Source organism: Cebidichthys violaceus, unplaced genomic scaffold (assembly GCF_023349555.1).
Source record: "Cebidichthys violaceus isolate CVI_PGR_0920_01 unplaced genomic scaffold, fCebVio1.0.p SCAF_9, whole genome shotgun sequence".
NCBI lineage: Eukaryota > Metazoa > Chordata > Actinopteri > Perciformes > Stichaeidae > Cebidichthys > Cebidichthys violaceus.
The window spans coordinates 17090409-17211258 of record NW_027176975.1 but is presented as its reverse complement, the minus strand read 5'-3'; the positions used below and the strand labels follow the sequence as shown (position 1 = coordinate 17211258).

The 120850-nt window shown below is 42.1% G+C and overlaps 3 protein-coding genes across 6 annotated transcripts; all 3 read right to left on the bottom strand.

The window, feature by feature from the left end:
* Positions 1–1974: 1974 nt before the first annotated feature.
* Positions 1975–31092, bottom strand: zgc:162952 (PKc_LIMK_like_unk domain-containing protein). Of its 2 annotated transcripts, XM_068703904.1 has the most exons (10): positions 30835–31092; positions 28993–29065; positions 15686–15879; positions 15035–15156; positions 11691–11739; positions 11181–11330; positions 5888–6061; positions 5335–5418; positions 3727–3813; positions 1975–3467 (listed from the first exon to the last, which is right to left on the bottom strand). In XM_068703904.1, the coding sequence occupies exons 2-10, from the start codon at positions 29021–29023 to the stop codon at positions 3363–3365; spliced, it is 996 nt and encodes a 331-aa protein (XP_068560005.1). In that variant the 5' UTR covers positions 29024–29065; positions 30835–31092; the 3' UTR covers positions 1975–3362. The 2 variants fall into 2 exon arrangements, with proteins under 2 accessions (XP_068560005.1, XP_068560006.1); XM_068703905.1 differs by lacking the exon at positions 28993–29065.
* A 2376-nt stretch (positions 31093–33468) lies between these two features.
* Positions 33469–36332, bottom strand: b3galt8 (beta-1,3-galactosyltransferase 8). The gene has a single exon (XM_068704211.1). It carries the CDS (start codon positions 36118–36120, stop codon positions 35149–35151), a length of 972 nt encoding a protein of 323 aa, XP_068560312.1. The 5' UTR covers positions 36121–36332; the 3' UTR covers positions 33469–35148.
* A 477-nt stretch (positions 36333–36809) lies between these two features.
* tncb (tenascin Cb) lies at positions 36810–86482 on the bottom strand. 3 transcript variants are annotated; one of them, XM_068703263.1, is made up of 22 exons: positions 86112–86482; positions 72607–73164; positions 69977–71197; positions 69019–69282; positions 68803–68918; positions 68167–68320; positions 64148–64417; positions 63661–63846; positions 61669–61758; positions 60236–60499; positions 54278–54553; positions 48929–49051; positions 47769–47912; positions 46857–46976; positions 46372–46515; positions 43117–43247; positions 42889–43021; positions 41877–42028; positions 41666–41762; positions 40741–40902; positions 39279–39442; positions 36810–38294 (listed from the first exon to the last, which is right to left on the bottom strand). In XM_068703263.1, exons 2-22 carry the CDS (start codon positions 73091–73093, stop codon positions 38184–38186), a joined length of 4809 nt encoding a protein of 1602 aa, XP_068559364.1. In that variant the 5' UTR covers positions 73094–73164; positions 86112–86482; the 3' UTR covers positions 36810–38183. The 3 variants fall into 3 exon arrangements, with proteins under 3 accessions (XP_068559364.1, XP_068559367.1, XP_068559365.1); XM_068703266.1 differs by lacking the exon at positions 86112–86482 and adding an exon at positions 50435–50707 and having other exon boundaries at positions 72607–73115; XM_068703264.1 differs by lacking the exon at positions 54278–54553.
* Positions 86483–120850: the final 34368 nt, after the last annotated feature.

The following is a 120850-nucleotide window of genomic DNA, read 5'->3' as shown; positions in this document are numbered from 1 at the left end:
TATGGCTATGTTGAAAAAGTCATAGAAAAGTCATATTATATCATGCCATAAAAATAACATTAAAAAAAGTCACAGAATAGCATTTAAAAATGTTTTACAGTAAAGTAACAAAAGTGAGTAAATGTCACAAAAATGTCACAGTATAGTATGTCACAAAAGAGCCTTAACAAAGTCATAATATGGTATGACTAAAAAATTATAGTATTGTATGTCAACAAAAGTCCGAGTGTACTATGTTGAAGTAAAGTAAAGTAAAGTAAAGTAAAGTATTTGATAAAGAGTTATACTAAAGTAAATCGTAAAAATGTCTGAAAAGAGGCATAAAAAGTATAGTGTGGCAAGAAAAAAATAATTCTATGTCAAAAAAGCCATTGTGTAGTATGCCATAAAAAAGTAAACAAAGTCATAGCATTTCATAAAAAAATTATGGTATAGTTTATAATTAAATGTCTGTAGTATGTTAAAATCATGGTACGGTATGTTAAAATAATTCATAGTACAGTATGTTATGAAAAGTAATACAAAAGACATTCTATATTAAGCATTAAAAACATCCTTAAAAAATCAGAGTAAAGTATGTTGAAAGAAGTCATAGTATAGTATTCCATAAAAAGTCATAATAAGGTATTTTACGGTAAGAAATCAAATTGAGCCAACACGTTATAGTTGTGATTTCCACTCATCTTTAAGCTTCACTGGTAAAGCAGTCACCACAGCCGTAGCCTGATTGTTGTACACCACACAGTGTGAAACGTGTGACTGAGATGTATTGCAATGAAACACAGATCAGACCCAGGAGTCACTGCCACCCCGCTGTGACTCCTGGCACCACGGTGGCTATATGTGAGTTGCTATACAGCTAACCGCTAACTGAAGGCCTGCACCCCCGTCCAAAATGAAAATACAAATAGTCGTTTTCTCCAGTCTCCGAGATACCCGATGGCTTTCTGTGGGTCTCGATATGTAATATAGAAGATTTCCTGTTTGCAAGCCAAGGCAACTAAGCTGTACACACTTTGCACACACATCACTGAGGTTATATATCGTTAACAAGAAGGCCTCTCACACAACTACACAACAACTACGCCCCACAACAGAATATACACAGCACACACTCCTCTCTCTCTGTCTCACCAACAGGACTCGCTCTAACCCGACACACAGACCTCAGCTTGGCTTCTTCTAGTTGCCGTCCTGGTATCCAAAAAGAGGAGAGACGATGACCTGTTGTATTTTTCTAGGTTATCATTGGAAAGCACTGAATCTAATTTGTCCAAAGGGCGTCTATTTAGGTCCACGCACAGACGTGAAGACCGGTTCGCACTTCGCAACCAATTGCTGCTCTGGCTGGCCGAGTCATTTACGGAGGAAAATCGTATCTCAAACTGACTATTCATATTTGGGAAAACATGTTTTGCAATGAAAACTTCTGGGCATTAGAAAGCTTTTTAAAGACCTTTTAGTGACACTTGCAAGTGACACATACATAAATACATTTTGCTACAAGTGAGGCTTTGTCAATCAAGAGATCTCTCAAACACATCTTGTTTCTGCCACTTTGAGCCAATAAACAAACTATCAAAGCGTGCACGGACCGTACATCCGACAGTTAGCGGCACAGTAAACACAGTGTAAACTGTAGGCTAACGCTAACTGGAAGATAGCAGTGGTTCTTTGACTGCCTTTCAGAGTTTCAGAAATTTGATTGAATTTGTGCATATTCTTACCCTGCTGTTAGTCAGTTTGTAACTTTAAATTAAGATTGTATGGACCCAGTAGCAGATGGGAAATGCTGCCCCCTGCCTGTTTGGAGCAGGTTCCCCCAGTCATTACACGTTGCGCCTTTAAACGCTGATCATTTATACTTCTAAATCTTATGTGTCATCCCTAATTATGCCAGAAAAAAAGTTACCATTTTTACAATACAGAATTTACTGTGAAAGATGCTAATGACAACAAATGACACACAGGTGCTTCTATGAAATGGGACAGCAACTTAATTTTTATTTAAGGAGGTTAAATGAAAATGGTTCCATTAGTTTTCAGTGACGGAATGTGAAAAGTGAAACAGTGACTTCTGAATGCAGATGAATATTTATACACTCTGAGAAGATGAAATACCTTAAATTAACTTCTAGGTTATTTGTATTTTTTCTCATCGGTGAGTTTTGTTTCTGCATGTAAAAGCCTGCTGGGATGTCTGTATTTCACCTGTTTTTTTTACATTTATTCACTGTTTTATCATATTTATTTATTGATGTGCTATACACCTAAAACTGTATTTCTGAACTTTAAGAACTAACTAAAATGTTGGAATTAATTCAATAAGATAGAAACCAAATGTGGCTTTTATGAAAGTTAATTTTGCATTGCAGCTGCCTGAAAGAAAATCACAGAGACACGACAAAAAACATGGAATAGTAAATACTGGTAAACTCAAAGGAATGTGGACCCTTTAAATCCCAAGAAAGCAAAAGAAAAGAAGCTTAAAATATTTACATGCACATGATCAGTTCAACGTAACAATGACAAAATAGAGATGAGGACATTAATTTGTGCACATCGCTGTTGAAATGACCACTTGTGTATAGTGTATAGACGTGTATAGTTCTTCAATAACTCCAAAATGCATACTCTAAATAAAAGGTTAGGTTTTTTTTTCTTCGTTCCTGAAAAACTGATATGTTTCAGATGGGTCATTCCAGACAAATATAACTGCAATTATACATGATAATAATATAATTATATATGATAAATAACTTGAGATGAGACCATGAAATATGAGCGTGAGCATATATTGTGAACCTCAACTGTTTCTGTAAATTTCTGTTTCTGTTCAACTCCTCAAAGTCTACAAGACAACTTTAAATCTCCTCGTGTATTTCACGTGTCCCGTCTCATGACTAGATGTCCGCCGGTTTGTTTAAGAGCAGATAGAAGAGGCAGAACACACGTCGACAGATTTGATCATCTGTGTCGCTGGTGACAAACAAACCTCAACCACAGAACAGAAGGAAGAGAGGATAAGACGCTTTAGGTCGAGTAAGACAAAATAAACATACTGTACATTCCTTCCTGTGAGTCAAACTACAAATCATCTGTACACAAAACGTCAAAGCAAAGAGTCCACGAGAAGCCAGGAGACTTTCCACTACCTTCCAAAAAACACATCTAGCATATCTGCACCGCCTCGGTTGAGACGAGTTCAGCCGTGGTCTCGCGTGTGGGTGCAGTACAGGAGAGGAGATTGATACCACACAAGGCTTCGGGGTCCAAGTCCAGCTTCTTGTCCCAGACAGAGACCAAATACTCCCGGACACTATGGATGGACTATGGCGGAAGGGTTTTCCAGAGCAGACTACTCAGCTCGCAGTCGCTTCGGATTTTGGTGGCGGCTCCAGACTCTCCCCGACTTCTCCCAACTCGTCCAGCAGCTCTGTGAACGCTGGCCGTCTGAAGGACTCCACCTGATCGGAGGAAAAGAGAGTGGCTGTGTGAGGCGAAGTCCACTTCTGGGGAAGTAGTTTCGACTGCACTGCACGATCGCACTGGTGCTCGTGTTGCTGGACATTCGTAGGAGAATGCACGAGAAATTGTCTTCCAACATTAATACCAGCCGTGTACCTTTTGATGAACATTGCATTTTTGTTCAACAAGGCTTAATGCTGACCTTGTTTTTGTGTTACTATTGTATTTTCATATGTAAGCTCTTCCATCTATACCTACCATACAGCAGCTGGCTGCTAACTCCAGGAGACGCTGAGGACAGTCATTCACCAGCTCCCTGAACAAGTTCACATCCAGCCCATAGTCCTGAAAGACATCAACAGCAACAGTCACTGCAGCGTGAGCACAACTAGAGAGCACGTTTCACTGCACCAACCAAAGATGTGTCCGGTTCAACACATCTAAGTGCTGGAACTGGAACAATGAATGTTGTCTTTCTCATAGCATGGAATAAGTTGATGACAACACTTTTACACAACATATGCTGCTACTCACATGCTGTTTGTGTTGGCTCATACACCATAAAGCAGGTTTGGCTCATAAGTGTTTTTAGGTCATTACTTTAAAATAAAAGATGACAAGATCGATACCACTCTCATGTTTGGGGCTGAAAGGAGGCAATTAGTCTAGCTTATAATAAAGACTGTTGACAGCTAGCCTGCCTCTCTCCAAACCTCAACAATATGCCTCCTAACGTCCGTTAAGTTCACTTATTAACACATTGAATATTGTTTGTTTAAGCTTTACACAAGTAAAACAAATAAGTATTAGTCATTTTTTGTTCTTTTAACAGTGAAGTTGAGAAAACAACAATTGGAGTATTTTCCCCCTAAAACTACAAATTATAATTGTTTACATTTCTTTAAAAATGTTTGTGTACTGAATAAACCAACAAGATACATAATGTTAATAAATAACCTTAAGAGGTGTTGCTAAGCATTCTTATGAATTTTGGAGTAAGCCGGTTTCCAGTTTTTATACTAAGCTAACATAACTGCCTCCTGGCTGTAGCTTCATTTTTTAATGGACAGATATGACAGTGGACTTTCGTCAAGATAACAAATAACTTATAATAACCCATGATGACCCAAATTCCTTGAAAGGACCAGAGTGTAGGATTTAGTGTTATCTAGCGCTGTGGTTGCAGTACAGCCATCAGCTCCACAACAAATCCAGATCAGAAAACATAAAATGAAATGGATCAACAAAAATGGAGCAATATCATCCAGTACTGAAATGATTAGGTAATCAATTGATTAACAGAGAGATTCATCACAATTCTGTGATCAAATATTTAAAACTCAAGGTTCACTTGCTAGTTTAAATTTTCAGAGCTTTCGACCAGAACATCAGATAATGTAACTTTTAAATATTCAACCACTTGTCATCATGTGACCAAAGCAACTTCCATTCTTGAAGAAGTCCATGGGTTTTGGTCAAAGACATGAGTATTTGAGTATTTAATCACAGATCGATCAAAATCTGCACACATTTGCTGGTCCAAGCTACTTAAATGTGGTGCTTTGCTGTTTTCATCAATTTCATATAATATTATTGTTTAGGTTTTAAACCTCATTTACGTCACCGTGAGTTCTGGGACACTAAAATGAGGGTTTTCTACTGCTTTTGTTTTGTTGTTTGTCATGATTTTCTCCTGTAGCAAATGATCCTGAACTCTTTGAATCCTTTACACACAAAACAATGAATTGAATATGAGCAGTGCAGCCTTAGTATCGGCTAAATACACAGCACACCATTTATATGAATTATAATATGCCAATGTGAGGTCCCCTCCGCTGTCATAAAGGCTTTCTAATGCATCGCTACCTGTGTCCTGGGTAGTATCTCTGGGTCGGCAGGGATCCGGGCCAGGATCTCACAGAGCACAATGCCGAAGGAAAAAACATCCACCTGGAACAAGTAACATATGATGCAATAACTGAGGTCGGCCTCAAACGAATCCCGAACAAATCGGTTGCTTTGAAAACCAGCAAAAATATACTTCTATTGAATAATATAACTAATAAGACATGTAACACAATGTAGCAACTATTGTGATAACAGAACTGATCAATTGAGGGTTTTTGGACTGTTTGGAGACACTTTGTTTTTACAATTACCTTTGCCAAAGAATTAATAGATTAATCAAGAAGATAACCAGTAGATTAATTGACAATGAAAACAATAATTAAAGACTTGATACCTGTTCACATGACTCACTCTAGTGAACATTTAATCTAACATTAAACATTCATATTTATCTCACTTTCTGTCCATCAGTGTGACTTCCATGTTTCCAAAGTTTGCAACAAATGATGTTGACACAACGTTAATGAGCATCCAGCTGAAATAGGAGTGAGTTTGTGTGCGTGTCTGTTACTTTGCGGTCGTACGGCTCTCCTCGGAGCATCTCAGGGGCCATCCAGAAGGCCGAGCCCACCAGTGACAGCTTCCTGCCGGGGTCTTTGACCGGCAGCTCCACCACTTCCCTGGCCAGGCCGAAGTCAGTGACCAGGGCCTCCCGACCCCGAGACGTGACCCTGATCAGACAGTTCTGGACGAACACGGATAGGAGAGAAGAAAAGAATAATAGTAATGCAACTGCAATGTTATAGTTTGCCAACAGAGGGCAGTGTGAGGTTTGATATATGCCGAAGCAGGCAGCATCAGCAGTTCATCTTTTGTCCATGTTGTCTGTAAAAGTCCTGATCTTTGAATGGGCCTCCATTGCATTGTTAGCAAGTGAACATCCATCTGCTCTTTAGCCGCTGCTCTTATCAGCCGGCTCAAAGGATCTGTTTCCAGCACACTAAATAATTCACCCAGACCCCAAGTGGAGTAATCCGTAGGTGCTGCCTGAGTGCTACAGTACAGGGTAGCCTCCATCATACTGACTGGCGAGCTGTTATCAGATTTGTAATAAAGTAGATATATATAGCATATCTCCCAATGGTGTAATTGGCGTAATTTTTATTTAAATGTATCTAATTATTAGTATTATTATTATTTTGTAAACCGCTCCCCCTTTTTTGCCCCCCTACACAATCACACTTAAACACCCCCCCCCCCGCATACACACACACTCTCTAGGATCAAACCTTTGCTTTTCTGTGGAAAAAGATGAAGCGCGGGTCACAGACTCCTCGGGCCGAGAGCTGGAGGTGTGATGAGAGGCAGACGGTGGGAGCGCTGTGGTTACATAACAAAGGTGGGTGGCCCCCGAGTGTGTGTATGAGTGTATAATGTATGTGTGGGATGTTGATGCATGTGCATCACTCTCATTACTATAGAAAGGGGCACAAAATAAAAGTCTTTGACAGAAAATGTCATTGTGTTTGCACGTATTTGTAAACCTTAAAAGGTTCTCTGGGTGGAAGCGATGTCTCTGCATCTGGCTCCCATTGCACCAGAAGCCTTTTTCCATCCAGTAGCCTGTCATTACGAGGCTCTCCTGGGAATAAAGAAACAACGTCCCAGTCCCACACTTCCACTCTAAATTTAGCACCGGACCTCTCTGCCAGCGAACGCAACAGTTTTGGGGGAACAGAAATGGAACGTGTTAGCAGATACGGAGAGAAAAGGCGCTAATTAAAAAGGGGCCTCAACTTTTCCAGGAGCTTAAACTCTGATTTGAGTTATTTTGCAGCGTTACTGAGGCATATTCACAATGGCTGCATTGTTTTGGGGGGGCTTTTTATTGTAATTTGCCTTTTGGACGTCCTAAAATGTTGGCACCAGAGGCTTCACATGTTCAGCTACTTAAATGGAGTTGACTTAAACTTTCTTTACCCAAAAAGTGTAATATAAAGAACAGAGTTCTCCCAACGTTTAGTCTGGGATGAATCTGCTGTGGTCTTTGAAAGAATTCTGTTAATGTACTGTAGGCGCCCGTTGTTTGATTGATAACTTCATATATTGGTGTACATGTTATAACTAAAAGATACAAATATTACTGTGATATATTCGTGCCAAACCTAATGAGATCAGTAAGGGATCATGAGCAAAGAGTCAATTACATTGTAAGCTAAAAAAAATTATTTTATTCACACAGTGGCTTTATTCAAAATAGCCAATATTCATGGCAGGAAATGATGCCCTCAGGACGAGAAAGTTGCCCAGCAGGAAATAGCTAGCAGCCACGGACTTCATGTGGTTCAAGGGTCAACATCTGTATTTTCAGCCGAGACCCCTATTTTTCATTTCAACAGTTTTTGAAATTGGTCCAGTATTAATGGAGAACGCTGCTAAACTAGTGGAAACATAATGTACATCCACCTAAAGTTATTGTTTTTGTCACCAACAGGCTCAGATTGTTATACGTGTCATCATGGGAAGAACCCTACAGAGAAATGAGATGTTTTTCTTTACCTTCTGCTTGATCCAGGTTGTCAATGTGTCTAACCAAATCAACAATCAGAGGCAGTGAGTGGTAAAAACAAGCACTTTCAGTGGACACGCATTGCCTGTGAGGAGTTAACTCGAGCGATTACATTGCAGCCCGTTTAGCAGCTGCAGCGTTCTCCATCAGTACTGGACCCATTTCAATGGTCCCTATTGATTTAGATTGCACTGCAGTTGGATTCTCACAAGATTACACGAGCATCACAGGATTGCATGTCACGAAAAAATCCAGAACATGGACCAATCAGCGTCCTGCCAGGAGCCAACTGGCGGCTGTGGGTGTGGCTTAAGCATGTGCGAGATGACACAGGGAGGAGACTGTTTGCTCTAAACGACGACGGCTAGCTTAGATGCTGCAATGGTCATCAATTATATCAAAACCGGAGAGGTTCATTGAAATGTGGTTGAAAGAAGAGCAAAAAACGACACTGAAGGCTTTTCTCGATGGAAAAGATGTTTTTGCTCTCCTTCCGACTGGCTTCGGAAAGAGTTTGATTGACAGATGGTTCACCCAATCACCTGCCTAGCGTTTGTTCCCTTTTTCCAAACAGTTTCCAATGGCGGCTTCTCAGATGGTGGGGCAGGTTACCTGTTAGCCACTTAGACATAAAGACATTATAAGGGTCCGGGTTAAAAAAAATGAATTTACCTATTAATGGTGCATTAAATGATATTTTTTGGAATACATAACAACATCTGCATTTATCCGGACTCATGTTTCCGACTGCCTGGCAAATCTAAGTCCAGTATTTACTCTGTTTGAGTCTTCACCATCTTAGTCTGTTTAACTGCATTAGTTTTGTGACTTTGTTCCCCAGCTAGTTGCTATCTCCGTCAGGATAATTCCTTCAATTACCACCATTCACCACGGACCGACATTATGGACGGATCAATCCAGTCTCTGCAGCCAGAGTGTGACGTGAATCAACTTTGGCCTCCGCGTCGATAAAGTGAGCGGAGGGACCGAGCCAAATGAGTTGCCTCGGGGTGACGTGCGTGGTGAGAGCCCCCCCCGTGTTCTCACACCAATCCACAAAGTTATGTGTGCAGCAACAGCGGTTTATTTAGCAACCATCTATTAGCATGACAATAGAGCGAATGGCTCTTTGCATTGCTGGCTGTTTCTTCTGTGAAGCCTGGCAACCGGAAGAGACAGACAGCACCTACGCAGAGCGCGCGCACACACACACACACACACACACACACACACACACACACACACACACACACACACACACACACACACACACACACCCACACACACACACACACACATAGAGGCGTACCCACGCATGAGAATGTGGATGAGGATCTGAAATCCCTGCATGATTGTTACAGTTGACAGTAAAATGTGTTTACTGTATAAAATTAAAAATACTGAATATAGAGAAAGACAATAAAATGATCAAACTATTAAATGTAACAAGTGTTGAGAGATAGAAATCTTTTTTAAATGGTCGAGTTTGTAAGTTGAGTTGTGCCTTACTTTGCTTATTTTACTGTTTTACTGTCATTGTGTAAACTCTGGCACTCATTTAGTTTTCCTTTGGGACAAGCCCAAAGCATTTGGTAGTTAAAGAGACTCCAAACAAACCACAAATTACATTTGTTGGGAAGAAAATGTGTCCTGGGAGGAACTGGGCTCGCTTAAACCACGGTCTTCCAGCTTTGCCATCGGGTCTTTCAAATCTACATGATCCCTCATCAACGGTCCATGAAGCTCGGACACTGTTTTGGGTAGCCTCCTTCAAAGTTAGAATACATCAAATCCCATAGTTCATTGCACTTGTAGAACAGCCCAGACAGTTTGACTTGTCATAGTAGGAAAAAAATCACAGGTGTTACCAATAACATCAACGATGTCTGAGTGTTCGGGGACCCTGAAGCACCACCAAAGCGGCTAAATGGAATCCAGCCATCTGATTTGATCAGTTACACCTGTGCTTTTTCCTACTGTGACAAAATATCGATGGAAAAGACCTGAGAGGTGCAGGACCTTCAGCGTCAATCGCAGCACAAGGCTGGTTGTTGCTAGGTAATTTTTACCAGCCGGTTCACCCAAAGCACAATAAATTCTGTGAACAAAACGCTTCTCTTTCAGTAATCTATAGAGCTTTTAAAAGAGTCCTCCACTAAGTTTTGAAATAAGGTATCAAAATCAATGCAGCATTTGTATTCCATACAGTCTTGTGTCTCTTGTCAAAACGGCCAACATTACCCAAAATGCAACTCAATTGTCAACTGTCTGGTCGGATATTCAGTAGTGGCTGAGTTTGGACAACTGTGGCTCAGAGGCAGAGCAGGTCGTCAATCAGAGGATTGGCTAGACACTAAACCCCAAAATTGCTTCCGAGGGCTGTGCCGTCAGTGTATGAATGTTAGTTAGTCCTGATGGGCAGGTGGCACCTTGCATGGTAGCCCCTGCCATCAGTATATGAATGGGTGTGAATGAGTGGTCGGAGGCATTATACAAGTATAAGTCCATTTACCATTTAGTGTTATGCTAGTAGCAGTTCATGTACCAAAACGTACAGAGGCCCTGTACCTTCAACGTGATCAATAAACCCTCTCAGCTCTACTTCTTCGTCCTCAACGCAACAGTGACTCACCTCTGCCTCTGGAGGTACAAGTGGTGTTACAAGACAGTGGGCTAGCTGGTTAGCGTGCTAGTAAATATCTCTTTAACACTGTAACCTCTTCACCTTTTTCCATTCCTTTTTTTTCTTTACTTTGTTATTTAGGTTTATCAATTTGGAAGTAGTTTTATTTGTGTTTAAAAATCTGTGTCTTCCTTAAAAGATGGATTCATGACCGATTAATGGCATTAGAAGACGCGCGGCATGACTCCACTGGATTCTTTTCAAAATATTTTTTGGAGACTTGTTATGCCTTTATTAGATAGGTAATTAGGTGAGAAAGAGATGGGGAATGACATGCAACAATGGTTCACTGTCGGCCCCTTATTCTCTAGGCTATTGGTTGGTTCCACTGGTTAGATGTTTCAGACTACAGAACTGTAAATGTTTAAGTGACGCATTTCTTGGAATTATAGCACTTAGAAGTTCTCTGTGCTCAAATTCTCGATCTCTCACTAGTGGTCTTATATTTTGGCTGCTGAGCGACGGCGTTTAAGTATCAACTACAGTGCATCCCCCTGTGAGGTCAGCGTGGAGGTTGGTTGAGGGATGAGGTGAAATTTGAATGATCCCTGTGGGGAGCGCTGCAGCGGCTAAGTAACAGGACAGAGTGGGACAAGAGACTGAGGGTCTTACCTTGGAGTTGAGGTCTCTGTGGTAAATGTTCTTGTAGTGCAGGTAGATCATTCCTCTGCTTATATCGCAGGCCAGGTCCACCTTCTCTCTCCAGCACAGGGGAACATCTTTCCTGACCAGAAGCTCCTCCAGACAGCCACCATTCACATACTGACCAACAGAGACCAGGTTACACAGTGTCACAAAACACATGAATCCAAACTGAGCAGTACAACTGTAATAATGCATTTGTTGAATTCCATACACTAATATGAATATAGGTGGACAGTACAAAAATATCAGATTACGTGAACGTATAATTTCCTCTCATATACTGTCTGACATTACTCTGAAGCAATGAATCCTGGTTACATAATAAACGCTCACCATTTCTTTATCACTATCAACTCCTATCGGTGTAATCTGTTGTGTTTTTCCACACTCAGAACAAAGCCAGCCTGCGAGCATGCACACCCACCATGACTCACAAGGTGCAAAGGTAAAAAAAAAGAAAAAAGGTGTGGGACTCACCTCTAAGATCGGATAAAGTTTGTCTTCTTTGACACAGATTCCCAGATATCTAGAAAGAGAGGAAATGTGTTTATTACTTGTTCCGTAACTTCTTAGTTGAGTTCCTCAAGGAAATCTAGAATGTATCATTCTAACACGCTGAACTGAAATGGCCATTGATCCCTGAACAAAGAAATGATTAAAACATTAGCGGCCATAAAAGAAACTTCAGCAGAAAGTCACCATATTTTAACATAACATAACAAGTTGATCAAATGATAAGATTAATGATATTTTTCATACTGACAACAAATCCCATAAAATGACCACAACCAACCAATGTCTCATACTTTCCGACTTTCCTACCGTGTCTCTGGCTCTAAGCCCCAATGCTGTTCATTTCTACCGAAATCTTTAAAAACTGGGCTCAGTGATTCTCTAAAACTGCTGGGCACTGTAGTTTTTAATCAAACATGACTCAAACAAGAGGCAATCAGGCATTTGCTAGGGACTACTTTCAGCGGTGGATTAATCCACATTTAGTGCTCTAGTGAGTATTTGAGGCAGCAGGGCGGTGTATGTAAGACTGAGTCAAAAATAAATTACAGTGTGTGTGTTCATGGTAATGAAAGAACTTGTCACCCAGTGTGATTGATGTGTTTTTAACAATAATGCCACATATGAGATAATAATTGTTATTTGGATTCATTTTTTATTGAAATTTCTTGAGAATAAGAAAAATAAAGAAAATCATCAGGCATATCCTTAGGAAAGTAAGATTTGATAAGGATGACTTCATTATTGAAATTTGCCTTTGGTTAGTACATCTATAAAAAAAATCTATTTAAATGAAAACTATACTTATACATTTATATAGTGAACCCTCTGGCTAAAGGATTTCGTTTTTATGGCAAACAGTTCTTAAGACACTGTCTTCACAACCATGATTCAGCACACAGACAGATGTCTTACATCCATCTACAATATTGCCGGGATATAACTGATAACATGCATCCAAATGTGTGACTGAGATTTTACAAGGTAACTAGGAAATATTTAGCTTAGTTTAAAAACTTAACTGAACGTGACTTGTCCCTTTCGTACTGTAGATTTTCAAACCTATTCATTTCCAACATTCAGACTGGTTGACACCTGATTGCAGTTTATTATCATAGCTCATATTCAGAAGAACAATATAGTGTTTGGTCCTGGGAACAATGCACACACACACTTAGTGTCAGCCCACGCAGTGTGAGCAGGTTGGTGTGTGTGTGTGTGTGTGTGTGTGTGTGTGTGCGTAGGTACTGACAGTATGGGCACTGCTTTCACCACAGCCTAGAACGGTGAGCAGAGAGCTGCACTCTGATAACCTTACCGCTGTGACCTTGCTAAATGGCTAAAATAAGATTGCTTGGGCAAACATTATGTCCGCCTGGTTTCACACCTTATGTAACTGCTGTAGCCGACAGGTCCAGTGTTAAATAGCACCAAGGTGTCATTATATTTGTGTTGACTGCAGCTGCAGCGAGGCTGTGCTTCGGTCAACTATCAAACTATATACACTAAGCAACATGGTTCTTGCAAGTTTTTGGTACCACTTTCCAATAGTTTTTTTCTAATCAATAATTTCATACAAACAATGGATCGAATGACTACATGTAAGGTAATGATGGATATCTCTGCAGACTCAGTTCTACGGAGCGTTTTGACTTTACGACCAGTAACATTGTTGTTTTTTGTTCAGTCTCACCGCTCTTGCCAACCTCGTTTTCATCAACTTAGTTTTTTTGGTCCGTAATGTTTTTAAAAAACATTTCTTGTTATATTTGTTAAAAAATTCTCATATTTGTTGAAATCACAACAGCAACCACTAAATCAAATGCTTTCACAAAAAATGTATTAATAAATATATATATTTTTTTGTGTGTATATATACGTATATAGATATACGTATATATATATATATATATATATATATATATATATATATATATATACTGTATATATATATACACACAGGGATATATATATTTATATATATATATATATATATATATATATATATATATATATATATATATATTAGTGCTGGGCAACGATTACAATTTTTAATCGCGATTAATCTCATTGTTATGCGCAAACTTCAATAATGAATTATAAAGTAGTGTATTGCGCACTTTTATTTTAAAAGTATTGCTACTTGAACAAACGTGCAATAACATTTGGTTTGCAAACACTTTACACAAATCAAGTTATTTTTAAGAGCAGTATTCCTTTACACAGTAGCAGTTATATTTCTTCACTATCTGTGCTAAGTGTGCTGACTTTATTTAAACGTTCCACTGCTGTGCAACATGAATAAAATGTTCTGCGTACGTTTCATCAAAATGTCTGTCTTCTGTTTTCATGACAGTCAGAGCATGTGAATGCAACTCCCACTGTTCATCAATATAATGCACCGTAACTCCGAGGTGATGATGGTTACCAAGCAATGTCCGGTAGTCTTCAGTGAAAGCAACAGCTGGTGCACGTTGTAACGCCGTCGCTTTTCATACAACTCGTGTATTCTTCTTGTGATGGTGCGTCTTGAGGGAGGCTCATACGTGCCGTCCATCGTTGTGATCCTAAGAACGTTCCTCAGACCGACATCTTCCACAATACTAGTCGGCCTGCAGTTTGTATCTATCCACTTCGCTGTGGCATTTGTTAGCTTGTCTTGCTTTTGTTTATCTATACTTCTTCCACACGCTGCATCAACATAGTCTGCTGAAGCCTCCCTCCACCGTTTGTTTGGGTGATTTGCTGGCATCAACGTTGTGTATTGCATTTTTTTTTAAACTGCGTTAATGCGCAATAAAATAATTGACGGCGTTAATTAATTAATGCGTTAACGCGATAAGTTGCCCAGCACTAATATATATAGATTGTATCTATATATATACTTTAAGACTTTCTTGCTAGATTTAGCGACTTATGGAGCTAATGTGGCTCAGTAATCAGTAGATTAAACTCTTTGAAATATTTAATCTCATTGAAATACATTTAGAGGGCTGTGTGGATTTTTGCGTTGTTTTCAGCAATTATCAACGTAATCGTATGAACCATAGTATAACTATTTAGTGTAGTAAAGGTAAGAATATACGTTTAAAAGGTATTCCCATTATACCCTGTAACTCTGATAGCTATAAATACTGCTACGAAGCTTAAGACTGTGGAGTGGAAAAAGAGAGTGTTATGTGTGGGAGAGTGTCGAGCCTGTAAAAACGGAGAAGAGAAACTGCAGTTTTTTTTGCTTGAGTAGAATTTAACCCTTTGGACAAAGCACAAAAGCTCCAGTAAGAAGAGAGACATGGGTGAACTGTTACCTGACGATGTTGGGGTGGGAGAGTTTCTGCAGCAGGCTGATCTCCCGTACAATGCTGTCTTGGTCCACGTCGTTTTTATAGATCTTCACCACTGTCACCTTGCGACTGGTGCTGTGAATCACCTGAAGTACATTGGTGTCCATTAAAGGCAGAGATAGTGGAAGCGGTAATAGCAGCAGTTGGGGCAGCAGAGATGGGGAGGTTAGTGGATATACAGCGGAGACGGTGAGACAACAGTAAGATTCTGAAAGTGTGTATAGGAAATCAAGAACCAATATGTTTTCTTTGTGAATGTAATTTAAAAATCGGTCCGAAATCTGAGAGCGAAAGTTGTTGTTCTCGATGTTATTCGATCGCATCTCTTGCCCATCCTGTGGCCTCTTTCTAGCTCATTTAATCATGGACAAAGCCTTAATGTATGAAAATCAGCTCTCCCTGTGGCACCACTCCAGCACCGGTGGTGTCACATTAGGAGTTATATAAGGTCTCATTTGAGGATGAGCATTGCGCCCCCACGGTCTCCAAAGCCATTGGGCCAATCACAGAATGGCAAGAATGTCCCAATTAGTGGCTGGAACAAAGCAAGCTTTGATGGCAGCTCATACGTAGGCCGGCAAAAAGGCAACACAGACAAGAGGACGGAGGGAATACCTTGTAGACTTTGGAGAAGAAGCCACTCCCGATCAGCTCGGCGGTGAAGTTCTCCCAGAACTCCAGCTTGCGGACAGCAGTGCGGAGCTTCTGCCAGCGGTCCACATGGTAGTACTTGTCCGAGGACTCACCGTACAGAGTGGGACTGGTGGGCTCCGGGGACACGTCCACATCACACATTCTGGAGATGTCCGCTGGCAAAGTAGCAACAAATAGACACAGGTTAGGCTGAAGATGCGAAAAGGGTTACATTTTGTAGCTGGATTTATTCAGTTATTCCATTTCTTATGGAAATTAAACCTGTGCCATTTTGGCTCCCTGGTTCGGTTTCTTTAGGCACATGTGAACACAGTAATAGAATTTGGACACTTGACAAAACAAGTGGGCTGATATCTAGAGATGATGGTCTTGAATGGCCTCCACTCGTACTCTGGAGCGGTTCGTTTGCAGCAAGAACGCAATCAATCAAAAACAACCAGGCCTATAAATATAATCAAATCAGGTTTACCTGATGCGCCATCTGAAAAACAATTGTCATGCAAGTTTGTGGCAGTATGCACACATCAAAGCCCATCTCCGGGGGCAAACTCTTGAGGAGGCATGTGTTCTAATAAAATGCAATAGGGCATCGTTTTCTAGTCTAGATGCTTGTTGGATATTTTGTTCATTTAATGAACACTGCTAAACTAATCACATAGAGGCAATGAAAACAATTACCAATACACACCGCTGGTGCTCCATAATGAAGAAGAAATGAGAGCAATGAGAGAACAGTTTGTTCTTGCATAGCATTTGTCCACAACTTTTTGAACCGCTCTTGAATGTTGCTGTGTGAACACAAACAAACCGAGCGGTAAAATGCAACACATAAGTCCATGAATCGGAACAAAGCAGACAAACTGCAGGTCCGGAAACACCGAGAGGCACAATCCTAAATGTTCAGTTCAGGGGGAAACCTCCGGTTATGCCGAGTGAAGCCGATGCGGAAGTGTCTTAAAACTTGCATTGTCTTTACTGACCAGCAGGGGGCGACTCCTCCAGTTGCAAAAAGAAGTCTGATTGTCTATGAGAAAATCTCCTTCTCTCTTGATTTATTACCTCAGTAACCATTGTAAACATGAGTTTATGTTCTCAATCTCTAGTTTCAAGTCTTCTTCAATACAACATGATGTTCATTTATTAAATTATGATCCATTTAGAGTCAAACAGACCATAAAGCAGATTATGCTTTAGGGCGGGCTTACTGTGATTGACAGGTCACTGTCGCTACCAGAGCCGTATACTCTGTTTCTACATCATTCTTCCGCATTTTAAATATGGTAACTTCCGTACATTGGTTGCAAAAAAACAACATGGCGACGGCCTTAATCCAAGTTGGCAAAATCGCCGAACTCGAGGCTTCATAACGGCAGTCCACAAACCGATGCATGATGTGACGATGACAGTGTCCACTCCTTTTACACAGTCTAGGGTTCAGAATTGAGCCATGTAGAATGATGCAAATGTATTGTTTTGGTTACTTTGAACAAATAGGGAGTCTCTTTCGCAGCTGACAATCACTGCTGGTGAAGCTTGTGAACTCCAAATCAAACTGATCAAATATGAATTTAGATTCAGATTGCATTGGCTTTTTGTACCTTAAATGTTTTTAGAAACATTTTTTAGTTACTGTTTAGCTGAAAAATGAGAAAGTTTGTGACCCGGCTGCCATGTTGAAAACCAAGCACCGGCCACCGACCTGAGCAAACTGTTCATGGTGAGGCACTGTATTTGGAACATGATGTTGATTTATTTATTTTTTTTAAGTAATCTTCCAATGCTTTGAGCACCAAAAAAAATTCTAATGCTCAGGGATTTTGGGCTAGTGACTTATTATTTGTCATTCAAACTATCGTTCCAACGTAGGAAAAGAAATACATGTTTGACTGTAGGCTTTACTTTTTAGAGAATCCTAAAATCACAGTGTAAAGTTGAATGGAAAATGGAATTAAAAAAATGGTGAGCCCTTCTGAAAAGCCTGTCATGACAGCAAACCATCCAAGACAAACCTCTTACCATGTACTCTTAAAACTATGTTATAGCTGCATGCTGGTATATATGAACTCACCGATATCTAAGATTATTTCATTGCACACTGCTGCTAAACTGATCACACCAACACAAAAAACTGTGTGACAGCCAAAAGGGCAATTTAACAGCATGAAAGCGACCCTGGATGAAAGAGGAGCTCACAAAAGGTCTAATTTCACTCTCCCACTTATTAACTGCATGGAGGAGGGAGAGTGCCTACACTTTACAGAGGGAAACAAAGACAATAATGAGCGACTTAAAATAGAGGCAGGACTGACGGATAACAAGGCTGGACACTGAACTCAGACATTGTCCAGAGCGGTCAAGAGAGCTGTTTGTCCTCAACAGAAGGTATCATCTCATCTCTGATGAGAGCTTACACAGAACACATATTGTGTGTATAGAACAGAAGAGACCGACATTCAAGTAAATGTGTCGTAAGAGATTGCATTCAATTATCTCTTTTTTTGCCACATTATTTTTCTTCATAACACAGTACATGTTGAAAAGATCGTGGTTTGGTTCAGGCTGGTTTCATCCAGTATTTGTAGCAATACCTACGAAAAATAATGCGCCGTAATTTGTAGATATCCCACAATTTCTTTTTCGCAGGTTATCTTTGTAATCTTGAATGAGGACATATAAAGGCCCCTAAGGCATGGATGGGTTGAACAAACAGCAATCTTTTAGCAAGGAGACCATGTGAAACAAGAAGTCAATGTTGATGTTTTTGTTACGTAACTTGCGTACTTCAGTGACAGCACTTCGTGGTTATTTTAACCCAAACGACAATCTGTTCCCTTAACCTAACTGAGTTTCAAGACAAGACGGAAGTTTATTTTGAAAAGACCGTATGCATGTAGTGAGTGGAAATTGACACGTGTTGCAGGCTTGTGTGGAAAATATGATTAATAACTTTTCGTAGGATATCATACAAACCGTTGATTGGTTGTATGTCTGTTACGTAAAATAAGTACGCAGAGTTAAGTAACAAAAGTAAGGTAAAATAAGAAACTGTTGACTTGCAACACGAACAGTGGTCTCCTTAGTGAAAGTCCTGTAATTGTTTGACCCAAACATCCACCCTGACCTCCTACCCGAAGCGGACTTTCTCACGTTTTATTCTACGTCAGTTCCTCTGACCGTCTAATATTGCCACAGGTGGGTTTACATTGGAGTTACTTGAAGGCCCGCTGTGTCTCATACATATGGTAAAGGTTGCCCCGTGCGTATTGTTGACAAGTTAGGAGTGAGAATGGTTTGTGCAGGGATTCCCCAAGTCTCCGTAGCATCTCATAAACTTCGGTTCACACAGGGAGACCGCTTCACTGCTCTCTATTCCCCAAAACAAGGGGTAGTCCTGACCTAATTCCAGCCACAGAGGACTGCTGTGACAACACTGAAGGTCAGAGTTTGTTTTGCCACGACAAGGACAAGGGCCTCTCTCACCGTTACAGTGACGACAGTGGAAAGCACACGCCGACACGCCAACACAATCGGCAGGGTTTTATGTCAATCAAGCCGGGGGGGAATCAGACCCGTCTATTCATTCTGCTCTTTTGTTCATTCGGCTTCAGACTAAACAATCGGCGCACTCTCAGCTCTAATGGTGTCGGAGAGAAATACTTACAGGTCAGCTCTGTCATCTAGCAGTCAATCTCTCTGTCTGCTTACTGCTGTCTCAATCCTTCATCCTTCTCTTTGTCAATAGTCTTTTAAAGCTGTAGTTCCTAAACTGTTTTCTATCACCACTTTGGAAGCTGAAATGTCATGCCCCCTAAACATGTGAAATGCATTCTCATCAGCCAGTAACAATATCTAATGAAGCTGAAACAAATGTCTAACATTGTATGCAAACAGTTAGCACAACCAGCAGAAGAGCAACATTAGCATTAATTGGAGTCGTGTCCCTGGCTACCAATATTCACTCGTCTTTGAGCTCTGTTTTTGGTCTCCACCTATTCCTAAGAAATATATCTGGCTCTTTAGCTGCTAAATGCTCAACTGTGGATATTAGCTATAGTTGTCTGTCTGCCGTTTGGGTAGGTAGTATGAAACCAGATGCATGCTGCATCTGAAAACAGTGCTGATGAGAGCGGTGAGACTGAGCCAAAACTAGAAGGCTGTAAAACCAAAACACACTAAAAACGCTTTGTAATTTGAAGCTCTCCCACAACATTTTTTTGTATGTTATCCACCTAATCATGAACTAGGATGTATAAAGACCGCTTAATCACAAACCATGCGGGCGGATGGGTCTGAAAAACAGCGATCTTTTAGCCAGGAGACCTCTGTATGTTCCCCTTGTGAAACGAGAAGTCAATGTTGATGTTTCTGTCACGTAACTTCTGGTTATTCTCACCCAAAAGGCGATCTATTCCTAAACCTAACAAAGTCGTTTTTTTTCCTGTGAAGACAGAAGTTTATTTTGAAAAGCTTGTAAGCATGAAACGAGCCAAAATTGACGTGTTGTGGGCTTTCGGAGAACAACGCACGAAAAATGAGGGGTAACTTTGGTAATATATCCTATCAACCGTTGTATGAGTTCTCCTACCTCTATTACAAATCAGATATATGTATCTCGCGTCTCATTATTGAATGACGCTTCCTGCAATAATGTCCCCATGTTGACAGAAGTTTTCACTGTTCAGTTTTACAAGTTCTGGAGTTTTTGTTGCCTTTCCCGTTTCATCCATTTCTCTAGTCCACATTCCTTTTCCCACTTTGTCTGCTTTTCTCTCGTTCCCTCTCTCTTTCCTCATCCACAGTTATCTCCATCCAAACCAGCACACAGGGACCATGATGAGCACAGGCTGTAGAAAAACATGGATATCCCATCTGTTATGTCATTCTGAGCATTCAGAACATTTTGACGCCTGCAGTTTGGGTTTACCACTTGTCATGAGCTTCTTTTAGACAACATAATAACAATCTGGCCGTACATATCAGCAGCTCCATACTGCCGGGATTTAAAGCGGTACGTACCATCAACAATGACTCATTTGGCTGCTGTGTTGACAGCTCTGACTCAGATTTCTCGCGTGTGAGCCAAGTCGTGATTCTTCAGCAGCTTTGTGTTCTTTTTCCTGACATGGGAAGGTTACACAAACAGCACGCAGGAAATACGTCCGTACCACGGTGAAGGGCCGTTATCACAACCCGCTGTGAGTTTGACCCGCTTCTGACCATACACACCGCCAACAGGATATCAGGCTTGGCCATCGCCACGCTGACGACCTGCCGGCAGACAAGGAATGCTGCTCATGAAGGTCTCGAAGTAAAAATCTTTTCGCACCAAAGCAGGATTTTTCCCCCCCAGAGTGCTACCTCTGTCAACAAGGATATGTGTGTCGTGTCTGTTTATACACTTAGACCAATGACTGTGTCACCTCCCAAAAATGATGCAAGTAACAGCAAGTCAATCGGCTTTTTTCTCCACCAAATTGGTACTAATGTACAATCTAACATTCATATGCTGTCACTCACAGAAGGATGGGTAATTTCCAGGAGCACAACATATTGCTAACAGGAAATGAATGCCAACAAAGTCTAGAAATTAAAATGTATCCAGACTCAGGGTGTGGGTTACAGCATCTCTCTGAGCCCCAGTGACTTCAAGCGTAAAGTATGTACGATGTGGGTAACTAGGCCACAGCGGAGCATTAATCTGCCTTTCACATCCCTCCAGTCACGTCATTTTTTTGGCTGCTTAAGTTGAGCACTTAAAATGGCCTGAGCCAACTCACGATAGCTGTTAATCGCTTTATGGATTTTCCAAAGCAAAATGACGCAGGCCCCGCAGCACTGCCTCCGTGTGCAAGGCTTCTGAGGGCAGAGAATGGCGGACGAGGGTCGGACTGGTCGACCACGCATAGCCTACAGTAACAATGAGTTACGCTACTGTTTCAGAACATGAGCAGCGTGTTTACACGTCAGGTCATGAAGGATTCAGTGCTCCTTTTCATACTAATATACTTTATAAGTTAGAACACTGTCCCACTGAAGGCAAACATACAAAACCTAAAGACAATGCATATTTAGCATTCCACACCGGGTTCTTGACTAAAATTAGGGGTCAACCAGCATTTTTACTATTATCAAAATCACTATTTAAAGAAATGTATGATAGTTGATAAAATTGATATTTGCCACAGCTGGGAAAAGAGGAACGTTCCGGTGAGTGTGTCAAATGTGAGGCAGCAGATATGGCTTTAGTTGCAATAAAGAATCACAGACCCATACGTTGAAGTTGCAAAAACAACCAGTGGTTCCACCGGTAACTTTCCGCTTTTAGTAAAAGTAGTTACTGAATGTAACTTCCGTTCTATGAGTACAAGAACTGTTTGGACAGGAAGAAGGAGAGAGATGCCGTCTGGACGTGAGCAAAACATGTGACCTGAAACCAGATTATCATGTCTTATTAGGTATATCAAATATAATGACCTGCCGATGTGCATTCAAACTGCATTGGACCCGTTCATAGTCACTCTGTTTGTCCTGTTAGTAGAGAGTCCAGTCTGCAGTGCAGTTCATACACTTCACTGACAAATCAGAGAACAACAACAATCGGCTTCATGATCAAAGAAGGTTTTTGTTATCACGTCTAAACGGCCATGACACTAAGATTTAAATTTTTTAATTGTATATTGGTTCCAAATATTGGTCTCCTTGATTATTATCAGTAACAGACATGAAAAAAAACATACTGGTCGAGGGGGGGCTGTCATGCACAGCCGACCAGGAAGGCAAGAGCAATGAAACAGTCCAACTTGAAGACAGTGATCGACTGACAGAAGAGCGTGACAAGGGAGACTCAGATGAAAAAGAGACCATGGTGCTATTCACTCTTGCAAGATAGGCCCATTTTACTCTATTGTAATTCTACTGTAGCCTATATTAATATTTGTTCTCTGTTTGAGCTGTTGTTTTTTCTGTTTGAATAAATTTCCCTCAAAAGAAAAGCTTAAGTTCTGATATCCTGCCTATATGGGGGGGGGGGGGGGGGGGGCTCTCTCTCTCTCTCTCTCTCTCTCTCTCTCTCTCTCTCTCTCTCTCTCTCTCTCTCTCTCTCTCTCTCACCTGACTTGTAATATTATAATACTCCTATTTTAGCTCTGCTATGGTCTCCACCTACTCTATTTTTCTACTCCTGAGAAGAATATCTGTCTCCTTAGCTGTTGTCAATGTTTCACTATGTTCCCACGCTAATCACTTTGCTATTTGCTGTGAATCAGGTACAGTAATATATAGTTGGTTTATCACTGAAAACAACTGGTGGATGAGAGCGGTGAGAATAAACCAAAACAATAAAGTTTTGGCCCCGAAAACCAAAATAATGAGAAGAAAGAAGTTAAAACAATGTGGGAATGAATCGCTGTGGGTTCGTCACTAGAGCAACTCTTTTCACATTAAACAAGTTGTTTCATCTATTGTTAATATAAAAATAGTAGTGCAGTGCAGCTTTGAAGATTAAAATCACAAGCTGGCATTATGCAGAACCTTTAGAAAGATATATTAATTTATATATAATATTATATATTATTAATTTATCTGGTTGAGATGGATTAACTGTTTTACAAATCTGTAAATAGTGCAATAATGCACTTTTCACCACTGCCAGTTTTCATACTTTTTACATTTGCCTAAGTGTGAGTTTATATGCTTCTCATGCATATTTCATAGACGTTTTGCAATGCATCATAAGCAACTAATAAAACATACAGTGTAACAAAACTTTCAGCAACGTACAGCATCATGATTTTGCGTCGCAGCAGCATTACTCTGTTTTCTGTCAAAGCACTCTCATCAGTGTGTCCTTCTGAGCCGTATTGACATGAGCTTGGAGGTGATGCAACAGCATCAACAGGCTACATATCAATGACACACAACAATACGTAGGTGGAGCTATTCGGCATGCTGCATCTTCATGCTGGACATCATCCAAAAATCTTACTGTGTTACTAATTTGGCTGACAGCTTTGAAAATAGCAATCCTCATCCCTTGAGCCTGTTGTGGTGTCCAACTCTGTGCATGAGGATCTATGGGTTCTTCTACTACAGATCAGTAACTATAAATCCATTCCCCACTAATGCAATATTGACCTGGTCTGGTAAACAGTATGCATAATAACTCTTGGTATGTTCTGTTTCTGATTATTAAGACTGAGTTTGTTGCCTTGGAACTCTTGTTATTTGATATTTTTGTGTGTGAACAAACATGCACTAAATTTGGCCATGATGGGGTATGCAGTATGGGATGGGTCAACGGATCCTCACACAACGGCTTGTATGATATCTTACGAAAAGTTACTCCTCATTTAAGTCCAGCAACACGTGTGAATTTATCATGCATACAAACTTTTCAAAATAAACTTCTATCTTCCCAGGAAACAACCCAGTTACGTTTAGGCAACACAACTGCTTGATTAGGTTTGATAAACGATTTTCGTTTGGGTTAAAATAACTACAGAAGTGCAATTACTAAAGTTAGCAAATTAAGTGACAAATAAATCAATGTTGACTTTTACATGGGGAACGAACATCAGTGTCTCTTGCTGTCTTCATACTTTGTAGTTGATGATTACGTGGATAACATACAAAGAATTTCGTGAGAAATCGATGAATTACGGCGCATTATTTTTCAAACCCAGCTCATAAGGAACCATGGTTTGCTGGAAGATTTGTGCAGCTCAGTTATGGATTTGTTTAATTATTACAGAAGACAACAGGCTGAATAGAAGGATATAACTTTGTGATAAACAATTAAAAAATGAATAGTTCAACATTTTGGGAAAATGTCCTTATTCATTTTCTTGCTGAAGGTTTTGTGAGAAGATTAATACCATACCATTTAATTGTATAGTTAAAAATGTGCTTACGTCAGCAATGTGTTAACCTTAAGGGTCTTTGTGTTAAGCTAAGCTAAGCTAACTGGCTGCTTGCAGTTTCTTCATATTTATAGTTTAGACATGTGAGTTCAGTGTGGAAAATGAGTCCCATTTGAAATGTTTTTAACCTAGAACATATATTTAAATGGTGCTTGATGTTCACACCAGTGAACCAGTTCATGAAAGCTATTTAACTGTTCCGCTCGCTTGGAGGTCTTTCCTTGGAACAATCGCTCGTCACTCAGGAACTGATACATTATACAACATTTCGTCTTCTGTGTCTTTCCGTTCCACTGCCCTCATTCACTATCTTCATTTGCCGTGCTTAAACTCAGGTTACGCTGTTTGGTTAGCCACACCAGGTAACTCACAATGTCTTGTTTTACTTTATGTCTCTTTATACTCCATTATACAACAAATTATCAAACCAAACAAATAGGATCAATTGGAGAATGAAGAGTGCACAATTTTTACTATATCGACTGGAAGTCATGAGCGTCATGAGGATGGAAACAGAAAGCTGTTATGTGGTCATGGCTGTAATGTGCTCTGCACTGGGGTACACCGCCTAATACCACGGTGAAGTGGTAATGTGGTTACTGTTGCCTCTCCAACCCCCAAGCTCCAAGGAAGGACTGTATGAAAAAGATTACATGGTGGAGGGTGGTGGGGGTTAAGGGATAGTAAAGAAAGAGGGTTATGTATTTTTATGGAAGATAGTCTTAATATTTAGGACAATCAGGGATGTGTTTTTTTCAACTTTTTACTCATCCCTAATTTCAGATATATTTAGAAAAAGATGTAATGATTACATCAATAATATATATTTTGTGTGCAATTTTGGAGTTCTCTAGCTCTAGAATATTTGCTTGGAGGTGCTGCTTGTGCCAATTCCACTAATGTAGGTTTAATAAACTGTTCTTTTAGCAGCTCTTGGTTTAGCAATAGTCTACGAGCTCTATGAGGACGATTTCATACCTAGTTATTTTATCAGCTTATTACTGTATATTAGGGTTTTGTTTGATTTTATGATGGCTTGATACATCAATGCTTGTTTTTCACTGCTCCTGTAATGTAGCCTTGAGTGCTTTGAAAGGCGCCTATAAATAAAGCATTTTTATCATTATTATTACAGTTCTTTGAGATAAATGCTAACGTCAGCGTTTATCAGGTATAGTCTTTACCATAATCACCATCTAATTATGGTGTAGCAGCATGCTAACATTTGCAAATTACTCCAATGTACAGCAGTACAAGTCATTAGTTGGGCGGGTATTTGGTCGTAAACAAAAGTCTTGGACAAACTAAAGATATGGTACCGTCCAACAACATATTTTCAGGTGCTTCCTACAGCTGTTAGATCACTAACCAGTGCCAATCACTAACTTAAAAAGCCCTCAATAATGTCTATGGGAGTTAAATGAATTGCTCATAAACTGAAATTGAATTAGTGAATAACTCAAAAGGCATTATTTCAAGACTGCCTCGAGTATTGCTTGACTGTACAAATATGTGTGAGATTCTTCGCTCTGTGTTTCTTCTGTGAAGAAAAACACCGTTTGAGAACAACATGTTGCTTGTAGAGAGGGGCGAGTGGGCTGGAAAACAGTGTTAGGGGTCATGCAAAACGTGGAAGCAGCACAATGTATCTCTGTCCCTTTTTCTACTGCCTACTCCCCCGACCACCACCACCACCACCAAACTCAGCCAGTGTTTGAGCCTCACTGTTTGTCAAGTTCATGCTATGTAGGAAAAATGTGGCTGTGCACCAAAAAGACAACCAACAAACATTCCTGAATGTATCACTTGAGGCATGTCAAAGTCAACATCCGATGGCAGGCAGCACAGTAGCTGTAATACTGGCGGTAGCTGACGCCAGGTATCAACCTGGGCCCACTACAGTTTGGGTTTGCGTGATGTAAGGAAAAAATCAAAAGGCAAAAAGTGAGCGGTGTTCTCATTTTTGCGTTCACTGACCCAGAACACAGAACACAGGACCCTTACAACCACCAGTGAAAAAGTCTGGCCTACTTCCAAAAAAATGCTGACCTATTAATTTAAAGCTACCGTATAAGTGTGTTTGATGACTAAATGAGAGGGCACTGCCCTATAGAGCATACTGTCGACCACCCCACTATTAAGGTTGGGGTGGTGTGTCTGGAGCTCATGTAAAACAAAGAACACAAACGGGTGCACAGTGAGACATCACAAAGACACTGGGATGTAAAGTTCAGAGGATCAGTCGATATGGTGAGATTATTCTCAGCGTGGCGAGCGCTTAAGTTTGAGAGGACGCCGCAATGGCGGTGACCCCTCCGTGGATCCTCCGCATCGGGCATCAAACGCAGGAGAAGAAGTGCGGAGAGGATTCGTTAGGGTTCCCTCTCTCCCCCTCCCTGCATCCATCAACTGCACAGACTCACACAACAACAGTCTACATATAAATTCAACTGCCTGTCCTTGGTGAGCAGCGGAGGCGGACGACACGCATTGCTCGCCAAGAACTGTTTTCAAAGGCCTGCTGCAAACGACACAGACGGAGCAAACATGAACACTGCAGCTGAGTAGCCTAGCTTCCAAGGCATGTAACAGCAGCATGAAGGTAAATAAGAAAGTCTGTAAATTATTGAGCTAGTGATCATTACAATGTCGTCAACAACAACCAAACAGAGATAAAAATATATTAAATCTCATGAATCAGTTTGATATAATTTAGTATTATATACTTTTAATATACTTTACAGACAAGCCTGAGGTTTTTTTCCATAATATATGCATACTCCAGAGTTGTTTTTGTGCTCAAGCGGCAAAAATTAATAATGTTTTGATTTATTATATTTACATGTGGTTCTCCTTATCTGTTTCTCAGATGCAGGTGTTTGCTTTGGCCTGGCATCAGCACAGCCTCACACCTCTTTGTGCTTCTGCTGCGGCTGTATTTCTACATCAAACATTTGGACAAAGTGCTTGCTGCACACGTTACGTTAGTCATACTGACTGCGTACCAGTACCCACAGTACCATGGTACTTAGTATGCCCCGAACAGATTTCCCAATACATAGTACGTCAAATGCAGTATGCCAAAAATTCCAAGATGTTCTACTACACCTGATCGCATTTTGCAGAATGCAAGCCAGCATGTTTGTCTGGCTAAGAGGGTAAAACTTCAAGGTATGTTATGTTATGTATGCAACAGTACATACTTTTTAAGGGCAGCTGCAGTATGTACTAAAGATAAATAGGAAACAATATGCGATTTGGAATGCAGCTTGAGTGTCAGGATCTCCCTAGTTTTCCCATCTGCCTGCTGATGCCTCACATCTTATTGCCTGTATCCTACATTGTTTCAGTTTGGCTGCTTATAAAAACATAATTCTGGGTTATTTACTCTGTTGGTATTGCATCCCACCACACAGCAGCTTTTTCAGGATTTTTCTGTTGTTTGCTAGCAGACGAAAGTGACAAGGAGGCACCTTCACACAATATTAAGCCAGTGGAGAACGAAGAATTGTGTTCCTTCTGTGTGGGCGGGACTTAATTGTGCTCCGTCGCTATGATAACATTATAAAATAAAACTTGACTTGATATGAAAGTGTCGATTTGCATATGGCGTGATATGAAATAAAAATACTACTTAAAAAAAGACCCCTTTGAATTAAAAAAAAAAATGTCTGTAATTACATAAAAATATCCAATAAAACTATTTTGAAAATGTATGATGACATAGCATTTCATAATAATCACTTTTTAAATAATGTATTCAACTATGTCACAAATTGTTGGTTCATTTACACCATTTATTCCTAAAATATTTGATTGATTTATTATTAAACACTCCGGGGTTCCATGTATCTACTGATGCAGAAATACATTCTCTGAACATTTATAAGAGGTAAAAAGGAAAGAGACCTATAGCCTGTGCAGGATGTGTTCGACATGGTGGGCAGGTAACAGAACACCTCTCTTTGAACGCGTTCGGAGAGGCAGGATGCTGAGTGAAGCTCTTTCTATTTCGGAACAATGCAGAGCTGCACACAATGACTGTACGGCAGATTCACCTGCTTAAAGCCACAATTCGTCAGAGGCACAACGGCACACAGGAGGTGAAGATTCAACACTAGCTGCTGCAACGGATGTGAGACACTGACATGCGGTGCACAGATCACAGGTCAAGATGGGCGACAGAGTTGTGTTTTCTTAGTTCAGTTTACTTCTGAGTGAGACTGCATATCACACGCAGATATAAGTCACCAAAAAAGCACTTTCTATGGTAATAACACAATCCTTTAAATGTATGCATTCAATATGAAGAACAGTTAAAAAAAGGAATTTGAATCTCTTAATACTTACTCCATTGATTTAATAAGCTATTCATATGCATCCTGTGGACGGTGGGACAAACGCAGAAGTCTCTGTGCAGAAACTGAGGAGGAACCACATACATGCGACAGGAGATGAGCAAAAGCACAGACACGTAACAACACGTACAGTTACATGGGCTGTCAGGCAAGCGACATTGAAAACTAACATGCAGAATGATTGGTAGACTTCAATTTCAGACATCAAACAAATAATTCTTTCAAATGAATCACGGGTTTCCTGGTGACGGACGACAGTGACACCTGGGAACATCAAATACGTTTCTGCGGTTTCTACTATCAAATTAAGTTAATGTCTTTAGATACACACAATACAAAGCTATAAACTGTTGCTGTTAAAAATACATACAACACAATAAAATAACCCTATAGCAGTGAGTGATTTTACTTCTCAGATAGTTTTTTTAGAGGGATAAAAAGTACTTTTACAGGAAAAAACAAAGTCAAAGAAATGTGACAAAGAGGGCCAAAATATAAGCTGTGGGCGCCTGTTGTACCCCCCCTCCCCCAACACATTCCCATAACCAATTTAGCAGTTTTCAGAAACCACCCGCATTCCTACGCTTGAATACCACCCAGCCCCATGTTTGCTATGTGTCAGTTAATTAAACACTAATTTGTCATTCATGGTATTTGGTCACTTTGATGCAGCACAACACGTTGTAATCACTCACTAACACTGACGATTTAACGAATGTATCAGTTTTGCATTGCAAAATTGTGTTTCTTATCAGCCAATGAATCTTAGTCATTATTCGCTTTTCTTTTTGGTCTCTACCAACTCCTTAGAATAATCATGCTGTTAATAAATGCTCCACTATGTTCAGCAGCTAATCGCTAACTTTGTTCGTCTGATGTTTGATGCTAGCCAGGTAGCACAGAGTGCATTTTTTACCTCCTGCCTCCTGGAAATTACCTTAATTCCATTGTCATTGTTGTTGTATAGGTTTATGTTCATATATATATATATATATACTTTTGGATATATATTTATATTGTAGATAGTCATTATATGTTTATACTTACATCTGTTCTACTTTTTTGTTGTCCTTGTTTTTATTTTTTATATGTTACGCATACACGGCCAATAAAGCTGATTCTGATTCCATTGATTAGAAAACCAAAACCACAAGCTAAAACGATAATAACAATTCTCTAAATCTTTAACATAACATGTTGTCATTTGACCCATTGTTGGTATAGTCAAAATATTGATTTGTGCAGCTTTCGGGAACTGCATCATGTAAGAGTATATACAGTGAAAAATGTAAGGTTTTAATACTAGATTTGGACAAAGAAAACTTTTACACAAACACACGACTTTCAACCAGGAGACCGCTATTCGTGTCCCATGTGAGACCTAAAGTCAGTGTTGACTTATTTTCATTTAATTCCGTAACTTAACCTGCCTAAACTTCACCAAGTAGACCTGGGCAAGTTTTGTTAATTTTTTGTTTTGTTTGGTTACAATTTACAACGTTACTCACACGTGTAAAACTGTTAACATCATCTGAAAAACGTCTGCTAATAAGAGAATGCAGTTTAGTTGTGTGGGAATGCTATTTTGCAGGAGACAGGGTTAACTTTTTCTGCTTTTCAGCAGCTGGTGAACCCTCACATTTATTCTGGGACCCCTTTGGGGGGTCCCAATCCCTACGTTTGGAACCACTGCATATTAAGTATGACCTAATTTTTGTACCTGGAGGTATTATTGTCATTTTACCATTCACCTTCTGGAGTAATGTTTTAGAAAAACACGTCATTTTAAAACTTTCTACCAACGAAGAAGAGAACAAGCAAATAATCTACTCACATAAACTCCCAGCGTGGTTTCCGCTGAAAAAACAAAAAACGTTTTAAAACGTGTAGCCTACACTGTGGCTGAACTACTCTGCATCGTATATCCGTCCTCTCTCGCGTGTTGACTCTGCAGGAAGTCCCCCGTCCCCCTTCTCCTCCGTTGCTTTCAACAGGGTCTTCGCAGCGACTCTTACAGGCGGCGCATTCCGTTTTCCTGCGGTGGTGGTGGTGAAACAAGCTCCGCTCATGCAAATGCACTTTCATGGGTTGTCTTAGGAACCGGACTCATCAGATGCTAACTCCACCCACGGGGGTAAAGAGAGAGAGAGAGAGAGAGAGAGAGAGAGAGAGAGAGAGAGAGAGAGAGAGAGAGAGAGAGAGCAACAGGCGGCCCGCAGAAGGAGAGCAGTGTTGATCGCTGATGATTTATGCTTTTTTATTAACATTTATTAACAGCTCTTAATAATACTCAGGTCGTTATTGCATGAGGCCTGATGATGAAGTCTCTTCTGGACGCAGTTTGTGCTGATCAGAAGTATGTGGGTGCAGCACAGAGATGTGGGGGGTGAAGAACAATGCGGAGCTCTAGACCAGAGCAGAAACTCCCACTCAGCCAGTGAATAGACTGGAACAGGAGGCACACACATAACAGATAAACACGGACACTGTATGCAGAGCGGAGGAGGCTCATTGAGGCTGTTCATCTTCGTGTTTACTTTAACAGCTGAGCGCGATGGAGCCGTTTATTTCAGGTGCAGCAGAGCTTCCCACGTGCCCTCATAAAGTACTTGTTTCATTTGAAGGATATCGCTAAGAGATAAATGATCCAGTATTTCTCAAAGGATAACCCCATCCAACCAGCATGGGTCCCTGCAGACTTTTGTAACAGACATACGAAGACAAAAACAAAATCTAAATTTCAGTTACATTTATTCCACCATTATTTTGACAGGGGGCCATACTGAGACCAAGGTATCTCTCTTATTTTGAAAGATAAATAAGATATTGAGTCGTTGAAGTCTTACTGTGGGGTTATTATGTGGTTGTTTCACCACATAAATAGAACACAGAATTAACATGAACAATAATGTTCATGTTAAATTGACATTACTGAGAACTTAATCACATTATGGTAAATAACATTGTAAGTACTAATGTGGATTCTACTTGGTTTAAAAGCTGCAATTTATATTAAAGAAAAATATAAATTTTTATTTTACGTTCCTAAAATAATAACAACCTGTTTCGTTTTTTTTCGGATGTCATTAATTACATAACTAATAATGTTTTGAGAGAAACAAGTAAACCTTTTGTTGTGATGGTCGTCTCTCACAGAAATCCTCGTGTTTTGCTGTAAATATGTTGGTAGGATGAGGGTGACGGTCACAAGCGGAGTGGAGGGATATCAACGTGAGGCTGACAGAGGTTAGATCTTCTGCTCCCTGTGATGGAGAACCACTGGTCTCTCTGCTGTACGGCCAACCAGGACAACAAAGTTCTTCCCCGCAGAGCCACTGGAGTATGTATTGTTGTGTGTTGTTGTGTGCTGTTGTGTATTGTTGTGTATTGTCGTGTATTGTTGTGTGTTGTTGTGTATTGTTGTGTGTTGTTGTGTATTGTTGTGTATTGTCGTGTGTTGTCGTGTGTTGTTGTGTGTTGCTGTGTATTGTTGTGTGTTGTTGTGTATTGTCGTGCGTTGTGTATTGTCGTGTGTTGTTTGTTGTTGCGTGTTGTTTGGTATTGTTGTGTGTTGTTGTGTATTGTGGTGTGTTGTTGTGTGTTGTTGTATGTTGTGTGTTGTTGTGTATTGTCATGTGTTGTTGTGTATTGTGGTGTGTTGTGTGTTGTTGTGTATTGTGGTGTGTTGTTGTGTGTTGTTGTATGTTGTTGTGTGTTGTCGTGTGTTGTGTATTGTCATGTATTGTGTGTTGTTGTGTATTGTGCGTTGTGTATTTTCGGGTGTTGTGTGTTGCTGTGTGTTGTCATGTGTTGTGTTTTATCGTTTGTTTTTGTGTATTGTCGTGTATTGTTGTGTGTTGTTGTGTATTGTTGTGTGCTGTTGTGTGTATTGTGTTGTTGTGTATTGTTGTGTAGTGTTGTCTTGTGTTGTCGTGTATTGTGGTGTGTTGTCGTGTGTTGTCATGTGTTGTCATGTATTGTGGTGTGTTGACGTGTCGTTGTGTATTGTCGTGTGTTGTCATGTATTGTTGTGTATTGTTGTGTGTTGTTGTGTATCATTGTTGTAATGGTCATTTTTTTACATAGTATATATTTCTACTCAGTATATTGTATTCATGCAGAAGTAATTTTGCTCTGAACTTTGTTGAACTTCACCGTGTCTCTGTTGTGCAGAAGAAGGATTCTCCATCTCTGTTCACATAGATAACTAACTGTGTTGTATGAGAATGTTCCAGCGCCAAGGCCTTTGGGCTGCTGGTTTTGGTTGCTGTTTGTTTTTGAATGTTGTTCCTATCAGTCTGAGACCGAGATGTCTGTAACATCGGCCATCGGCCCCCACCTTTGCTCATTCTGTATAAAGAAAGCTTGTTCACTTTTTTCGAGGTTCTTCCTCACTGAGACTGTACGCATTCTGTTGTGATGATTGAACCTTCTCTGCGCAGAGAATAAATACTTCAAAGACAACCTGGTTTTTGGTATTATGTATTTCAGCATTAGAAGACTCACGCAAAGCGGGTATAGCAATATTTTCCACCACATTGTGTACTGTTGTGTATTGTCGTGTGTTGTTGTGTGTTCTTGTGTGAGACTGCTGCAGGGCCACACAGTGCAGACCTGCTCGGGTTAGAGGTTTTTATATTTTTACACCTTTGATTCATTCCTGCAATTCAGTAAATAAAACAGACAAAGTTCATCATATATCATGTGTGGAATATGTGTCTTTAACTCTACAGATATTAACCCACAGAGCACAGTTATATATGAGCAAAGCAGGTATTTTTATCCACAGGAATACTAGCGGACACCAGGGCTGGGCAATATGGAGAAAATCTAATATCACAATATTTTTGACCGAAAACATCGTGATATTTGCGATGACATTGTTTTGCAGGAGAAGACAACACTTATACCTTATTACCATATCCAAAATCTAGGACAGTATCAATATAAGATCGATGCATTGCCCAGCCCTGTAGACATAACAAAGAATGAAGGTTTAACTTTTCAATCAAGTAAAATAAAATATAACGTCAAATGAAGTCCACACAGTCAGAAGGTCTGATCAGACAGAATATTTTGAGCAAAAGCAAAAATAAATACAGAAATCCCAAAACACTCTGAAAAGTGTCATAACAAGAACTTTAACTTTTGATACTTGAGTACATTTTGCTGAGGTAGAACTGTGTAACCAAGTATCACAGCTTATGTCATATCCGCGTTTTACCTACTTACACCTTTTAGTTTCTACCTAATGCAGCAAAGCATACTGTACTGTGGGTGTGATGAAGACATCTCCAAATAAATAAAGGCAAAAATCAATCATCAACAACAAAAAGAAAACATTGCTTTCAATATTTACCTAAGCCCTTTATTTTGTCAGGAAGGAAACAGTATTTATTCCAGCATGGCAAACTAAAAGTGATACGAAAAGCAGCAGCAATAATAATAATAATAATAATAATAACACAACAATAGCAGCAATAAAAAGACTGTGATTCACATACACTGATAAATATGAATGCACTGACAAACAAGTACATATGTTCTCATTAATATGCAGTAAAAAAAAAAAAGTAGCTTCAGTATCCAGTGATCAAACTGTTGGAACTTAAAAGAGAAAAAGAAAGAAAATGCATCATGTAATGCTCTTCTGGGAGCAAATTAAATGATGTTCTTCCCAAGTATCCCTGTATAAAGGTAATATAGTGTATCTGCATTAGGCACTAAGTAAATGTCCACCTCCATCATCTGCTGCCACCAGCTGGTCGTCACGTGCAACTACAACATAAATAGGCACAATCATAAGACACGGTAAACAAAGAGGCACAGCAGGAACCTGAGCAAGAGGCTGCAGGTTATATTCTAAAGGCTACATTCTGTGAAGCTCTCTGTATCACACCGTAGATATAGGAGCAGTGTGATGCATTTAACATCACGTTTGAAGGCTTCGTGTCGTTTAAGGTAAGAGCGATTGCAGCAATATAGATGTTATTTTTAAGTACTCTTTGGTGTAAACTGCAAACTCTGCACTTTGGATGATCCATTTTCATGCAGCCAATACACATGGCCTCTCGTGGCTTTCTTTCCTTTACAGCAGAACATTTGTTGCTCGTCTTAACTGTGAGACGCTCGTGTGTTGAAGCTGCAGTCAGCAGCTGCTGTGGCCTTTGGAGAAGTCCCGCCACATGCGCAGCAGCTGGGACGGCTTAAACCCGTTAGCGAGGACCAGCTGGGCGAAAGCGCACCTGTCGTACTCGAGCTGTCGAACTTCGAACAGGTTCCTGAAGGTCGGCAGGCCGAGGGAGTACACCGGCCGGACGGCCAGCACCCGCAGGCACAGCCCCACGTAGACGTCCTCCAGGGGGATCAACCTCGCGAACCTGGACGCCCAGGAGATCCTGGGGGCCAGGTCGGCGGAGAAGACGTACCCGGCTCCGGACACGTACGGGGGGAAGCTGTCCTCCGGATACAGCTCCTCCGATAGGTACCATTTGCTGCTGCTGTCCCTCCTCGGTCTGCCGTCGCTGATCACCGACCCCGTGATGAAGCTCCGCGCGGGGGAGAGCCTCAGTCTCCTGAGGAGGTAGAAGACGTTCACGAAGACGTCCGCGTCCACCTTCATGGCGTAGGAGGCGTTCGGGCAGTGGGTCGCCAGCCAGCTCATCATCATCATGGTCTTGATTGTCAGGTTCTGGTAACTGTCCTGGAAGTTCACCTGAATGATGTCCGCGTGTGTCCTGCTCTCCTCTTCTAGCTCGAGCTGGGCGCTCGAGCCCCGCCCCCCCTCTGGGAGCCCCACGTAGAACAGAGTGAGGGTGTCCCGACCCGGGGCACCCCAAGTCTTCCTGACGGCCTCCCTTGCTGCGGCCTCCAAAGGGGCAACTGGGACCATAAAGACCAGGAAGGGGGCTCTGGTTCTGTCCCCGCACACATCAGGCCGGTTGAGAACATACTCGTACGTTTCAGGGGATATGAGCCGATATTCCTCCGCAGGAAGGGGACTTGGCTTTGGCGGATGTTTACTCAGCGTCGCTCGACTCAGTAAGATGTGAGCAGACAGGACGAGCCCGGCTGTAACCGTGAGTAACTTCACTAACCTCCAGCGATAAGTTCTCCTCATTGCCTCTGAGTTACCGGCTCACTCTGTGGTCGTGGAACACCAAAGTCCGAAACAAGAAGACGCGGAAATCCCAGAAGTGACGCCGCGTTTATGTGTCGGTATAGAGCAGCGCAGGCAGCGGGAACGCCCCGTAGGGAAGAAGGACACTGCGGGGGGCGTGACTGAACCTAGCCCAGCGAAGATATAGGCCTACATGGCGTGCGTGCTACTGTAAGAGCCTCATCTGATTGGTGGATTTCATAAATATTTATGGCAGATGGTGGGATATTATTTCTCGAAGAGAAATATTACTGGAAAATAAAATAAAATAAATAATTATGATGATGATGACAAATAATAATGCTAAGAGACCAATATAAAAGATATATAAAGCCTTTAAGTATATATCTACATATATCTTTTATATATTATATTGATATATAAAGCCTTTAAATAAGTATATATATTTTTTTATGTGAATATTAATTTATTTGTTGTCCGAATGTGATGATTCAAGGAGAATCCTGCAGTCTCTGTTTTCGTAAATTTAGAATTCCTCAGTAAGAACTCAGTAGCTACTGACGGGGCTTACTTACAAGGCACAAATGGGGTAACTAATGGGGGAAATTCTGGAATTCTGGGGGGAAAAAAGCCAGAAAGTGGACCTTGAGTCAAGACATGAAAAACTAAAATACTGGAGCATCTTCCTTTTAAACAAACTGTTTTATTGTAATACAGCTTACAGAGAAACACCTGTTGTTCACCCGGTTATAAACAAACAAAACAATAAAAACAAACTTAATTTACACAGGCATTCCTTAGAAGGTCAGTGGTTTAGTATGCCGCTGTAGAAGGGGCTGGGGGGGGGGGGGGTGGTATGGGGGCTGAAGGGTAGAAACAGCAACTAGTTATCTAGTTTTGGCCTGTTCAAACACTATTCATCACCATAAGCATAGAGGCTTGCTGTGTAGAACCCTACTAGAAATTCAATTGGAATTGGCCGTTTCTTTTTCATGTTTTGAGCATCAACATCTTTAGTGTCAACCTCACAGAAACGGTCTCTTGTTCCACATGTATGTATTGTATTCACATTTTCCAACAACAACAAAAAAGTATCATCACCTTGTTTCATTTTATACTGAATAACAGGTCCTGCCTCGGATTCACAAGAGAAACGAAACAAATGGAAACACATCAGCTGTTCTTTTCTCTGTTCTTTACAATACTGTGGCTGTAGCATGATGCCTTCAGGGGCTTACATGATGAATGGAAACATTGCCATCCGCGTGGACATAGAATGGGGCGGGTAAAATACTTTTCCATACATTTTTTTTTTCTTCTTTCTTTTCATTTCCATCTCCATCGTATCAGATGTTTGCGGGAGATGAGGGAACCTGGGGAGGATAAAGTGACACTGAGACGAGTTAAGCACAAAGACAATCAAATGGCAAGTTAGACGGAGGTATCGGACATCTGAGCAGTACCATCTGAGGAACATCCCTTTTCAAATGTTTAAATCTGACGCATACGTGTACAGTGCTGTACAAAGAATAGAATTTCTATGATAATCCAGTTGAATTATCACTGTATTATCGGCCCTGAACCTAAACAAGACCACATTGTACTATAAACAGTCTGTCCTTTCTGTAAAACCCCAAATGTGAAATAGGGAACTGTATTAATCTGTACACAACATAATGCCCAAGCTGCACAGTCGCCTCCCCGCAAATGCCACAACACAAGAGAATGGATCGGAATCAGGGGAGATGGAGTTGTTCTTGCTCTCTTTGGTGCGTGAGTAGGATCTGCGTGGGCTTAATTTAAGTCCGGTTTGTAACATGCACATCGATTTCCGCACCGGTAGCATTTCCACAACCATATCACAGGGGGAGGGGGTTATGGAGTCGAGGCTGATCTGTGAGCGAATGGGGGGGAGGGACGGTGTGTTGTTTTTTTTGCGTGGAGGCAGCAGGGCTCTTGGCAGTGGCTTTGGTCGCTGCAGGGTGTGTTGGGTGTGGGAGTCGAGGTGGTTTATGGGGAGTCCGGATGGAGTAGTAGCAGTGTTGTTGGTGTTGGTGGATCGTCTATGACCGTTTCCTCCTTCCCTCCAGGTTTCTGAAGTTGGACGGCCTGATCTTCATCTCAGCAAACTCGATCGAGTGCTCGTGGCCTTTCCAGTGGAACCAGTTCACACCCTAGAGGGAGGAGATGGGCAAAGGATGTTGGTCAAAATAGAAATTCAAGTGTGGGTCAAGTCATGTTCGCGTCATGACGTGACTCAAACTACAGCCAAAGCAACCCTATCGCCACACAAGAACAGCGATATAGGACAAATCTTGAAAACCTCAGATTACGTCCAATTTTACTACAATGTTTTTTTTACTCTGATATTTCCTGGCAATTTAAATAACTCAAAACGTGCACTCACTAGAGTGCCGATCTGCACCAGGTTTTTCTCCTTCTCCTCCCCCCCAAACAAAAAAGAGTTGCATCTCACTCAGTTGTCCCACCCGGCTCGCTTACAATCAAGATGGTGGCAAATACAACAATAACAATGTATCTCCTATTGTGCCTCACTAATGTTGATCACAACATATGAGGCATGGAATTAATCTACAGATGCTCTAGTTGAACATGAGACCAAACATTTCCATAGATAGCCGAGACAAAGGCCAAAATGTTGCCTGTAACAGACTAGTAAAGGGTGGTTTTATCTTGCCGTGAATGAGCACACAACATTATTAGGCTGATAGATCCAGTAGTATGCGAGACTAACAGTATAAGACAGACAGACGCACACAAACATATGACCGAACGCATGATCTCTCAAGCCTGCTGGAGACAATGAAATTAAACCAGTGGAACTCCCTCAGCGATCAGTAGAACCGCACGAAAGAGCCTCAGAATCTTGTCAAGGACTAATGAAACTCAAACATCAAAAGTTCTCCAAACCCTCTAAAGGACTCTAGGAGCCTATTCAAAGACTAGTAAAACCCTCTTAAGGACCCTTCAAATTCAGCTGAACCCTCTTCAGGAATCCTGGAACACTCATCTCAAAAACTAATGGAACTCCATCAACTGTCACCCTCAGTGACCCCAGGAAGCCCCTCAGGGAGACTAATTCTTGAATCAATTTCCAATTAAGGATATACAGTAACTGCACTGTAGACATACTGTACCTTGCTGTGACTGTTATCTCCATATCGTCCCATAAGGTTGACACGATGGCAGTTCTTATACCAGAAGGCTCCCTTATAAGACAGGGCACAGTTGGTGACAGCGATGTCGTTATCATGGTCGTAAGTAGAGAACGGACGCCCGTGGTGGTAGGTCATAGAGTCACCTACAAAGGCACACAACAGGGAGAGAGGGTTGACTTAACTGTTTCTGTTACATTTATGTAGTAGATGGACACTGTAATGACACTACAGATCCACACTGTGCACTACCTGGCCACTACATGCACAAAAGGTTACAGTATTCTTCGCTAGTATGTTGGAATATATATTTTATTTCAGATGTTATTATTTTCAAGTTAGATTTATTTGTTTCATAATGAAATGAGAAAGGGTTCCAAAAAAACTTTTAATGAATTGTAATAATAAAAATAAATGAAATACTGAATTCAATTCCTGAAAGAAAACCTTTTAGAAAGGGGTAACAAGACAAGTGTACACCAAGCAGCAATCCCCGTTTCTTAAAAATGAAGCCAATACAAAAGCGCCTTAAACCTGAATTCTTTCTAATGGCCAGCAGGGGGCGACTCCTCCAATTACATAAAGAAGTCTGGTTGTATATAAATCTATGAGAAAATGATTCTACTTCTCTCTTGATTTATTACCTCAGTAAACATTGTAAACATGAGTTTATGGTCTCAATCTCTAGTTTCAAGTCTTCTTCAGTACAGCATGATGTTCATTTAGTAAATTATGGTCCATTTAGAGTCAAACAGACCATAAAGCAGAGTATGCTTTAGGGCGGGGCTACCTCGTGATTGACTGAACGCTACCACAGAGTTGTCCGGACAGGGAGTTGTTTTCGTATTAAAACTTTTAACCCTTTCACAGTGTGTTTTTCCTTCATGATAATTAATTGTAACCTTTTGGTCGCCTAAAATTGTCTTTTGCAACATTCGGTTTTATTTCTACCCTAGGAAGTAGTTACACTCTTTCGTGTCACTTCTGGTTCTAAAAAACTAGATGGCCACGGCCAAAATGCTGAACTGCAGGCTTCAAACGTCCACAGTCTATGGTGTTCCCCCTTAAATGTATTACATTTACATAATAATAAATTCAAAGTACATTTGATACAAATAATGTAAAAATGGACCAAATTAGACAAAACGGACAAACCCCAACTCTTCACTGAACAATAAATATTTAGAGAGAAATTATATTAAAATGATCTCTTAAGTAAGATAACAGTATACTACATATAGAAAATAGTCCCTGACAAATGCACTTATACAATTTTGAGAACACAATGAGCCTTTTTAGGTAACTACTGAACTTTTTTTAAGACCACAAACATTCACAACACTATATATTTTTTCAGTGTGTCAGAGTGCCACAGACATAACAGGGAAGTCAGAAAGTATTGAGACGGACATGTTTGGCTGCAGGCCACAGTAGTCAACTTTACCTGCTGTTCCACTGTATCCTCCCACGTGGACTTTGTAGCGGGACCGAGGTTCAGAGACAGAGAACTTGTCGTACTGAGCGTGGGCTGTTTCTCCCTTGTCTCTCAGGTCCACTCGCAGCTCGTACTGACCTCCAGCTGTGATCTTATGCAGGTTGGAAAGACCTGAATGAGAGAGATTGTATATAAGATGGTCCGGTAGTTCAGTGATGGCTCTGATAAGATATTATTATCAGATAATACATTATAACTCAAAAAATATATCATAAACAAAAACAGAGATTTATCCATCTCGGATCGTGGTTTACTTTAGCAGATCATTACTCATCAGGTATGGAATGAATCTGCACATGCTCCGGTTCAAAATGAGACCAAACTTTTCTTTGGTTATCAGCTTTTGTGCCAACACTAAGGCCAAAATGTGGCCTGCAACGGGCTAGCTAAGGCTCGTTTTTAGCTTAGCCGTTGGTACTGAAGCAGTTGTTGATCGCTTGCGACCCCTCCCGGCGGGTTAAGAGTTGTGAGGAGTCAGCAGCCGATGAAGTATTAAAAAAAAGTGAGAATCACTGCAAATGAGCAGAAAAAATGTTAGGTTTATAGGTCCAGCTGTATGTGAAATTAGCCGTGGACAGACAGACAATCACACACACATGCGTGCGACCGAACACATGATCTCCCCACAGGCTAACACCTGGCAGAGATAATTATTATAATGAAATTAATCAATGCAGGACTTTTACAGAGTCTGCTCAAAATCAATCCACAGAATGCAATGAATATATAATCACAATAAGGATGCCACTGAAACACTGGATGTTATCCATTTTGGAGAAATCACCTCAATTACTAGCAAGACATATTGATCATATCACCATATCCTTGTGTTGTGGAATACTGTGTTGTGCCCTGATTTCTTTGTGTTTTTTACCCAGCCAGAATTCATCATTCATGTCACCAAAGCCGGCTGTGTAATTCTTCCAGTTGCGGAAAAACTCCAGTCTACCACTCTGTCGTCTGAGGAAAACCTGACAGATAAAGACAATAGGTCACTTTTATATGAGGGTTTTAAAAACAAAATGAGAATTAGTTGAGAATTTGAGCCATTGTTAATAATGTGTCCCTGATAACCGGTGACTTACAATCCATCCGCCTCCATCAGTGCTCATGTCGCAGTAGACCTGGATCGGCTGGCTCTCATCTCCACCCAGATAGATGGTATACAGGTCTGATGTGGTGTCGCCGTTCAGCAAGGCCTGAGAACAGTCCCTGGGGAATCGGTACAGCACGCCAGCTACGAACACAAAACACAGGATACGTTTGAAAACTCAACAATGTGGCCTGGACACAATCTGTAACCAGGCATAGTCAATAGGACCTCATACTGCTGATATATGTCTGGTCTTTGAAACCAAAGTCAGATAAATGCCACTTCTCTGCTGCGGGAAGATATCCTGGCCGACATTACTCTTATTACATTGTTCTTTAAGAGGCTGCAGCAGGGTCCACTTTAAAGCTAGAGTGAATGAAACCGGAAGATATTGGTATCGTGGGAAAATAGACGACCCTAGAATCCATTGGTAGCACGTCATGCTAGCTTGTCGGGAAGAAGGTTAAATAACGCTCTAAAACAAAAATCCCTAAACAGTCTTGGAATTACAAAAAGCTTAAACTCTTGGGTGCGCAATGAGCCCAGTAGTATTCATGTGTGAGGATGTCAGTCGCCATAGTAGCCCTTGCACACAGTGAGATCAATTTTTAAACTAAGCCTCATGAAACTTTACAACCACAAACTATAGACCTAGAGCATTCAGAGGATGTTTGGCTCTCCTAGGTATATTGACAATAACAAGGTTTCTTGATAGTTTCCTGAAGCTCGCCATCCAACTGCTGAAAAAATACCAAAAATTCTTGCAGAAATCTTAAAATGTCAAAGGTTTTTGATGCCAAATTATAGCGTGACTTTTTTTTAAGGTGTTCCTCAAGGTCTTGAGGAACAATTCTTTTAAATCATTTTCATAAAAATTGATAAATATAGCAGCAAACCTGTGTTATTAATGGTATCAACCCATGACAAAGAGATGTAATGTAATGTACAAACAGCCCGCACAGGGACACAGCTAAAATCTGTCCCGTGTGTTTGAGTCCACTCACTGGTGGTGAAGACAGTAGTGATGACTCTGCTTCTCTTTGGACCAGCAATAGCCTGCAGCTTTACTGAATACTCTGTTGAGGCGCTGAGCTGAGCCATGGTGTAGGAGACAGCAGTGGGACTCAGGACCACCTCCTGAAAGAGAAGCACGTTCAGATATTTTATTCCCAAACGCATTTTATAGATTGAATGTACTTCTGAATCTGTGGCGTTCTGGTGTCTCTACTTACACGGATGGTGCCGTCTGCAGCCTCGAAACTGAGGATGTACCCCGTGATGTCAGCGCGAGGTGGCTTCCAGGTCAGCATGCCGTTCTCTGTCTGGATGTTACTGGCTGCCAGGTCATGAGGGGCGTCCACATCTAATAACACAGAAATCCATTTAAATAATTTCATATGTTTTAAGATATTAATTTTCCTTTCAGTTGCACTTTCTCTGTGCTGTTTTATATTTTAATTAATGGAGTCCAGTAGCTTTGGCGAGAGCATTGATAACATCTTCAATTCCTCGTCGGAAATGGACTGTAGAGCTGTTTCACGGCAAGGTGAAGCAGCCTTTTTAAATGATGACAACGTAGGGGAATTTATTATGTGGTAAAGAGCTCCAAAGAAAGAGGGCAACAAATTTCAGCCCAGGTTCTGCAGTTGGTCCTAGAGATATCTGCAGGCCTCCATCGGAGGTGGGTAATGTTACAGAGGTTGAAGAAGGCTGTATTGGTGATGTGGTAGACATGGGTTAGGAACTAAAGGGTGGGGTCAAATACAGTGGTTGGTAGGCCGTCAGGGGCAGCAAGGCCTTCTCTGCTGGCCTAGACAGAATCACTAATTTATAGCTATTTTATAATTCAATCATTTTTCATAAATACACTACATGTATTCTAAATATTTTTCCCATTAGCTTATTTTCTCATTGCACAGCTACTGTCTTCCTCTGTTGCTCTGCTTCCATCACAGCTTGTTTTGAGTAGAGCTTTTATCCAATCAGATTTCACATCTATGTTGTCTCTAAGTAAACAAATCTGCCTGGAGGCCTTCAGACTTACAAGTGAATCCCTTTGCAGTTTAAGTAAATGAGGACGATATTGTTGATTGTCATAGTCTTCAACCAATCAGATTTTTAGTTTGACATGTTGGGCGTATTCTTTGACATGTCATGATTGGTCAGTGGGCTAGCGTGACATGTTGGGCGGTGACAATCCCAGTATCTACTGCCTCTGTGGAGCGGACATTTTCAGCCCTCAAACGCATAAAAACGTATTCAGGAAATACAACTGGGGAGACTCGACAGTATTCACTGTCGTCCATGAATAGAGAAGGACTTCTTACTGGAACTAAAACGCACAAATGTACTGAACAACTGTGTTATTAAACTCTTTATTAACAAAGAAAGGAGGATGGACTTTGTCTTTAAATAGTGAACAGCAGCTTTGGTTAAGTGAACTGCAGTAGCTTTAACTGCCATACATATTATGTATGTCATTATTTAATATGCTTGTTTATATATTATTATTTGTACAACTTGTTTTTATGAATATGGATTTTTGTTTGGTTTTATATGTGATAGGAACTACTATTGTTACGTCCTATGTTGTGCTGGGGACACATTTAGCCGGTGCACAGCAACAAGAACACACGCGAAGTAGCAGCGGTCTATATATAATGCGCAAAGTGTTAAAGTTAAGTTTAAGTTTTTAAGTGATCATCTTTTAAGACTCATGTGTTTTCAAGTGGACTCATTTTCCCTCTCGGTGTTGACAGACGAATAAATCCGTCAGTAACAAGAACTAAGGTGTCGTGTATTTCCTGCAGGGAGTGATAGCGTTACTACTGTGTTAATTTGTCTATCGTGTAGTTTTCATGATATGTGTAATATTGTTCCCTCTGATATGAATAATATTTGAATGGCCCATGCTCTTGAGTGTGTGGTGGAATGCGTGTTTTAGCTGAATTGATTTTGACTATACTGCTGTGGACGGGAACGTCAGCAAAACGTATTTCAGCCACCTAAAACGAAGGCTGACTTTAAAAAATCAATATCAGTTTTAGTTTAAGCTTTCGATTGATTAGTTTGTTAGTTTTTTTGTGTGACTTTGTCTAGTTTGTATTCACCAAGGTGTCTGGTGGCTTTTGCGAGAGCATAGCTAACGGCCTCAGTTCACCGGTGGAAGTCTAATATTCTAAATATAGCGATTTGCTGACATCTCGTCCACAGCAGTACATTGCTTTGCTGCTGTGCCGGTGCACGTGTCTGCTCTAGTCTACTGTAGGTAATAGACTGACTATGGATAAGTTCCTCATACAACCGCCCTTCAAAAGACCCAAACTATCCCTTTTAATGTCCATTAGACAAGTGGCAAGGGTGGGGTGAGAGGCAGCAGTGATGGTCCTGGAGGAGTGGTAGAATTGAGTATCGTCAGCATAACAGTGAAACTGATATCCATGTTGTAGCATGTAGACTGAGGATAAAGAGAAGTGGGCCTAGCACTAAACCCTCTGGGACACCATGGGGGACAGGTACTATGGTCAATTTGCAGTTGTTGACTGAGATTAATTGATGTCAGTCCGAGAGGTAGGACTGGAACAAGGAGAGGGCAGCAAACAGCAATACCAAGGGTGGATTTGATGCTTGTGATGAGTATGGAATGGTTAATGGTTTCAAAAGCACGCTGAGGTCAAGAAGGATGAGGATGTTGATAAAACCAGAGTCCGAGTATAACAGTAGATCTTTTGTGACGATGATCAGAGCAGTCTAAGTGCTATGTTTGCACGGAAACCAGACCGAAAAATTAGGTAATTGGAGTCAGTGGGATTTGATCTGATTGGCAACAACTCTCCAGTTCTTTTGACAGGAAGTTGAAAACGTGCCAGTAGTTATTGGGTGAATCAGGGTCAAGTCATGATCAAGGTTTTGGTGAAGAGTTGGCAAAGTGTGAAGAGACCAACGTATCTTACAACGGTTGGTATGATATCCTATGAAAAGTTACTCCTCATTTTTTTGTGCGTTTTCCTACGAAAGTCAGCATCACGTGTCAAATAAACTTCCGTCTTTACAGGAAACCACTTAGGTTTAGGCACCAAAACTACTTAATTAGGTTTAGGAATAGATTGTAAAATACTTAGTTAGGTTAAGGCAAGAAAACTACTTAGCTAGGTTTAGGAATAGATCATGAAATACTTAGTTAGGGTTAGGTTTGGGAAAAGATTGGCGTTTGGGTTTAAAAAAAACACGGAAGGTCCGTCAATGAAGTATGCAACTTACATGACAAAAACATCAACGTCGATTTCTATCAACAGCATGAATGAATTCCTCCTCTTGGTTATCTCACACTCGACATGCACTTTTGTTTCAGTTTAAAATATAGTTTACAATGAAAAGTCCACTTGACTGCTTGGCTGTTACTTTGACTGTACTTGGCAAATGGCCATTTGCTATTTAGTTTTATTCAGTAAAGCTCCAATCAGCTTTAAGGAGGCAGGAATGCTTACCAGTGGTAAACTCAGTCGTAGTGGCCGCACTCTTGGCCATGTCCCTCACCGCGTACACCTTCACAGTGTAGTGTGTGGCCGGCGTCAGAGAGCTCATGTCAAACTCCACCACGTTTCCCGACACACGCTCCATCACTGGAGCCACTGGAAGGACACAAACAGGCAGGCCTTAAAGTAGCACATCAAGAACAGACATGCAAGGTAGGAGGCTGAATGTAAAAAAGGAATCAGATGTTTCTGACCGATGTCTCTGACTGATATCACTCTTTTATTTTAAACTGAATGTTGGGTCATGTTGTCTCACACTGACACGATCAAAATGCCTCCCTGAGGATCATCAGTTCAGCACCTCAATCATGACTCACCAATGGAACCGTAAAAGCAATTTCTTTTGCAATAAATAGTTTTTTTCTGGACAGCATGTGTGATTATTCATATATCTATATGTATCGTATGTGTTGTACATGCATGTGTGCACTAGATACCTGAGTCTGCACTATAGGTGATGACGTAGCCGTCTACGATTGCGATGGCGGGTTGCCAGAGCAGCAGAGCTTCGGTGTCTGTGATGTTGATTGCAGTCAGACCACGGGGCTTATCCAGAGCTGTAAACACACACACACACACACACACACACACACACACTGAAATATATCCCTATTGATGGAGCTATTGTGGTGGAAATAAACAACACCTTTAGGCATACTGCTGCCTAAACATAAATGACTGTAAACACTGTCACCTTGTTACAGATGAATATTAGATAAATATTTGCTTTTTGTACTTGTTAGAGACCACATCATTTTTCTTCCATCAGTTGTTTTGGCTTATCAGTGCTGTATGTGTTGCTGGAATTGTTCTTAGTGAAAGTGCCTAATTTGCATATTTAAACATAACATATCAGTCAACTTGTAATACAAGAAATAATTGTCTTAATGTGAGTAAACAACTCAGGAAGATTCATCTTGATAATCAATAATTCACTTTTGTATCCAAAATGTTACTAAACATCTCTTTAAAAGACGTTTTCTGTAAATTATTTTTTTCTCAGACTCTGATTCAGAAATTTCCACTTCAGTAGGTCTTACATACACCAAACTTTACACTTTCATTACTCTCTATGTTCTGAAGGTTTCTACAGAGGGCTTTGGTCACACATCATTCAGAGACTGATTTATGCAACATTTTATTATTAAAAACATGAAGAAATGTTAAGGCTGTTGACAGTATTTTCAGATTTTACGGAGTGATAGAAATAGATATCTAAAAATTCCCTCTGTAAAAACCTTTGACTCTACTATGCCAACAAAAGGAAACAAGTTTTTTGAAGCTAATATAATTCTTCATTTATATGTAGCCTTTAGATAATGAATGTGTATGTTTCACATAAGTCTTACCTGTGGTGACGCTGTCTGATCCAGGCTCACTCTCCCTTTGACCCTTAATAGCGATGACAGTGACCTCATAGGTGACCCCGGGGGTCAGGTTGGGCAGCACGGTCTGAGACTCAGAGCCGCCCACCGTCAGCGTCTTAGCGTTACCTGTGAGTGGACACAAGTCATCTGGGTCAATAAAATGAAGATATTACAAGGTTGTTTAGATCATTTCACAATGGTGATTGTTTTTGGGTGAAGTATTGCCTTAAGGCCAATTAGGGATCTGAGATCCTCCAAGCAGAAACCCACAAAGCAGATAATTAAGACTTCATCTGGGGGCATCTCAAATGTAGAACCCATGGTTGTAAGTGACTCGTGGAAATATCAAGAAATGAACATAAATATGGACTTGATAGTATCTTTAATGATTACTGGTTGTGTAACAAACTTATGTTAATAACTGGAAGGACATACTCAGCTGCCTTTTTATGGAGTATTTTCTAATGATGACTAGTATCTACAGAGAGTGAGGTCGGCATAGATATGAACTGATATTTAAAAGGTGAAAAAAAAACTTTTTTTGTGTCACATCTATCTCTGTTACCTGGCAATGTATGAGGGAACTTGACATGTATGTATTTATTAATCTAATCTGCTTAGTTATGGGTGCAAATTCAAATCTTAATTACATAACATTTTCATTACAGTGGGTGCTGGATCTAAAAATCACATTGTAATGGTTCTTTACTTTTCCCCATTTGAACTGAAAAATAGAAGAGTTTGTTTGATTTTTGATGATTATTTCAAATTGCTCTGGTGCCATTCTTTCCCTTCTTCAGTGGAAGTGCCTATAACTAGTCACTAGGGGGCAGAAGTAGTCTATCATTGGAGAAAAGAGTTCTCCCAGCAGACGATGGAGGATTAAACTGATTGATAGGTCAGCAGTGATAATGTCCATACAGCCTACAAAGCCACTCATGACCTGGAATATACTTATCTGGTAAGAAGACGGTTCTGGCGGTCAAATAGTTAGCGCTCCAGGCTAAATCTTTATGTTGTAAATGCTTTCTTCCTCCACCTTTCTTTACAGTTTAGTTTCAGCTTTTTGTTTCATGACAGTGCTGCAATAAGTGGCCAGTTCCTCCCTGTTTCAGTAGTGAATCAAACGTATGCACACTGACCTCCATGAGCAGGCACATAAGTCACCCTGTTGTTGTCCACCCGAGCCTTTGGAACCACCCAGTGGACTGTGGCGGACGTGTCGGTGACGTCGGAGAAGCGGATGCCCTTGGGCGAGCCCAGGTCTGGCACAGACAGGACAGACACAGCAGGTGGGGGCAAACAGAGACACAATGCAGGTTTAATTCACATGTGTTCGCCGCCTTCTAAGACCGGTGAGGACTGGAAGTACGCCATTTACATACATTTTCTGCTTCACAGTTAACAGCAGACAACAGAAGACACACATATTATTTACATGTAATTGTAGCCAAGGCAGATCGGATACAGTTTTTTTAAAAGAATAAAGCGAAAGAGAGAGTGCGTAGGAGAGAGGAAGGTGGAACAGGACAAAAGGGGGGCCTGGGGAGGCCCGGGCTTGAGGAGAGAGACCCTTCCTAGCTAACCAGTGAGCCACAGTATCTTGCGTGACAGACCGGAGGAGATTAACTTGCCCCCATTTCATGGCAACACAAAAGTGAAACATGCGCCACGCAACCCAAGAGTAAAGCCTCACCCCCAGGGAGGACAGGAGACACAGCCATAGACACCCGTTCTATGTGACACAGACAACTGCTCCCCCTCCCACACACACACACACACACACACACATACACACACACACGCACACACACACTTTACAAAGAGCGACTCCAACACATGGGGCCAGGCAGTCAAAGACAACATTCGGGAGGACCGGACGGAGACGACACAATGAAAGAAGCAGAGTACAGAACTGAGTAAATGTCTTGAGTGGGGGTCGACTTATCAGTGGTTTTCAAAGCATTTTCTGATAGTTCCGGGTTGAAGTTGATCTGCTTATACCTGCAGATATTTGGCAACTTTAAATCAGATCATTTTTAATAACCAGAATCATTAAAGGATCACCACGGGATCCTAAATTCTCCACTAGAACCTGGAAAATACTACAATAATAATACATTATCAATGTAGCTGCTTCATGTCCATCATATCAGACTGGCCAAGACACATTTTTAAAACAAAGTTGATATCAGTAAATACATATCTCGGTCTAATTCTGACCCAGCAGCAGTTCGGGGGCTCTGAGATAAGCGGCCCTGAAGCCGCAATGTGGTCCTTCTGATCCCAGAGTGTGTTCTTGGACATTGTTGGTTGTAATGACAGGCCCTCTGCCGCTCTCTGCTGGAACCCCTCTGGAGCGTCTGACACAACGCAACCAGAGCTGGTCGTCGTTGTTAAAAGTGATTCTTTTCTCAAGATAACCTTTTTGATCTCGTCAAATTGGAGTCTTAAGGGCCTTGGACGAGTGCAGCGCCATGACGCTTTGATACCAGGTTAGAAGACAAAAACACAAACACATGTATTAATGACCATGTTTTCATGCTGTTACCACAAAAAGACGAGTCTGACAAGAGATGACGTGAATGCACATTGACCACGCTGACGAGTTCCCCTGATTTCTTGTTTTCCACCCGTTCACCGTGTACCTGTTCTCACCCCCTCCTCTAAAGACTTGGAGCGTCTCCCCAAAACAAGCCCAAAGATTTCAACTTTGTACTCGGTGTCCTCAGTGAGATCTGTGATGGCCACGCTGCGCTCCTCGCCGCCCAGCACCAGCTCGCTTGGCTGGCCCGGGCCCTCGGACTCGCTGACCATCGCGACAAAGGTGTCGAAGGTGTCCTCTTCAGCCGTCCAGGTCAGCCTAAAGCTCTCAGGGGTGACATCAGAGACTAGGAGAGCCTTCACCTCTGGTTCGGCCTCTGAGTGACAGGGGAAAGTCAGTTTTGCTCCTCTGTAGAACTTAAGAGTGCTTTGACATTTGAAGGAACATGGCAGCGAAAGAGTGTGTTTATGTATTTGTGTAAATGCCAGCATTGGTTATATGGAAGCTCAGCATCAGTCAAGAAATAAAGAACGGAAAGAGAAGAGTTTCACTGTATATCTGGTGAGAAAAACAGAAGGATACAGTTAAGATTGTGATTGTGAAGGAAATTTTAGTAAAATAATATATTTATCTGACCTAGGCTACTAAACTACTGTTTGAACTTGGGGGGAGGGATTCAATATTCAATCTGTAATGATGCCCTTGAATTGAAAGATGTGCGTTTGTGTTCATATGTCTGTCTAACTAAGTTGTTTTTCTGTGTTAAGCTAAATTGTTTTCCGTGGTGGCGGAACATCATTTTAACACACTATGTGCCTCCACCATGTAATAAGCTGTAACAAGGTTGTTGTCATTTCTGTGAGATCACATTGATTGAAGAAATGTGAATAAAAGTGAGTCTTACATTAACGTTAGCTCGTCACTGCGAGGCAGTGGAGGCACCACGAATAAAGGTAAACTTAAATGCCTGGTCACACCAGAAAGTGGCCAAATTAATATTTACGTCTTTGTGAAATAATTTGCTCTAAAAGATTTACTATTACTGCTATTAATACTGCTGTAGCTGAGCTAACTGCCAAACACTGAGCTAGCGATAGTCAGTCACAATAGCTTCTCTTTTTTTCCTCTATAACGAGCGGTTTACTCCTCCCGGGCTTTTTGTATATATCATTTAGGTTCGGTTATTCAAGATTGGATATACCAGCTTGCTATCTAACTTTTCAACTGACTGTTGGCAAGCATGTTTTGTGGCTAACAGGGCAGTGCATTCACTAGGTTTATTCAAAAGAACCATTTCTCTTTTGTGGAGCAGTTTATACCGTGACATTAGATTTACTGAGCACCTACTAGCGAATCCATTAATCGCAACGATTCCCTTGGAGTTAATTGATTTCGATGTCCTTATTTCTGCTATAAATTTTAGGTTAGGCAACGTAATTCAAATTAAACAAATGACGTGATTCTTCAAAATTAATTAAAACTTTGAAAAATTTACATCCGTGGTTTGACCCATCTCATTCTTGTGCAATTCCTAGGGATTACAAAGTAAAAGAGGCTTTTTCAAACTACAGCTGCTTCTTTTAGAACAATGCTCAAATACAGTGCAGTGCAGATGGGAGTGTGTGCATGTGGTGCAGTAAAAGCTGGTAGTTAGGCAGTCATTAGCAGCAGCTAATAATGGAAGTGATAGGAAGAGAGGCTGAGAGACAGCAGGAGTCTACAGCTGCTGGAGAAAAAGCTCCGTTTCTCCAGAGGACGAGTCCACTGAAGCTAATTAGCTGGAGAAACTTCCGGTAGCGGCACAGATGGATACATGGACCAGACAGAGCTTTTAAAGCAGCCAGGATAGAAGCAGATATAAGTGGGCTCAGGAAAGCCTCAATAAAGCCCAGAGCCACTGCTCATTAAAACACTGCACCAAATGTGAGGGTCTCAGGGGTCCTTGAACTAGCCTGAATCCTCTTTTTTTTTTTTTTCATTGGGAGGGAAAACGCATGAGGCATTTGTTGTGAGAAGAAGCGGTGGAAATGAGAAGCAGAGCAGACAAATCCCAGGGAGCTGTCACTCTTCATTAGCCACCGGGCAGCTTTAGCTGGTCAGTGGAAGAGAGGGAGGGCCACATCCATCAGCTAACATGTGCTAGCTTGCTGCTGATTTCACCCTCCCACCACCACCACTGCTCCTACCCCCCCCCCCCCCCCCCCAAAGACCTGAGGGAACACAATCCCCGCTCACAAAAGTGAGCCTGTTATTGGAGGAGGTGCGTGCCGGCGCCAGCTAACCTGCTGAAAAGGCGCTCTGAGTTCCAGTCTCGCCTGCTAACTTTACAAGAGCAGCTTGTGGTGATATGAATCACAACTGAGTGGAGCTTGTTTCTGGGTGCTGTCCACATCTCTTTGTGGTCCCATCAATCATTTGTTGCGCAAAAAAACTCAAATGTTTCCTCGCTCCCCTTTCAGTGAAGGACTTTACTTCCCCCTCAACGTCTTCCTCCAGTGGAACGACGATGACCACCGTGCATAGCATAATCAAATTAGTCGCCGCTTGTGTTCACAAGATGGAATGTTTTATGGATTAAGTGATGCTAATGAAAAAATGTTAAGATGGTTTCCCCAGCTATTAGCATGCAGACAATGGGCCGTGTTGAGCGCATGCCATATTCTGCGTGGCCCCAGAAGCCCCTGGCACCCTGAGCACCAGAGCCCAGGGGCAATGGCAGCATGAGAATGAAGAGCGGTCCAGGCTTGGGGGAACTGGGGATGCATACAGAAGAGAGGCCTCACACAAAGTGACAAAAGCGCCTCAGGGTTTTTTTTTGTCCTCTGTCAGTCCTCCCATCTTTCTTCCAGCTGACTGATCCTCATCAGTGAAATGCTGAATGATAATGTCGGAATAGATTCTGGAGAAAAAACAATGTCAACCATGGTTATTTAGTCTAGTCTAAATAGTGACGGTGAGAGTGTTAATCCTCAGAAGGTATTTTGTTATGATTTATTTGTGAAGGTGCCACTTTGAAAGGCACCATTAGCAGATTTCGGTTTCGCTGTTAATGACCCACTTATTAGGCCCACACTGTAATTCTCAGCACGGTAATCCCGGGTAATGACTGTGTTTGGTGTAGTGGGCGGGGGAACCAGCGCACCTGTTGTGCCCCAGTTAAACAGCACACTGACCTTTTTTTATGTGTTTCTGCCTGTTCACACAACAGACCAGGTGCCGTTCCAGGCTGGACTCATACCAACAGGCAGACTGACAGCTCAAAGGTGGATCAAACGCGTATCTGCGGCTGGACTAATATGGATTGAATGGGTTTTGTGTGGTTGCTGTGGGGTGTTAAGAGTGTTAGCCCATTTCACAATCCCTGCATCAAAGGCAGGGATACGTGCATGATGGACGGCTGATGAGGGGTTGTTGTTTGGGGATTTGGATTGAGCACTCTGTTGAATGGATAGGATATTTTGTTTACGCCGTGAAGAATAACTTCCAGCTCAGTGGCTGGTAGATTGTCTTCGCACACCTTTTTGAAATGTACCTCCAACGCTAAAGGTAAACCGTTCATGCTCAGAAGACGAGCGCTGAGTTGCCCATGGGGACGGACAAAACAACCCTCCATCCCTACAAGTACAGCGTCATGTGATCAGTCACAAATATCTGTCAAATTAAGGTCTTGAAAACAGTTCAACTTCTTTTGAAGCCAATGAAAGTGGCAGATTTGACTTTTTTAAGACGGTATTTTTTGAAAGACCTGGGAAAAGTCTGATAGTACAAATAAACATGAACGCCTTTCACAGTCAATTTAACACACCAGGGCTGAATTGTCAAATACCATTGGAACAACTGCAAGTAACTGTTACTCAGAAAGTCCACGCAAAAAAACTGTGTGCAGCAGAAGAAGAAGAAGGAAGCAAAGGAAAGAGAGAGGCCCCGGCGTTGACAGCGTCGATACCTGTGATGGTGTCTGCAAAGACAGGGTCTAAGAGCGCCCCCCTGTACACCCCGTACAGATTGGCCCTGTACCAGGTGGTGGAGGACAGGCCAGAGATGGCGAGGCTGCGAGCATCGGCGGGCACCGTGTGGTTTTGCCACTCGCCGCCCGTCTCTGCATCGGTAACCTCGATCAGAAAGGCCTCGAACGCCCCGTCCTCAGCGGACCAGGACAGGAGGAAGCTGTCCCACGATACGTCGCTGACGGTGACATTGGTCACCACAGGCTTCTCCTCCTCTGGGTGATGACAAACACATCAACACGGAGTTACAGGACAGACACACGGAATGAAGACAAAAGGTTAGAGCGATACAGGTCTTTCATAGCCAATCCTGGAATCTTTTGGACTGAAACTTGGCTAACAAAGAGTAGACAGCTGATTTTAGAATTGTTCCAGAATTGGCTCCATATATCGGTCTAACCTTACCACAGACAAGCACACAAATTCTTGGGTTCCATTTGAATCTTTCTCGTTGACAATAATGACCATTGTGAAAGATATAAAACAAACAACACTGAGCTTCTGCTCAACATTGGATGAGTCCTCCTTAGTAATATCAGCTGCAAAAAACATGATGAGCTCTCATTGTATATCAATCAATTCATTTTGCTGTCAAGAGAAAAAAAAGAGAATAGGTCTTCACTTTGTCTGAGGTGGAAATAGTCCCTTATTTCCACTACAAAAGGCCTCATTATCAATGACCGCCTATAGCCATCTCCTCTATATTACCATATAAGTGGGAAGACTTAAAGATAGAAAGCAGCAGACAGACATGCTGATGCAGCTTGTGCGCATTAATGGCTGTGAATGAGCCATTAACATTTGAAGGTTCAGCGTAGCCCGACCGGTATGGCAGGAGTACGCCGTCCACTTCAAAACCCACGGGAAGGCCATGCAGAGCCACGCACAGCAGCCTGTAATTGGAGTCTATTGAGTGTGCGAGCATTCAGGGAGTAGATTAGAAAGAGATGGAGATAGATGTTGCAGGTAAACATCAAGGCTCCCATTATCCTCTTTTCACTGTGCGGCAGAGTGGAAGCGTAAATGGGGTGGTAGACAATGGGAGTGGGATTGGGGGTGGAGGGCTTTGCTGGAATCAGCTGATCATCGCTTGTGAGAGCTCATATGGATATGGAAAATGCATTTGCTGTGTGATGCGTCTGATGAGTTTCTGGCCGTGTAGTGTGGGGAGGATTTGAGTCAGCGTTGTGTTCACTGCTGCAAACCTTTCTCCTGAAGCTGGAACAAAGTTGCAGTGAACGATACTTAGTACGGCAGCACTTCACTTTAGGTCCCCCTACTTAGCACTCATAAGCAAATTTCACAAATGCTTTGTTACACACTATAATGTAGATATAAGTGGGTATAAGTGTATGTGTTTTTGTCACTGGCAACAACTCCTCCTGTGAACACACATAAGTGGAGGCTAATGATGAAAACGTAATGATATAAAATGTGTCTGCATATGAAAATGTAAAGTCCTTCTATATTAACAAGCATTATAGTGTTATAAACCAAGTGTTTAATGTTTTTATACAACTTAGAAATACTAGGCAGCAGAGGTGGGGCCAAGTCATTTTTTGGTAAGTCACAAGTCTCGAGTTTTAGCATTCAAGTCCCGGGTCCTACACTTTGAGTCTTAAACAAGTCATGATGAGCTTTTCACCAAATGCAATTGTATTACTTTTTTTTTTTTTCTTTTTAAATGTATGTTTAATGAAACCTGTATTTATTTAAGTGTGACTGAACTGAATCATGAAAAAAAGGTTTGGGGAAGTGTCGATTTGCTGGGAATGAACAGCGTTAATGTTAATTTATTTCAGGAAATGAAGGAAGATTCATTTATTCTTAGCTCACTTTTTAAATAACACATTTTTTATTCTTTGGGCTTGAGGAAAGGTATAACGTTTTGTAAAGTCAAAAGGCTCAAGTCCAAGTGAAGTCACAAGCCATTGGTGTTTAAGTCCAAGTTGTAGTTGCAAGTTCTTTTGATTTCGTCAAGTCGAGTCTGAAGTCATCAAATGTGTGGCTCGAGTCCACACCTCTGCTAAATAGGGTTGTTATCTCAAAGACAAAAATACAATTTGGCTACAATTCTTTTGCAGAGAGCTCTTACATTTTTAAGAAAGTAAATGGAAACATTCTGCCTTCAGCTAGCTGATATAAAACGCTTATTTTTACCTTACTTTCTAAATTATATTAAGACAATAAAGCCCTTTAGTATTTGAGAAAATAAAATGTCACTTACTTCGCTTACTTTTACACCCCACATTCTTTCTTTAAAGAGTCAGTTAACCCAAATTACAAAAAAACATATTTTTCCTTTTACGCAGCAGCTCTGTCTGAGTTTTGGTTTTCTGTATTTACATAAAGAAACTATATCTAGGTATGTTGATATGTACTTAGCCCAGGTTTAGCAATGTTCACCTGAAATTTTTTGCCGCAGTACAATGGAAGTTTTTTTGTATTTGTAGTGAACCGACCCTTAAAGTCCAGCAGTTCTGGTGGTCCCATGCAGTTGAAGATATGTGTCATGACTAAATCAAATGGTCTAATGCTTAGATATCACCTTCTCATGCTGATATCTGCCATTTGATCCACACTCATTCATGTCACCTTCAAGATGAAGATCAATCCATCCGTGCATGCAGGACAGTGATTTCACTTTTTTCATGCTTTATGTTCTCTGTTTCTTCTCCACAGAGAATCGGTGGCTCGTGCGCTATCTTCTTTTGAAGTATAACACCCCGACATAATGCCCAAAATGATGGCACGAGAAGGGTAAATTGAAAGCCAATGGTGTTTTGCGCTGGTGGTCAAACATACAACATATACCTTTTACAGTTTGTCGACAATGCAGTTTTGCAGATTTTTGATGACATTGGCTTTCAAAGGGGTCTATGTAAGACTCAGTGCACAGCTGATACCAGTTTTAGACTCCTCTGTTGTTGTTGTTTCTGTGTAATGAACAACAGCAGGCAAACATGTTTGTTGAATTTCTTAATTTGTACAAAGATGGGACCTGAATGTTGGGACTATAAACCGTGATCACTTCCACGTGTCTGTTGTCATTGTTCCCCGAGGAGAACTCTTCCAGTCAGCTGATTAACGTAAATTATGATAATCCTGTTTTTTGTCTCCAGCTTTCTGTGTTTGAATCACATGAGTTTGTCTGTGCGTCTTTCATTCGATATCTTCATTTTCAGAAGCACATTTCGGCTTGGTATTGATTCCGGAAAGCTCTTCCAAAACACCCGAAAAAAAACAGCTTTTGTGACCCATCTTGTGATTGTCAGACACATGTAGAACCACATGGCCCCCCCCACCACCCCTTTCAATCCCTCCTGTAAAACGAGTGTGATCCGTGTTTGCGTTACGTGTCTGGAGACGATAAAGGCTGCGGATCTGTCCGGGCTGCGGATTAGAGGGCTGCTAACAGGAGTCCCAGCATGTGGCCTTTTATCTGACAGACTCACAGTTCATCGTGGTCAAATAGCACAAAACCAGAGGGGAGCGGGGCTCACGCCAACAATTATCACATGAATGAACATTGTGCTGGCTGCACACATGTCCATACCCCCCCCCCACACACACACACACACACACACACACACACACACATACATACTCAGTTTCACTCTATCTCAGTCTTTTTTGCCACTCAGTCTCTCAATCATATGTGCCACACATGAGCACACAGACAAGTGGACAGAAAGAGTGGACACGTGCATGTGCGCACTCCCCCCCCCCACACGGGGGGTCTGTATTCTGTTATTCTTGGCAGCGTGCAATCAAAAAAACAAATGCAACAAAAGGCCGTTATTCCGAAGCTCACCAACTTTTCCCTCATGCCGAATCGATTTTTGCCCGTAGCCGTGCAATTTAATGGGCACTCGTTGCATAACTGGAAGATTTACTTGTGAAATGTTTTGCTTGGAGGCAGCCCGACCGCGGCATGAAAAATATGCCACAATCACCTCGTTTGTCTCTTCTTGTTTTGGTTTAAAAAACAGGGGAAAAAAGAAAAATAATCCCACATGCTATAAATGAGCCTTGGCGGGGGGGGGGGGGGGGGGGGGGGGGGGGGGGGGGGGGACAGAGTGACTTACATTGAGAAGTTAACAATGAATTCAATTCATTGCTTCGGTTTGGCTGCAGTACTGAAGGGCAAAAAAAATGAACCTATGGTTATTCTCTAACCCTGCGCCACCAGCTAGAAGCCTCATGGAGTCAGTGGGCTACATTCAGAGGAGCCTCTGTCTCAGACACGTTTTACAGATACCAAATATTTCAGCCTCGCTAATATTAAAGGCAAAATTTCCCTACCCTTTCTGCTTTGTTTTTGGCGCTCAGCTTACCCAAACGATAAAAAAAGCTTTCTTCTGGTGGTGTTTAGCCACGCAGATCAGATTTTGATTTTATCTGTCCAGGTTTGGTACAGGAGTATCGGGGCAGCCAATAGTCCAGAGGCAAAGCTCAATGGTCCTGTCTGAGTTTAGTATAATATCTATATACTAAATATCTATAATATCTATAATATCTATCTATTGTATATATCAGTTTTGATGGAGGCAGAATTCAAGCTAGAAACAAAATACATTTCCTATATTGTGGCAGTATAAATTTGATACAGCTAACGTGTTAGCCAACAGATCCAACAGATGGAAAGCAGCATTAGAATGAATTTGCAGATTCTGAAAACATTACGAATGTCAGTCCAATACTTATTTTAACCATCTGGCTATTTAGCTGCTAAATGTTCCACTTTGTTCACCAGCTGGAACCCAAAATGCGTTGGGGTGACTGTGCCTCAGAAGGTAGAGCGGGTCATCCCTCAATCAGAAGATTGGAGGATCCCCAGCTCCTCTAGTCCACGTCAATGTGTTCTGTGGTAAGACACTTAACCTAAACTGCTCCTGAAGGCTGTACCATTGGTGTATGAATGGGTGAGAATGATTAGTTAGTTCTGATGGGCAGGTGGCACCTTGCATGGTAGCCCCTGCAGTCAGTGTTTGAATGGGGGAATAATGTAGTGTCAAAGAGCTTTGAGTGGTCGGAAGACTTGAAAAGCGCAATTCAAGTACAAATCCATTTACCATTTACATTTCATGAATACGTTTCATATCAGCTTGGTTTCAGGCATGCAGAAACGCACACTGCCATGTGGTTAACGTTGTGAAACGATTGGTTAGGTTCTGGCAACAAAACTACTGAAGGTTAAGGTGAGAAAAAACCTTAACAGACTCTCTTATGTAGTTGACGTAACAAGCGTAAAGTCAACGTTTAGTTTTGGTTTCACACAGGACACAATCAGCGGTCTGCTGGGTGAAAGTCCCATTTGAACACCGCTCCCACCTGTCCGTAGTCAACTTTTTCACTTGATTTACTCATTACATCTTCAATAACATCACTCGATATATCACGTCACTCGCTCTAAGCGTCACTCGTTGCTTGGACCGAAGGCAAAAACGTCGACATTCATCGTATCATTTTTTTCAACGTTTGTTGAGCTGAGGGGGAACTGCAGAGTCGAAGTTCATTCTCAGTGGGTCCGTCGCTCTGAGAGTAAAGACATTACTCCAGCCAGAGAGGTAACTCTGGATAATCCACAGATAACACTTTTAATTGTCCTCGTAGACTGGTTATAATAACCAGGACAGTGTTCATGGAAAGCCAAAACTATCTACGTGGCTACCGCGTAAAGTAAGGTTTTTGTAGTTTAATTTAAAACTAGGAATTTGTTGACATTGCGCACAAAATAGCCAAAGCCAGAATTCTTATCTGGGTATATTACTGAGGTAAGTATCTGAAATGTCAGTGTTTTCATGTTGGAATAAATGCTAACAATAAACCTCTTTCAGACACATTACTGCTTACTAGCACTCAGTCAGGGACATTTTTCTTTTGAGGATGCTGACCTGTGGGTGCTGAGATGGTGGTGGGTGCGCTGGTCCTGCGGCCCCTTTCAGCGATGATGCTGATGGTGTACAGCATGCCGGGTGTAAGGCCCCTCAGGATGTGGGACTCAGAGCTACCTGGGACCACGTCCTCAGCCCTGTGGCCGTCGGCGGACACATAAACCAGTCTGAAGGAGTCCAGTTTAGCCAGGGGGCGTTTCCACTCCAGCATCATGGTGGTCTCCGTCACCTCTGCAACGGTCAGGTCCTTGGGAGCGTCCAGGGCTAATTAAGTAAAGGAGAGGAGAGGTTGTGATTGGAGTTTTAAGATTTGATACTACAAATCTTAAAACTTGTCCAAACTTGAAGCCATTATCTGAGATGTTTTATTTTAATTTCTCTTTTGCTACTCCTGTCAATCAATACATTAACACAATATTAATACAATCAATATTCATCTTGGGAAACGGTTGTGTCTCCTCTGCCACAGTAGTTTGTTTTCTGTCTATGTTTTAAATCAAATGAAGACCAGAAGAACTGGGCAGTTCTGCAGCTGGAGCAGCAAAAGCCATTGTGGCTGTATAGTCAAAGAAAGCACAACTGTACTTTTCATAGTGAATAACTAAAGACAAGGCAACAAAGTACCGGAAAAACATGTTTGATTAACAGAATCTTCCGATGAAATGAAAAACTGTGGAAAGAAAAGCATTAAAGAAATGATTAATTATGAAAATCCTTCTTGGTAGAAATGTGGTTTTTCAGCTTTACGAAATCAACTGCAGAATTTGGAGACTCACCAGCAGCAAAGAGGAAATTAGATCTTTTCTATATGAGATGAGTACAAGAAAAAAACTAAAATAGATCCAAAATTCCTTCAGTAACAAACTTTGACTCTAATACAAAGCATTTTTTTTACCTGGCTTCATCCAATGTTCAGATTTCTGTTCTAAAAATGTATACAAATTAGCACAAGTAATAAGAAAATTCATCATTTACATAAAATTTCCGAAAAACCTATTATACAAAAATAGGTTATATGTAATAATCAACTGTTTGATGGTGATATCTTCCAGTTACAATGTGTACCCGATCCACCTGCAGTGTCTTCTCAGACAGCAGACTCAGAGATCAGATATAATCAGACTAGTAAAGTGTTGGGGAGGCAGATTTTGTTAAAAGAATGGAAGACTCGGGGCAACCATCTTTTCATGAATGGGTTATTCATCTTGGCATGGTGGCCTTTTTTGAAAAATATTCAGATTGAGACATTATTTGTTTGTTTTTTGTTTTTCTTTGTTTTCGTTGTTTGATGCGTTACTGCGACTTCGTTTTCAGGTTTAACGCGATGCAGCTTGACTGCAGTCAATAGAAAGATGGCATTAGTGACAGTAGTGTGAATCCCGGGTCTGTGTGGCTGAAGTAAAAGGCACATGTAGAACGTGATTATATCTCACCGGTCACTGCGTTGGTGGTCGTCGGCAGACTCTCCCGCTCGTCCGTCACCGCGGTCACACCCATCCCGTACTCAGTGCCAGGTCTCAGGCCTACAGAAATAAAAAGCAACGTCATGCGTTTGTTTGTTCAAATCCACGAGGTGTCACCAAACGAACAACGGGGAGACTGCAGTCAAGTGGGCAGTTGTTTTGGCTAATGGCAAACAAAAAAGAAAAAACGCTCTCATGTTGCTTGGCTGCACAATGGATTGCAGACTAATTGCATTTCACGGTAAGCCTGCGCTCGCTGCAGAACATCAGCGTTGTATTTGCATTGATGGATCTATAGGGCCCTTGTGGCGGAGCAGGAACACTACTTGCTATGATACAGCGAGGCCCTTTGGTCTCCACAATTAAGCCCTCTCTCGGCCTGATCACCTCTAATTCCTTTATTAACTCCCACAGAGGTCATCACATGCACAGTCTTGCAGCATGAAATTACACCTAATGCCCGGGAAACTCATTATCAATAAAATCACGAGCGTGAAGGCAATTACAGATAATAACTGTGTGAAAGAAGTGCTGATGTGTGTGTGTGTGTGTGTGTGTGTGTGTGGAGCTGAGTGGGACGTCGGCTGAATGGACACAGTGCTTTTATTTCCACGGGACGGGCCTCCCAAGGACAAAGAATTGGGCCAGACAAAGACACTATTAGCCCGTTTTTGGAAGCTTTTTTTGTTTTGTTTTGTTTCTCATGGCGTCTAATCCTGCCATGCAACAGCACACAGCGCAGAAACAAACAGGGGGAAGAAAAAAAAACACACACATCCGCCTCAAAGCATGGCTTTATAATGTCGGCGGTGCAGATAGATGAAAACATTTGAGCGTAGATCTCACAGGGAAACAAGCAGCAGTGTTATTCCATTTAAAGTTTGAATGCCAGACCCCCCCCCGGGTGGTTTTCTAATAAAGTGAGCCTTTTGTAGACGGGCAAACATTTCACAACAGGAAACAAAGGCAGCCCATTCTGGAAATGAGCAGGCTGAATATAACACTGACCATTTAACAGGGAGCATCACAAACACTTGGCCGAAACAATTAGCAGAATAAACACTTAACACTGTATCTTTTTTTTTTTCCCACAGACGCTTTTCAGCTGTGTCATCTGGATACAAAGTGGTAATGGGATAACAGACAAAAGAATGAAAACACTGAAACTTCTCGTTTTGCTCCTCAGGATTTGGTTGTTTTCTACTACAGCTGCCATCAGTACTATTCCTTGCCTTATCGCTCTAGCACGGTGTGTGGTCGAGCTTAAAAAATTAATCAAACTCTACGTTACTTTCGGTTCAATGTTTTGCCCAATGACACGTAGGGCTCTATCTTACACCTGTCTCAAAGCGGAGCACAGCGGCGCACAACAGCGCACAACCGAGCAACTGTTATTGCTACTTTCAGGCAGACGCAGTTGTCATTTTCACGCTCAGCGCCCACGATGTATAAGTAGCATATGTTCTTGCACTCAATCTGGTCTAAAGGTTCCTCCTCAGTTAAATAGGTTACCAGTGCATTTGCTCACATGCATTTAAATGGAGTCGTTGATGGGACAGAGGTTTAGGAGACCGGGCCCACCTGGCTTTTAAATAGAATGGGAAATGACTCTCTGTAAAACGGACCTATTATTGATCAAGAGACTAAATAAAACCCCTTTGTCCCTTGCGCTCAGATTATATGCTGTTTAACTAGCAAAAGTGGAGTTGAAGACTCTCTAAATGCACTTGCACTGTAGATCATTTAATAAGGGGCCCACATTGAAGATTATTCTGCGATTAATGGACGACTTCGCAGCCACAGCCACCCTGTAGTGTGCCAAATTAAGCAGACTCTGAGTGTATCTGGATATCGATACATAACGGCATGATATATAATGTATATCCATGATAACTGACAAGACTTGGGAAAAGTGGACCAAGGTTACACTTGTAAAGTATTGCATAAAACAGGTGTGTGTACCGGTGATCTTGGCCTGGGTGGTGTCCTTGGGTCCCGGGGGGAAGAGCAGCTCTCCGTGCTCACCTCCAGACAGAGGTCCGTACTTGATGCGATAGTTTTCCACCGGCGCTTGACTGTTCTTCCACTCGAGAGTGATACTCTCGTCCGTCAGCTCCACTGTCTGCAGGTCTCTGGGGGCGTCCAGGTCTACAACACAGACACGGACCAAACCTTAAGACTGACAATTGGGGGGGGGGATTTTCCTTGTTTTGCTTTACTTGGGTACTTGGGAAGACATTTGGTCTCTCAAGGAACACAAACCAGCAGGTTATCCTTACAGCCATACGTAAAGTGTGTGTGGTCCAGCCCCCCTCCCCACCACCTGAAACACAGCTCATTAAAATGATGGTAAACAGGCTGTGCCTGGTTCATGTAGACGGTTGTGATGTAACAGGTTCGGGTAGATACATTTTTTGGCCTCAAGATCAAATCGTCATTTCAGTCTCACCTGTGAGGAAAGACTCGTAGACAGGAATGCTGGTCCGCTCTCCCCTCCGAGCCGACAGGGACACCTCGTACTGGGTGTCGGGGGTGAGGCCTCCCAGGTGGTACTGGGTGTCAGCGGAGGAGAGGTCCACCACGGTGCGATCAGTGGGGTTGGAGCTGGGCCCGTAGGAGACGCTGACCCCGTCCACCTCAGCCACGGGCTGGGACCAGGTCACCAGTGCCGTGGTGTCCGTCACGTCACGTACGTCCACCTGGCTGGGGGCATCGATCACTGGAGAGGTAAGGGGTAACACAGTGATGGCTGTTAATTCCAATGTCCTTCTGCTCGGATACACATATGATCAGGTGCATATTTCAACGATTGTTGCAATTGAAACTTGATAGACATTTTTGCACAAAAAGAGGAGTGTGGATTTCGTCTCCTATCACTTACATTAGAAATATTTGAATGTCCAAAGACTAAAAGAAAAACCTGTTTCTGTGTTCACATAGGTAGCCGTTTTAAGACAGACTAGAACAACTGTGACCCTAACTGTAGGAAGGTGCAAGAGGTTTAATTCTAGTCATGCCTAATATGTCATGTGCCCTGTCAGCATAAAGCTTTTGTTTAAGTTTACATACAAGATTAGTTCGTTTTTTTGTCTGTTTTATCTTATATCTTGAACTTTATTGTAATGTTACATTTTCTAAGATGTTAAAAAGAAATAAACATTAAAGGGGAGACACATGCAGGTGAATGGGGTAAAAAAGAAGTACTTAGAAATCCCCATGAAACTTCCCCTGTTGATTATGTTGAAATGTTATGTTTCCATATGCAAATGACTCATTATCTTATTAAATATGTATAAATGTGAACATTGGATAAAGCCAGGTTCAAAATTATTTTTTCATTTTGTTGACATATTAGAGTCAAAGGTGTTTACAGAGGGGATTTTAGATATCTATCACGCCATAAATCTAAAAATACTTTCAAGAGCCATAAAAAAACAATTTTCTCAATGTTTTTAGGAATAAAATGTTCTATATAACACGTTATGAATGATATATGAGCAAACCCCCTCTGTAAAAACCTGCAGATAGGAATGAAAGTGAAAGGTTTGGTGTATTTAAGAGCTACTGAAGTGAGGATTTCTGGCTCAGAGTCTAAGAAAAAACTAATTTTAAAGATATGTATCGTAGAATTACATACATTTACTATTAAGCGACCACCACCACCATGAAACATGCTAACCTGTGGTGAATTTCAGAGAAATCTACGAACTCAATTAGACAAAGTAGTAAAATAAACACCTAAATGTTTATTTAGGATGATTTCTTTCTACTCGTCTAAAAGAAAACATGATATTGAAGCAAAATAATTCCAAATCTAAAAATTGACCAGTGCAAGAAAATATTTTTTTTTTGCCTGAGTGGTGGAATAGGAGAAATAAAGAGAAGTTGCACCATGTAAAGCCAACTCAATAACAGTACATAGCTGCACAACAAAGCTGTAAGTTACCCACAATTAGCAGAATCCCTGAATTCTTTCCTTGTGTTCAGTCTGGGTGTGTTCAATTCCAACACTTTTTCTTTCGATTGGGAATTGGGTTGACATTTTTTGTCACGTTTATATCACTGGTGTTGATGTTTTGCCATTGATGGCTAGATGGATCGATTAACTCATTGATTGATTGGACCAACAAAGGACGATGAAGGTAGGAAGGAGATGGAGGGTTGTTGTGGGAAGGAGTGTTATATGCATGAATACAGTCATTTCAGCAATGCAGGTGCAGAAAATATTACAGCCCTATTGCATTTATGAGGCTATTTAGACTATTTACAGATCAAATCCCCGTGCCATGAAGGGTGCCTTTTCACCGACGCTGAAATTGATTTGTCACATGTAAGCAACTTTAGGAAAGTCAACCTTCTGCGTGAGGCTGATAAAGTGAAGAATCTGTATTTGAGCTTAACACAGATTTGTCTTCTGAGGACGCTGCGAGGGTGTCGTTCAGGTGTCACGATACCATTCTCCTGGGAGGCCGCCGTCCCTCTGAGCCTGACAGCTTGACTGACTGGTGCCTCCCCCACATGGTGGGTTGGTTGGAGGGGGAGGAGAGAAGGGAGAGCGGAGGGACTCGCTTCACACAATTAGCCCCTCGGCATGCAAATCCCACAGTACGAGCCCACAAGCCGGTGTAATGGGAGACATTAAGAGAGCCTGAGTGACACAGAACTCTGAACCTCATAATCCAAGTAGTGCTGATACGTGGGCATACATACAGTACGTGTGTGCACGAACTGTGGATATAACAAAAGGTCATCCATTTTGACATTTTCTTCCATATGGTGTTAAAAGAAGAAATATAGATCACGTCATGATGATGTGATTACAGGAATAGTTTGGAGTTAGAGAAATTCAATAGCACTCTAATATGTGTCTGCTTGATATGAAGCTGGAGACAGTTAGCATAGCTTAGCACAAAGATATGAGTTAATCTTCAACTAACTCTAGGGCAGAGAGAGAGTTTTTCCCACAACAATGTTCTATTTATTTAAATGTGTATTCATCTCATCAGCTTCCCAACCAAGTATCCCTCTCTATCTACAGTGAAGACCCTACTACCCTTCCTTTCAATATATTGTTCTTCACTGAGGCTATATATTGAGGCTATATATTTTGTGGTAACATGAAAGGGATTAATTTGAAACTATTTTCTTGCTATCATTATGGCAGCAATATGCTGCTGTATGATTGTCCCTTCAATTTGACTTTTTTCCCAAGGAAGGAATATATCCATGTAATGGGGATTTAGAGTGTAGAACAGTGTGTGCTACTCATAAGAATAAGGGATCCAGTCATCAAAATACAACAGGCATAATCACTGCACTTCCTTTTCTGTGGAAATGTAACAAAAACCCTTAAATTTACTCCAGCTGTAATTTACCAGCCCTGCTCGTACTGCTGAGTGCATAAGCAACGGTCACGATAGGCCTCTAATGGCTCTTCCATGCATGCCTCTGTTTATCCTGGCAAAGAGTGGACCATTTTCGCACCATAAATAAGCAATGAAGTGGCCTGACCCACTGCTAGATGGAGCTGCCATTTATTAAACTTTGAACATTGCTGCGCTTGTTAAATATGCTCTGTTGAAACAGAAGTCTCCCGGGGCTTACAGCCACCGAGACTATACTTACAGTATATAGAAAACACACATTTAACAACTCCATCAAGAAATGGAGAAGTGTTTTGACCTGCCCCCCTATTCAACACCTATTCAATAACTAAAAATAGCCCGGTGGTCAGTGGTTAGTCTGGCGGGTGAATCCACGAATTCAACCCTGTTTTCATTCTTTATATTGATCCCCAGCCCCGAGTTCCACAGAGCGTTACACTCCATTGGGCTTTATAGCCCCGATGCAGCTATGGAGCCATCTCACAGCTTGCCAACAGGGCGGGAAATCCATATCTGTTTTTACTACCCCGCCTAAATCACAACAATGCAATGAAGTCTAATGAGCTAATCACTCAGGGTTGACATGTCGGGCTGTTTTCAATACACCGTTGGGGGTTGCAAGATGGATAACCCAGACATATCGAAACCAATGAACCTACGCAAAGGTATGAAGGTGACAACCTGTTTTTGCATTATATTTTGATGGCTCAAACCTTGATCCCCCCCCCCCCCCCCAATCTGCAGCACTGGGTCAGAATGGGGAAAAGGAGTTGAGGTTTATTCTCTTTAATTGTGGTTTGAATATAGGATTAATACAAAGAAGTTGAGATTTAATCGATAACATTGATGTTCAATTTTTACCTGCCTTTCTAGAATCCATCCCTCTAGTATGAATATGTTTCTGTATACATTTCATGAGGGGCAAAGTATGCATCAACACTAATGAGCTATGGCAGACCAGCAGTAGAGAACATACCATTTATACCATCAAGAAAGATGTACATCCTGCTGGAGTGAAACCATTCCAGTAAGTCTAAAACAAAAGAATGATAAGCCGGTTAGCAGTGTGAATGTGTACACTCACTTGTGACGACGTTCTGGGAGGCAGGCGGTCCACGCTTGTTGTTCTTCACCACCTCCAGCTTGACCTCGTACTCCTGGCCGGGGCCCAGGCCCGACTGCTCAAAGGTGGTCTCTGGACGACTGAGGGAGTTAAGAATCTCACCATCTTCTTCTTTCTGCCAGCACCGAGAAACACCATCAGCCACTACAAAGACTAGTCCTGGCATAATGTGTGGAGTGGGAGGGGGGGGGAAACTGCTAAATCATACATAATGGCGCTCTGGGTGGCGGTTGGACTTAAGCGTTGACAGGGGACTCAGTTTAATATAGTGTGGCTTTGAGTAGACCCCAGTAGCACTGCTAGGAAACGTTTCCATGAGCACTCAAATGGGAAAATAAAGCGGTACACAAAGAAAATGTATGGCAATCGGAGCTGTCAAAACATGCTAACTGCTTTGTTTTTGCATGCTGGCTCGGCTGAACCATTTTCCACAGGAAACCTACCATGATCCTTGTGTATGCACATTAGGCAATTATTTAATTTGAAGTAGGGGCAGTGGGTCGTATATGGTTTCTACCAGAGGAAAATGTGCATAATAGTGCAGACTGAGGTAGCCTCTATAGGTCAACCGTTAACATATTGGGAAGCAGGACTCACTGTGTTTCTGAAGATGAGGTTCCAGCCATCAAATGCAACGTCCAACGGGTCCCACTGCACCTCCACTGATGTCTCCCGCACTGACTTGAACTTAAGCCCCTCAGGCTCAGGCAGATCTGGGACGCATAGAACAAAACTTTCACTACATTTCATCTAGATACTATATTGATACTAGATATTATACTCTGTGTTTTGTGACAGAGGAGATTGACATACGTGTAGCCACTCGAGCGCTGACAGGAAGACTCCTCTTGTTGTTGAGCACAGCATAGACGCTGATCAGGTACTCTACGCCAGGCTCAAGCTCCCGAATAGTGGCCATCTTCTGGTCCCCGGGCACCCGAGCGTCCAGCTCAAGACCTCCAGGGGCCGTTGGGACGTAGGTGATGAGGTACTCGGTCACACGCATTTCATTCTCCCAGGACAGGTCCACCGTCTCTGGGGTGACCTCCACCACTGTCAGGTCCTTGGGTGGCGAGACTATGGAGAGACACTGAAAATCAGTGGTTTGTACTGAGGTTGATTTTTTTAATGTTAGTAACATGGGAGTTCTCTCCAAGTTCTGTATGGTTTAGAAATGTGGGTATGGGCAGATGAATTGACTTGCTGAACATGTTGTGACATTTTGAAAAAAAATTAGATAACATCAAGATAGTGCCTTGAGAATTTGGATTGAAGTGACTTCATCTAGAAAATATGTATAAATATAATCTGAAGAATGAGTACAGGATTCAGAGCCATGTTGACATGGAAGTGTAAAGCTCACTGAAGGCTGATGTTATACAAAATGAGTTATTAAAGTAATAATAATTTCATTTAAATAAATGTCTGTGGACCCTACTGTATGTTGCAGACGATTTGTTCTGGCTACAATGCTTCTTTCTCTCGTTGTAAATTCACTCATTACTGCAGTTTTTCCAGTTTTTCCAGAAATAAGCTAAGCAATATCAACCAAATCATCAATTCACTGATGTTAGTTTTAATGGGAAATCAAAAATAGTAGTAGTAAAAATAGTAAAAAACAATCTTCAATCATCCCTCAAATCATCGATATAAGATCCGATCGCCAATCGGCACAAGCTTTACCGGTAGTACAATGAAGTAGACGATGGGATGAATTATTTTAAATTAACCTGTGGAAAGCAGCACAGCATGCATGCATGGTCTTGATTACCTTCAGAGCAGTCCTCTCCAATGAAGCCCTCGTTGCAAACACATACTCCGTTCTCACAGTGTCCCTGGTTCTGGCAGTCATTTGGGCAGGTCAGTATGGAGCAGTCCGGCCCAGTGAAACCTTCATAACACTCACAGTTGCCATCTACACAGTAACCTCGATCAAGACAGTTCTTGGGACACGTCTTCTCACTGCAGTCCTCACCAGTGAAACCCTTGTGACAAACACATTGTCCGTTCACACAGTGACCGCGGTCCAGGCAGTCATTAGGGCAGGTCAGCTCGCCGCAGTCTTTACCAGTGAAGCCGACGAAGCACATGCATTTGCCGTCCACGCACTCTCCGCGGCCCATGCAGGCTTTTGGACAGGTCTTGATGCTGCAGTCCTCCCCGGCATAGCCTCTGTCACACATGCACTGTCCGTTGACACAGCGGCCACGGTCTTGGCAATTGTTAGGGCAAGAGAGCTCGCTACAGTCTTCACCTTGGTATCCTACATTACATACACATTCTCCATCGATGCACTGTCCCCTGTTGCTGCAGTTGTCAGGGCATGAGAGGATTGAGCAATCTTCACCCTCAAATCCTGGATCACAGATGCACTTCCCGTTAAAGCAATGGCCTCTCTCGTTGCAGTTCTTGGGACAGGTGAGCTTCGAGCAATCCTCTCCACTGTAGCCGGTCTGGCACACACACTGGCCATTCACACACATACCACGGTTGTTACAGTTGCTAGAGCAAGTGAGCTCACTGCAGTCTTCGCCAGTGTAGCCATCTTCGCAGTAGCAGGTGCCATTGATGCAGCGTCCGCGGTCATAACAGTCATTTGGACAGATGAGTTCGGAGCAGTCAAAGCCTGTCCATGGCTCGTCGCAAACACACTCGTCTTCTACACATCGTCCACGTCCCAGGCAGTTATTGAGGCAGTTGGTCTGGGTGCAGTGTTCACCGATGAAGCCGTCCTCGCAGAGGCAGGACCCTTCGACACAGTGCCCATAGTCACCGCAGTCCAGCAGACAGAGCTCAATGCCGCAGTCGTCACCTCCGAAGCCCTCAAAGCACTCACATTTGCCATCCACACAGCGGCCCTGGTCCTGGCAGTCGTTGGGGCATTCTGGTTCGGTACAGTTGGGGCCCTTCCATCCAGGTTCACATACGCAGCTGCAAGTGTCGGTGCTCCAATTCCCACGGCCATTACAGTAGGGCTTTGTGGACACTTCACCTGGGGGAGGGAAAGAAAGAAAAACATAAGCATACGAGATTTTAAAGTTTTTAAATATATATATATATATATATATATATATATATATATATATATAAGTCTGTAAATATCCCTCCCATGCATTTTGATGCTTTTAGTGTCTTTAAAAAGGCTAAATAGTGGCTAAACGATACTGAAAAACCTCATCATTCCGACTAGTGCACCTTTACAGCCTGGTTGTGTATACTAACGCTCAAGTGACTGTTATTGTAGTTTGTTTATAGCTTTTCACTTCTACAGATTCAAGATCCAAGCTTCAAAAATCCTGAAAGTGGTGTTCATTTGTAAAGATTAATTTGCTGAGAAAAACATATGTACCATCTTTTGTAAAAATATAAAATACATTTTTGACTGCATTTAAAATCAGTCCATTTCATCAAACCATAAAAATGTATTTACAGAGACTGGAAATCTTCTCGACGGGGTGAATGTTTCCAAACTTGATGATGCATGGAAGGATGCTCTGACAACCCATAACTGACAGTCGGATGCTAAGAGGCTTTGCACTTACAATGATGTTTAAATTCAAGTCATGACAGGAGATAAGCCGAAAGCTTGAACAATATCATGAGAATCTGTTTGTTTGCATTAAATGGGTCGCTGGTCTACATTAGATTGTGATAAGCAATGTTAGAAGCAATATGTCAGTTTCTGCTTGTTACATGCGTTTTTCAAAATAACCCTCCATAGAATTTACTTAGTTTAAAGGTTTACTTTATAAACAAAACTACTTGGTAAGGTTTAGGAAAAGATCATGTTTTAAAATGTGTATGTCTGTTACATAAATGGCATCAGTCAATGATGGAAGTTACGTATCAAAAGTAATGTAATAGGTCAATGTTGACTTGGTTTCACACGGGTCACAAACAGCCGTCTCACCGTCTACTAAGGACGTGGAATGCACTGCACTTAGTTGGTTTTAGTTTTACCTTTTAGACAGAACCCACTCGGTCACCTTAGGCAATTACGCATCCTCTACATCTCACATTACCTGTGGTGTACCGCAAGGTTCAATTTTAGGTCTAATTTTATTTTCCATATACATTGTCTTTACATGTTTATTTCTATAGTGTAGTAAAAGGAAGGGAAAAATAGAACTACAGGGTAGGATGATACATCTGTGAACCTATCCAGCCATTTATACAGCCAATGTTTGAAATGATTGCCTTGACCAGTTTTTAATGCTGTGCTGCATTTGTTCCCTTAACTGAAATCCATAATTCACAGCCTTCTGCTCTCAAACTGGCAGCACTTTAGAAACTTAGAATTTCACCTGAGTTGACTTCATGTATAGTAAAATAGACACACACCGCCGTTACAACACAGACATTACAGTACAACAGCACATAGAGGGAAAGGTATAGACCTACCCGTAACCTGAGCTCCACAGCAGCCCGTCCCACTGCTGCACTGCTCTCTCAGACTAGACAGCTCTGACTCCAGCATCTCCAGCCTGTTCAGGATATCCTTGATGTCCGGCAGCTGGTTGTTGCAGCCGCACGCCTGCTTGGGGATATTGATGCGGTGGGTGAAGACGATCTGATTATCGCCGTCCACCGTGTGCTCCATGTGCTCGGTGTTCTGCATGTCCATCGGGGCGCCCTTGTGTTTGAGCTCGGCTTCGCCAGGAGATTCAAGGTCCACGGAGCAGAGGGATGTGGTGGGGACGTTGATGTTGTAAACGTGGTTGAACACCACTGGCTGGTCCGGTTGGGGCAGGGTGAGGTTCTCCTGGGTTTTCGTAGGCGCCAGAGCATCCCTACGGTGGCGGATGACCTTCTTGACCAGGCCGGCGGTGGACAGCTCGAGGAGCAGGGCCACGGTCACGCAGCCGAAGATGAAGCCTTTCATCCCCATGACGACACCCTGACACTAAGGAAGTAGCAGCTTCGTGCAGACTATTCAGGGTTCAAATAGGTGTTCTTGTCCTGAGTAAAAGAAAGTACAGACAGAAGGGAAAAATTAAGAAGGGCACTTCTTTCCCGTAAAGACATAGTTTGTCTTTACACGTGCATCACATAGAAATCTACGCAGAATTCTGGTGGATATTCACTTTTCTGGTTTGCCCTTGCCATTCAGGATACATTCATTAATATACTCTCACCACACATACATCCACAACGGGGGCCAAAGCTGAACTTAAATATTATAGTATCCCACTGAAAACAATTAACCTTCTTCTGTTGCTCCCAACAAAAGACCACTTCCAATCCTGTTGCTGCCCCTGACCCACTTTAGGCCCCTCTGCTCTTAGAGGCGGAGACACACATTTAGCAGATGACATTCTTCTCACAATTCCTTTGAGGACCAGGGAGCAGCAGCCACCGCAGGGGCGGCGTGTGACCTTGGCTATCTAAGACTTTCTTTTCTCCGGCCACGTTGAAATCAGGTAGCCACGGACAGCCCCAGCAACAACTGTATGTGGGGAGCCTTCTCCGTCTTTTTCTCTGAAGTCCAGGCCACAACCCAAGCTGGCAGATTATTACCGGTGTATGGTTAGACCATCTGTGGGATTCCTGTAAAGCACAGAGGTCTGCACAAACTTCCCTACTACCTGCAAACAGCCAGGTCAGCATTCTGACTGCTTTCTTGACAGCCAATGGGTTTTCTTTCATTTAAAGTCTGTTGGAAAAAAAAGGTTGTGGACTGGAAGCCAACCATAAGACCTGTTTTTTTTTCTTGCTCTTTAATACATTAAATATAAGGGTTGGTTACAGGTATGTTCTTGCAGTTACATAATGTGTTAGTTATTGATTTATTTACTTAAAGCATTTAGTTTCCTTTAATAATCCTGTTTCTACTGGTTTTCTATCCTGAAAGATGCTGAGAGATATAAAAAGTACAATTCTTAGCCTGTCAGTACTGGAACCAAAAGGGAGAACAAAATTATCAGTAGAGATGCCATGCATGCAAAGTGTCTGGCTCAGCCTCAGTTTATATAAAGCCTTTTTTAGCCCACCTTGTCAGAGATGCTGACACCAATCATTTCCTGCCTCTAATAAAACCAATGTGTGCCTTGGCTGCTCTAAAGGTTAATAGCAGCTGTTAGCAGCCAACATGAAAATATCTGGATAAGCACATAGGATATTCCAAACCCTGCGGTGGATTATGTATGAAGTGGTTTCATTTTCTCTCCACTACACCTGACTTAGTGGCGCTGATGTGGATGCAGTAAAAAACATGGGGCGTCTTTGCTGGCCATCTTCATGTGTGCGGGAACCGGGAGGCTGACAGTCAGCAGGTAATATTCCAGCAAGAGGTGTTCGGTCTCCTCACCCCGGCCTGACGTGTGATTAGGCAAGCTGACAGATGAGCTCAGCTTGAAGCGATCCCACTGCTTCAACGCACACACACATGCACCCTGCATCCCCCCAGCCCCCTGATTAGACAGGCAAGGATGAGCGCCTCCATGATGGGTCGACTGTAAAAGTGCTAATATGACTTGCTGATGGGAGCACTAAGGATCTGGGCCCTCAGGGGTCCATCCCACCCCCGCCACCCTGCTTCTCATGTCACACATGCACATCCACGCGCACACCAATACAGCCACACCGCTGTGCCCAAGCATCACAAACTAGGGATTAAATCAACAAAATAGCCAGAAAATTGCTTTGAGTTTCTGCTAAGGTTTTAGTTCTGGGCGGATGGTTGGCTTTCTCACTTTGAAGGCTGGCTGCTCTCCACATGGACTTCTGAGCAAGGCAACCCTGAGAGACCAAAGCGCGCTTTGTTCGAGAATCTGTGGCTCTGGCAAAACTCGGCTTTATTCAGAAATAGATGAAGAGAAGAGAGTTCCACGGAATCTGAGAAGAAATCTGATTTGACCTTTTCTCCTCTTAGATGGATTCTACCACTCTTAAATATGAATTACAACAATCACAATAAGAGAATCTGAGTGTGACGCTGAGAAGCAGAGAGCTGATTCCCCTGTTTGGACTTCCTTCATAAGCACCATGTGGCCCTGGCACTATGCTAATGCTGCTGGTTGCTGGCACTGCAGACACAGACTTGATACAATCTGACTGCTGCTGCTTTGTTATTCCCTCATTTGGTTTTGCTGTATAGTTAGCTTCTCAAACAGTAACAAAGCATGTTGCCTGTCTTGTGGTCGAATGTTAGGCGATTTTTTTTTTCCAAGAGAAACCAGCTGGCATACACACATTTGGTGCAACTGATCTAAATGACCCTGTTGTGAATGAGCGAAACACTTGAAGTTTTATACCTCACACAGTGGAGAGCTGGAAAGATCCACTTGGCATTGATTTCAAAAGTGATTAGGTCTCTCACTGTCAGGAATGTTAAATTCCTTTTATGGTGTTGTTGTTTTGGGATTAAAGGTGACCTGACTTTAAATGGAACCCTCAATGCATCATAACAACCAAATTCACAAAAAAAAATGTAAAACCAAAATCTTGGTTTTAAAACTTGGTGTTTGCATTGCATGTGTCTGCAAAACCCCGGATACGCTGAATGTCGACATTTCTTAACCAGAAATACATATTAATGAATGTGTTTCATATCAGCCTTGTATTGTGCGTCTCACAGAGGTTAACATGTGATTAACGTTGTGATATGATTGGTTAAGTTTATGCAACAAAACTAGTTGGTAGAAGTTAGAAAAAGATCATGGTTTGTGTAAAAATGGTAACGTGCAACGTAACGCGACAACGTAACGCGACAACGTAACGCGACAACGCAACAAGATAACGGAAGAACGCATCATAACAACGTACGGTAACGTAACAAGATAACACATAACGACTTAACGCCACGACGTAGCCACACGACGTAGCCACACGACGTAGCCACACGACGGTACAACGCAACGTAACAGAACGGAATAACTGAACCTAACAACTGTAAGTAACGTGAATAATTAACAGCAGACTTTCTTCGGGGCCGATCACACAGAGACACGTTACAACAGGCACGGACGTTTCAAAAACGCCCCTTGGCAAGTCGGACAAAATAGCTGATGAGCCAATTGCGCTGGGGTGCAAAAAAAGTGATTCAATGCAGACATCGAGCTCTTTCTGTTGCTCTGTTGTTGAATGAGGAGGAGGGGAAAATTATATAGTTCATTGTAATTAACTATTGCTAATATCAGTCTCGTTACAACCACATCTACCGGCATCAAAACAGGAAGTCAGCGGTAAAGTAGTAAAGCCCACCTCTTGCTTGATTTGATTGACTGCCTTGGTTAAGTGTGACACTGACAAGTTGAAAATATTTTAACGTTTATGTGCATCAAAAAAACGCCTGAATAACGCAACGCAAAAGAGGAGCACACATCAGGCATGCCATACCATAGGAACACAAAAGTTTTGCCGACGTCGCGTTTCTGGCGATGCGTCTTGGTGTGATCAGCCCCTTATGCAGCATTACATAAAGTTAGCATTTACTTTTGGTTTCACGTGGGACACAAACGGCGTTCTTGTGGGTGATAGTCCTGTGTTTGTTTGACCCATCCACCACCAATGCCATATGCCCTTGTGGACTTTCTTGCTTGTTATTTTGTTATTATACCACAAAGCTTCTGTAATGGTCGCTCCTTGTACTATGTCACTTGCCCTGATCAAAGGCAAAAATGTCATACCAATTCAACGTATTAGTATGCAGAAACGTCAGGGTTGTGGGGGGCTGGAGCCGATAGCTGGCAATGGGCAAAAACAGGGTACACCCTGAACAGGCTTTCACAGTGCTGACACATAGAGACCGACTGCCATTTACACTCACATTCACACCTCCGGCCAAGTTAGAGTAATTAACCTAACCTGCATGTATTTGGATTGTGGGGGGATTTAATTTCATTTAAAATTGACCGATATTAGTGTTTTCTGATGTGGTGGCCCTGTTGACAAAACATCAGTTTTCAATGCCTTTTTGAAAAATCCATTTGAAATGTTTCATATAATAGTTTTCTGTTCTGTCTCTTGAATGGCTGAGGTTTGGGCAAGTTTAAGCAAAATACAACTATTAGGGAAAAGATATTAGGGAAAAAAAATTAGGGAAAGATCACAGTCCCAGATTAAAGAAATCTTAGATGCTTTGCATGGACAACCACCCCAATTAGGGAGGCAGGAACCAATACCACTATCAGGTATAGGTCTGATACTGCTCTCATACTAGTAAAACTACTGTGATACAACCACACCCGATAGCAATGCAGATCCAGATCCACAACATGCATGAGAGTGGTATGCACAAACCTTCCAACAAAAGTTGATACTCCTTAATGTGTATGGGGCAGAGGAAACAGTCACATCCAAAGAGTCCAGGATTGACAATCCACAGAGAGTTGCTTCTTTACATAAGTCCTCTCATACATCCTGATTTTTCCATTAATGTAATGTAAAAAACAGCAGCGGTAACTCACTCCTTCCTGACAAGAACAAGTGTTTTCCAGCATGTCCCTTTCTTTAGCTTCCATGTTGTGCAGGTACAGAACCTTACACCTTGGGTACATCAGGAGAACGCATTTATTTCACACAAAGGCAGACCAAGGGGATCAAGATAAGAGTTAAACAAGGGCAGTCCAGTCAGTACAAAACCCTATGAGTTACTGAATATCCCCAGCCCAACATGGCTTGGATCGTATTATCACTTAGCATTGGTCATGTCTTGTGGGTGATAACAACACTGTTTCAATGGAAATAAATCAATCCCTGTTGGATGATTACTTTAGCAGCATGATCGTTTCCTCCTTTTAGACACAGGTTTTACTTTCAGTTGGTTGAGACATTGATGGGCAGACTTTCTGTCTGGGGAGGATTGTAGACATAACTTTCTTTCCAACTCAGTCATGGACCCATGCTGCCAAATGCAGTTGTTACTGTGGTTAACCTTTGCTGAGAATCCTAAATGGCAGCTTTTCTATTGCTGGGAAAGCAGTGGTTATCTGTGCAGCCATTCTGAAGATAAAATGCAATTTGTTTTGGGACGAAAGAAAGGCGAGTGTTATCCACAGCAATGTGTGGTCTGTCATTTAAAAGCAAACGTGCTGTCAGTGCTTTTAATGAAAGGAAAAGAAAGAATGGTAGCAAGGATAGACTGGCAATCTGGCAGACAGAGCATTTTCCAGGTGGGCCGACACAACTGTCTTTTCATTTTTTTTTGTCTCACCGCCCCATAAAACAGGTAGATCTCATTGTTGTTTTTTTTCTTAATTGGCTGGCCAAATCACATCTTTATATACTTTGCCCTTTGGACTCAGGGCCTTGATTCAACAAGGTATTTGCAAAAATAGGATATGGAAGACGAATAAGACAAAACGCAAGGGATGCGTGGAAGACATCCGGGCCAACAAAAAGACAGCCCAGAATGTTAATAGCTACGGACTTTTCAGACCCTTTAAGCGACTTGCTGCTCGCTGAGTAAAGATCAGCGGTCAGTCGGCAGCTTCTCTGGCAGCAACATCTTTCATCTCCTCTCTCGCTGTGGTGGAAAAAAAATATATATTTACATTATATTATGTTATATTATAACATAATATATTACTATGTGAATAATATATATTACTATGTGAACTATAATTATATATGTCTTAAAAATAATATGTCTTGCAAAAAAGTACTATGAAACGTATGACGTAAAACGTAAGTCTTTTTAAATGCTTTATAATGTGTTGTGATTATGGTTGTAAAGATGATAAATATAGCTATAAGCAGATTAGTATGCATTGTATGTGTGTCTATGGCATCATAGACATGAAAGTGCTACTTAAAATGTAATTTGTTTTAGCAGAAAATAAAAGACAAGTGTCATCAACAGCAATGTGTTGTAGGTCATTTCAAAACCAAAAAAACAACACGCAGGCAACAAAAGGAAAAGAAAGATTTGCTAACTATCGCTGCATAATGGCAGCAGTGAGTGTGTCTGATTACTCGACAACAAACAATTTGGATAATGAAGTGGCGTGCCCCCCTTGGTGCGTAAAAAGCTGTAAATATTCAACAACTACAACTCAAGTCCCAGGACTGTATGTTAAACAGGTCTGATAGGATGTGCATGCTTTCTTTTCATTTCTGAAGAATTTATCAAGCTTGCCTAGTTTTGTGGGTCACCCATGACAAAAACTCAGCTTGCCTTCTTTGGTACAGTATCCAAATCTGGGTCGCTGGTACAAGGACTGAATGAAGGGTTATTGTCTGGGGCTCTTTTTACCTTGAGACACTGTCACACTAACAAGGGAAAGGGACCAAGAAATGGGCCTCTGTCACGGACACTCACTGCCATGTCAAGAATGATGATATCCCACTTTAAAGGTGCAATGTGTAACATGTAGCCACATGCTCCAGAATGGGGGGGGGGGGGGGGGGGGGCAGCATTTCCCCTGTACTACTGAGTCCATACAATCTAAATTTACAATAATCAGTTCTAAAAATGAAAAAAAGCTGAACTCCTAACTAACAGTAGAGATCTCTGCAATACAGACACATAATGTCAACACTGTAACCTCTTCACATTCTTTACAATGCACATTTATCCCAAAGAACCACATATGTAGAATTGGAATCTGCTGATGAACATGTTTAGCGCAATCATCTTCCCTTGCGAGGTGAAAGAAACCTCCCACATACGTCCTGAGCTATAGCAGGTGAATATTGATTTAGATCCCTTGTCTCCACCAAGGTCAAAGCCAGAGAGATAGCGAGTTGCTGAGGAAGCACTATAGTTGTGAGTTATAATCATCAAACACAGAAATGAATTTCCAGGAAGAGGCATGGCTTGAGCCGACTGCCCGACGCGCGATCGATGGCGTCGTTGTTGCATGGCAGAAAAGGGTTTTCAAATTATTATCACCTCGCGCTCTGGAAGACACACGCTGTCTATCTTTTTCCACCCTTTATGACCAATGCGGCCATCGCTGTTGTGCTGAACTACACAACCCGCCCCTCAGGCAGAGTAAAGAAGCAAACTGCTGAATTTTGGAGGGATGCTGTATTAGAAAACAAGACGAAGAGGCAATCAGTTTCGACTCATTTCATGTGAGGGAAACGGCTGAGGCTGAGCGTAGGATTTGGTTCGAATGTGGCAGTGATGTGGTCAGGTAATGACATCGGCACACGGCTAATTGTCTCCTCTCTTCTCGGGAAAATCTTCTGTCTTGTTTGAAAGCAAGTTAGGTGCAGCAGGTCCCAGACCAACATTAATGGTTATTACAAATATGATCTGAGCAGACAAATCTGTCAGTTCTCAGGTCATGGAACCAGCATGATAGATACATTTGATAATTTAAAGTATAAAGCTCCATTACAGTAAAGGTTGTTTTTTTCTTTAATTGTGACTTTAAAGCTGCAATATTTCATATTTTTGGTATTAATAACAAATCATATTGTGAAAGTGGTCATTCATAGTAACCAACCCAACTCTCTTCAGCGCTATTTTTAAGATGGCAGAATGCAGACTTGGCTATTTAAAATTTGACCATTGAAGAGGCTACAATCAACGCTTTTTTTTTTGTCAAGTTGCAGTATTTTTCACTACATTCTGGTATAAAATGGACCAATTTTTTATTGAATAATTGAGAATATAATGGGCAGATTAATCCTTGAAATGATATTGATGAAAATAATCATTACTTGCAGCCCTAAACTCGTAGTCTGCGACTATGAGGTGACAATATGTCAGTGATGTGTGTACAGATTCTTTTGCTAACATTCAGAGGCTGAAACGTCTATTATTGGCTTTCAAGACATTTTCTTGAAAAATGTGCAGTAAAATCACTTGACAACTTTGCAAATGACTATTTATGCTATAGTGTGAATACAATAACTCATGATGCCCAAATATAATCAGAGGATTATTTTCACTGAGGTCCAGATGACACTTGAAAATATCCAGGCAATGTGGTTGCACTGGTGAATGTAAATGTATGTAATATCCATAATTATTTTCAACCTCTGACAAAGGTCCTTTGCCTTTGAAGTGTAAAATCTCTCTATCCCCTCTCACGCCTAACAAATCTGACTGAAGGCACTGAATCAATAAAGCATATCAATATTTCCACGACAACATGCTATCATTATTTCCCAGATGGTAAACAATTTATGATGATTTGACTTGCTAAACAGATATGAAATGGGGAATACACTTGTTTTTGATGGATGGAAAGAAGGCTGGTTTCATCAAACCAAAGGCTGTGCTCATTGGCTCTCCGCTGTGACCCCATTGGATTTGATGACACAGATAGCGGGGGAGTGGTGGGGGTTAGTGTGTTCATGGCTGATAAGGCAGACGGGGAGGCTGGATCTGAGATACCGGCAGAAAACACTTATCTGGGTACTCAGAGAGAGCGCTCTGCCAAGGCTGAGCCCTATCGTGCTCGCAGAACAGCCAGAGTGCTTTGGAGCCAGAGCTGACAAGTCTGACTGATACCGCCCCAAAAAGTCTATTTTTTCAACCAAAACCAATTTCCGACTTTGACACTGAGATACGGAGAAAATTAATGTTGAGTGAACGAGTGTGCTCACTGGGTCAATTGCACAGCAGACAGTCAAATCTCAATTTACTTTTTATTGCATTGTGATTTAACTCGCGGCTCGTCCTGAGGCCCTTCGATATTCTTTATGGCTCTTCCCCCGCGGCGCCTCCGTCTTGCGCTGCTGTTCTCGCTGGGTCCAGATGGAGAGGTCGGAGGCTTGTCCATTGTTCATGAGCTTTTTAACATGCCGGGGTGCTGGTGACCTACTGTTTATTAGCCTAACCCCCGTGTGGTGTGCAGACTTGGCAGTCTCATGTGCAGCCTTTACAGCACATCGACCTGCTGTTTTCTCCAGACGCTAGTAATCGTGTAGCCCCTCCATTCTACCTACTTCCTTCCTCAGCTTTCACACTGCACCGCAATCACTATAAAAATCTGGCTCGTATCTGGCTGCTGCCTGTGTCGAGGTATTGATGTCAACTTCTGGGACTCGTCTAAACTTACTATGTAACTAACACCTTCCCTCTCAGGTAAACAGCTGCAAGGTGAAAGCCCCAGTCTCCCTGCGATCTCAAGAGAGCGTTTGGCTAGTGACTACTTGTGAACTTTAAAAAATGGAATTGTTATCAATGTATTTTCTCCAGGGGCACCTACATGCAACATAGAGAAATGTGGAAATGTGTCAGACTGCATGAATCACTTGACCTACAAACTAAAAGATACTACCAACCAACAGAATTTGTTTTTTTGTACCAAACAAAACTATTCTCATTCTAAAGGACAGACAATCACTACTTTCTACGTGGAATATCTTTGACGTTTGAGTTGTACGGTGACTAGAGTGGTGGATTCAGACATTGGAGGGAGAGATTTTTCTGATAAAGTCTAAAGAATGCTGAGTAAACATGTAAGAGGACTTTGTAAGGCCTTTCAAAGACTGCATATTTCAGCACTTTACACTGGAGGTTTATTGGTTACTTCCATTCAAACAGGATGGAAAGGATTTTTTTTTCTCTCCACTATAAATGGAAGCGAGCGTGTTGGCTGTGATACCCGGACATCTGTTTGTCCTTGTCTGTGATAAAAGCCTGAAGCGTGTTGCGTGTCCAAATTGGGAGTGCCTTCCATTCAGACACTTGTATGAGCCTAATGACCCCGGTCCCCGGGGTCGGCTCTTCATTGGCTTCCCTGGTTTTTTACCATTTTCCCTAATTTAAATTGTCTGTCCTTCTCTAAAGGGCCCCCATCTTGTTCCAAGAACATTATGGCTCATGCATTCCAATGTATGAGGTCACTGGTGGAGGCGAAGTGTCGGTGCGAAGTGTCTACCACATGTAATCATCCATTGGATGCCTCCAATGGAGGGTATGGGCAATACAAAGGCATCCCGGAACCCACAGCTCCGAGACTTCCACTCCATTCCTGTTGCATATTAGCATCCGAGGAACATTAAAAACCATCTGGAATGCTTTAAACAATGGAATTCTTTGAGGGGGGTCTTTGTACTGTGGTGATGACTAATCGAACTGGGCCTGAGTGGGGCACAGGAAAATCCAACTGTGGTGACTTTTGTGGGAATCATTGGTGCCTAACAAACATTTATTTGAACAAAGGCATGCTACCCTTTGATGCAATCCTTCAAGTTCAGCCGAGGATGTTAGAATTTGAGAAGACAGGATTCTTGTTCTGTGACCAGATTTTCCGTCGGTGGTGCTAGAGTACAATTCTGAGATTCGTCCAAACCACAAAACACACATTATTTTTAATGTCTATACTTAAAGCAGTGATTTCTGTTTTACTGCCTGACGCTCATCTTTTAACATTAGACCTTCAGTTTCACTGTGCTTAATGTGTCTTTTGGTTTACTAGATTCAAGGTATTTAGAGCCATCTGGACCACAGGTGGTCATATAAACCGGGCAGCACAGTCCAGGTGAAAACATCCAAAGATGTACTCATAAATGATGTGAAATCTAGGGAAATTTTGCTGAACCCCATGGTATTTAAAGACAGCACGGCAATTCACCAGAAACCAGGGACAATGAAGAAGAAAAGAGACAAAGGGAAGGGCAACAGAGGAGGCGACATTGAGAGTCTGGATCAGCCTGAATTAAAGATGATGTTCATTTAATCCAACCCAAAACATCTCTGCATCTCTCCTGAGCCTTGCCCAGCGTGGGTCATCTGAAAAACCCACGATTACTGTTTGCTTTCAATCACCAGCGAAGGAGCTAAGTGGGGTTAAAGACAGTCATCCTCTCAGAGAGCTTTGTGGGGCATGAAGCGTCGGGAAGCAAACAGCTGTCCAAACAAAGGCCTGTTTCCCACTCATCGTTGTGCCGAGTGTCACTGTCAGTGGCTACTCATATGCCTAGCCAAAGTATCATCAAACATTAATGCAACCAAGCCTTTGCTGCCACCGACAATAGGACAGCAGATATGCAGAAAAAGTCAGTGTGTGATATCCGGAATAAGTCGAAATGAGTCAAAAAAAGAAGTATTTCAGATGGATTGAGCTGAACCGGTAAACCTGAAGTCACAGCTGCTTCATTGTGTCCGCATCTCCTCATCATACACAATTACCATCCGGCAGACGCTGCCCTGGTATCCTGTGGGTCTCCTCCATCACAGCCCACCTTATATCTCCGCACACGCCCACATCTCGCTCACCCGTTTACCGCTCACCCTCCGCTCTAACCCTCTGTCACTATGATTTACATCCTCCCCATATCGGGCACCGTAAGGATAGGATTTTTCCGCAAACGGTTTCAGGCGTATACAGTGTGAATCTGTGAGCCCTGCAATAAATCCTGCCTCAAAGAACTGCTAACCTACAAACAGAACTCAGTCTGGCAGGAAAAAGATTTGATGCTAAAAACAGCACATTCATTTGCCGGCAAATCAAAACTGAAAATCATAAGCAGTTAAACGCACCCTTTCTCAATTCATCATTCTTACATTGTCTGGTATGACCAGGAGCTCATGGTGGGGGATGTTAGGAAACTTTATCCAGACTTGGGTGAGTCAGGTCGCTGACTCAGTAGCACTAATGACTCTTCTTTACTTGTGCTACTGTTTGAATTTACCATTAACCCGTAATCGACACTTGTGGCCACCGATGCTGCCGTTTAGCAAAAGTCACACCAGCTTGCTTTAATTCTTAACATTTGTTTGACAAACTCAATGGACACTAAAGATTGTAAGTCCTTTAGCAATCCAGAAATTATATTTCTGCTGTCAAACACCCACATCACCGAATACCATCTTATTTACTAAATCCTCTATTTCATACTGTCTGTTTCTCTTTCTGCGATGTCTGTGTCGGACGCAACTGACAAACAAATGAAGCTGCCCTCAAGATAGGAGACTGGGAAGCACATGGAGAGGGACAGCCATTGCCAGCGTTTGTGTGTGTGTGTGTGTGTGTGTGTGTGTGTGTGTGTGTGTGTGTGTGTGTGTGTGTCTCAGTGAGGCTGCCAGTTTACAGCCGGCAGTGTGAATGCTGGAGATCTGGGAGAGGAACCAACCAGCAGCATCTAATACATAGCAGCTGTCTGTCTCCTGGGTTACACAAGCCTACTGTCTGCTGGCAACCATAAAGTGTACAGCTGGAGCTATTCCGGCAAGCAGCAGATACGGACACACACACACACACACACACACACACACACACACACACACACACACACACACACACTGACCCTACCCATCTTATCGATCAGCATCAGCCCCAACGCATACAGAACAATTCAGTGGATCATCACAGACTTCCCTCTCTGAAGACATTACTCTATTTTACCTGCTCTGGTAATAAAATGGGAAATAGCCAGTAAGTGAGAGTAAAAACTTTTACAACAAAACATAATTGGCGCCCAGTTGCATTCAGTGAAGTACAAAATTCAGCCGGTCTCTGAAGTCCTCCATTGTAAAACATGAGGGTGATGTTCAGAAGCTGCTCTGATGGATGGAAATCCCACATTTTTCACTGGAGGTGAGGATATATAATAGCCAGATTAGGCTATTAGCTGATTAGATACCTGAAATTTAATCGACAAAATCCAATAATTTGGGTCATTTATCTAGCACACATTTTAAATGTTGATACACTTAATATTTGAGGCTTTTGGACAAAATAAGTGATTTGATGTCACTTCATTTTTTTAAATGTTTTGTTGACGAAACAATTATAATCAACAGAAAAATTGCTAATGCCCTTAGTTGTAGCCCTACAGTCAATTTCATAAAAAATGATAATGAAATAATTCCTCCAGAAAGTTTTGATATCAATTTATATAAAAGAGGAAAAAAGCTGAGTGAATGTGGTTGAAGTTATAAAGTTGTCCAGCTTTGCAATGCGTTTTTTCTCAATTATCTTAATTAAAGTCCATTCAGCCCATTCATTCTGCTCCCATTCAAGCACGCCGGCTCCGTGCAGGTAAAGAAGGTGACTTACCTCACGCGCACGATGCTCACAGCTCCTCCACTGATTAGAAAATGTAAGCAGAAACAGGTGTTGAAGAGCGCCTTATCAGCCAGCCCCGGCAAACGTTCTCACCGGTGTGTATCTCTCAGAGCGCTGACAGCTCTGTCATCTTCTCTCTTCCCTCTGTTCTCTTAGAGTGTTTACTCGAGTCCACCTAGAGAGCCGGCTGATGTTGTGCAGCCAGTGAGAAGAGAGAGACGGAGAGCGGCGGAGTGAGAGAAAGAGAGAGAGAGAGAGAGAGAGAGGGAGGGAGAGAGTGAGTTCCCTTTCTCTTAAACAGTAGACCCTCTGCGGTCAGACTCCACTCCCACCTACTGCTCTCTTAAATGCCCCCCACCCATTCACCCTCTCCACAGCATTGTGACTGAAAGCAAAGGAGCTGAAACGGGACGCCTCAAGGCTGGAAAGGGAGAGAAAGAGTGACTGAGAGAAAGAGAGTCGGAACGGAAAGGTGGGGGTTCTGGGGGGGGGGGGGGGGGGGGGGGGGGTTAGACCATTAGCTGCAAATTGCAGCGGGCAGGCCAATGGAAGGCAAGATATGAGTGAATGCAGGGCCTGCATTAACATAGCGTTTAAGAACTTGAAAGATGGGAGTGAAGGGGGAGCTCCATTCGTGAGACTGATGAGGATGCAGACAAACACTGACTGTATAATAAAATGAGCAATGCTGCTATTTTTGATTGTATCGTATAGAAGACGAGTCACACCGAAAAGTGGCACTGTGAAACCAAATCTGTCTACACCAAATATTTGGTCCTAAAAGCTTGACACTATATTGACTACTCTCCAGTCTGGCTGGTATGAGTACTCCATAACTGTACGGTATTGCCAGAGAAAAAAGCAGCACCAAGTAGTATTGAAACTTCTTCAGTCAAACGATACCTGCAACCGATCCTAATTGTTCCTGCATGTCGGAAATCAAATAATTATTTGTATGGTTTTGCTTGAAGCCAATCACCACAAGCGTTCTTTGATTTAAAGCGATGTGTGACAACCAACAACCCACACAGCTCACGGCTCTCAACAGGGAGTATGGCTGAGCCGGCGGCTGGAAGCTAACTGCGTTAACAGCGCAAACAGTGTTAACAACGTCAACATTGCTTAGAGAGCTAACTGTTTCCCACAAAGTCCTGTTGGGCATCATGGTTCTGCGCCTCTCGGCGTGGGTTGTACAGGCACAGAAGCATAATGCCCATCGGCCATGAACAGTGACAGCCATATGAGCGCAGTTCAGAGCGGCGGAGATTTGCTCACCAGTGAGACACGCACACAACTTCCATTCACATGATGGGTATCGAATGATGTAGACAGAAAAAAGGTATCAAGTGAAGTACTCTATTGGTATCCCTTTAAGGATAATGGTATTGGTAATAGCAATTTTTCCAAGAACCCTACTCGCAGGGATACTTGGTGAACTACTGTGGCTGGCGAGCTAATGGCTAATTTGCTAGTTAGCTCAGGCTCTCGCGGGACAATAAGTACATAGTTAATTAAAAAATGTGCAGTTCTCCATGCATGGCCATAAAACAAGCCTGATCCCATTAGATTAAACATAATTTTGACGCCCCACTGGATGTGTGTCATGTCTGGGTTACTGTGAACCGAATAAACTTCTGAAAACCTTGACACCATGAGTTTTGTTCCAAATGGCACGAGTATTGAACATTAAAAACTTAAGAAAAAGCCACTAGTGCTGGCATAGTTTACAGCACGGCCAAGCTTATTGTGTATTTCCAAAATTCTTGCCTTGACTTTGCTAAGAGACATGATAGAAAAGGCCAAACCAATGTTGACATGTTTTTATTTGAGTCATCGTAAATCCTCCACTATGACACATTAAAACAAGCAATTGCTCATTGTCGTTGCTGACTCCCATCTTGTCTCTTTGTGCGACCATCAGGTTGATATTCTTATACCATCATATAGAAGACAACACCCTTAGTCAAATGTCCGGCAGTAGCCGAGAATCCCTTTGGGACGTGTACGCAATTTGGGAAAGGTGTATTCTGCCAGTTACGATGAAAACTACTGCACAGAAAAGCAATTACAGAAAGCAACTGCATAGAAAGGTGGGAGTCGACAAAATGTCGCCCATACATGGAATTTAAAAATGGGGTTTGATATCATGGAAAGCGTATGGATTAGTATCGGAGTTTGAGTTAAACTCTGGAAATTGCATTCTTGTTTGGCTGTCACCGGCCCGACTGAAGATGCCACCGACACATCCATTCAACTGCTCAGGCGGCGACCACCAACCTGACACACAGGATCAAACAGCCGTGTCAGTAACCGTCTCTTGATTGGACTTCGCTCGGGGTACCGACTATACGCTGGTTGCAATTACCAGCCGTTCTGCGCTCGAGACTATGATGTAAACAGGCAGAACCTCAAATAAACACAGGAACAAAGAGCTCAGGAGGATCCTGCGCCACACAGCTCCTATCGACCGCTTGTTCTGGGGGGAGAAAAAAACCCGCAGATTTCAAAGAGCGGAGAAATGCGCATCAAAAGGTCTTCCATTAGAACCAGCGAGGAGGGCGGCGTGACACTCATTAAGTCAGAATATGACCCCGCGGACTGATCGCACTGGGCTTTGCTGGTGCTGATGATGGTGGGGAATGATAAAGACCTCCACAAATCTATTTTTTTGCTTGATGTATCACTTCCTGAGCAAACTTTGCAAAAGTGCTAATGACGAGGGTCCAGGGGAAACAAGTCATTTGGAGGCTAAATATATGTTTTCCTAACTTATATGAAAAAGCCTTTGGGGAAATATGCTTTATCAAAGCTCAAACACGTGTTGATAAAGATCGGTGGTATGTGAGGGGAAGATGGTGGTGGGGTGTGTGTGCTGAGTGGAGCTCTTTTCCCAGCAGGGGAAATGATCCTCGTCTTGTTGCTGAGAGCCGGTAGCCAGTCAGGCAGAAAAGATCCTCTCTAATCCCATATACAGCACAATGGCACATATGTAGCGCGGCTATCGGGTGATAAAAAGCAAATTCAATGACTCGAGGGGCCCTAAATTCATTTTCATCTCCCGCTCCCAAGAGAGAGGGAAGAAAATCTATACAGTCTGAGGGCATGGATCTTTTTTTTAATGACTGCTGGCTGTAATGATCATCATTTAGATGAGATGATGGGCTGAAAGCTTGGCTATGTATAGCACCTGTTTTAAATTACTTTAAATGTAGATTCCCTGCGTCTCTCCATCTGTTCCTGTTCTCACCTTCCTGTTGCTCTCTCTCTCTCTCTCTCTCTCTCTCTCTCTCTCTCTCTCTCTCTCTCTCTCTCTCTCTCTCTCTCTCTCTCTCTCTCTCTCTTCCTTCCTTCACAGCCTTGCCAGGCTTTTCACAGAGAATTGCTGTGGGAGTTCTCCGCCTCCCTGTTTGCAAAGGCGTACCTGTTCATCGACTTTCAGAGCAAGTGAACTGAGCGGGGGTTTGATTTCCCTAGATGACACCTCGTACGTGCATCCTCGCCTGTCATCCAATTTCTGCCGCTCCTGGAAGCCGGGGTGTCTGCATGAAGCGGCTCGTTTTACCTCCATTAGAGCACAACGATGTTCACTTTCATCGGCTGTCATTTGACATACACGCAGACGGCGAAATGCCACGAAAACGTGCGAAGCAAAGAGAGAGAACGGCTGCATGTTACAGTGTTGATGTTGCCAGTTGAACGCAAAAGGACGGATATTTTCAAAAAACAGGTTTCCCCAAGACAACCCTTTTTCAAATTCAATTTATGAACTGCAAGGCGCAATGGAATCAATTATGACAGAATATATTGTAACTTAATTGTGGCACTGGCATTCGAAGTATAACTCACTGCTGGGAAACATAATCTAGTGGCAGCAAGAGGAGAAGTGAGGCAAAGGTTGCCTAGAGCACTTATAAAAAGGTCTTCTTGCCACTGTATAATTGGTGGCATCTAACTTGAAGGGAAGGAGAGGGACTCTGTGGGAAGTGAGACACGTTCTGTCAATGACAGTGAGACCTAATTATACTATGGAGCCCCTGCAGCCATGGAGGATGTCAAAGCGGGCAGCAATAAGGCAGCGACGGGGAGGACACACCACCCGCCAATGGGTGTGTGTGAGCTCGCAGGTGACCTGGAAAGACCTGTTTACCTCATTAAAAATTAATCACAAGGTAATAAGGGCCCCCGCTTCCATTCCTTCCCCCACCCTCCCTATGTCTGTCCTTCATCCATTATGCAGCAGCGAGGTGGGACTGTGCAGGTTAAGTCATCGGGGAGGGTCACTCGGACCAGGACCCGGTCTGCCTCCTCATCCCTTAGCTGCCTCTGTAATAATGAGACAATAACGCAGTGGTGGGAGGCGTAATGTAGGTGATGAGCTCCGAGGTGGGGAGTCCGAGTGGAGGCAGCCATCAGCGGCAAGCCTGTGGCTACAATAAGTTAAACAAGGGAGAAACAGCCTATTAGCGGTGATCCATAATTCATAATGTGCGGGGGAAAGATGGGCCCCTTAGATGGCTTTCACGAGACGTGCAGGCACAGAGAAACCAAGTGCTTCTGTTTTGCTTTTCTGTGGCTGTTTGCATAGCCATTTGCATCGTATTTGTAAAAGAAACTGTCTAGTCTAAAGAAGGATTGTAGTTTAGAGATCTGAAGGTCACCGGTTAGAACCTCTGACTGCAGACACTTGAAAGAGGAAGAAGTCAAGAACCCTACGATTAAAGGGGCACGTCAGTAATTTATGAAACCAATTCATCTTAGACGACTAGGTGTCTGCACATAGCTGGAGTCAGGTTTAGCTGAGCTTAGCATAAAGAACTGGAGGAAGGGGAAACGGACCCGTTCTGCCTAGCTGGTTGAGGCAGAGACGATTGGTTGAGGTAAGGGTGGACAAAAGGACCTGAACAAGTCTGGTTAGCAATAGCGAGCATGGACACTTGGCCAATCCTAGCGCTTGAATGCTATGCAGGGCGGGTCTTGCCGAGAAAAGCAGTGGGATTCATAATAACGTGTACGAGAGCCGGTATCAGCAGCAGCCGAGCCGAGTCCGATCATGTGCAGCATGCAGGTTTGCGGTACTGAATGAGCTCTGTAGTGAGCACGTACAGCTACAGTATGCCCTGAGGGGAAACCCTGTGTCAGCCAGTGACCATCTGGACTGAAACGAGCTAATATTAGTCACACGGTGCTCCAGTGAGTTTGTTACACTCTTTGAGGTTGTGATGCTACCAGTTTGATTGCTGGCAGTAAGAACAAGACAATACAACAGACATCAGGACATCAGACGCAAATAAGCTTCTAGCTAGCTGCGGTGCAATTACTTTTAATTGTGCGCTGTCCCATCAAAAATGAATTAAAAAAATGTGTTTATTGAAAATTAGCAGGCACAGTATTTGTTAAATGTAATGTAGAATGTGTGTCAAAATATCATCTTAATTTATATATTGTGGTGGTGCTCCTGGCCTACACATCCTACTCTAAAGACTTAAGAAAACATCTTTGTTTGGAGCATCATAATCACATCACGTCATATCACAAGTGCAATATCTTTCAAAATAATCTCAATTAAATAATTTTTCAAAAGCTTTCATCCCTAATATAAAAGCAGAGTAACCAGTTTTTAAACAAACTCATGACACTACAACACTGTTACTTGTTTTACATACTTAGTTTACGTACTTATTTGAAGCATAACCGTGATGTTTTCTTCAACCTTACTTTGTATTTTCGTTTGCATTCTCAACGTTAACTTCGTGTTTACTGCAACTGTAGTAAGGTGTCACAGTTTGATGCGCTGGACGACCGTTTGACTGAATAAACAACAACAAACTAGCTGTATTTTACCCATCTCCAGTCTTTATGACAAATCTTGACTGCAGCTCAGAAAGAGGCCAGATCACTGTACTATTCCTTCAAGGATTAGGAATGCCTGACAAAAAGGGTGTATGTGTGAGATGCACGCTGCGGCCATAAAATATATAGAGTATCCAGGTCTTTGTTCAAACTATAAGCCACGGCAAAGGAATTGTTGTTAGGCCACACACAGATACGACTGCTGCACCAATTTCTGTACAGTAAATGGCCAATAAAAGTCTTCAACACAGTGTCAGGAGCTTGTATCTTTGGTGTGGTCCCTAACCTTTGACCTTACAAACATTCACCTTTTGTGTTGCTACAGTTGGCACCCTGTTTCCCTCCAACTGCCGCCTGCATGTGACAACTGCTTGAGTCATCCACGCTGACAGCGCACACATTCTTTTACTCTCCGGGTTTGTTTGATACACAAAAAATGCAATGCAACAAGATGACAGAAAATATAAGCAACCCTCTCAGACCCCAGACTGATTTACAGGCCACATGTTACGCAATAAACACCAACCCTCTGCGTTCGCACAATTATGTATATTTGTCTTTTTTTTATAATAAATGGCCCCTTTCAACCACTGAACACCAACATCCTTCTATAAACAAACAGAGGTCTGACAGAACATGTCAAGACAAGTCAGCGGTTTCGTTCTGACTGGCTGTCCACTAAAAGACTGACTTGTAGCACAAGTGAGAATTTTATTACCAGGTACCTGATTTCGCTATGAAGCCGATGTTAAATGTTGAAATTATCCAAACGATGAAGATGCAAGTCCTGTTTAGTTTGAACCGTTGGCTGTTCAACTACCAATGAAAAAAAAGGCTTTAAATAAAATAAAATGTCTTCAACTTCGACTGACTACTTTGACCTGTAAGAGGGATGATCCGTGATCTGTTTGGAAAGTGGAATTTGGTATCCTGTTCATTCCCAGGCAGCACAGAGCAGAATGTGTTTAGTGAGACCTGGAGACCTCCTGGGTGAATTGACCCCTCTGAGACCTGACCTCACCCAGGAGTGACAGGGAGAAAGCACTGCCACACAAACCCACACAGAGTCCAGGTTACAAGAATATCATCTTTCAACTCCTCTGTCCTCCTGTTGGGGCTGACTGGTCTCCTTTACACATGACATCTATCACACTTCTGTCCATCCTGATAGAGGGATCCTCCTCTGTTGCTCTCTAAGATCTCTATGTTTTTTGGGGGGAGTTTTTCCTGTTCCAATGTGAAGGTCCTGGGACAGAGGATGTCGTATGTGTCCAGATTGTAAAGCTCTCTGAGACAAATTTGTGATTTGTGATTTTGGGCTGTACATAATAAATGTAATGTAATTTAATTGAATTAAAACCCCACACACAACCAAAATGTATTGTCAATTCTGTTTTGAGGGTAAATTTATTTTCTACAGAGTTGCGTTGGTTTTTGACGTATCACAAATAGGTTTCTAATCATAATCTGTGGACATCCTCATAGGGAGGGTGGGGTGGATGAGTGGGTCAACAACCAGGAAACTGCTGTCTGTGTCCCGTGTGAAACCACAGGCCAACGTTGACTTATTTTTAATTACATCCATAGTTAAAATAACGTAGCAAACTTATTTTAAGCCAAACCATTACATTTTACTTAACCCACTAAAGAACTTTTGTTATATATTATAATATTTCCAAGTCATTTTGATAAGTTTATGTTTTGTTTTATTTCAACAAGCCCCGTTTTTAAAACTGCCACAGTAATCCAGAAGAAAATATGTTTCCCTCGAGAAGTAATCAAGAATGCTGTATAAATGTACGGGAAATTCATTTTGCAGGAGATTGGGTTGAAAGCAGGAGTGGAGAAGATAGTTATCTACACTACACCATGCTTGTCTTTTAAACAGCTCTGGAGGACCGAATGACTGAGTTGACAATTTTTGTAACTTTCTAATACAAACGACACCAACAAGTTCCCACATTATGCAGTGATTGGGCTTTCAATGGCTCAAAGGCTCAAAGTCTTTTCACCCTGAGTGTGGCCATTCAAAATGCCTATAAACACTTCTGCCTTCAGACAACTGACAACAGTTCGTCAAACTGATTCCTTTCAAGAGCATCCTGGCCTTAGGAAGGATGCCAGTCTGCATCGGAGCTCTCCACCTTCCGCCAGAGCTCCGACTGCAGGACGAAGGCGTCAGCAAAGCCGGGTCTGGGTCTGTCCGAGGTGCGCCGGTCGTCTGATTTCATGCTGAATCCGATCGGTGGCACCAATGACCAGCATTAATAATAACTATATAGAAATAGACAATCTTTTTTCTGATGGTCTCCTTTACTGATGTAGCTCATATAGAGACATCAGTATTTCATTGAGAACGTTCCATAACAACAAAATCCCACCATTACTTGAAACAGATAAACGAATGCCATGCCATATTTATCTCACGTCACAAACCGTAAGCTGATTAAAAAACTCCCAGTGGCAATCACAATAAGGAACATGCAAGGAACCTTCTGCTGCTGATATCTCCAATTGAAATCACAAATGTAGGCACAAGCAGCGAACTGCAGCAATCCACCAATATAATGAGATTTGAAAATGTAGGTAATGCAGTTTGCTGATGAAGTGAGAATGGTGATGAGTGAAAAGAGCCAATGTTTGGTGTTACTTCACTATAGTTTATGATGTTCATGCCCTCGTTGTGGCTGACTGCACTGGGAGTTCATTTCATACACTGCTAATTGATACTTTCTCTTTCACATTACTTTGATGTAAAATAGGACATTGTGTATCATGAAAGGGCCACACTAGGATCGTATTTACCTGTTGTTGGTTTTCCATGTCAACATTATTTTGTATGAGCAGAGATAATGGAAAAATAAATAATTTGTGCACGCCTCATTTCTTCGTGGAGCACATATCAGCACCCAGCACATTTTTTTGTAATAAAATGTAACAGAACGGAGACTTGGTCCTTATCTCTTCTATTTTAAGCTGTGCAGCCCCTATAGAACGGTATGGCAGATCCCACCCGTTGTCTCCTGGCTGAACCCAAGCTCATATTTAACATCACACAGGTGGAGACAGACACGCAGCTACAGCATATGTCAGACTTTATTGCTTTGTAGATTAGCATGTCAGGGGAGTTCAGACTATTCCTACAAGCCTATGAAGCCTGAGCTACAGTAATATAGCTTATGGTTTAAATATGATGCGATTCGTGCCGCAAACCATAACAGAAGCGTAAGCTACAGGATTCAATCTGACAACAAGGATCCAGAGCTGATATTTCACTATCAGAGGCAAACTGCGCTGTGGCAAGATGAGTTTAAATTCCCCTAAGGCATCCTGCTTCCTCAGCATACAAACATAGAGCTCACACACTCGTTACGGTGGCTTAAATGTAGTTAATAGATAAAACATAAGCAAATAAAAAATCTGATTTAAAAAATCAGAGGAGACAACCAAATATAGGAAACACAACTGAATACAGGAAGAACCACCAAATAAAGACAATACAACCAAATACAGGTAATACAAGCAAATACAGGTAATACACCCAAATACAGAAAATACAACTAAATACAGACAATACACCCAAATACAGACAATACAAGTAAAAACAGACAATACAACCAAATACAGGTAATACAAGCAAATACAGGTAATACACCCACATACAGAAAATACAACTAAATACAGACAATACAACCAAATACAGACAATACACCCAAATACAGACAATACACCCAAATACAGACAATACAACCAAATACAGACAATACACCCAAATACAGACAATACACCCAAATACAGACAATACAACCAAATACAGACAATACACCCAAATACAGACAATACAACCAAATACAGGAAGTACAACCAATTACAGGAAGTACAACCAATTACAGGAAACACAACTGTATACAGGAAGAACCACCAAATAAAGACAATACAACCAAATACAGGTAACACAAGCAAATACAGACAATACACCAAAATACAGACAATACACCCAAATACAGACAATACACCCAAATACAGAAAATACACCCAAATACAGAAAATACACCCAAATACAGAAAATACACCCAAATACAGACAATACACCCAAATACAGAAAATACAGCCAAATACAGAAAATACAACCAAATACAGACAATACACCCAAATACAGACAATACACCCAAATACAGACAATACAACCAAATACAGACAATACAACCAAATACAGGAAACACCACCAAAAACAGACAATACAACCAAATACAGGAAATACAACCAATTACTGGAAACACAACTGAATACAGGAAGAACCACCAAATAAAGAAAATACAACCAAATACAGGTAATACAAGCAAATACAGACAATACAACCAAATACACACAACAAAACCAAATACAGACAATACAACCATGTATAGACAGCACAACCAAATACAGACACAAAACAGAACTCATCTATCGCGACTGCTCGTCAGTGCTGATACCACAAGTCCATGCTAACATAGCCTGTATAATGTTAAGTCATGGAGTAAATAACTCACACACTATGACTACAACTGGTATGCCTGTGCATGTTCGGTGTGAAAGGATCAAGAGCTGGATACCATGGTCAAAGATGGCACTCCTTTTACTCCAATCAAAGTTGCTCACTGGACACATATGCAGAAACAGCCTCAGCCTTAACGTTTATGGACTCATAGAGCATGCTCAGTGCAGTCCTCTTCCAGCTCCTGCTGGCTACCTACGCACGTACACAAATTATTCACATTAACGTCCAAATATTACTGGACCGCATCGATCAAATTGTGATTGCAAAAACATTGGATTGGGATTCTAGGATGAATCTAAGATAAGATGTATGCACAATCCGGCAGTATCAATATCCCCTGGAAACTTTTTCTGTGGAAAGTTTCTGCATGTGTGTGTGTTGTCTGTATTTGTAGCACATTTCTATATTCCTATAAGCTAAGGAAATAAAAAGCTGCACTAACTGAAGCCTCACTCATCACACATGGCAGACATGGACATGGGACATCCTCACAGACAGAGCCCATAGTTAAAGCTCCCCAGCGCAGCTCCATTCAAGCCGAGCATCTCTTTATGGTCGCTTTACCACAGTCTGTCTGGGCAAAGGGTTCAGGCCTGTGTCTTTTACCTCTTTTGTCTGCTCTCCTGGGGGACATGAATGGGAGGTTGGGGCCCGAACAAAAGGCAGATCATGGGTCTATGGGGGGGGACAAATGAGCTTAGTTTGGGTAATGGTAGCCAAAAGGAAAGGGAGGTCTGGGGAAGTATTGAGGCTCACCTAGGACCGGAACGGGAGGGGAGATGAGTTCTCCAGGATGGACAGCTGAGATCCTCCTTCCCACAATGCACATGCTGATATGACAACAACAACAACAACAGGGCCCGTCTGTGGGCGGGGAAAGGGAGAGGATCACCAGCTGATTGCATGTTTCTCCATGGTAACTGTTAGCTCTGATCAGTGATGTCGTCCTACTAAAAAGGAGGGTGAACTATGACCTCTGTCTGGTGATCGTCACACCATTACTTATTTCTGCCTTTTTTACACCCTAGTCTTGTATGCCATTAAATCACTACTATGTGATCACGGATTGGAAGACTTTGTTCAACTTAAAAAGAAATACAAATTTTCTCTTTTATTACAGCAAAAAGCCCTACAATCCGTTCTTAAAAACTTTTGCCATTAATATATATAAATATCTAAATATCTATATATCTATATATCTATATATATATATATATATATATATATATATATATATATATATACATATATATATATATATATATATAAGAAATGCCTCATATGCCTCTGTATATTCCTTTAGGACAACAGCAGTCTGGCCTTTTATTCTGGGATCAAGATAAGACCTTTGCTTTAAAATAGAGATGGAGTTGAGATTTCTCTAAATGTCACTTTATCCCAAATGCCATTTGAATTCCACCCGCCTGTGCTGCTTCACACTTTGTTTTTTGTAGAAAAACATTTCTTTGTGCACACCCCTATTCCTATTCCACTGGTACACACACACACACACACACTCACACACACACACACACACACACACACACACACACACACACACACACTCCTCACCATCCCCATGTCACCCCCCCCCCCCCCCCCCCCCTCCCTCATCTCCCTTGTGGTTTTCCTCGTCTGCTGCTGTTGCTTACTAATCTTGCAGACAGCCACACAGAGGGCAGGTTATTCTGCAGACCACAGTCTGTTCGGTTGTGTACAGGAGCAAGGAGAACCTTACTGCGTCTGCATATCCAGAGCCCCGATACTATCACATGTCAGCTACAGGAACGTTAACGCGGCCCGTGATGAAGTGACGATGTGACGACGGTTTGATTGATCACATATCTGTGCCTGAATTGATCTACATGACGCCTTCTCAATAGGCAGCCTTTAACCTGAACAGATGTTAAATAAGCATTCATGCAATTACATGTTGATATATTCATTAAAGTAGAAGTAGAAGTCAGAGTGTTGAGACGGCCATTGGTTCAAGTGCTTTAAATAACTTTAAGCAACAAAAAAATTGATATTTGTTGATAAAGAACAGCAAAAGCTCTTGCAAACGTGAACCAATTCCGCTCCACACAGGTCACAGCTCCTGTTTTCATTAAATTCCCCCTCAATATTTAGAACAAATGCATTTGTACAATGCTTATTTGTTAAACCAGGTCGTCAACACTCATTTCATACAACTGCTTTCGTCTGTTGACTGCTGCAAGTATTGAAATCTCAACTTCTTTCCTCAAAAAAACATATTCTCGTAATATTACGACTTTCTTTTTTTTCTTAAAATATCATGACTTTATTCTCATTAAATTACCACTTTATTCTTGTAATATTCTAACTTTATTTTGGACATATAAAGGACACAGATATGTGGGGAATGTTTTGAATGTACAGAACCTTTTGAACATTCAGCAGAAATCTTGAAACACATTCATGCTATAAAGAAATTAATTATGTTTGATATTCATGTATCATTGAGGTGAATAGGTGCCTCGTGCACATTTCAAGAGGTTACTTCCCCAAACAAAAAAAACAAAAGAGAAGAGAGTAGTAAATCCTGCCTACATTAAATGAGAATAAATATAAATATCAATACAGAATGCCTCAGAGTCTTTCACATCAGGGACCCCGGCTCGGATCACGTGACCCCAAAAAGGTTGTCTCAGGAACGAATCACATGTACCCGGGCACGGCTCACATCAGGTGTGAAAACCACCTGTACCAAAACAAGGAAGTGGACTGATTTTAGAACGCAGCTGTCTTGTTCTGACATGGCCCTGAATGGATCTGTAATTATTTCCTAGGCTAGCCAGGAATTAAAAAACTGTATAAAAACTAAAATTATGATACAAGCACAGCTGCTAACGCTCTGATCTGCAATTATTTAATGCCATTTGATGTTATCTTGGATTTCTACAATCAGTGAGGATGACCAGCAGTGTGGCGCTCCACAGCTGGTCACGAGCGTCAGTACAGTCTGGCCGGAGGTGCGCTCTGGGGAAATGAGATGGTGAGACAGCGCTGATGAAACATTGAGCAGAATTTGATTTGAGTTGGATTACATCTTTTACAATAGAAAAGTGCTAATGGAGTAGCTTTCTACACCGTGGTTGTGTCTAGATGGTAACTGCTGAAACATAAACAAATGTGGCGTAGACGATGACTCAAGTGTGCTCGGGTACGGAACAATGTGAAAGCTGAGCGGCGATGGGGGCAAACTCAGGCACGGTACGAATCAACGTAGCCGATATGAAAATGCTCTTACTGCATTATGTGCCATTATATTTTTAGGATTTGAATTGTCACCTTGTGTGAGGAATTTATGTATATTGGGTGTCTGTGAGGGGGGTTTGATGAATGTGCCAGGAGCAGGGGAAGGATACGTGCTGGCTGGGTGAGGTGTCTGCTCAGAACAATGGGTTATCAGCCAAGGGGGGGCTTATCGGATTTCAGCCAATCATTGATCTGATGGATGGGTCTGGACAAGAGGACTGTGAATCCTGGGCCATCTTCAGACCTCCTCCTGACCATGAGGCAGACATAGAGTCTGATGCGTGGCCGAGACGGGGCCTCACTTTCATGAAATTGATATGTTTGTTTTGTTATTAATAGTGTATTCGGTTTGTAACTGTTTTGCTTCTGTAGTTATTAATTATATTTTGATTTGATTTTAACTCAAACCAGCTGATTTTTTGCTACTGCTTTACTGACGAAAGACGCAGCAGTGCGAGAAATTCGGACTTCCTTTGTCTAAGAGAGTTGAGACCCTAACACTTGCGCCTTAATTTTGTGTTTTCTTTTACATGATAAAGTCATGTGTTTGACATTCTGGTAGAAAAATCGCATCAAATGTTCCATTAAACGTTCTTATTTAAGCCTGTAAAAGCCGCTGGTGTCTCTGGTGTAGATTGTTTCTCTCTTGCTGTCCTGCGCTCCTGAGTGACATCTACCAGCACCTTGTTAAGCGGATGAAAACACCGTCCAGAGCCGGCTGTGGAACAGCGATGTGATTTCTGATGTCGGTGATGTGACTGATAACCGGCGGCGACCTCTGGGTACGAGGCCGGCCGACGGGCTGACAGGTGACATGTGAAGCGAAAGGAGATGAGCTGCTGAATAATGGGCCCTTCTGTCAAAGCCCTTTTTCACTGCGCTTTGGAAGAGCCAGCAACACAAGACAGCACAGCGCGGCCTCCCGTGATTAATGCCCTCCTCGGGACCGGGCTCCGATTGGCTGTTGGTGGTCCCCGAATGGGAACGGAATGTAGCCCTTGTTTCAGTCATGTCACGGCACCCGCAATATCTTCATTTGCTGTCGTTCGCGAAGCCATTAAAAAATAAATGTTTTGTAAATCTATTTAAGCTCTGCAAGGATATCTGTCAGAGACGGTGGAGCAATGAATTTTAATGAGGACCATTCTCTTAGAAACACAATGAAAGAGGGGTTTCAAATGGAAACCGAGGCACGGGGATGTTAACTTTTATAGCTTATCTCCACGGTTTGTATCACCCAGCAGTAGAGCTGGAGGCAGATGCGTCCCCTTTCTCTTTTCTTACCTTTACATAAGCATCTTTTCTCTCTTTGCTCTCGTCAAGCGGTGGAGAACCCAACACGAGCCAGACTTTAGGATATTTCAAAGGGCTGTTGTTTACCACTATCCATCTCACACTCCGAATCACCTGCAAGCATTAAGAAGGCAGCCTGCACCTCTCGAGAAACAACACCCGTCCGTCAAAGCACGGCAGCAGCTGTGATGCGTGGAAGGTGAGAGGTGAGGGCATGGGGGGTCAGCAGAGCAGAAGGTCCGTCGGACAATAGAGCGGGGAGCTCGGCCTGGAGGAGGCAGCTTTGGACGGATCACATAAAGCAGCTGTGAAGAGGTTGGAGTGGCGCTCTGCTCCCCACGCCCATTATATGTGTTCTCAATCAGCTTCGAGGATGAGCCATTAGGGTGCTGTTCCACGTGTGGAATTGTGCTCCTCGGGAGGAACATGGTGGTAATCGGCCTCTCACGAGCCTCTAAATCAGTGACTGTGCCGCGACACGCCAGTGTGCTGTGAGAGATCGTCAGGTGTGCCGTGGGAAAAAGTCCAATTTCTCTTAATCAGTCAAAATAATATTATTTAGTTGCTGCAAATAATTTGCCGTTGCTGAGCGTCTGAGCCTGCAATATAGTGGCTGGATAAGTAATTAAATACTCTTCCATGCCAGTGAGTGGCAGTAGGTAGCGCAATAATTACCTTCTTCATTTAAGACAGTGGAATTAAATGATGTGCGGAAGAGGTCGCGGTAACAAGACTAACAGCTATGGAGAAATATTTGAAAAGGAAAAATGCAGACTCTGAACTGGGCCCTGGACAACATTCTAACCCAGATGAAAAGCCTAGTATGAGTGGTGGTCAAAAAATAGAAAAAACGGTGAGCTCGAGGCAATACAGCGAAAGTTATCTTTCGTTTGGATTTACTTTCACCGGGAATCCGACTGCACCGACTCTTGCTTAGTGTGTGGGGAAACGCTATCCAACAGTGCCATGGTCCCTCCAAACGAAACACCCGTCACTTTATGCTACAGTGTATCATTTTGTAACTTGTTTGGTTGTTGGTGTGCCATAGGATCTTTTTAATGTAGGAAAAGGTTGAAAAACACTGCTCTAAATGACATAGTCTGCCTTCTTCATCTTCTGCCAGCAGAAAAATTGTTTTTACTTCAATAATGAATAGTAAGTTTTTACAATACGTTTTAGGGATAATTGCAAGTTACAAGTAATTGTCAAGTTTTGCAGTTGAGGCTATCAAGAATTGTCAATCAAGGGGTCTCAGAACTTAAGAGTTTGTCCTGTTGGAAACCAAACTAAACTTTTTGAATACATTATTTTAAGTTACATATGTGTAATATATGTGTGTGTGTGTCAAGTATGTGATGTAAAGTTAACTTACATCACATACGTAAAGGTAAGGTAGAAGTTACATAACAAACAGACTTGTTTTATCCCAAACCAATCCAAGTAGTGTAGTTGCCAGTTATTCCTGACTAAGCACCCAGGTTGGGTATCTACATTGGCTTCCAGTTTCGTCACAGTCCTTTAGCTTGTGAACCCTCTCAGGTCATCAGGCTGCTTTTTGCTAACTGCTCCCAGAGTCCAATCCAAACACTGAGACTTGCTCTGCACCACACAGACGGAGCAGACTTTTATATTTATTTCTGTGTTTTTCATCTTTAGAATTTCTTTTATAATCTTGTAATTCACTTATTTCTGCTGTAGTTGTTTATTATACATTATGTAAATCACTCTGAGTGGCCTTTGTATATGAAATGTGTACAAATTGATTTTTGCAGATTACAATCGATATTGTTCCCTATTGTTCAATGCGTCAAACGAATGTTGCAATGCAGTATAGAAGTGTATAGCACTTTATTTTTCTCTCTGAGTATGTATGTATGTGTAAAAAATAAAACGCTGTTAATGATTCATCTTCTCCTGCGCCGAGATAGAGAGATGGAGGTACAGAAGCAGGGAGGGAAGGATGGAGGGAAATGGGAACTACTAAGTGTTTATTAATGATAAACTAGCTCCAGAGACTCCAGAGGGCTTGGTGATCTCCTGAGGTGCAGAGTCTGCTCTATTTATTCTCACAACCTGTCAGCCATTTGAAACAAAGGGAAAATATATCTGGAGCCCTGCTGCGCTCACTTACGGAGCCTTGCAAAAGTCTCGCAAACAGGAATTACATCCAAATTTACCCCAGAGCTTTTCTTTAATGACGGCAGGTCTGTTTGAATTCTAATGGATTCCAATTACGGCTGGAAACACAGAGAGCGGGAGAGGAAGAAGACGCAGGCTCTCTGTTATAATAGTGTGGTAGCTGGTTGCAGAAATACACCATATTCTTGGGAAAGTAGCCTGTTGGTTAAGTAAATATCACAAAAGTCCTTCATGTATTCTCAGTAGATTGAATACCAGCATCATCCACAGAAGCCTGGTTCTCAGGAACCTCTGATTTTCTGTCCCACCAGGTTATTAATTACATCCCAAGCATGAGTCACCTCTTGATTACATGCCTAAAATAAAGAGCAGCAGGAGACTGACGTTAACATATCCTGAGTAACGTCGCTGACCTTTTAGGGAATAAAACAAGAATGTTTTCATGTTCATGTGACCTCATGCTGTCATCACTGTTGTCTCTAAGTAGTAAAGGCAGGTGTAGAAGGACGTTGTTTTACCATTTAACATGCTTTGTTATGTGCCATTCAGTATACTGTTGAAATATTGTCAATCTACACATCGGACACACATCGACATTATCATTAATTTGGAGTTTTGTTTCTGGACACCTGACGAATGTCAGTCCAATATTCACTCTTCTTTTAGCTCTGGTTTGGTCTTCACCCCCCAAAAATAGTTGGCTCTTTAGATGCTCCACTATGTTAACTACCTAACCACTTTGTCTGTCTGCCATTTGGTGCTGATAATGTAGCATAAATTGGGTTCATCAATGCTTTTTAGATGAAAACAAGGAGTGAACCGAAATAGCAAATATGGGGCCATTAAATCAAAACAATGAGCCAAAAGACACTAAAAAGCTCTGTAGAGTATAGAGGAAAACTGCAGTCAGTGATATTTCTCATATAGTAATTTGAGATAATAATATTGACTCGTTTTAGTTGCCTTAAACAAGAGGTTGCAGATCAGAAGAGGCAGTAAAGAATCAATGTACCACAGGAGGCGACGACGAAGACTACAAGCTAGCAAACATGGATGTTAACAATGCACGATTTAATATAATATCTCAACTGAAATTGTTAACACTATTCATGAAAACTGAAAAGCAGTCAACACGTTTGTTAGACCTCAAGGATACACACAATGGGTTTTGGTGGCAAACACTGATAGTAGTGTTGCCTGCAAATGAAACAATACTACACTTGTCAAATACCAATGCTTGGTCAGTGGTCCTATGCTTTTGATGCATGGTGTCGTTACAAAATAAACTTCCAACTTTGTTGTAATTCATTTTAACGTTTACTCATGCAACAAAACTACTTTGATAGGTTAAGGCAACAAAGCGATTTAGTTAAATCTAGTAAAAAAAGAATGTGTTGTGGTTTGAAATGGGTAAGTTTGGTAAGTTTGGTACCTAAAATAACTCCATTTATTACGTGACCATGACATTAGTTAAGTACGTGAGTTACAGAACAAAACTACAATAAAATAAGTCAGCGTTGACTTGGATTTACACAAGACATGAACAGCAGTTTCCTGGGTGAAAGACCAGTCTTAGTTTGATTCTCCAACCCACCAACCCACGCAGATTTTCTCACTCTTTATACTACGTCAGTTGCTCTGACTGTCTATTAATAGCGGTTAATAAGGTTTACAATGGAGTAAGTTAAAAGCCTCTCATACAGACACTACAAAGTGCCGCTGTGCATCGGTAAGTAACACATTCTCAATCCAAACTCATCAAATACCAATGCTTGGTCAGTGTCCTCATGCTTCAAACCACAGCGCTCTACGCACCCCTCCAGCAACAGCTTTGGACACGCCAAGGACGTTTTGTCAGTTTCCACTTGTTACATGCATAGTGTCTTTTCAAAATAAACTTCCATTCACACAGGAAGTTAGGTTAAGGCAACAATACCACTTAAATAGATTTAGGAAAAGAACATGGTTGACGTTAACTTGACGGACTAACCAGTCAGGTGACTAGCACCCTAATGACATTATCACTTTATGATACACAGTTATATAACTAATGTGACAAAATGTCAATGTTTGCTGTCGCACGGGGCACCAACACCGGACGGAGGTCCCGTGTTTGCTCGAGTCAGGTCTCAGTAGGGCAAATTTCACCCTGCAGTTGATGGGACTCTGAGCACACAATGTCTTTTATTTGTTTTAAATAGCCAACAATGACCTTTCTTTGCTATTCGGCATCAACAGTGTGCAAAAATTCTCAATAAAGCTTAAATTAGGCAACCTACTTGACCTATGATGAAGCTACCAAGTGTTCGCTGGCAATAACAGGGCCGATTTAACTACCAATGTGGATACAATCACGTGCTCGCTGTCCCTTCATTAAAGATCCTTCCTTCTGTTTGATTCTAATTTATATGTGCTGGTGTTTTGCTTGTTTATGCTCCCTGAATATACCTTCCAATAAGTTGTGTATAAGTTTTATTCCTCTCACAGCTCACCCTTGTCTGACCTAGATCTTCAGAAGGAGCGGGAGAGAACGGCTGAAGGTTTTAGTGCCGCCACTGTTGAGATGCACTCTTTGGAACAGTAGCTGGGGAATGTGATGGCTTCCATGTGCATGTTTATTATGTGCTGCGGCTGCCTGAACACACTGAACACTCACGAGTCTCAGCCATGTTTCTTCCTCCTCTATGTTCACACTTTTCTTCACATTCCTCAGCTCTGTGTGTGTGTGTGTGTGTGTGTGTGTGTGTGTGTGTGTGTGTGTGTGTGTGCATGGACATCTGTGCGTGCTCCCATCCATGTTGCTCACACAAATCTGGTCTGCTGCGAGGCGAAGCTGTAGCCAAGGTACAGGCAGCCTATAATTACAACGGCAGCTCCAGGGTGAGAGCAAAGAAGCCTGCTGGGTAATTGCCACTAAGAGCACCGGGGGGAAGTATGGCTCCTTTATGTCCAGCACTTATTGGAATGGATCAACCAGAGCCATTCCAGAAATTGAGCAGGACCGAAAAAAAGAAAAAAAAACTGACACGCCGGAGATTGATTGCATCGAAGAAAGTCAGCAACAGTTACCTTTATAAGAACACAATGAATACTTTATAAACTACAACTGTACGTTGTCTGTTTAAAAGACTGCATTGTCACGACAACATCCAGTGATACAGTGATATAGATACATAAGAGCTGGGTTGGTAACCAATATCTTTAGTTTGAGTAAGATATTGGAGTAAGTCTACAGCAAGTTTAGTAAACCTACTCTTTAAAGACAAATCTGCAGAAATTTGCAGAAACAAAGATAACTGTCATATACTTGGTCTCACTTATAGTACCTGACGTGTAGCCTGTACCGGCGTAGTTCAAATGGAACACAAAAGAGGATGGATGAAAAGTGAATTTTAACTATCGGTTGACTTCCCTTTTGTGTCAGTGACCAAGCATAGCAAATCCGTCTGCCTCGTCCGTCTGGTGTGGCCTTTCTCTTCAAAGCATCCTGGACAGTTAGTTTACAGCACGAGGCCGATGAATGCACTTACACATGCCCTGGCGAGCCGGTAAAATCGGAGACATCCCTAAGGATCCCTTATCTCGGGGAGCTGACAATTTACTGCAAGCCCAGTCTACTTTCTCAAATACAGTACACAACCAGCTCAAACAGCCAACGGCCCGCTGTGTCAAATCTGAGGGTCCACCAGAGCAGAGCTGGTCGTAAGGCAAAAACACAGCCATCTGTAATGTGTTAGCTGGGTTTCTTTAAGAGGGAAGAGGGCATCTCTTCAACTAATACATAGAGCATCCAGCTGAAATAGGTCATGTTGGCTCTGCCTCCTCTGATCACCATGCTTGCTCTCAGGAATACCTCTACACACCTCAAAGAGGTCTTGTACTATATACTGGAAATATATGTACAGGCTGTATTTCAAAAGTGTTCTCACTCTCAACTCGTCAAATACTGGCACTTGGTCAGCGTCTCTGTGCAACTCATCCACGTCATTATTAGATGCTCAGAGCAAGTGTAGATAAAGCAAGAAAGTCCGCTTATGGGAGAGGTCGAGGTGGATAGTTGGTTCAAACAAACACAGGACTTTGCAAAATCTCCAGTTGACTTGGTTTCACCCAGGACACGGACAGGTGATTTTGCAATAGTTTTTTTATTTAACTTCCGTACTTCTGTATTTAACTTACTAACAGTAGGTACGTAACAAACGTAGTCTTTTTGTTGTGTAAGTAAACCTTAAAACTAAGTAAACCGATGTTGGAAATTTATTTTGAAAAGTCACCGTAATGCATGTAACAAGCGGAAACTGTCTCATCGACCTGACGCGTCAAAAATTCCGCTTTTAAAGCGTAGGGCTGCACAAACGTTTTTTTTTCTTTCACTCTGTTAATTAAAGTTATTACATCTTCCTTTCAAAATGGTGCTATGAAAACGCAGTTGGAATTGCTCATTGACTGAAATCAAATCCAGCCTTATTGATGAGAAATTCCTAGTCTTACGTACGTGAATGCTATTGCTTTGTTATTGGGGAAGTTATTGGTGCTGCACTTACATTGCAAAAACAAAACACTGGTGGACTTCATTACACAGATTTAAAGAGAATATAAATCAAACCTGCAGAGGCCAAGGAATCCTGACTTCTAGACCCTGATATGGGTCAAGCTCTGTAATGTAGGACTCCTTCATTAGTTTATTAAGTGGTGAAACGTAACTTGGTACATTTACTCAAGTACTGCCATTAAGTACATACGAGGGATTTAAAGGAACAGTGTAGGATCATTAGTATATAATCACAGAGAAACTAAGAATCATTGTGTTTGCTTCAGCTTGGAATGAGCTGTTTGTTAGGGAAAGGATCCTCATGTTGTACCGCCATGTTCATACAGCAGCCCAGAACATACAAAATGCTCTCACTCAGTGTAGTTATGCAGGTCGCTGTCCATTGCTACATGTATTATGTTTTCTCTTGCTCATGTCAGATGGCAGGACTTGTGTGGCAACTTCAGGGGCATTGATTATCCTAATAATCAAATTTTGCATGCATAGCATTCTCCTGAACCAGTTCAATTCATCTGGCTGAAACAAGTGATTTATGACAAGTTGGTGCAGTAAAGAGAATCCGGACACAGAAATATCAAAGGAAACAAAAGTGCTTTTAGGATAAAAATAAGTAAATGTTAATGCATGAGGCCCAATAAATACAAATATGTGCGACAGAACTTTTTTTTTAATCATCTCAGGACTTGTGACGCTTTGGAGGAGACCGACCCCGAGGTTGGACAGGAACCATTGGACTGAACTGAACTTAAAACTAGCTCTAGTTGCCTCTGTGATGCCGTAGTATGAACAATAGTATGATGTCAGACACAGGGGTGATTTTTCTGCAAGTTGAGCACTTTTACCTTGCTATATTTGGTACATTTTGCTGATAAAAGGTACTTGTATTAAAGTACAAATTTGAACGCAGGACTTTTACTTAAAACAGTGTTCTTTTACTTTGTTGTGTCGGTTGAAGAAGGAGAAGACGTGAATACTTTCTCCACCACGGACCCTTCCTGCCTGGTGAACACCCAGGTCTTTTCAAACCCCCCGTTTGTAACACAGGCCTTTTTGTTTAAACATTGTAGTCTCCAAGCCAGATGACATCATCAGGGTTATTTCCTCAGACTTGACAGACACCATTAATGAACTGCATTTACACAGCCTTTTATCCATTTAGCACTTTACATTGTGCCTCTCATTCACCCATACACACACACACACACACACACACACACACTCACACATTCACAACAGAAAGCTACCATGCAAGGAGCTGGCGACCATTGGGAGAGATTTGGGGTTCAATGTCTTGCTCTACACTTCGACATGTGGACATTGGTGGAGTGCTATAGAATAACAATTTGCTTAATATAAAATAATTAAATATGCTTATGAAATAAATAAATAAGTAAGGCAAGACATATGTCAATAAATGTAAATATTAAAATCTAAATAAGCCTTTATAGTTCAATAAATTAATAAATATGGCTACGAAACGAATTGTGACATAAATAAACAAGCAACAAATAAGCATAGATGAGTCAATATACTTCAATAAATAAATTAATACTTCATTCTGAGGGCTGTATTTATTGATCGAGCTACTGTATATTGAGTAATTTATATACTTACATTTATTTAAATATCTGTAACCTCATTTAATTATTTCAGGATTTATTTCATAGTTATATTTAGTCATTTATTTAATATTGAATAAAATGGCATTCCCTTTAAAGATATCTTGTTTAAATGGATAACAAAAATATATGGCCTATTATTCAAGCAAATGCTTAATAATGTGTCCTAAACCTTCTAAAAACTATGGGAGTATCTATGAGAGACGTGTGTCGGACACTTCCCATAAAACATGTCGAGAACACATGTGAACACACACACACACACACATACACACACCTCAAGGAAACCCCTCACGGGTGCTCATTTGCTCTGACACACAACCACTCGGCTGACTTTGTCTTGAGTTACAAGCTGATGCCTCTGAGCTGTGAGCTCAATAAAACAGACAGTGACCTCCACCACCCCCCCCCTCCTCCCAACCCAGCACAGAACTGCTTGTACGTCAGGATCTTTCGTTATGTACGGCAGTAAATCAAGCTCTATTGCTCTGCCTATCCCCTAAAAACAAAGATCCACACAGGTTGGGCCAAGGCCTTGAGGAGGATGAAGGAGATCGGAGTCAGCGCTTGTATGAGGGATTTACGGGAGACACTACTGTGAATGTAAAACCACGTCTCAGCTTTCAGCCACGCTTGTATTAGTTCAGGGCTTGAGCCCAGCTGCAGATGCAACTCCCTGACTCTTCCCACTTCCCGTATCAGGAGGGTCGACATTGATCTGTTACTTTAAAGAGAAGGGGAGTCGGTCAGCCTAAACACACTCACACAGCCACTTGTGTTTGCATCTGTGCCCTCTATAAGGCACTTTGGGATACATTTGTCTTCTTCCTCTTCGGTGAAGCTCTGTATCAATCCGTCAATCACTTTGACTACTGCCAGCGCTGGGACCGTGGACAGGGCTTGAAAACCAGAACATTGCAGCATAAATTGGATACAGCGTGCAACCAGCAGGGATTTGTTGAATCCAAACATTTTTCCACATAAGTTCAGTTCAGTGAACTGGAGTCTGCGCTGGGCTTTGGAGGCCTCGCAGCGTGATCTCAGCCCGTCGGGCCGCAGCAACAGTTGAAAGCAGAAAAACTTAAGAGAACTTCTGCAACAACCCCGCAGAGAGGCACAGCACAACTTTTACCTCAACCTCGGCACATTAAATAAAGATAGTGCAGTGCATGCACGTCGATCTCAGCTTTCCAGAACCGCTACCCTTAGATGACCACGCTTGTGCTTAATCATCCTTTAATATTCACTGCTTCACTTGTGTGTGTCCGTCGTATACACTTTGACAAGTCTGCGTATTTCATTGGTATGCGGAGAAACATGTTTTTGCCTTTTCAACGCTGAGAGCCCAGGAGGGTTGGGTATCACCGCGGCTCCTGTTGCGTGATTGACAAGCGCTGCTGCCTCCGTAATCTCATTGCACGGCTGACTGATTGGCGCGATCGGTGGAGTCAAACAGAATAAGGCCGTCACATTGACATGCGAGAAGAGCACCCGGAGCTGAGTGGACGGGGAGCCTGCAGTTTCCTCGCTGTGATTTTTTTTCCCCCGGCACAGCCTTATAAGACTTCAGTGTGTGATTGTCTAGCTGGAGAAGAGGGACAGGGATGGTCTCTGTGTATACACAGACAAAGACACTCTAAACGCAAGGACACATCACTGAACAGATGGAGGAGAGACTTAGCACTCTACTATACACTCAAGCTACACTCAAGCTCTCTTTTGAGAGAGAGAGAGAGAAAGATTTGGACATTTTTGTTGTGTTGCAGCATTGGATTTCAAGGTTGATGGATTTAGGGAACACACACACACGCACACACACACACACACACACACACACACACTCAAGATGATTAGTTGCATTTGAGGATTACATAACTCCCAGGGTTCTGACCCGCGCAACCTGCAAATCTCTTGACGCTTAACCAACCCAAAACAAACCGATTTCAGTCTGCGACCGGCTTATGCTGCAGACAGAGATAGCAAGACAACTTGTGAGACAAACGAACATGTTTTTAAATAAATGCATTGGTCTCAGCTGGATTAGGAAGGAAGAGATCAGAGACCTGAACCATAACACGCTAGAAGATGAACCTGAAATACTTTTGTCCACTCAATGTGATACAAACCACATGAATGTCTATCTTTTTGCATTCAGTCAGAGCAAGTCATGTAGTGTACCGAGCAACCGTTATTGAACGTAACGTGATATAATAACGAGTAGGACAAGTGAGAAATTCCACTAGAGCCAGGTGGGAGGGGTGGTGGTGGTGGATGGGTCAAACAAACACAGAACCTTCACCCAGGACACAGTTGTTCTTGTCCTGAGTGAAACCCAAACAAAACGTTGACTTGATGCTTTTTACGTATCATCGTTAGGTAAGAAAGGGCCGTTGTTATTCATTCACAATAGTTACGGTTGTTAAACCACGTCGTTACGTTATTAATTGATCATGAACCGTGATGTTTTTTCTAACCTTAACCAAGTAGTTTTGCTGCCATTGTGAGTTTCTGTAGCTGTTACAAAGCTGATATGAAACACATATCAAACGAAAAAATTCTGGCGACTGGGTTGAGATGAACTCACAAAGGATAATCCCCTGACTGCCATTCCTCTTAGTTCTAATGAGCTGTTTTAGGCTCTTTAAGCCAATTGTTTTGTTTTTAAAACCAATAAAAAAGGTTTAGTTTAGTCTTATCATTCTCATCAACCTGGTTTCATCAGCAGCAATTTTAAGCTTTTTTTGTCAAAAATGCTTTGATAAACTCACTGTACAGCAGATAGACACAGTTAGAGACTAGCTGGTGAACATAGCCGAGCATTTAGCAGCTAAGGAGATATTTCCCTCCATAACAAAGCCAGAGTGAATAGTGCTTAAAAAAGTACATTTGTTACGTAGGTAAGTAGGCTATGTAACGTAAGTTAAGTATGTAAGCTGTCACTTAAATCAACGTTGATTATTGATTACACAGGGAACAAGAACCAAATAGGTCTCTACTAGTGTGACTCCACAGCAGTCGATTTCCAGTCAGATTGCGGCAAGCACTGAGCCGTAGAGCCTGATTGAGGGGCTCTTCACCGACTAAGCGAGGGGCCTTTTCCTCTGTGATGACATGTCATCACAGAGGAAAAGGCCATCCGTCAGCTAATCGAACCCCTGACCTAAAACGAGCGGAGTGAAAGCATTTATAAGAGTTAGCAATCCGATCGGAGTCACCAGGGTGGCTGAAATATCGCACTACGCTGTGCGTTTCCACCTCCCTCAGATACCCACTCGTCTTCTCCTTCATCACACTGAGAAGAATAGAAGTGAGGGAGGAGGAGCCCTACAGCCTTCCTCCTCACTCTCAGACACATTTCCCATTTCCCTCTGGACTCGTGTAATATGCCGCCTGTCTGGAGCGTTTGTGGACACATGAAGCCGTTGGATCCCTGAAGCTATTATTGTATCAGAGCTGCTCTGAGCATTTATTCAAGTTAAATCAAACATTGCCTGACTACACCCTCGCTGTGAGTGCATAACCAACTATTTAGGTTGGTGTTCATATATGTGGTGATAGCATTTTGCATACACCTGTAAACATGTCAGACTGAACTATAAATTCCATCCACTTCTAGCATAAATAAAATGAAAATGAATACTTATATAAGCCATGGAATGTGTATTTAATACCTACTTGATTTACATAATCTTCCTCTGGGCATAAAAGGTATAAGGATACAGTATATGGTATAAAACCCAGTGATCCATCACATATCACATATATAGCTGTGATGTATATTCTAAGCCTGAAGACGCAACGGCAGAGAGCAGAGTGTGTTGCTATAGCATTGTTCTGATGTGTTCTGGGATGTAAGTAACCCATGCCAACGTGAACTGACATCTGTCAGGAGGGAACAAATGCTTAGAGTAACGGTGAAAAACCATACATCCTCCTCTCAGTCTTATTTCTAAAGAATATCTGTCCAGTTAGCACATTTCATTCTTTTCACCGCGGTGTGAATTTTGCTTCCACGTTATCAAAAATAACAAGAAATGTTCACACGTTCAGTGCCGTTCGGTTCTTTTTTTCCCAGCAGACATTTTGAGTTGTCATGTGTCACATTTATCGAGCAAAGCAGAGTCGCCGTGAGGTGCACAGGGTGGATGGTGGCTGCACAGAGCGGGGACCAGGATCCTGAGTCTGTCTGCCTGTGGTTACTGTAGGTTTTGACAACAAAAGTATGGGGTCAGATCAGTCTCAATAATTGCAAATGTACACAGAAAGACTCACAAATGCAAACAGGATGATTCACAAATGCGCACAGAACAATTCACAAATAAATTTGACTCACAAATGCACGCAGAACAATTCACATATACATTCCAATGCACACATAAATAAATTATGATTTATTTAAATGTAAAAAAAAAATCACAAATATATTTCTGCATTTGTATGTATTTGTGTGTGGATTTTTCTATGTGTTAGTGGATCACACTGCTTTTGTGTTTGGGTTTTTTGAGACTCCCCTGACGTCTCAGGGTTCGCAAATGCGTTTTTTTCAACATGGACCTATTTGTAGCCAATCAGATGTCAGCCTCATTTTCAACCAATCACATGAGTGCAGCTCCCCCCTCCCCTCCCCACGAGGCTGCCAGCTGTGTTCACACCAAATGCGAATTATTCAGCAACGAGATTACATACAAAGTCTATGCACAGACGCGATGAGACTGGAGTGATGCGAATTTGCGATGGTGAGCTGCGTTTGGCGCATTTGGCACGATTGACGTGAATTTGCGGTGCGATAGCCTATCAGTGTTGAGATGTTCCTCCTGTCATCACTGACGTCCTACCGTTGTTGAATCAGGAAATACATACTGTATCCGTCTGTGTTCACCCAGAGCTCTACGCAGGGACGTGCGGTCAGGGGAGGCAGAGCCTTTTCACCTGTCATCATGAAAAGTAAAAAACAAATAATGCTAAAATAAAATAAATATTAATATTTCTCTACTGATCTGTGCTATAAATGTAATTTCTGTATGATTCCAATTATTTCAAGCATTTTTATAATCAAAATTGCTGAATTAGCGCATGTCCTGTTCAAACAGAGGAGACACGCGATGTGAGGCAGCGACGAGCTGTGCCTCACTTCAGATTGCACGAGCTGTGCCTCACTTCAGATTGCGCAATCCCTCACTAACTGGGTTGAGCGCGTGCCTTTTGCTTTCTCGTTGTTTGTCACCACTGTAATATTTGTAGACACTTTTATTATATGTCCTTTCTTTACATAGATAGGTAATGTATTTCACGTATGTGTAGAACCTATTTAGTGTTGCTGATCTGACAGAAACCGCAGTGAAAAACCACAGAGAGGCAAACACTACTCTGCCTCAATGAAGGGGGCGTACGAGAGCCCACGGGTCGGGTTTATTGCATCAAGCTGCACAGAGCAGATCGACCCAGACAGGAAGTCAAACACCGAAAAGTCCGGTAATTTTTCAAAATAAAATGTGTGTGCAGCCGGTTTGCGGCACACACGCTCCCGGTGGAATCAAATATGTACCTTACCTATGTGTGTGTAAAGAATGCTGATATGAAATATGAAAAACAACCAGTAGTCAATGTGCAAGTTGTCAATTGAATGGTGATTTAATTAAGCTACTCTATTGGGTTCATATATTTGTAAATCTGACTCTGAAAGAGTCAGTGCCTCACCAGCCACGATCCTCACCCCACGTCACTGGGCTCTACGATACCTCATATTAATAGAGACCAGACCAAACTATGTGTATAAATGTGTGTAAACCATATGGTACAAATGCTGACGTATTTACGCCGAGATGACGTTATTTTGAGTGTTGATGGAGCTGCTACAATGTTAGCATAGCCTAGCACTGATCGATCCAAGCTCCATTGAGAAAACAAGTATTTTAAAAGTTATTTGCTTGTCGTCTTGCGGAGAGAAACAAAACATGAATTCAGACTTTTAATGATCTTTTTTCAACTTGAAATTCAATGACTTTTCCTAGAATGACCCCAACATGAGAAAAAGTTAAACATTGCCTTTGTTCATATTTCCATAATAGCTGTACACCAACAGGGTACAAATCTTGTCCGAGGGGTCATTTTTGACCCGGCAGTTTTAAAATCATTTTCATACTACAGAACCCATAAAAACACACTACACACACACACACACACACACACACACACGCACACACACAATAAATTGAGATTACGTGTGCTACTGATTGAACTCAGGGAAAACAAAAACTTTCTCGCAAATCTGCAGCATCTCCCCTCCACAACCCCACACCTGACTGAAGTTCGCAGACAAAATACAAACAAGATCAGAGGGAATAAACATTTCTTGAATGCATTGTTTATTAATGGGGAATGCAGTCGGATGCTATAAAGGTGCTGCAGATGACAGTACCCAGTACTCTCTTTACTGTAGCCATGAGTCCACGTTTCACTGCCCAGCAGGTCCTAGATCTGATTTATTCAGATGTCCAGGAGGAACAAGAGGACGGTGATTTAGAACAGGAAGAGGTATCTGAAGAAGAAGATGGGGAAGAATATGACCCAGAGCATGATGAATCATCTTCAGATGAAGAAGAAATCGCCCAATTTGAAAGAGAGACATTTTTGTCAAAGAACAGAAAAATAACAAGGTCCTGGTCACCAAATGACAACCAGGGCAGGATGGCAGCACAACATGTCATAAGGATGACCCCAGGGCAGACATGCAGTTGCCAATGCCCAGGATATCGTCTCAACACTCAGCATGTTCATCACACCAGCCATAGATTGACCTGCGTGCCTACATCGGGCTGCTAACCTTAGCAGGTGTGTATAGGTCCCGAGGCGAGGCTGCATTTGTGATGCAGAGAGTGGAAGGGCGATTTTGCAGCAATGCCACTGAAAGTCTTTCATACTTTCTCAAGAACGATAATAATAATCGTGAGTCAAGACCTGCAAGGCGTGTGACAGACAAACTTGCGGCCATAAGAGAGGTCTGGGAGAAGAGGATTCCACTGATTAAACACAGTCTTTCTGCACTGTGAAGAGGAAAAACCTAGATATTCACAAAGTTTGTGATGAATGACAGGTTGTTTCTTCATGCAAAATAGATTTGGGGTTGAAAATGCAATCACGTTGCTTTATTTTAGGGGTTTAGTGAAGGTCATTTTTGACCCTGAGGACAAGTAGTGTATACAGAAAGTTAAGACAACACAAGGGTTAAGGGGGTTTCCTATGCTGTTAAACGTAGTGGCGGGTCATTTTTGACCCCTAAGACAACACAAGGGTTAACAAATCATTACCTAGTTATTTCAGCATTCCCTATTTGTCCATTTATTGCCTTTAAATCACAGCCAAATCTGTTTATTTGGGGTTCATACAGCTGTAGTAAACCAGCCGATGTTTGGCTTGCTAGACACAGTGAATACAGCTCGGTAAAATTCACGGAGCTCCTCCGGACTATGTTATGAACCCAGACATGACGACGTTTAGTTTCCCTGGATATCTGGGACTTCTACAACAAGTACTAAGCAGAAATATAGGTTATTTTGTCCATGGTTGAACGGACAGTTGAACGGCTTCCAGGACGATAAGCCGCGCCCACTCTCCGGCGTGTCTAGCGCGATTCACGCAAATTAACACAAATGGTCCCCGGCGAGACCGGCGGCGCGAATGGCGCGATTACTGTGAACACAGCAAGCTGGCAGCCTCGTGGGGAGGGGAGGGGGGAGCTGCGCTCATGTGATTGGTTGAAAATGAGGCTGACATCTGATTGGCTACAGATAGGTCCATGTTGAAAAAAACGCATTTGCGAATTCTGCCACATCAGGGGAGTAAACCCAAACACAAATGTGGAGCGATCCACAAACAAATGCATGCAAATCCACAAACAAACTGAAAAAATACATACAAATGCAGAAATATATTTGTGATTTTTTTAAATATTTATATAAATCGTAATTTATTCATGTGTGCATTGGAATGTATTTGTGAATCGTTCTGCATGCATTTGTGAGTCAAATTTATTTGTAAATCCTTCTGTGTGCATTTGTAAATCGAATATATTTGTGAATTGCTCTGTGTGCATTTGCAATTATTGAGACTGATCTGACCCCATACAAAAGCACTTTGGTCAATGTTAGGAAATGATTGGGATTTCAGTTAAAGGGGACATATCATGAACTCACATTTTGTTCACTTTGTATTTATTTTTTTATTGTGCACATACATTTTAGGTATCTGGAGTGCTAACCAACCCACAAATAATACAAAAATAAGACAACCCAGCCACAAAATCAGAAGATCAGGCCTGCTTGGATCAGAAAACAAGTGATTCAAGAAGACATTCAGATTCGGCTCCCCTTCCTATGGAACATGCAGGATTACAACAGAGGAGGTCTACATCCCGAGGGTGTAGCTCATAGTGCACAAGTAAATAAATATAAGACTCTTCTAAATATTAAAACATCTTAACTATGGTCTTGAATCAAGATATTAAAGAATGCTTGACAGCAAAAACTCAATGAGACAATAGTCAAATGTAGACGTTCAAATTATGCAAAACAGGTTAGTGATCATTACTGCTCAACTGAATATAAAAGGCCCAGCAATACCACACATTACAATGTGTAAAATCACATTAAAATAATGATAACTAAATAAGCTTTTAAAAAAACATGTATGGCCTACATATCTACATAGATCACTGTGGACATTTCTCCTCATTGATTATGCGGGAGTTGGAACTGGGTTATAGTTTTCAAGGTCACCATAGGCACCCCACAGAAACCCCAATCGGATTCCGGCAGAGAATCAAAGCTCTATCTCCTCCTCCGGTTGTGAGCAGGCTCAAACATGCTTAGCTTTTTGAAAAAGTCTGGTTCACTTGGCTGTGAGCTACTGGTCCCATAAGATGGGGGAAAGTGAGGTTGGAGTAGGGACCAAGGTGAGGTTGGGGTCAGGCATTGGAGTGGGGGTTTGGTTATGGTTAGATTGCACGACTGCATGGTTAGATATCTCTAGAGGAACGAAAGAAAATACACTCAAAGCATTTTGACACACTGACAGTCTCCAAACTCCCTGGATTTGCATGAGTTTTAAAGAGGTCTGCGTGCCGGGGAGCTGTAAATCACAATTACAACAACGACGTGATGCTATGCTGAGCTTATGCGGAGGCACTTCCTGCCACCATCACATCCTGCATTTATTACATTACGTGACCGCGAGGTTAGAAACATGTGGCAGCTGTGCTGTCTGCCGAGGAGAATCTCTACACACTTAATGATGACATCAAGAGGATTTAATAGCAGCTTTAAGATTTGGACTCAAGGAGATGATGTCACGCAGCTGCAGACACAAACACGTCTGTGTGTAGTCTGGTCTGAGACCACAGCGTTGTCATTGTCAAAGCCAGGTTTGAGCTCACTCACCAAGTTTGATTAATAAAATACACGCTTTTCAAGGAGATTCGCAGACAAGGAAAGTATGTCTGAATCCAGTAGCTGGTAGTCTACTATGGTTACTATCACGTGACCTGACCTGTCACGACCGTTAAAAGCAGCTCTGGAGGATAATGGCTCATCGGCACAGTTTGACAGCAACTAGGAGCCGTTTTGACAGCAGAAATAAGGCAGACCGGAGTCTTTGATTACATCTTGGAGTGCTGCACTTCCTTCGACATTAGTGCTGGTAGCTGCGCAAAAGCGGGTGGAGTGACGCTGAGCAGCGGGCAGGTTGCGCCAACACACCGGGCCCCACTGCCGCAGCAGCCTCCACCCTGACCTTCCATGCATCATCGCTTGGCCATTAACCAGGCGGGAGGTGGAGGAGAAGGGCGGTGTCTTAACAGCCACTTAGAGAGAGTGCAGCACGGAGCCTGGCGTGCTATGTAAACACATTTATCCCACGGTATGTGTGGACATGCTCAAATCTCCTTTGCTGTTGGTGGCAAAGTGCATCAACACTTTACTGAAGCAGCTCGGACATCCCTCCGGCTCATCGTGTCGAATACATCAGCAGAAAAACATTCCGCTCTGCTGGGGTTTTTTTGAACCAGTGCAATCTCCCGGCATGCTCTCTGGCACGTCCCTCTGGAAACGGACTGCTGGTGAAAGGATGCATCTTCTAGCGCGACCAGTAAACATATCTGCTGGTAAGTGTGCGGCCCAGTGGCCTGGCAGAGCGACGGGCGATCCATTCCGGCGAAGATGGCAGCCTGAATAATGCAGGCGCTTGTTCTGTTTGAATGAAAAAAGGAGTTGGCACTGGGGAGGGTTCTGCTGGCAGATGATCCGGTGGCAGAGTGCCCCTCTCTCTCTAAGGGAGAGGAGTGGGGGGGTAAGAAAAAGAAATAGAGTTCTCAAACAGAGCGCACCTTCACTTAATCACACATTCCACAAGTCTTCGGGTTGCAAATTTAGCAGCTGAAAAAAAGAAATCATACAAACGGGTAATTGAACTCTGAGGAGGTCGCGTCGCGGAGTAGCTACCTGTTACAATCTGACATCAGCCCCCCCCTCAGAGCAGTGCTTGTGCCCATGGAAACAGGAGCCTGAGAAAAGCCTTGTGCAAGGTGCTTTTTCCAAGCCTTCTCTTCCCCTTTTTTGCTAACATTAATTGCTTGCCAACAGCACTTGACTGTAGCGAGTTGAAGCCTCCCTCTCGGCAGGTCTCTAGCTCGGTCCAGAAAAAAAGCCGGGGGGCCAGATGAGTGCGGGGTGTTTTTTTTTCTTTCTCCCACGCCAAGCCGTTGGGGAGCCGGATTGTTTGAATTCGGCGTGATTAGAGAGCCATTACGTGTCATAGAAGCCCCCAGGCTCGGCCTGGATCTACTCTTTCCTCGCCTTGTGAACAGGAGGAAATTATTTCATCCGCTAGTCTTGGTGCCACCGATGACAAGGTTGGGCGAAAGCTTCCTCCTTAACTAGGTCACTGTGTTATTCAAGTCCAGCAGGAGACGGGAAGTAACAGAAGGCGGGGTGTTTTAAACTCCCCCTCACCCACCGCTGGAGATCTTGTTAAAAGACGGCAGAGAAAACGAAGAGAGGGAAAACAGAGCGACCCTAATTTAATTTCTAGAACAAGCAAGCGTAACATACAACAAACCTTGACGGATTTAGCACTTTTCCTATTTAACTTAAGTATGCGTTTATCCACTGGATCGTGTTCTGTAATGGGCCCAGTATGGATAGCAGCAATAACAGCAACTGTCAATTTTACCGTTCACAAATATTTGATCTACTGATGCTCGGGTTCTTTATGGCTTTTTTAAGGTTAGCACTCTCTTGACACGCTGTCATCAAGCTGACAATCATTTTACAGAAAATGAGCCCGGTGACTGCCCCACCGTCGAGAGTCTCATCTGGAGTCAGGAGCCAAAAGCCAAATCGTTACTCTTAGCGACCGCCGAATGTGCCACTCAAGGAGCCCTCGATTCTTTTTCTTTTGAAACACTAGA

Coding starts and splice junctions, on each gene's coding strand:
- b3galt8 (XM_068704211.1), bottom strand. CDS start 36,120: ATGAGGAGAACTTATCGCTGGAGGTTAGTGAAGTTACTCACGGTTACA.
- zgc:162952 (XM_068703904.1), bottom strand. CDS start 29,023: ATGCATATGAATAGCTTATTAAATCAATGGA. Junction 6,062..11,180: donor ACAGAGACCTCAACTCCAAG/GTAAGACCCTCA, acceptor GTGTTCGTCCAG/AACTGTCTGATCAGGGTCAC. Junction 3,814..5,334: donor AGATACTACCCAGGACACAG/GTAGCGATGCAT, acceptor GATGTCTTTCAG/GACTATGGGCTGGATGTGAA.
- tncb (XM_068703266.1), bottom strand. CDS start 73,093: ATGGGGATGAAAGGCTTCATCTTCGGCTGCGTGACCGTGGCCCTGCTC. Junction 64,418..68,166: donor CTCCCAGAACGTCGTCACAA/GTGAGTGTACAC, acceptor TTACCTCTCCAG/TGATCGATGCCCCCAGCCAG. Junction 43,022..43,116: donor CTGCAGACGGCACCATCCGT/GTAAGTAGAGAC, acceptor CTTCTCTTTCAG/GAGGTGGTCCTGAGTCCCAC.